Source organism: Scyliorhinus torazame, chromosome 6 (assembly GCF_047496885.1).
Source record: "Scyliorhinus torazame isolate Kashiwa2021f chromosome 6, sScyTor2.1, whole genome shotgun sequence".
Taxonomy (NCBI): Eukaryota; Metazoa; Chordata; class Chondrichthyes; order Carcharhiniformes; family Scyliorhinidae; genus Scyliorhinus; species Scyliorhinus torazame.
In genome coordinates this window covers 32,458,754-32,584,678 of record NC_092712.1, presented here as the reverse complement: position 1 = coordinate 32,584,678, position 125,925 = coordinate 32,458,754, and the positions used below count along the sequence as shown (strand labels likewise).

Here is a 125,925-nt window from a genome sequence, read left to right as displayed (position 1 = left end):
CGTCTGGGTCCACTCACGTATCTGTGATGCCGTGACAGGCAAGGAGTCCATATAATTTAGGGTTGCAACCACCTCACCGGTCGTGGGGGTCGACATGGGGCCGGTCGATAAAGGTAATCGGCTCAATGCGTCGTCATTCACTATCTGGATTCCTGGTTTGTGCTCCAGAGAATACTCGTATGCAGCGAGCAACAAAGCCCAGCGCTGGATCCGTGTGGAAGCAATGGGAGGTATTGGCTTATCCTCTCGGAAAAGTCCCAGCAGAAGCTTATGATCAGTCACGATAGTGAAGTGGCGGCCATACACATACTGGTGGAAGCGTTTCACTGCAAAGACCACCGCCAGGCCCTCCTTCTCGATCTGCGCGTACTTCTTTCCGCTGCAGTCAATGTGCGGGAGGCGAAAGCTATCGGCCGCTCGGCCCCGTTCTCCATCTTGTGGGACAGGACGGCCCCAATACCATACGGGGATGCATCACACGTGATGAGCAAAGGCTTTCCAGGATCATAGCGGTTAGTAATTGACGACGTCAATTGCTGTTTTACCAGCCGGAAAGCGGTTTCTTGCGGCTGACCCCAAACCCAGGTGTGATTCTTCTTTAGCAGAAGGTGCATCGTAGTTGCCAGATTGGGGAGGAACTTCCCGTAATAGTTTACGAGGCCAAGAAAAGAACGAAGATGCGAAGTGTCAGTAGGGACGGGGGCCTATTGAATTGCACGCATCGTCTCTGCGACAGGGTGCAAACCTTCGCGTTCCACCCGATAACCCAGGTAGACTACTTCCTTCGCCTGAAAGACGCACTTTGTGTGATGTAAACGGACTCCAGCCTCTGAAAAACGTCTAAGGACAGCCTCCAAATTTTCCAAATGTTCCTGCTCCGACGTCCCTGTAATCAAAACGTTGTCAAAAGTAGACAGCGACATACGGTAAACCTCTCAAAATGCCCTCCACGACGCGTTGAAAGATAGCGCAAGCAGAGGATACCCCAAAGGGCAACTGTGTATATTCATACAGGCCCTGGTGTGCATTAATAGTTACATATGGCTGGGAGGCAGGGTCCAGCTCCAACTGTAGGAAGGCGTGACTCATATCTAATTTCGTGAACGAGAGTCCACCTGCAAGCTTCGCGTAGAGATCCTCTATGCGAGGCATTGGATATCGGTTGAGCCGGGAAGCCGAATTCACTGTAAGTTTATAGTCGCTGCACAAACGAACTGTGGCATCTGGCTTCATTACAGGTACAATTGGCGTTGCCCAGTCAGCGAAACGGACATGCCTGTTAATACCCAAGGACCCCAAATGAGTGAGCTCCCCTTCTACCTTCTCGAGCAAGGCGTAAGGCACCGGGCGCGCGTGGAAATAGTGCGGCGTGGCTCCTGGTTCGACTTGGATATGGGCTACGGACCCTTCTTTTTTCCCCAAACCGGGCTGGAATATATCTGGGTACCGTCCTAGATATACTGTGCTGCCACTGCAGCCGCAAATGGCGTAACCAGTCCCGACCCAACAGACTGGGCCCATTACCGCGCACCACGATAAGTGGGAAACGCCCCTCTTGGCGTCCATAAACAACAGGGGTCATCGTAGTTCCTGCAATGTCCAATGGTTCCCCTATGTAGGTGACCAACCTGGCCCTGGCCTGTGTATCTGTTAATCTGGATTAATGTAAGGGTCTGTATATCATGCTTGATGTGGTTGAATGTCCTCGATTACGGAGACCGCTGCGCCAGTGTCCAACTCCATCTCAAGCGAGTGACCATTGACCCATACTGTCACCTTAATGGGGCCACACGGGGAGCTGCCACACAACGCAGCTGCAGGCAGTCGTCCTCCGTCTCCACGTCCTTGGGAGTAGTCGCCGCAGTTCATCGAAATGAAATGTACGGCCCCTGGGCTGGCCCCAGTTTCTGTCGGAACGACGGAGTCTCTGGCACCGCCAGGACCGGCGTCCGCGACGGGGTCGGCACCCGCAAGTCCGACAGTGACATGGCTCCTCATCCACTGGTTCTGGAGAAGGCTCCCGTCAGGGAGGAACATCCGGCGGCCACTGGCCTCGATCCGGATGCCGCATCGCCCAAGGTACCGAAGGAGTGCGGAGAGACGCTTTTGGACGGAAGTGGTTGCGCCCCCAAGGCGTGCATCTCCATTCCCTGCAGCTCCTGCACTCCACGTTCTGCGCTCTCTCGGGACAATACGATTTGAATCGTCTGTTGAAAAGTCAATGTTGGCTCGGCTAACAACTTTCTCTGGGTGGCCGCATTGTTAACACCGCAAACCAAACGATCGCGTAACATTTCTGACATAGTCACAGTACTCTGCAATCCTGCGTAGCCTGGATAGAAACTCGGCAAGGGATTCTCCTGGGGTCCTCTCAGCGGTATTAAACCGGTAACGCTGGACTATCGTGGACGGGGTTGGGTTAAAATGTTGTCCCAATAAGGTCACAAGTTCATCAAACGTCTTGGTGTCCAGTGCAGCTGGGTACGTAAGGCTCCTAATCATCCCAAACGTATGTGGGCCGCAGGCGGTGAGCAAAATGACCACCTGGCACTCGTTTTCGGTAATGTTGTTTGCCCGGAAATAGTAACGCATCCGTTGTGCGTACTGGTTCCAACTTTCCAGCGCAGCATCAAAGACATCCAAACGTCCGTACAGAGGCATGGTGTAACCGAAAAAAAACTTCCAACCTGTATCGAACAAAAATCCAGGGAGGTGGATTCAGCAGCAGAGACAGCTATCCACTTTATACCCTCGTCACCAGTCTTGTGAGGGCCACGAAGAATCCAGCACGAGTTATAGAATAGAAAGAAATAACATTTATTTACAATTACATATAGCAGCAGTAGCAATTTCTTGCTGCTCACTCCTCTCTAGCTGGTTCCATACTGGCCAGCTTTATTTATGCAGGGACTCTGCTAATGATTTCTCCACCCCCCTCATTGGGGAAGCTCATACTCCCTAAGGATTGTGGGATTGCCATTAGTCCCCAGTCAGTGGTAAGCAGGCAGGTTATAATAACTCAACTCATTGTCCTGGCTGCCATCAGATACCCAACTGTCTTCTTACAGCCTTCCAAACTACCTCAGCTGACTGCTGTCTGCCACAAGGCTCTATGAGGACCATTGCAGATTTATTCCTCTCATTTCAAATTAGGAAAATCCTCCAATTTCTTTCCCGTTTGATCCTCACCGACATTCCACATGGTGAACGATAAGTTAGCATTTTCTCTACTTAAGGTGCAGGACTGACTAACATCAATCTCATTTTGGCTCTCTCAACCGTGAGCTGCAGCTTACACCAAGCCAAAAGTACAACTTCCTTCTATGAGATACATCCAGATCAAGTAAACCCAGCTGAATTAAACAAAGGAAACTTCTAACTCCAGCCCTTCTAGCACCATGACAATGTTGCAAGCTTTGAGATGTTCTCAAGAAAAAAGCTTGGTATGGCAATTGCTTTGCCCAACACGGTAAGAAACTGCAGAGTCGTGAACACAGCCGAGTCCATCATACAAACCCGCCTCTCACCCATTGACTCGGTTTACACCTCCCACTGCCTTTGGAAAGCAGGCAGAATAATCAAATACCCTCCCATCCAGGCTATTCTCTCTTCTAACATTTTCCATCAGGCAGAAGATGCAAAAGGTTGAGAACACGGACCAATAGATTCAACAACAGCTTCTTCCCCACTGTTACCAGATTCCCGAATGACCCTCTTAGGGTCTGAACTGATCTTGTGGACTGAACTGATGTTTCTATGCATCTTCTCTACAGTTGTAGCACTATGTGCCATGTACTTCACCCGCTGTCTATGTTTACGCATTTTCATTATGTATCCTCATCTATTTATCGTATGTTCTATGTTTTTTCTTGTATGAAATGATCTCCCTGGACTGTACGCAGAACAATACTTTTCACTGTACCTTGGTGTATGTGACAATAAATCTAAACTAGAAATATAGACTGATTATTTTACTTTAAATTTTGCTGAAAAGACTCATGTTGCTGAAGCTTTTTGTCTTCTATTTATCAGGACAAACACGGTAGCACAGTGGTTGGCACAGTTGCTTCACAGCTCCAGGGTCCCAGGTTTGATTCCCGGCTTGGGTCACTGTCTGTGCGGAGTCTGCATGTTCTCCCCGTGTGTGCGTGGGTTTCTTCCGGGTGCTCCGGTTTCCTCCCATAGTCCAAAGGTGTGCAGTTTAGGTGGATTGACCATGATAAATTGCCCTCAGTGTCCAAAAAAGGTTAGATGGGGTTACGGGGATAAGGTGGAGGCGTGGGCTTAAGTGGGGTGCTCTTTCCAAGTGCCGGTGCAGACCCGATGGGCCGAATTTCATTGCCAGTGTTATACAAGGTACGCAGGCCGTATGTTCTGGAGAGTGGTGCGTCAAATCAAACAACACGTTCATTCGGTTGTTCATAACACGCTGTGTACAGATTGTACCCAACCAACCCCTGCACTGGCAAATCCCCAAAAATAGTCAAGCGACAAAGCTGATCCTGATATTGGGCAGCACCTTTACTGGGGAGTCAGCCTTGTTACTGAGTACACTGTGAACCTGCAACCTTGTGACTCAGGGGCAAGGATGCTGGCAACTGGGCCATAGCTGACATTAGTCATGCAGCTTCACTCACTCTTCTGTTCACCCTGGTAGGAGCGTTGCTGCTTTCTATCTGAAACGTCACTTTCCTCTTTGAAACCCCATTTCTAAAAATTAATTTATGGCATTTGTGCGTCGGTGACTAGGCCAGCATTTATTGCCTATACCTAGTTGCCTTTCAGAAGATGATGGTGAGCTGACTTCTTGAACTGCGACAGTCCTTGAGGTGCTGTTAGAGAGGGAGTTCCAGGATGTCACCCGAGCGACAGTGAAGGAACGGCGATATATTTCCAAGTCGGGGTGGTGAGTGACTTGGAGGGGAGCCTCCAGATAGTGGGGTTCCCAGGTATCTGCTGCTTGTGTCCTTGTGGAAGGTAGTGGTCGTGGGTTTCGACATTGCCCAGGTATTTGCCCATCGAGTGCTCTTTCCAAGATGGGCACTCGAAAGGGTGCCCTTTCCAAGAGCCGGTGCAGACTCGATGGGCCGAATGGCCTCCTTCTGCACTGTAAATTCTATGAGTGTAGTTAGCTGTAATCTTTGATTCCAAACCCTCTTCAAGCTTATTGAAGTTGACCTTCCTCCAGTTGAACATTGCCGACATTTCCCACTGTCTGCGCGCACACAGGGATGGCAATGCCATTGGCGCTTCGCCCATCCCTCCAGCCACAAGGCTACCCATTTTTAAATATGGTGTGGAGATGCCGGCATTGGAGTGGGGTGGGCACAGTAAGAAGTCTTACAACACCAGGTTAAAGTCCAACAGGTTTGTTTCGAATCACTAGCTTTCGGAGCACTGCTCCTTCCTCTGGTGAATGAAGAGGTAAGTTACAGAAACACATATATAGACAAGGTCAACGATGCAAGATGATACTTTGAATGTGAGTCTTTGCAGGTAATTAAGTCTTTACAGATCCAGATGGGAGTACTGGACCTCCAGGTGGACCTGTAGGGAGGGGGCGGGGCTGATGAAATCTCGCGAGAACGCCCGGATCAAGTGCCTCCCGCCTCCTCCCGCTGACCAAGGAGCGACGGCGGCCATGTTTGTTTTCCTCCGGTCGCCATTGAAAGGAAGGGCAGGACAGCGCACACTGACGGTCGAGACACACCGTTGAAGGATTCAACATAAAATACCAACCATCGCATCGGAAGGAGCTGTGGGCCCGAGGCCGGTTTGATCTAGCTCGGGCGGCGGCGTTCCGCGCGCGGACGGAGCGGGACGGTGTGACGGCAGCCGACAGAAACTACAAGGCCCGGCATGCCGCGCGGCCGGCGGCGCATGCGCGTTTCGGCGACGCACAGCCCATGCGCGAGCCCGACGGCCCATCAATAAGGAGAGAAAGGTGAGATTTTTGCAAGCAGATCACCATTCACACTGTCCGCCTCCTTAAATTATGCAGATTAAGTCTGTCCGGGTGTGTGAACGAACTTGCATTCATCAAGCGAGCCCACCCCCACAGTCTCAGCCTGTCCCAATCCCACCCACCCCCACAGTCTCAGCCTGTCCCAATCCCCCCACCCCCACAGTCTCAGCCTGTCCCAATCCCCCCACCCCCACAGTCTCAGCCTGTCCCAATTCCACCCACCCCCACAGTCTCAGCCTGTCCCAATCCCCCCCCACCCCCACAGTCTCAGCCTGTCCCAATCCCCCCCCCCCCCCCACAGTCTCAGCCTGTCCCAATCCCACCCACCCCCACAGTCTCAGCCTGTCCCAATCCCACCCACCCCCACAGTCTCAGCCTGTCCCAATCCCACCCACCCCCACAGTCTCAGCCTGTCCCAATCCCCACCCACCCCCACAGTCTCAGCCTGTCCCAATCCCCCCCACCACCCACAGTCTCAGCCTGTCCCAATCCCCCCCCCACCCCCACAGTCTCAGCCTGTCCCAATCCCCCCCCCACCCCCACAGTCTCAGCCTGTCCCAATCCCCCCCCACCACCCACAGTCTCAGCCTGTCCCAATCCCACCCCCACAGTCTCAGCCTGTCCCAATCCCACCCACCCCCACAGTCTCAGCCTGTCCTAATCCCCCCACCCCCACAGTCTCAGCCTGTCCCAATCCCCCCCCCCCCCCACAGTCTCAGCCTGTCCCAATCCCCCCCACCACCCACAGTCTCAGCCTGTCCTAATCCCACCCACCCCCACAGTCTCAGCCTGTCCCAATCCCCCCCACCCCCACAGTCTCAGCCTGTCCCAATCCCCCCACCACCCACAGTCTCAGCCTGTCCTAATCCCACCCACCCCCACAGTCTCAGCCTGTCCCAATCTCCCCCCCCCCCACAGTCTCAGCCTGTCCCAATCCCCCCCACCACCCACAGTCTCAGCCTGTCCCAATCCCACCCACCCCCACAGTCTCAGCCTGTCCCAATCCCCCCCACCACCCACAGTCTCAGCCTGTCCCAATCCCACCCACCCCCACAGTCTCAGCCTGTCCCAATCCCACCCACCCCCACAGTCTCAGCCTGTCCTAATCCCCCCACCCCCACAGTCTCAGCCTGTCCCAATCTCCCCCCCCACAGTCTCAGCTTGTCCCAATCCCCCCCCCCCACAGTCTCAGCCTGTCCCAATCCCCCCACCCCCACAGTCTCAGCCTGTCCCAATCCCCCCCCACCCCCACAGTCTCAGCCTGTCCCAATCCCCCCCCCCCCACCCCCACAGTCTCAGCCTGTCCCAATCCCCCCCCACCTCCCCAGTCTCAGCTTGTCCCCATCCCCCCCACAGTCTCAGCCTGTCCCAATCCCCCCCCCCACAGTCTCAGCCTGTCCCAATCCCCCCCCCCCCAGTCTCAGCCTGCCCCAATCCCACCCACCCCCACAGTCTCAGCCTGTCCCAACCCCTCCCCCCACAGTCTCAGCTTGTCCCAATCCCCTCCCCCCACAGTTTCAGCCTGTCCCAATCCCCCCCCCCACCCCCCACAGTCTCAGCCTGTCCCAATCCCCCCCACAGTCTCAGCCTGTCCCAATCCCCCCACCCCCACAGTCTCAGCCTGTCCCAATCCCACCCACCCCCACAGTCTCAGCCTGTCCCAACCCCCCCCCCCCCCCACAGTCACAGCCTGTCCCAATCACCCCCCACCCCCACAGTGTCAGCCTGTCCCAGACCCCCCACCCCCCACAGCCTCTGCCTGTCCCCACCCCCCACAGTCTCTGCCTGTCCCCACCCCCCACAGTCTCTGCCTGTCCCCCCCCCACAGTCTCAGCCTGTCCCCACCCCCCACAGTCTCAGCCTGTCCCCACCCCCCACAGTCTCAGCCTGTCCCCACCCCCCACAGTCTCAGCCTGTCCCCACCCCCCACAGTCTCAGCCTGTCCCCACCCCCCACAGTCTCAGTCTGTCCCCACCCCCCACAGTCTCAGTCTGTCCCCACCCCCCACAGTCTCAGCCTGTCCCAACCCCCCCCCCCCCCAACAGTCTCAGCCTGTCCCAAACCCACCCACCCCCACAGTCTCAGCCTGTCCCAAACCCCCCCCCCCCACAGTCTCAGCCGGTCCCAGACCCCCCCCCACCCCCCACAGTCTCAGCCTGTCCCAAACCCCCCCACCCCCACAGTCTCAGCCTGTCCCAAACCCCCCCCTCCCCCCACAGTCTCAGCCTGTCCCAAACCCCCCCACCCCCCACAGTCTCAGCCTGTCCCAAACCCCCCCACCACCCACAGTCTCAGCCTGTCCCAAACCCCCACCCCCCACAGTCTCAGCCTGTCCCAATACCCCCCCCCCCCTCCGCCCAGTCTCAGCCTATCCCAATCCTCCCCCCCCCCCCCCCCCCCCCAATCTCAGCCGGTCCCAATGAACTTCCCTGAAGCAGCTTGGAAGTGGAGTCACTGTTACAGGCGATGTGACAGCATCCTCTTGCACCACCAGCAGCATTGTGATAATATCCAGGTAATCTAATTCAGTATTGTCGGCCAAGGGATAAATATTGGTTTGTGCGTAAACTGCACCGGGTTCGATTACGACCTCAGGCGACTGTGTGCAGTTTGCACATTCTCCCTGTGTCTGCATGGGTTTCCTCCGGGTTCTCCGATTTCCTCCCACAAAGATGTAGTAATAATAATAATAGCTTATTGTCACAAGTAGGCATCAATGAAGTTACTGTGAAAAGCTCCTAGTTGCCACATTCGGGGTGCCTATTCTGGGAGGCCGGTACGGGAATTGAACCCACATTGCTGGCCTTGTTCTGCATTACAAGCCAGCTGTTTAGCCCACTGTGCTAATGAGGCTGTGAAATGAGGCTAAATTGCCCCTTCGTGTCCAACGGTTAGGCGGGGATAGGGCGTGGGAATGGGCCTAGGTAGAATGCTCTTTCTGAGGGTTGGTGCAGACTTGATGGGCTGAATTGTCTCCTCTGCACTGTAGCGATTCTATGAATGTAACTCTTCTCTCTCTTCACCCCCCCCCCCCCCCCGGACTTATAATTGAGAGACCCGGGGTAATGTTCTGGGGACCTGGATTCGAATACCACAACAGCTGATGGTAAAAAATGTAATTCCATAAAAAAAATCTGGAATTAAAAGTCTAATCATGACCATGAAACCATTGTCGATTGTGGGCGGCACGTTAGCACAGTGGTTAGCACTGTTGCTCCACAGCGTCAGGGATCAGGGTTCGATTCCCGACTTGGGTCACTGTGCGCAGTCTACACGTTCTCCCCGTGTCTGCGTGGTTTTCCTCCGGGTGCTCCGGTTTCCTCCCACAAGTCCTGAAAGACGTGCTTGTTAGGTGGATTGGACATTCTGAATTTTCCCTCTGTGCACCCGAACAGGCGCCGGAATGTGGCGACTCGGGGCTTTTCACAGCAACTTCATTGCAGTGTTAATGTAAGCCTACTTGTGACACTAATAGAGATTATAATTATTAAAACCCATCTGGTTCACTCATGTCCTTCAGGGAAGGAAATCTGCCGTCCTTACCTGGTCTGGCCTACATGTGACTCCAGAACCACAGCAATGTGGTTGACCCTTAACTGCACCTTCAAGGGAAATTAGGGGTGGGTAATAAATGCTTGTAACAGATCCCACAGCACTATTTTGAGGCAAGGGCGTTATCGCTCAATCAACATGAGAAAACGGATGATCTGGTCATTATCTACATTGCTGCTGGCGGGAGCTTGCTGTGTGCAAGTTGGTGACTGCGTTTCCTTCGTTATAACAGTGACTGCACTCAAAAGCGTCTGATTTGCTGTAAAGCGTTTTTGAATGACATGAGATTGTGGAAGGCGTTATGGAAATGCAAGTCTTCCTGTGATGTCAATTTCTAAGTTTCTATAACGGCTCATCTGAAAACAGCACCACTGACGGTTGTAGCACTCCGTCAGCGCTGCACTGGAGTGTCAGCTGAGATTTTATACTTGCAATTCTTCTCCAGAGACTTGAGCACAAATCTGGGCTGACATTCCAGTGCAATACGTAGTCACCTTACTATCTTCGAGGCACATTGTGCAGTTGACACAGTATGACTCCAGATAGGACTGATATAGTGTGGTTTTCAATGGTTCTATATATCGTGGAGGAAGCGGGTCTGAAACCTTTACAAAGAACAACAAAGAAAAGAACAGCACAAGAACCGGCCCTTTGGCCCTCCGAGCCTGCGCCGACCATGCTGCCCGTCTAAACTAAAATCTTCTACACTTCCGGGGTCCGTATCCCTCTATTCCCATCCTATTCATGTATTTCCCAAGATGCCCCTTAAACGTCACAAAAGAACAAAGAAAAGTACAGCACAAGCACCTTTAAAAGGCTAAAGCAGAGAATTTCCTCTTAAAAGCTGCTGTTGTGATCAAAGGAGCAGGGCTCAAGGGGCGAAGCATGTTTGGAAGGGTGTTCTTCATGTTTGTCACACATTAATTACAAGTTTTCATGATCTGCTTATATAACATGATGCTTCTTGTTCTGATGAGTATATCTCGAAAGTAACTGTCCATCTGTTGCTCGGTACTAGCAGTTCCCCCCACTCCCCCGGGACTGAGGAGGCATACAAGATTAGAGGGATGGCAGGGAAGGGAGTGCAATGTTCCTCCTGCAGGATGTTTGAGGTGAGGGATGCCGTTAGTGTCCATGCTGATTTTACCTGCAGGAAGTGCTGCCATCTCCAGCTCCTCCAAGACCGAGTTAGGGAACTGGAGCTGGAAGAACTTCGGATCATTCGGGAGGCAGAGGGGGTCATAGATAGCAGCTTTAGGGAATTAGTTACACCAAAGATTGGAGATAGATGGGTAACTGTAAGAGGGACTGGGAAACAGCAGTCAGTGCAGGGATCCCCTGCGGTCGTTCCCCTGAGAAACAAGTATACCGCTTTGGATACTTGTGGGGGGGGGGGACTTACCAGGGGTAAGCCATGGGGTACGGGCCTCTGGCACGGAGTCTGTCCCTGTTGCTCAGAAGGGAAGGGGGGAGAGGAGCATAGCATTAGTAATTGGGGACTCGATAGCCAGGGGCACAGATAGGAGATTTTGTGGGAGCGTGAGAGACTCACGTTTGGTATGTTGCCTCCCAGGTACAAGGGTACGTGATGTCTCGGATCGTGTTTTCCGGGTCCTTAAGGGGGAGGGGGCGCAGCCCCAAGTCGTGGTCCACATTGGCACTAACGACATAGGTAGGAAAGGGGACAAGGATGTCAGGCAGGCTTTCAGGGAGTTAGGATGGAAGCTCAGAACTAGAACAAACAGAGTTGTTATCTCTGGGTTGTTGCCCATGCCACGTGATAGTGAGATGAGGAATAGGGAGAGAGAGCAATTAAACACGTGGCTACAGGGATGGTGCAGGCGGGAGGGATTCAGATTTCTGGATAACTGGGGCTCTTTCTGGGGAAGGTGGGACCTCTACAGACAGGATGGTCTACATCTGAACCTGAGGGGCACAAATATCCTGGGGGGGAGATTTGTTAGTGCTCTTTGGGGGGGTTTAAACTAATGCAGCAGGGGCATGGGAACCTGGATTGTAGTTTTAGGGTAAGGGAGAATGAGAGTATAAAGGTCAGGAGCACAGATTTGACGTCGCAGGAGGGGGCCAGTGTTCAAGTTGGTGGTTTGAAGTGTGTCTACTTCAATGCCAGGAGTATACAAAATAAGGTAGGGGAACTGGCAGCATGGGTTGGTACCTGGGACTTCGATGTTGTGCCCATTTCGGAGACATGGATAGAGCAGGGACAGGAATGGATGTTGCAGGTTCCGGGGTTTAGGTGTTTTAGTAAGCTCAGAGAAGGAGGCAAAAGAGGGGGAGGTGTGGCGCTGCTAGTCAAGAGCAGTATTACGGTGGCGGAGAGGATGCTAGATGGGGACTCATCTTCCGAGGTAGTATGGGCTGAGGTTAGAAACAGGAAAGGAGAGGTCACCCTGTTGGGAGTTTTCTATAGGCCTCCAAATAGTTCTAGGGATGTAGAGGAAAGGATGGCGAGGATGATCCTGGATAAGAGCGAAAGTAACAGGGTAGTTGTTATGGGAGACTTTAACTTTCCAAATATTGACTGGAAAAGATATAGTTTGAGTACATTAGATGGGTCGTTTTTTGTACAGTGTGTGCAGAAGGGTTTCCTGACACAATATGTTGACAGGCCAACAAGAGGCGAGGCCACGTTGGATTTGGTTTTGGGTAATGAACCAGGCCAGGTGTTGGATTTGGAGGTAGGAGAGCACTTTGGGGACAGTGACCACAATTCGGTGACGTTTATGTTAATGATGGAAAGGGATAAGTATACAACGCAGGGCAAGAGTTATAGCTGGGGGAAGGGCAATTATGATGCCATTAGACGTGACTTGGGGGGGATAGGTTGGAGAAGTAGGCTGCAAGTGTTGGGCACACTGGATAAGTGGAGCTTGTTCAAGGATCAGCTACTGCGTGTTCTTGATATGTATGTACCGGTCAGGCAGGGAGGAAGGCGTAGAGTGAGGGAACCGTGGTTTACCAAAGAAATTGAATCTCTTGTTAAGAGGAAGAAGGAGGCCTATGTGAAGATGAGGTGTGAAGTTTCAGTTGGGGCAATGGATAGTAACAAGGTAGCGAGGAAGGATCTAAAGAGAGAGCTAAGACGAGCAAGGAGGGGACATGAGAAGTATTTGGCAGGTAGGATCAAGGAAAACCCAAAAGCTTTCTATAGGTATGTCAGGAATAAGCGAATGACTAGGGAAAGAGTAGGACCAGTCAAGGACAGGGATGGGAAGTTGTGTGTGGAGTCTGAAGAGATAGGAGAGATACTAAATGAATATTTTTCGTCAGTATTCACTCAGGAAAAAGATAATGTTGTGGAGGAGAATGCTGAGACCCAGGCTATTAGAATAGATGGCATTGAGGTACGTAGGGAAGAGGTGTTGGCAATTCTGGATAGGCTGAAAATAGATAAGTCCCCGGGACCTGATGGGATTTATCCTAGGATTCTCTGGGAGGCCAGGGAAGAGATTGCTGGACCTTTGGCTTTGATTTTTATGTCATCATTGGCTATAGGAATAGTGCCAGAGGACTGGAGAATAGCAAATGTGGTCCCTTTGTTCAAAAAGGGGAGCAGAGACAACCCCGGCAACAATAGACTGGTGAGCCTCACGTCTGTAGTGGGTAAAGTCTTGGAGGGGATTATAAGAGACAAGATTTATAATCATCTAGATAGGAATAATATGATCAGGGATAGTCAGCATGGCTTTGTGAAGGGGAGGTCATGCCTCACAAACCTTATCGAGTTCTTTGAGAAGGTGACTGAACAGGTAGACGAGGGTAGAGCAGTTGATGTGGTGTATATGGATTTCAGTAAAGCGTTTGATAAGGTTCCCCACGGTAGGCTATTGCAGAAAATACGGAGGCTGGGGATTGAGGGAGATTTAGAGATGTGGATCAGAAATTGGCTAGCTGAAAGAAGACAGAGGGTGGTGGTTGATGGGAAATGAGGTTCTTTACGCAAAGAGTAGTGAGGCCGTGGAATGCCCTACCTGCAACAGTAGTGAACTCGCCAACATTGAGGACGTTTAAACGTTTATTGGATAAACATATGGATGATAATGGCACAGTGTAGGTTAGATGGCTTTTGTTTTGGTGCAACATCGTGGGCCGAAGGGCCTGTACTGCGCTGTATCGTTCTATGTTCTAAGATGTAGAAAATTATGAGGGCATCGACAGAGTAGACAGGAAGAAACTTTCCCCCTTGTTAGAGGGATCAATGACCAGATTTAAGATAAGGGGCAGGAGGTTTAGAGGGGATGTGCGGAAAAACCTTTTCACCCAGAGGGTTGTGGGAGTCTGGAACTCGCTGCCTGAAAGGGTGGTGGAGGCAGAGACCCTCATAGCATTTATCATAGAATTTACAGTGCAGAAGGAGGCCATCCGGCCCATCGAGTCTGCACCGGCCCTTGGAAAGAGCACCCTACCCAAAGTCAACACCTCCACCCTATCCCTGTAACCCAGTAACCCCACCCAACACTAAGGGCAATTTATCACAGCCAATCCACCTAACTTGCACATCTTTGGACTGTGGGAGGAAACCGGTGCACCCGGAGGAAACCCACGCACACACGGGGAGGATGTGCAGACTCGGCACAGACAGTGACCCAAGCCGGAATCGAACCTGGGACCCTGGAGCTGTGAAGCAATTGTGCTATCCACTGTGCTACCGTGCTGCCCTATTTAAGAAGTATTTAGATGTGCACTTACATTGCCAAGGCAATGGGCCAGTGCTGGACAATGGGATTTCACAGGGTATGTCAATGAGAACAACTGGATATAATATATTTGGATATTCAAATACAAGGTACCACACAAAAGGTTGTAGCACAATTTAAATTGCTCATGAAGCTGGCGGTGATGCATTAACATCGATTGAAGATTGGTTAAAGGCCAGAAAACAGAGGAGGAATAAACATTTTTCAAGCTGGCAGGCTGTTACCAATAAGACCCATTCCTGGAGTCCCAGTCTCAGGCATTTATAATCTATATTAATGGCTTAGATGGAGGGAATGAGTGGAATGTATCCAAGTTTCTGATGATTCAAAGCTTTTTGGGAAAGTAAGGAGGACACAACATGTCTTCAACTAGTGGTTAGCTCTGCTGCCTCACCGCGCCAGGGACTCAAGTTCAATTCCAGCCTTCGGTGACTGTCTGTGTGGAGTCAGCATTTTCTCCCCGTGCCCTCCAGGTGCTCCGGTTTCCTCCCACAGTCCAAAGATGTGCAGATTAGGTGGATTGGCCAGGATAAACATTACCCCGGATAAACATTACCCCTTAGTGTCCAGGGATGTGCAGATTAGGTGGATTGGCCAGGCTAAACATTACCCCTTAGTGTCCAGGGATGTGCAGATTAGGTGGATTGGCCAGGCTAAACATTACCCCTTAGTGTCCAGGGATGTGCAGATTAGGTTATAGGGATTGAATCATAGAATTTACAGTGCAGAAGGAGGCCATTCGGCCCATCGAGTCTGCACCAGCTCTTGGAGCATAAGAACTAGGAGCAGGAGTAGGCTATTTGGCCCTTCGAGCCTGCTCTGCCATTCAGTGAGATCATGGCTGATCTTTTGTGGACTCAGCTCCACTTTCCGTCCCGAACACCATAACCCTTAATCCCTTTATTCTTCAAAAAACTATCTATCTTTATCTTAAAAACATTTAATGAAGGAGCCTGAACTGCTTCACTGGGCAAGGAATTCCATAGATTCACAACCCTTTGGGTGAAGAAGTTCCTCCTAAACTCAGTCCTAAATCTACTTCCCCTTATTTTGAGGCTATGCCCCCTTGTTCTGCTTTCACCGTCAGTGGAAACAACCTGCCCGCATCTATCCTATCTATTCCCTTCATTAATTTTATATGTTTCTATAAGATCCCCCCTCATCCTTCTAATTCCAATGAGTACAGTCTCAGTCTACTCAACCTCTCGTAATCCAACCCCTTCAGCTCTGGGATTAACCTAGTGAATCTCCTCTTCACACCCTCCAGCGCCAGTACGTCCTTTCTCAGGTAAGGAGACCAAAACTAAACACAATACTCCAGGTGTGGCCTCACTAATACCTTATACAATTGCAGCATAACCTCCCTAGTCTTAAACTCCATCCCTCTAGCAATGAAGGACAAAATTCCATTTGCCTTCTTAATCACCTGTTGCACCTGTAAACCAACTTTTTGCGACTCATGCACTAGCACACCCAGGTCTCTCTGCACAGCAGCATGTTTTAATATTTTATCATTTGAATAATAATCCCTTTTGTTGTTATTCCTACCAAAATGGATAATCTCACATTTGTCAACATTGTATTCCATCTGCCAGACCCTAGCCTATTCACTTAACCTATCCAAATCCCTCTGCAGACTTGCGGTATCCTCTGCACTTTTTGCTTTACCAGTCATCTTAGTGTCGTCTGCAAACTTGGACACATTGCCCTTGGTCCACAACTCCAAATCATCTATGTAAATTGTGAACAATTGTGGGCCCAACACTGATCCCTGAGGGACACCACTGGCTACTGATTGCCAACCAGAGAAACACCCATTAATCCCCACTCTTTGCTTTCTATTAATTAACCAATCCTCTATCCATGCTACTAATTTACCCTTAATGCCATGCATCTTTATCTTATGCAGCAACTTTTTGTGTGGCACCTTGTCAAAGGCTTTCTGGAAATCCAGATATACCACATCCATTGGCTCCCCGTTATCTACCTCACTGGTAATGTCCTCAAGAAATTCCACTAAATTAGTTAGGCACGACCTGCCCTACTCAAGCCTCCACCCTATCCCTGTAACCCAGTAATCCCACTTAACCTTTTTGGACACTAAGGGATAGGGCGGGATGGGCGAGGCAGTGGTCCTGGGTAGGGTGCTTTTTCAGAGGGTCGGGGCAGAATTGATGGGCCGAATGGCCTCCTTCTGCACCGTAGGGACTCTGATTCTGTGATGTGTTGGGCGAAATTTTTCAGACTCGACACTGGAGGGCGAGATGGGAAAATTTGGACAGGCGTTTACTTTTAACTGCGGCGATGCTCGTTGGGGGTTGGAAAATCCCGCCCGTCCTTTAGATATGTTTACCGTGAGATATGCTGAGCAAGTAGGAGGCAGGTGGAATTTATTGTGGGGAAATGTGAGGGCATTTACTTTTGAAAAATAGAAGATTTTTCAAATGCCGCGAAGCTGTTCAATGTAATGTTCACAGGGATTTGGGAATCCTTACATAAAAAACACAGAATGTTAACATGCAGATACTCCAAACAATTAGGAAGTTAAATGGTATGTGGTCTTTAATGCAAGAATGTTGGCGTATAACGGTAAGGAAGTCTTGCTTCAGTTGTGGAGGGCTTTGGTGGGACAGCACGGTAGCATAGTGGTTAGTACTATGGCTTCAAAACTCCAGGGTCCCAGGTTCGATTCCCGGCTTGGGTCACTGTCTGTGCGGAGTCTGCACATTATCCCCGTGTCTGCGTGGGTTTCCTCCGGGTGCTCCAGTTTCCTCCCACAGTCCAAAGATGTGGGTTAGATGGATTGGCCATGATAAATTACCCTTAGGTTAGATGGGGTTAACGGGGATAGGGTGGAGGAATGGGGTTAAGTAGGGTGATCTTTTCAAGAGCCGGTGCAGACTCGATGGGCCAAATGGCCTCCTTCTGCACTGTAAATTCTATGATATCTATGAGCATGTGGAGTTTTGCTTCTGGTTCCCTGAGAGACCAAAAATCTGTCTATCCCAGCCTTCAGTGTATTCAGTGCTGGAATACCACAACCCCCTGGGATAGGGAATTCCAAAGATTCACAACCCTTTGAGTGAAGAAATCTCTCCTCATCTCCTGAATGGTGAATTCCGTATCCTGAAACTGTGCCCCCTCTGTCCTACATTCCCCAGGTAGGGGAAGAAACCTCTGTGTTTATCCTGCTTATCCAAGCAGAACAATGTTAGCAGCGCCGGTTCAATTCCCATACCGGCCTCTCTCAACAGGTGGCGACTAGGGTCTTTTCACAGTAACTTCATTGAAGCCTACTTGTGACAATAAGTGATTATTATTATTGTACTCCAATCATAGAATCCCTACAATGCAGAAGGAGGCCATTCGGCCCACCAGGTCTGCACCGACCTTCCACAAGAGCACCCAACCTCTGCCCATTCCCCCAGCCTATCCCTGGAACCTCACCTAACCTTTGGACACGAAGGGCCAATTTAACGTGGCCAATCCACCTAACTTGCACATCTTTGGACTGTGGGAGAAAACCGGAGCACTGGGGGGAAACCAATGCAGACATTGGGAGAACGTGCAAATTTTATACAGAGTCACCCAAGGCTGGAATCGAACCCATTTCCGCAACGCTGCAAGGCCACCGTGCTTCCCTTTGCAATAAATACTTTTCAATAAATGCAAACATGCCATTGCCTTTCCTAATTGCTTGCTGTACCCGCATGCTAACTTTTTCTATTCTGGTCTCTGAGCATCAACATTTCCAAGTTTCACGCCTTCTAAAATAATATATCTACATTTCTATACTTCCAACCAAAGTGAATAGCCTCACACATGCCCACATTATACTCCATCAGCCACCTTATTGTGCACTCATTTAACCCTCTTTGTGCCCCTTCACTGGATGGACAGTGGCTGCAGCTGTGCCCCTGTGCTATGGCAGGGGTTTGGAAGGGCCGACAATGGAGATGGCGTTCCTCTGCCTGTGCCAGGAGGCTGCCTCCAGCCCTCGACTATGATTTGACAATAAGAGGGGACCGACATGCAGTTGGGGTTGGCAATGTGGCCGGCCCTTTTATTGGGCAAATTGATCAGGTGGTGATTGGTAACCACCCCCTCATCCAGAGGGGAGTTGGTGGTCAGGTTAGTAATCCAGAGGCCCAGACTAATTCTCTGGAGACATACTATATCACCATAGCAACTGGGGGAATTTTACCCTTGCTCAGTCTGTCAACCACCGCTCAGTGGGTAGCCTCCCAATCAGAAGGTTGTGGGTTCAAGTCCCACTTGAGCACCACAAGACTGACACTCGAGTGCAGTATTGAGGGATTGTTGCACCAAATAGGTGTTCTCCAACAGATGCAATGTTAAACGGTGGCCTTGTCTGTCCTCTCGGGTGGGCATAAAAGATCCCCCGCAGGTCGTGTCCTCTGATAATGGGGCAGCACGGTAGCATTGTGGATAGCACAATTGCTTCACAGCTCCAGGGTCCCAGGTTCGATTCCGGCATGGATCACTGTCTGTGCGGAGTCTGCACATCCTCCCCGTGTGTGCGTGGGTTTCCTCCGGGTGCTCCGGTTTCCTCCCACAATCCAAAGATGTGCGGGTTAGGTGGATTGGCCATGCTAAATTGCCCATAGTGTCCAAAATTGCCCTTAGTGTTGGGTGGAGTTACTGGGTTAGGGTGGAGGTGTGGACCTTGGGTGGGGGTGCTCTTTCTAAGCGCCGGTGCAGACTCGATGGGCCGAATGGCCTCCTTCTGCACTGTAAATTCTATGATAAATAAACTGAGGTTCTGGTTTAATATTCAAGTGAGTGATAAAATTACAATGTAAACGCAGCTAAACTTTTGGCATCAACTTTTGAAACACACACCATGCTTACATTCCTAATTATTGTTAAGCTAAATATTGTGCATTACTTTGTAATGCTTGACTGATATGTAGTACTTGATATGGGATGTGTTACAAAAACAGAAAATACTGGACAATCTCAGCAGGTCTGACAGCATCTGTGGAGAGTGAAGGGAGCTAATTCTTTGTCAAAACTGCAGAGAACTGGGAGTAAGGTCAGATTTGTACTGGATTGGATTTGTTTATTGTCACGTCTACCGAGGTACAGTGAAAAGTATTTTTCTGCGAGCAGCTCAACAGATCATTAAATACATGAAAAGAAAAGGAAAGAAAAGAAAATACATAATAGGGCAACACAAGGTACACACAATGTAACTACATAACACCAGGTTAAAGTCCAACAGGTTAGTTTCAAACACTAGCTTTCGGAGCACTGCTCCTTCCTCGGGTGAATGTGGCAATAGACTTGATTCACCTGAGGAAGGAGCAGTGCTCCGAAAGCTAGTGTTTGAAACAAACCTGTTGGACTTTAACCTGGTGTTGTGAGACTTCTTACTGTGCTCACCCCAGTCCAACGCCGGCATCTCCACATCAAAGATAACACCGGCATCGGGTGAAGCATACAGGGGTGAAGTGTTAATGGGGTTGGCCATAAAAGAGTCATTTAGGAGTCTGGTAACAGTAGGGTAAAAGCTGTTTTTGAGCTGTACTGTTGTTGGGGGGCATGGAACGGTGGGTCTGGTTAGGGGGGCAGCGATAGGTGGAGATTGACAAAGATGCTGTGGACAGAAAGACAAAGGGAATGTAAATGGAGCGATTAAGGCTAAGATGGGAGCTGATAGTGGCACATAAAGTGATAGAATGTGTGAAAGTGTGTCAAAGGGCAACTAGGAACAGGGATGTGTTGTGTTCCCTCGTGCAAGAATTCTTCATCTTGATGAGTTCCAATGGAAAACCTGCTTCTAATTTACATTGAATTTTCCAGCCAAAAAATGTCAAAGCAGCTGAGTTCTCAACAGAACAACTGTTCTTTTGTTGCTTTAATATGTGGCCTTTTAGACTGGGAAATCAGAATTAATGCATGTCAAAGAGACGGAAGTGTGTAATAAATGGTGTTTAATTCATAATTAGCTGGAACGGGCTTCCACTTTGTGAGTTGTGGACATTTGGCAATGCAGATCCAAGTAGGCTAATTGTTCTGACATGCTGCAGAGCTTGTCAGTGACCTCACTAGAGTCTATCTCAGAATCGTTACAGTACAGAAGGAGGCCATTCGGCCCATTGAGTCTGCACTGGCTCGCTGAAGGAACATTCTACCTAGTCTCGCTCCCCAGCCTTACCCCCGTAACTGTGCCATTTTTTTCTTTTCAGATAGCAATCCAATTCCCTTTGTCCATACCCCTGAGAATCTTGAATACCTTTGCCAAGTCTCCTGTTGTTCTTCTTTTCCCCAAGGAAAACAGTCCCAGCCTCTCCAGTCTACCCTCATAGCTCCAGTTCTTTATCATTCTTGTGAATCTCCTCTGTACTCTCTCCAATAACTTCACGCCCTTCCTCAGGTACGATGCCCAGAGCTGGACGCAGTGCTCCAGATGAGGCCTAACCACTTCCTAATATCCCCATAGTCCAACAAATTGCGAATATCTCAGTTTTAATAGCAGAACAAGGGTGTTATCAATTTCTATTGGACATTAAATTGAGAACTTAAGGTGTTGACCATTCTCATAGACCTTGCATTGATGTTCTATTCTAGCAACTTAATCCACTTTTAAATTCAATGTTGCTATGGTCCTGTTGCTCTATGCACGCTAGTTCAGAGAGGGACAAAACAGTGAGGACGATGCATTGTGCTGCAAGTTGACAATTGCGGGAAAGTGTTATTGTAGAAGGAACTGTTTAGAAAAAAACATTATGACAGCGATAAAGTAAATGAACAATTGTTCTGTGGTGACTCCCTGAGAATCCCTTTTACTCGTTAAAGTTAGCACTTGATAGGGCGGCACAGTGGTCAGCACTGCTGCCTCACGGCGCCAAGGACCCGGGTTCGATCCCGGCCCGGGTCACAGTCCTTGTGGATTTTGCACATTCTCCCCTTGTCTCCATGGGTCTCACCCCCACAACCCAAAAGGATGTGCAGGGTAGGTGGATTGGCCATGCTAAATTGCCCCTTAACTGTAAAAAAAAAAAAAAAGTATTATAGAGTCATAGAGGTGTACAGCATGGAAACAGGCCCTTCGGCCCAACTTGTCCATGCCGCCCAGATTTTACCACTAAGCTAGTCCCAATTGCCCGCATTTGTCCCATATCCCTCTATACCCACCTTTCCCATATAATTGTTGTGGTAGTCTGTGTAGAGGTATTACGGTACCTGGTAATGCTGGAACACCATTGGTAGATATTATATGTTTCCTATTGGTCAAGCTGTATGGTAGCTCCGCCCTGCTAGGTGGGGTATAGGAGCCCATGCCACCCCAGCAGCCTTCTTTCTGTACCTGAGCTGCTGGGGGAAACATCTCGCTTATTAAAGCCTTCAGTTGGACTACAGCCTTGCTTTAGTGGTCGTTGATCATGCATCAATTTAATAAGCTAGATTTAAAAGGACGGAGCTCCGAATCAAGCCGGAGTGTCTGCATCTCAGCCCCCACGCGGCGAACTCAGCGGCAATCTTCAAACACTGGCTGGCGTGCTTTAAAGGATATCTCGGAACGGCCGAAAACACACCCAGGGGAGAACAGAAAATGCAAGTCCTGCACTGTAGGGTGAGCCCGGAAATTTACACCCTCATCGAGGACGCGGACAACTTTGATACAGCAATGGAGCTGCTAAAAGGACATTATATTCGCCCGGTAAACAAGGTCTACGCCCGACATCTGCTGGCAATGAAGTGACAAATTCCTGGGGAATCGCTGGAAGAATTCTACCGTGCGCTCTTGGTGTTGGGGAGAAACTGCAACTGCCCGCAAGTTTCGGCGAGCGATTGCTGGAGAAAGACACCCTAGGCCTCAAGGAGGCACGGGCCCTTGCAGGTTCCCTGGATGTGGCCTCCTGAAACGACCACGCTTACGGTCCCCGACCGCGCGGCAGCCCCCTGGGCAGCGTGGAACCCCTCCGCGGCCGACCCCGAGACATCTCCCATCCCCCCCACAAGCTTGTGCTGCAAGGTGTCATGGCAACCCCAGGGCACCCGCTGCTACTTTTGCGGGCAGGCCAAGCACCCCCGGCAGCGCTGTCCGGCCTGCGCATCCACCTGCAAGGGATGCGGTAAAAAGGGCCACTTCGTGGTGGTATGCCAGGCCCGGGCGGTCGCTGCGGTCTCCGGTGGCTAATGCGGACCGCCACCACAACCCTCTCCACGGTCCCCGTGTGACCAGTTGGCGCCGCCATCTTCCTCCTCCAGGGCCACATGTGTCCCCCGGCGCCGCCATCTTGTCCCGCAGACGCCACGTGCGATGGATGGGCGCCGCCATTTTGTGCACCCCCAGCCATGTGCGACCAATTGGCGCCGCCATCTTGGATGGACTTCCAGGACCTCAGCTCGGCTGACCACACACTGCCCAAAGAGAACACTCAATTGCCGCGATTAGCCTCGGTGTTCCTGGACCAGTCCCTGCCTCGAACACTCTCAACTGCTACAACGACAGTGCTAATCAACGGGCACGAGACGTCCTGATTAATCGTCTCTGGGAGCACGGAGAGCTTCATACACCCCGACACGGTAAGGCGCTGTTCTCTCCCCGTCCACCCCGTTAATCAAAAAATCTCCCTGGCCCCCGGTTCCCACTCAGTAGAGATAAAGGGCTTTTGTGTAGCAAACCTCACGGTCCAGGGAAGGGAGTTTAAAAATTACCGGATCTACGTCCTTCCCCACCTCTGTGCGGCCACACTCCTAGGGTTAGACTTGCAGTGCAATCTCCAAAGTCTAACTTTCAAATTCGGCAGCCCTATACCCCCTCTCACTGTCTGCAGCCTCGCGACCCTCGAGGTCGATCCGCGGATCCGCCTTCCCTGTTTGCGAACCTCACCCCGGATTGCAAACCCGTCGCCACCAGGAGCAGACAGTACAGTGCCCAGGATCGGATCTTTATTAGGTCAGAGGTCCAAAGGCTACTGAGGGAAGGGGTCATTGAAGCCAGTAACAGCCCCTGGAGAGCTCAAGTAGTGGTGGTAAAGACCGGGGAGAAGCATAGGATGGTCATCGACTACAGTCAGACCATCAACAGGTTTACGCAGCTGGACGCGTACCCTCTCCCCCGCATATCCGACCTGGTAAACAGGATCGCGCATCACAAGGTCTTCTCCACGGTGGATCTTAAGTCTGCCTACCACCAGCTCCCCATCCGCACTAATGACAGCAAGTACACTGCCTTCGAGGCAGATGGGCGGCTCTACCACTTCTTAAGGGTTCCCTTCGGTGTCACTAACGAGGTCTCGGTTTTCCAGCGCGAGATGGACTGAATGGTTGACCGGTACAGTTTACGGGCAACATTCCCGTATCTCGATAATGTCACCATCTGCGGCCACAACCAGCAGGGCCACGACACCAACCTCCGAAAATTCCTCCAGACCGCAAAGATCCTTAACCTTACGTATAACAAGGATAAATGCGTGTTTAGCACCGACCGCCTAGCCATCCTCGGCTACATAGTGCGAAATGGAGTTATAGGCATGCGCCCCCTTATGGAGTTCCCCCTCCCTCACTATTCCAAGGCCCTGAAGCGCTGCCTAGGGTTTTTCTCTTACTATGCCTAGTGGGTCCCCAACTATGCGGACAAGGCCCGTCCCCTGATCCAATCCACAGTTTCTCCCCTGTCGATAGAGGCCCGCCAGGTCTTCAGCCGCATCAAAGCAGACATTGCAAAGGCCACAATGCACGCCATTGACGAGTCCCTCCCCTTCCAGGTCAAGAGCGACGCGTCTGACGTAGCTCTGGCGGCCGCCCTCAACCAAGTGGGTAGACCCGTGGCCTTCTTCTCACGTACCCTCCATGCTTCCGAAATCCGCCACTCAGTCGAAAAGGAGGCCCAGGCCATAGTAGAAGCTGTACGACATTGGAGGCATTACCTGGCCGGCAGGAGATTCACTCTCCTCACTGACCAACGGTCGGTTGCTTTCATGTTCGATAATGCACAGCGGGGCAAGATAAAAAACAATAAGATCTTGCGGTGGAGGATCGAACTCTCCACCTATAACTACGAGATCTTGTATCGTCCCAGGAAGCTAAACGAGTCTCCTGATGCCCTGTCCCGCGGCACATCTGCCAACGCACAAGTGGACCGCCTCCAAGCCCTCCACGAGGACCTCTGCCACCTGGGGGCCACTCGCTTTTTCCACTTTATCAAGACCCGCAACCTGCCCTACTCCATCGAGGAGGTCAGGACAGCCACCAGGAATTGTCAAGTCTGCGTGGAGTGCAAACCGCACTTCTACAGGCCAGAGAAAGCGCACCTGATCAAGGCTTCCCGTCCCTTTGAACGTCTCAGTGTGGACTTCAAAGGCCCCCTCCCCTCCTCCGACCGCAACACGTACTTCCTGAATGTGATTGACGAGTACTCCCGGTTCCCATTCGCCATCCCCTGCCCTGACATGACCGCAACCACCGTCATCAAGGCCCTCCATAGCATCTTTACGCTGTTCGGGTTCCCCGCTTACATACATAGTGATAGGGGGTCCTCCTTTATGAGCGACGAACTGCGTCAATTCCTGCTCAGCAAGGGCATTGCCTCGAGCAGGACAACCAGTTACAACCCCCGGGGTAATGGACAGGTAGAGGGGGAGAACGGAATGGTCTGGAAGACCGTCCTACTGGCCCTACGGTCCAGGAATCTCCCAGTCTCCCGCTGGCAGGAAGTACTCCCGGATGCCCTCCACTCCATCCGGTCACTGCTTTGTACCACGACCAACCAAACACCTCACGAATGTCTCCTTGTCTTCCCCAGGAAGTCCTCCTCTGGGACCTCGCTCCCGACCTGGCTGGCAGCATCCGGACCCATCCTGCTCTGAAAACACGTGCAGGCGCACAAGTCTGACCCGTTGGTCGAGAGGGTCCATCTTCTCCATGCTAACCCCCAGTACGCCGACGTGGCGTACCCCGACGGCCGGCAAGATACGGTCTCCCTACGAGACCTGGCGCCCGCCGGATCCCCACGCACACCCCAGCCACCAGTCCCACCCATCCATCCACCAGTGCACCTTACAGCCGCTCCCTTCCCAGGAGGATCGGTCCTTTTGCCGGCCCCGTCTAGGCCCCCCCGCCCACCGAAGCACCCCGCAGACGCTTCCTTCCCAGGTCAACCGGCTTCCCCACCAGCGCCGTCTAGGGGTGTTGAAGCTGCCACAGAGATCGAGGCCACACTCCCGGAGTGACAGACGTCCGAGCCTCCACCGGCGTCACCACCAGAGCTTCGACGATCACAGAGGACGACCAGAATCATTTTAAAGTGTATATAGTTAATTGTGAATCTGTAAATAGTTACGACAATAAGACAAAACGCTGTACGGAGGTGTTGCAGTACCTCCATAACTATAATTTCTACCACGCTACCATGTTGTAATATCAACCCACCACCCCCGCCGGACTCTTTTTTTTAACAGGGGGTAAATGTGGTAGTCTGTGTAGAGGTATTACGGTACCTGGTAATGCTGGAACACCATTGGTAGATATTGTATGTTTCCTATTGGTCAAGCTGTATGGTAGCTCCGCCCTGCAAGGCGGAGTATAAGAGCCCGTGCCGCCCCAGCAGCCTTCATTCTGTACCGGAGCTGCTGGGGGAAACATCTAGCTTATTAAAGCCTTCAGTTGGACTACAACCTCGCTTTCGTGGTCGTTGATCGTGCATCAATTGTCTAAATGTTTTTTAAAAGACGAAAATTGCACCCACCTCGACTACTGCCTCTGGCAGCTTGTACCAGACACTCATCACCCTGTGTGTGGAAAACCTGCCACCCATGGCCCTTTTGTATCTCCCCCCCTCTCACCTTAAACCTATGCCCTCTAGTTTTAGACTCCCCTGTTTTTGGGAAAAGATGTTGACTATCTACCTTATCTGTGCCACTCATTATTTTATAGACCTCTATAAAATCATCCTTAAGCCTCCTACGCTCCAGGGAAAAAAGTCCCAATCTATCCAGCCTCTCCTTATAACTCTTTATAACTCAAACCATCAATTGCCGGTAGCATTCTAGTAAATACTTCCTGCACTCTTTCTAAACCAGAACTGTACACAGTATTCCAAGTGCCGAAGGCGGCACGGTAGCACAGTGGTTAGCACTGTTGTTTCACACCGCCAGCGACCCGGTTTCAATCCCAGCTTGGGTCACTGTCTGTGCGGAGTCTGCACGTTCTCCCTGTGTCTGCGTGGGTTTCCTCCAGGTGCTCCGGTTTCCTTCCACAAGCCCCGAAAGACGTGCTTGTTGGGTGAATTGGACATTCTGAATTCTCCCTCGGTGTACCCGAATAGAAGCCTTAGTGTGGCGACTAGGGGATTTTCATAGCAACTTCATTGCAGTGTTAATATAAGCCTACTTGTGACACTAATAAAGATTATTATAAGTGTGGCCTTGCAATGCATGTCTTATGCCTCCTCCTCCTTTTTGACCAGGGCCTCAATATCCCGAGTCATCCAGGGTTCCATACTTCTACCAGCCTTGCCCTTCACTCTAAAAGGTGCTTACTCTGAACCCTGGTTAACACACTTTTGAAAGCCCCCCACTTACCAGCCATCCCTTTGTCTGCCAACAGACTCTCCCAAATTGGGCACTTTAAATTTTTTAAAAATTGGCACTGAATGAAAAATATATCAATATTTACGAGAAATAGGAACAGTCACAAAACAAAATAGATGCAAAAGATCATCACTGTTTTTGCAATAATTTGCTTTTAATAGATATGTGTGTACGTTCTTGTGAAGCCAGGTCTTCAGGTAATCTTGGAAAAGTCCCCTCAAATACAATGCTCTCAGGTTAAACGTTTGTAAGCTAAGCTGATCTCATTAGGTAATGATCTCTGTTAACTTAAAATAATTTCTAAACATCGCAGTGGCAGGAAACTGTTTATCTTGGGTGACGATGGACTGCGCCAGGGGTATATGTCACTTCTCTGTTGAACATGGTCTGTTGAGGTTGATCCCCTTTAGCCTTCTAGATTGTCACACAAGAGGCACCATCCGCTGCACGTCGACTTTGTCAAGACCTTTTCATTAGATTTCTCCTTCTTCTAAATTCGAGAGATTATAGGACTAACTGCTCAATTTCTCTTCATACGACAAACCCCATATCTCTGGAATCAATCTAGTCAAGCTCCTCTGAATGACCTCCAATACAACTACATCTCTCCTCAAATAAGGGGATCAAAACTGTACACCGTACTCCAGGTGTGGTTTCATCAATGCTTTGTACAGTTTACCAACACGTCCCAACTTTTAAACTCTATTCCATTAGCTACAAAGGCCAAAGTTCTATTTGCCTTCCTTAAAGTGCATAAGGAGGCTTTAATTGTGCGGACCTGGAAAGAGCTATCCAATTAGTCCCACTCAAACTATTATTGATGTTCCTCCGTTATTGTAAAAGTTCCAACTCTATTGAACATACAAACTAGGAACAGAAGTAGGCCATTCGGCCCCTCGAACCTGCTCTTCCGTTCAGTGAGACTGGCTGATCTGTGTGTTGAGTTCCACGTTTCCCATCTCTAATTCCCTCGCCCAACAAGAATCTCATCTACACCGGCTGTAAAAATATTCAGTGACCCTGCCTCCATCTCCTGAGGCAGAGAGTTTGAAAGTTGCGCAACCCTCAGAGAGAACTTTTCTCCTCACCTCTGTTCTAAAATGTGCGACCTTATGGTCTGCGTGGCTCACCTGCACTGAGAGAGTCTCTGGAAGGGGGTGCCTACTGATTTATTTTCTGTTTGTGATTTCAGCGGCAGCCTTCATGAATACCGAAGGAGACCATGTCGATGATCCTGTTTGCCTATGTGGTCCGGGTGACGGATGGCCTTCCGCTCTCTGCTTCTTCAGACTTTGAGCACAGCAGGGAGCTGCAAGAGTGCAAAAAACAACTGAAGATTGTGTCCAAGATGCTCGGGCAATTTCCTGGCCGTGGTACCGTAAAGAGCAATCAGCTTCACATACAGTGAGTATATCGTTGCATACATCAGTGTGAATGCTCTAAATGGCTCGTTGCAGTGAATTGGGTGCCTGGAACCGGGGCTTCCAGTTTTTTGTTTGTGAAAGCTCAGTGGCGTGAACCGGAACGGTGGAGATGCGATCTTGAAACCCGAGCATCGACTCCCATTCCGATCATCCCTCCACCCTGAGGCTGAGCAAGGTCAGTCACGCCAACTCGTCAGCAGGAAAAAACGGAACCAAGTCAGTGGGTCAGCAGGAAAAACCGGAACCAAGTCAGCGGGTCAGCAACCGTGGAGGACTGCCTGAAGCGCTAACTACGTTTTGTGCTGCTGATCTTCTGAGCGTTTCTGGTGTGATGGGAGAGTGCCTTTAAGAAATGGGTGGTTATCAAATAGCTGCAGTGATGTCCGAGTGTGGGTGGAGCTGTGCTGTCTGTCTTTCACTTTCGTTTTTGAGCAGGCCGCTCCAGTGAGTTTAGTTTTGTTTTGAGAGTGAAGAGCTGCAGTGAAAGCCAGCAGATGTGCATGGATATCTCTACAAGTTCAAGAGTGTTCATTTGGGTAATTTAAAAGTGATAACTGCTCTCAGTAGTGAATTTAAACCTGATCTCTGTGTTAAAAAGGGTCTTTTGTCTTATGGATGTTGCAAGGAAAGATTCAGGGTTACTTCTAGAATATTGTATCTGTGGGGATGATTGGTGTTGATAATTGTTATGTGTTTACTGGAGGTTTATCAAGTGTTAACTGGTTTCATAAATAAACATTGTTTTAATTTAAAAGTAATGTAGATCTCTGTTGCACCACACCTGTAAGGTAGGCCCGTGTGCTCCCCATAACCACAATCTATTAAAAGTTGTGGGTCAGGTGAACTCCATGATACACTTTGGGGTTCTCTAAACCCTAACACTCGCATTATCAGTTTATATTTCAGATTTCCAGCGTCCTGGATATTTTGCCTTTGTAGCAGCGCTGGGTGCAGCTCTGCACGCTGCCCTGCGCCAAGCTGCCAGGTCACTTACAGAGGAGGGTTGGCAGCGGAGAAACAGGAGTAGGCCATTCAGCTCGTCGAGCCTGCTCCAACATTTAATATGATCATGGCTGATCGGACACTCAATACCTTTGACACCCACTATCCTGACGTTATGGAGTACGTGAATTGGGAAGGAGGGGTTTGTGGTTAGCACACCGCTTTCACTTTCTGGGTTTGCATCTGGTAAACAGAATGAAGGATTTCTTTTCCTCAAACACGTGTCTATATGTCATGGAATGGAACCAGCAGCTAAACTGGCCATGCAGCACATCCGGTATTTTTCCCCTGCCACGAGTTACACCGTTTAATTCCAATTTTCACCTTGCACGCTTTAACATTCCCTTTGATTCAAGAATTTGTGTTGTACTAAGCCATTACTCGGGCTGAAAATAAATAAATAATCTTTATTGCCACAAGTAGGCTCACATTAACAAACACTGCAATGAATTTACTGTGGAAAGCCCCTCGCCGCCACATTCCGGCGCCTGTTCGGGTACATGGAGGGAGAATTCAGAATTTGCAGCTGGTACGGGAATTGAACCCATGTTGCTGGCCTTGTTCTGCATCACAAACCAGCTGTCTAGCCCACTGAGCTAAAGTAGCCCTAATACCAGTTCCAGTCACAATACTGGCTTGACAATTCACTCGATCTGAGAAGGTCTGCTGGAGATCGCAGACAAGTTAAATAGTTTGTGACAACAAATCCTACGCTCTAACCACCTCAGTGTCACATTGATCTTGATATTAACCTGCCCACCATTGGGGGGGGGGGGGGGGGGGGATTGAAACGTCACTGCAAGCTGACATGTATGCATCTGACATTTATGGCAGTAAATAGCACGTCTTGGAGAGGAGGCTCAGTTCATTCTTAAAACCAGACTCCCACATTGCAGCTGGGAACCAGTTTTAATTCTACCAATGCTGGCTGGGTTTGCCACGGCTCAGGTAAACACAGCTGCAAAAAAGAGACAGGACCTGCTGGCTCCCGAAGCTGTGCTTTTTATAGTGTGCTCGTGGGCCAAGGGGGCCTGGAGCACTTTCCCCGCACCCTCAAGGAAGCCTTCAGCCTCCTGTTGCTCATGTAGCTTCTCTCCAACCCCATCCATCATCCAATGATCACTGACCCCCAAACTCTGATGGAATCTCTTGCCCCTTCAGATGATCAAGGGCAAAACCTATCCCCCTCGCTCGAACTTCTGATCTGCAGCTTGCTACCTGCTTGATTGCATGAGGGGAGGGAGGCATGAATTTTGTCTGCTGCCAACGTCAGGACCTTGCCTCCCCTGGCCTCGCTGGCTTTCCCACACCGTGCCCTGCACCATCCCTGTAAATATCAGACCGTTCTTTTCAACATTCATATTTTTTGGCTTAATTCTGTGACCAGCTTGTTGCCATCTCTTAGTGGTTACCTTGTCTGAGAGCTCCAGCAGGCCCCTCCTTCACCTTCCCAGCTTGAGTGAACAAAGTCAGAATTTGCACAAGGATTCAATAATTAAGACCAGGAATAGGCCGTTTGATCCCTCGAGCCTGCTGCACCATTCAATCAGATCATGATTGTAGCCACAACTCTACTTTTCCTCTTCCCCATGATTCTCGACTCCCTTGTTGATCAAAAAAATCTGTCCAGCTCAGTCTGGAATATATTCAATGACCCAGCCACAGACGAAAGATGCTCTGTGAGGGGGAAAAAAATAATCTCCTCATCTCAGTTTAAAAGTTAGGAGTCTCCCATTTAAATCTCTTACTGCAGGTCGACAATGGTCTTTCAAAGCTTTCAGTCTCTCCAAACTCTTTACAAGCGTTGAAGCTTCTAGTTCTGGACTCCTCCACAAGGGGAAATATAATTTCAGCATTCACCCTGTCAAATCCCGAGATAGATCACCTTTCACTCTTCTCAACTCCAATCTGTTCGACCTTTCCTCATACGATAACTCCTTCATCCCAGGAATCAACCGAGTGAACCTTCCCTGAACTGCTTCTGATGATAAAATATCTGAGGTAAGGAGACCAAAACTGTACCCCAGATGCAGTCTGGTTTAGCACAGGGCTAAATCGCTGGCTTTTAAAGCAGACCAAGGCAGGCCAGCAGCACGGTTCAATTCCCGTACCAACCTCCCCGGACAGGCGCCGGAATGTGGCGACTAGGGGCTTTTCACAGTAACTTCATTTGAAGCCTACTTGTGACAATAAGCGATTTTCATTTTCATTTCATTTTCAGTCTAAATAAGGTGCTGTACAAAGGCCTCAGGCCAGTATTCTTACTGGAACCTTTCATCCCTGGTACTGGCTTAGTAAATCTTTTCAATTGATGAACTCCACAAAAGTATACATGGCCCCGCATCTTAATTTATGATGTTGCGTAAGTTTTATTTTATTCATTCGTGGGACGTGGCCTTCAGCTGAGTGGCTTGCTAAGCCATTTCAGAGGGCATTTAAGAGTCAGCCACATAGTTGTTGCTCTGGAGCCTCATGTAGGCCAGACAAGGAAAGGATGGCAGATTTTCTTCCCTCGAGGACATTCGTGAACCAGATCGCGTTTTTATAACTATCGACAATGGTTTCCTGGTCATCATTAGACTTTTAATTCCAGGTTTTTATTGAATTCAAATATCATCATCTGCCGTGGGGGGATTGGAGCCTGGGTTTTCCAGTTGCTAGTCCAATGGCAGTGCAACTGTGCCACTGCCTCTCCCTAAAGTTCAACAATAGCCTCCTTATTTTGGATACAATGCTTGGACACTTTTGAAACAATTTTGAGGAATCTCAACATGGCACAGTGCTGGGCACAGGTCTGTATTATAAACCTGCCTGCAATACAGTGCCAAAGCAGATGTAAGCACCATTGTACATTCATTGTGTTGAATGTACAATGAAGCATACCTGTTGAGTGTGGGCGAATTCTCCTTTAATATTCAAATAAATGGCAACTGCAGCTTTTTGTGAGCTGTATCCTGCAAGGGGCTCCGATGCCTTGAATCCTGGACCCAGTAAGAAGTCTTACAACGCCAGGTTAAAGTCCAACAGGTTTGTTTCGAATCACCAGCTTTCGGAGTGCAGCTCCTTCATCAGGTGAGCGAAGAGCTGGGTTCCACAAACACATATATAGACAAAGTCAACGATGCAAGATGATACTTTGAATGCGAGTCTTCAAAGTATCATCTTCGCATTGAAAGTATCATCTCTCATCATTGACTACAGTTCATAAAATAAAAATTGTATGAGCTTGGGAATAAACAAGTACTTGGCCTTTTTGACTAATAGAGCTTACTTCAGCGCCATCCCCTCTGCACAAAACACTGGAGGTAATATGTCAATGAAAACTGTAGATATTAATATGGAGTTCAAGGATTTAGATGCTCAACTATATCAGTTGGATTGGTCTTATGATGTGTTAACATGTATGGAGCACTTCCCTTCCCTCGAGCTTCCTGTGGCTTCGTAGGATCAGCGTTCGTCCCTTAAAATTCTTATCTCTAAAAGTGAGGTGGCTATGGCCATTAGCTTCAGCCGGGCAAGGCCCCTGGGCCAGATGGTTTGGGGTGTGAGATTTTACATTGAATTTAAGGACCTGTTAATAGAGCCATTAGCTGGTATGCACTGTCATTCTTTTAGGACATGTCTGCTATCACCGAACCTCGGGAGAGGCAAATATTTCGCTGATTTTGAAGAACCCGGAGGAGTGTGCCTCCTTTGGGCCAATCTCACTTTTGAACGTTGATTTGAAATTGTTGTCTAACGTGTTGGCGAGACGGTTAAAGGGAATCCTCCCGCTGATCATCTGGGAGGACCAGACTGGGTTCATCAAGGGCCAGTTTTCCAGTAATAATGTCAGAAGGTTGCTGGATGTGATCCAAACTTTTCTGAAGCAGGCGTGGATGGGTTAATGATCTCATTGGGTGCAGAGAAAGCACTTGAATATAGAACTTAGAACATTACAGCACAGAACAGGCCCTTCAGCCCTCGATGTTGTGCCGAGCATTGTCCGAAACCAAGATCAAGCTATCCCATTCCCTGTCATTCTGGTGTGTTCCATGTGCCTATCCAATAATCGCTTGAAAGTTCCAAAAGTGTCCGACTCCACTATCACAGCAGGCAGTCCATTCCACACCCTAACCACTCTCTGAGTAAAGAACCTACCTCGGACATCCCTCCTATATCTCCCACCTTGAATCTTCTAGTTATGCCCCATTGTAACAGCTACATCCACCCGAGGAAATAGTCTCTGAACGTCCACTCTATCTATCCCCCTCATTATCTTATAAACCTCTATTAAGTCGCCTCTCATCCTCCTCTGCTCCAAAGAGAAAAGCCCTAGCTCCCTCAACCTTTCCTCATAAGACCTATCCTGCAAACCAGGCAGCATCCTGGTAAATCTCCTTTGCACCCTTTCCAATGCTTCCACATCCTTCCTATAATGAGGTGACCAGAACTGCACACAATACTCTAAATGTGGTCTCACCAGGGTCATGCGCTAACACATTATAAGCCTTCTTCACGGCTCTATCCACTTGAGTGGCAACCTTCAGAGATCTGTGGATATGAACCCCAAGATCTCTCTGTTCCTCCACATTCCTCAGAATCCTGCTGTTGATCCTATAATCCGCATTCAAATTTTTTCTACCAAAAATGAATCACCTCGCACTTATCAGGGCTAAACTCCATCTGCCATTTTTCGGTCCAGCTCTGCATCCTATCAATGTCTCTTTGCAGCCGACAACAGCCCTCCACCTCATCCACTACTCCACCAATCTTGGTGTCATCAGCAAATTTACTGACCTACCCTTCAGCCCCCTCCTCCAAGTCATTGATAAAAATCACAAATAGCAGAAGACCCTGTGGTACACCGCTGGTAACTGGTCTCCAGTCTGAAAAATTTCCATCCACCACCACCCTCTGTCTTCTATGTGATAGCCAGTTACTTATCCAATTGGCCACATTTCCCACTATCCCACACCTCCTTACTTTCTTCATGAGCCGACCATGGGGAACCTTATCAAACGCCTTACTAAAATCCATGTATATGACATAAACTGCTCTACCTTCATCTACACACTTAGTTATCTCCTCAAAGAATTCAATCAAATTTGTGAGGCAAGATCTACCCGTCACGAATCCATGTTGACTATCCCGGATTAAGCCGCATCTTTCCAAATGGTCATAAATCCTATCCTTCAGGACCTTTTCCATTATCTTCCCGACCACCGAAGTAAGACTAACTGGCCTATAATTACCAGGTTCATTCCTATTCCCTTTCTTGAACAGAGGAACAACATTCGCCACTCTCCAGTCCTCTGGCACTATCCCCGTGGACAGCGAGGACCCAAAGATCAAAGCGAAAGGCTCTGCAATCTCATCCCTGGCCTCCCAAAGAATCCTTGGGTATATCCCAACTGGCCCAGGGGACTTGTCGACCCTCAGGTTTTTCAAAATTGCTAATACATCCTTCCTCAGAACATCTACTTCCTCCAGCCTACCTGCCTGAATCTCACACTCCTCCTCAAAAACATGGCCCCTCTCCTTTGTGAACATTGAAGAAAAGTATTCATTCAATGCCTCTTATTTCTTCTGACTCCATGCACAAGTTCCCACTACTGTCCTTGACCGGCCCTACCCTCACCCTGGTCATTCTTTTATTTCTCACAATACTTGATAGTGTGGAGTGGAGTTGGTTAATTTATACACTGTGGAGATTTGGGTTGGGGGAGGAAGACGTTAAACTGACCCAATTTACCTCTCATCTTCGGTTTATGAGGGATTGGGTTAGAAAGGACTCTCTCTCCATTTGACTGAATATTGAAGCAGACCAGTTGGTTTACCCTTTGTAGGTGCTGTTATTTTATGGGAACCTTAGGTCAGGTTTTGATAGATGCGAGAATCCTATTATTATTAATACCCTTCGAGCTAGAAGGGAGATCTAAGCTGCTTTCTCCTCTCTCCCATCTGGGTATCCTGGACTTCCTACCACGTCTTATTGACCTTGGGTGTGATACTTGGGAGAGATAAGAGGCATTTGTAGGCTAGGAGATATGTTCAGTGATGCTTCCTTATCATCCTTTGAGCAGCTATGCCAACAATCTGACATCCCATGGCACTCCCTTTTCAAGTTTCGGCAACTCTGAGACTTGTGTCTTAACTCCTCGATTTCCCCGGTGGAAAACAAATCCTGATTTCTGTGGAGCCGAAACAGTTAATCAGCAAGTTTTATGATACTTTGTGTTCCAGATCCTTTGTTAGTACATTAGTAACTTGGCAGTCTTTGGAAAAAGACATGTCAACTAATATTGATGAGACATGGGCTAGTACATGGATGGGGTTATACCAGTAACATTTCTGTATGCAGCAGAATTAAGAAGACTCCGTTTAACACACTGCACCATTTGTATATCACACCAAATTTGAGACACAGGTTTGGTCCTGCGATATCCCTGATGTGCCTAAAATGCCTGGTAGTCGAGGGTGATTATATACACTGCTTATAGAACATTACAGCGCAGTACAATGCCTTCGGCACCCGATGTTGCGCCGACCTTTGAAACCACTCTAAAGCCCATCTACACTATTTCCTTATCGTCCATATGTTTATCCAATGGCCATTTAAATGCCCTTAATGTTGGCGAGTCCACTACTGTTACAGGCAGGGCATTCCACGCCCTTACTACTCTCTAAGTAAAAAAACCTACCTCTGACATCTGTCCTATATCTATCACCCCTCAATTTAAAGCTATGTCCCCTCGTGCTCAACATCACCATCCGAAGAAAAAGGCTCTCACTGTCCACCCTATCTAATCCTCTGATCATCTTGTATGCCTCAATTAAGTCACCTCTTAACCTTCTTCTCTCTAACGAAAACAGCCTCAAGTCCCTCAGCCTTCCCTCATAAGATCTTGCCTCCAGACCAGACAACATCCTGGTAAATCTTTTCTGCACCCTTTCCCAAGCTTCCACATCCTTCCTATAATGCGTGGACCTGTGTTGCGATTCAACACTATTGGTCAGGTGTATCATAAAATCACTACAGTGCAGAAGGAGACCATTAGGCTCATTGAATCTGCACCAACCCTCTGAAAGATCACTCCATCCAGGCCCACTCCCCCACCTTATCCCAACAATCCCATAATCCCACCTAAACTTGTGGACACTAAGGTCCAATTTATCATGGCCAATCCACCTAAATTGCACATCTTTGGACTGTAGGAGGAAACCGGAGCACCCGGACCCATGCAGACACTGGGAGAAGGTGCAGACTCCACACAGACTGTCACCGAAGGCTGTAATCGAACCCGGGTCCCTGGCGTTATGAGGCAGCAGTGTCACCGCATAGTTAAGGAGCTCAAGGGGATATTTGACAGGGCCTTAGAATGTAATCCGTTGTTCCCAATTCTGGGTCTTCCAGCTGGGAGAATTATTGCCGTTAATGAAAAAAGGCTGCATAATATCCGAACTATTGCAGCTCGTGAAAATATCCTCTGCTCCTGGATCAGCGACAAATAACCTTCCTGACGTGCGCTCCATTTTAAATCTGATACATTCCTTGGAGTGTGGGACCCCATCTCACATTTATGGGCTCTGCCTTGTCTGACCTGCTCCTGCAAAGTTTCCCATGTTGTAAGTGTTGACTAAAGGTTTAAATCCGAGATATCATCCTATTTTATTTACATGGCCTTATCCTTTTGCTCCCCTGTTTTCTGACTGATCTGGTATTAAAACTGGAGGCACTAGTTCTTGAGGTCTGTTTTTCTGAATTTATCCTGTCTTGTTTGTTCGTACATTTGCAGTAATATCTGTTCTGTACTATACCAGTTGTGCACTAAAATGTTTGTTGCATTACTTGTTAAAAAAAATTATAAAACTCTTTAGTAAAAAAATGTATAAAAAAGATAAGTAATTTTCTCCCTTACTTTTCAAGAGATGTTTTTGGATATGTTTTTTGTTATTTCCCCGTAATTCACTTGCCCACTTCCCAGAAAATTAAGATGCTTCCTGTCGGCTGTCACCTAATGCTGGGGAATTCCCGAGATTGGATTCACCCTCCCAGTTTTCCGAGCTCTTTGCTCTTTCTGCCCTCGAGGTGTAACAGCTTCTGTCCTTCAGCTCGCTGTGGAATACATCTCAGATTGGGGAAGGGGTAGAGGATAGTCCGAGGCTTTTCCCCAGGGTAGAGGGGTCAATTACTAGGGGGCATAGGTTTAAGGTGAGAGGGGCAAGGTTTAGAGTAGATGTACGAGGCAAGTTTTTTACGCAGAGGGTAGTGGGTGCCTGGAACTCGCTACCGGAGGAGGTGGTGGAAGCAGGAACGATAGTGACATTTAAGGGGCATCTTGACAAATACATGAATAGGATGGGAATAGAGGGATACGGACCCAGGAAGTGTAGAAGATTGTAGTTTAGTCGGGCAGCATGGTCGGCACGGGCTTGGAGGGCCGAAGGGCCTGTTCCTGTGCTTTGTTCTTTGAGAACGTGAAGTTCCACTTGTCCTTGATCAGTAGCACCGATTATCAGTGGTTTAAGATCAGCTCCCCTTGGGGGAGCAATTCCAGACTGTGGATAATTGCATTCCTATGGCCTGCATGGGAGGTGGTAGAGAGAAGCAACCGGATAAGTAGCAACATAGAGAATGGTTGTAAAGTATGTGAAAAAACAGGAAAATTCATTGCTTAAATTCTGTCCCCTCCAAATTCCAGCGAGATTTTGATTGTGCAGTGTAAAGAGCCGGTAAGAATAACTTGTGTTTACATAGATGCTCTTTCAACAGCACCTCCCAAATCTGGGACCTTTACCACCTAGAAGGAAAAAGGCAGCAGGCACATGGGAACACCACCTCCAGCAATTTCCCCTGCAAGCCAGTGACTTGGAAATATATCCCTGTTCTTACACTGGGTCAATATCATACTGGGCAACACGGTAGCACAAGTGGATAGCGCTGTGGTTTCACAGCGCCAGGGTCCCAGTTTCGATTCCCCACTGTGTCACTGTCTGTGCGGAGTCTGCACTTTCTCCCCGTGTCTGCGTGGGTTTCCTCCGGTTTCCTCCCATAGTCCAAAGATGTGCAGGTTAGGTGGATTGGCCGTGATAAATTGCCCTTGAAATGAATGAAATGAAAATCGCTTATTGTCACAAGTAGGCTTCAAAGGAAGTTACTGTGAAAAGCCCTTAGTCGCCACATTCCGGCGCCTGTTCAGGGAGGCTGGTACGGGAATTGAACCTTGCTGCTGGCCTGCCTTGGTCTGCTTTCAAAGCCAGCGATTTAGCCCAGTGTGCTAAACCAGCTCCTTCGTGACCAAAAAGGTTAGGAGGGGTTATGGGGATAGGGTGGAAGTGAGGGCTTAAGTGGGTCGGTGCAGACTCGATGGGCTGAATGGCCTCCTTCTGCACTGCATGTTCTATGTAATGTCCTGGAACTCCCTCCTTAACAGCAGTCTGGGTGTACAGGACCTACAAGAAGACAGCTCACCACCACCTTACCATGGGCAGTTGGGGAAGGGTAATAAATGCTGACCTAGCCAGCGATGCCCATATCCCATGAACGAATATATTTTTTAAAAACTTCAACAGTGTAAAAATTTGACACTGAGTCACATAAGGAAACATTAGATGGCCAAAACTCTGGGCAAAGAGATAGATTTAAAGGATGTGAGAGCTGTTGAGAGGTGGAGAAGTTTAGGGAGGCAGTTCCACAGCTTCGAGGCTAGTCAGCCGAAGGCACAGATGATATTATCATCACTCTCCATTTTGTGTGTTTTAATTACTATTCATCTGCATTCCCAATACTTGAGTAAGTGTGCCAGAATGTGATATGTCGTCTAATTTTCGTAAGCTGCTGAATAAATTACTTTGTTTTATCACTGCCATCTTTATTCTATCTCTTTGTAAAATGGTGCTGCAGTAGATTGCAACCTGTTTGCAATTTGTACGCCTCTGCCCGTGTCTATCTTGTGCTTTAATCACCTTTTTTGTAAATATGTCTCAGTGCTCTGAGCAGTTTCTCCTCTGATGTATCCTTGAGGATGTTGGCAATGGGGCCAAGTGAACCTGCAGCTGTGTTTTGTTGCCCTAGCTACTGTTGGGTAAATAAATACTGCCTTTCTATTATGCTTAGAGAGGTTTGTGTGTAAAGAATATATAGGTCAGCAGAGGTATGCGGCATTGCTGAGCAACTGGAGTCTTGTAAGGTAGAGAAGCTTTTAAATTTTAGTTTAGCTAATTTCATTGCAGTTGGAGACAGGATCCTGGGCACTGAACAGCTCTCAACTCTGCCAGGAGAAGCTGAACAGGACAATAGAGTTGCAAAGATGCAAGCTTCCTAAGGAACAAGATACAATCCAGATAACCTGGGAATTGGGACAGAAAGAATGTTTAAGACACCTGATGTTAAGAGAATAGAGACCAATGTATTGTTCAGAAGAATTCAAGGAAGCGTAAACCAGCTGTTCTGAGTTAAAGAGACAATTGCTGCAACTAGATTTAAAGTGAGTAAGCAGACTTCAGAGGTGGATGAAACGTTTGATGTCAATTTGCGAGTCTGGGAGTTGTTAGTTAAAGCAATTGTAAACAGCTTGTATAGACGTCAAGACATGAAATCCTAAAAGGGGTGGTGTAAAATCCTGAACTGGAATTGCTGTTAAAGGTGGAGCAGAATCTGTCTTTAAAAAGTTTCATTTGGAAAACCTGGACTGGATTTCAGAATGCAAACCACGAAGGGAAAGCATGATTATTATGAGAGTAGATTCTAAAGTGTGTTTTTGGGAGTGTTTGGAAACTCTCAAAGGACAATTATCTTGGGGAATTCTGAGGAGAAAATCAGAGACACTAACCTGAGTTCATAGCAGAGTGTGTATTTGACCATATCCAATCTGTGTGCTTAAAAGGGATTTTGTGTTAATGGGACCATTGTAGCTGATGTAGCTGAAGATGATATGTACTTTGTAATCCATGCTAATCCTAAAATCTGTGTGTATTTGCTAAGCTAAGGGGGGAATAATGTAGTATTGTACAATGATTCAACTTTTCATGTATCAGAAATGTTTTTTTCTTGTTAACATGAATTAGTGGTGTCCCCCCCCTGCTTTTATAGAAAAAAAGTTATGTTTTTTTTGAGCCAGTGTTCCATTCTGGGATCTCCCTGTCCAGTTCTAACATCAACTGGGATCGTAACACCACAGAACCTTCAGGCTGTGACTGGAGATCGGCCTCTGTGTCATAATGAGCTTTAACCATTTTATCAGAGAATCCGAGACTTTACAGTGCAGAAGGAGGCCATTCAACCCATCGAGTCTGCAGCGGCCCTTTGAAAGAGCACCCTACTAAAGCCCACGCCTCTACCCTATCCCCGTAACCCCACCTAATCTTTTTTGGACACTAAGGGAAATTTAGCATGGCCAATCCACCTAACGTACACGTCTTTCTGACTGTGGGAAGAAACCGGAGCACCCGGAGGAAACCCACGCAGACACTGGGAGAAGGTGCAGACTCCGCACAGACAGTGACCCAAGCCGGGAATCAAACCTGGGACCCTGGAGCGGTGAAGCAACTGTGCTAACCACTGTGCTACCGTGCTGCTCCTTCCGTTTCTTAAAACAAAATGTAGTTTAAAAACAAAAAATGAAATTCAGCAGCTGAGGCGGGGAGGTGACTAAGTTGTAAATTGATGGAACATAAGCTATTTTTACAGCTCAGGAGAGCCACTCTGGTGCTGCTGGCTGTCAGCTGGCATGGTTAGGGCAGCAACCTCCAAAGGAAGCCGCTGGATTAAGTGGGGCCAACAGTTCGGAAAACAGTTTTTTTTTCGGATTGAACTGGATCTTGGTGACCAGTTGTAGCAGACATCTAAGCTTACTTTGTGGCTGATACAGGGCATGTAGCCATATTAGGTGTTACGTGATGTCTCTTTCATGATGCAGGGTTTTCCTCCGGACTCGTTTCAGTTTTCAACATAGAAATGTATCAGAAGACGCAGCTGATAATTTCAATCCTCAACTTGGCTTTGGAGCTGCCCAACTTACAAAGGATAGTATTTTAAGTTGTGCATTATATAAGATGTAAATTTACTATTCGGTTTTAATATCTTTATTGATCTTCACCCCTTTCCCCAGTTTTACTTCTTCGCAGGGTATCGCCTACATGACCATCTGCTGTAGCTACTACCCCACAACAATGGCATTTTGCTTCTTAGAAGAACTCGGAATGGAGTTTGTTTCTTCCTTCGAGGTCGCTAAGATTCACGTGGTTACGAGACCCTACGCTTTTCTTGAATTTGGTTAGTCTGTCTTTTTTTTTCTACCCTCCCCCAACCTGTTTACTATTCCCGACCTCTCAGCTTTCCTTCGCTTAGTTTCCCCCTTCCCCCTGTTGATCTGTTCAACATTGGGTCGCAGCCTACGTCTAAATCGTTTCGGTAAATTGACTGTCCATTGCATTGACGCCTGTTGTTCCTGTTGGGTTGAGAGTCTGTGTTGGAATTCACTGAGCCAAGCAGCAGCGGACGTTCCGATAGTTTCTTCAGCTGCTCATTAAAGATGTTGGCTTCTCCGATGGCTGCAGTTTGGAAGCGAACTTGCTGGGAACCCTTTGTACATGCAAATTAAAAAAAAAAAAACTCCTTGTAGTCAAAGTGACCATGAAAAGCTGCCAGATTTAGTACTGGTTTACTAATGCATGGGACGAAACCTGTTGCCCAGTCTGGCTTGTAAGTGACTTCAGCCCCACACAATGTTTAACGCCTAACTGCTGTTAAGATGTGGCCGAGCAAGCCGTTCGTGTTGTATCAAGCCATTACACACAGACTGCCGCTGTTCAAAGAGATAGAAAACCACCACCTACCCGGGGCAGTAAGAGCCGGCCTTTCTCAGCGTCTTTCTTGGGCTTAGGGGTGGCAGATTTAAAGCAGAAATGACTTCACTCAGAGGCTCGTGAATCTGGAATTCTCTACCTCAGAGTGCAGTGGACGGCGGAACACATTTGAGGAGGAGATACAGGTTTTTAATGAGTAGCGGGTTATGGGGAGCGGGCTGGGAGGAGGGGATGAGGCTTAAATGAGATCAGCCACGATTGTATGAATGGCGGAGCAGGCTTGAAGGGCTGAATTGCCTACTCCTAGTTCTTATGTTATGTTCTTATGTTCTTACACCCCAATTTAAAAACAAATAGGTGAGTGGCCTAATGGCGTGGAGGGCTTCCTTTTTCTGTAGGCTCACTACATTGCTGAAAAAAAGAGACATGTCAAAGCCTTTTTTCTGTAAACCTCAAGTTCTTACTGCCAAATGACTTTTCACTGCATTGTTTGTTAGTTCCCAAACCCATCTTCATACTTTTGGCAGAAGCACAGATGCTTTTCCCCAAAGAAAATCGGCAATTGGGGGGTTCCCGTAGAATCTTCTGCTAGAGTTGAAGCTGAGCGAGCTCTTGAAAGAAACCTAGTTGATTGTCTCTCTAACTGATATTGTCACACGTTATTGTTCAGGTTAGACTGAGTGTCACCTTGCCTACTCCTCCCTCATCCCAAAATAACTTTGTTTCTCTTGTTCAGCAAGCTGTGCAGCAGGAATTTCTGTGTGCCAATTAGAAATCATAGACTTGTACAGGTGTTGTGCATGTATTGGCTCTATGAAAGAACTATGCAGTAGCCCCACTCTCCTGTTCTGTCTCATAGCCCTACAATTTTTTTTTCAACTATCTATTTAATTCTGCATGGGAGTTACTATTGAAACTGCTCCCACAAGCACCTCAATTGCAAGATTTAAAATAAATAAATAAATTTAGAGTTCCCAATTCTTTTTTTTCCAATTAAGGGACAATTTAGCGTGGCCAGTCCACCTACCCTGCACATCTTTGGGTTATGGAGGTGAGACCCACGCAGCCATGGGGAGAATGTGCAAACTCCACACGGACAGTGACTCTGGGCCGGGATCAAACCTGGGTCCTCAGTGCCGTGAGGCAGCAGTGCTAACCACTGCACCACCGTGCCATCCTCTCTCAATTGCAAGATAAATACTTAATGGAATCATAGAATCCCTACAGTGCAAAACGAAGTCATTCAGCCCATGAGAGTCTGCATCGGCTTTACGCAGGTCTACTCCCTCGCCCTATCTCCAGAACCCAACCTGCACATCCCTGGACACTAAGGGGCAATTTAGCATGGCCAATTAACCTAAACTGCACATCTTTGGACATCTTTGAAAAGGTAGGAATACCAGTGATTGGGAAACATTGTTAAATTTTATTTTTCAACATATCCATAATTCTAACAGATCATAATTCTTATCTTTTTCCTTTGGATTCATTCAGTATAATTGTCCCCCTTTTAGTAGACATCTTTGATCGCTAGTGCAGCTATCCTTAGTTAAAAATGAATGAGCAGCATTTGTAAAGGAAAAATAAATGTGAGGAGAGATCTTCTATTTCTTGATTTTTGTTTCTTGTCTGCATTCTCTGCCTCTGTTTCAGCTTTTTGGTCATGACTCTGAGTCAGTGTGATTTATGTCACTGGTGTGTTGCACATTGTCAGCCACATTGCTGTGGGCCTGGAGTCACATATAGGCCAGACCGGATGAGGATGGCAGATTTCCTTCCTTAAAGGACATTAGTGAACCAGATGGGTTTTTACCACTATGGTTTTGTGGTCATCTAATTCCAGATTTTCATTCAAAGTTCAAATTTCACCATCTTCCTAACTGGGATTTGAACCCAGGTTTCCAAGAGCATAACCCCGAGTCTCTGAATTACTAGTCCAGTGACAGTACCACCACGCCACTGCCTCCCCCATGTATGGCCGTCTGCAGTCACAGGAGCCTGGAACGCAACAAGTTGAGTAGCAATGTTCACAATGACCCCTCTTGTTGGATAGGCATTACAGTTTCCATTGTTTAGTTGAAATTCTGTGGGGAATACTATTGAAAGTATTTCTCTTGGCCTTTCTTTCTTCTTCCATGTAGCTTTGTTCAGTATGTTTAAAATAAACATTTTCTATTTAATTGCAGACACCACAATACAGAAGATCAAATGGCACTATAACTATTCAAACCGGCCTTCGATAAAAATCAGTGTGACCAATATCCAGAGGGAGCTGAAGGTGGCGCCACCCCGCCAGGTGAATGTGGATGATTTAGTGGTCACCAACGGGTCACTGAATGGGCATCTGCATTTGCAACCAAACTCTGGTAAGCCCAGATAAAACCGTTTAGAATCATATGTAATTACGAGATATTATTGTGTGTATTCAGTATATCGTGCATCTCTTTTTAAACTCATGGTATCAATTTATTGTCTTGGACTGTAAGAACCTTTCAATGCGCTAGAGAAGGCTGCAGTCCAATGTCATGTGAGAGTACCTTTAAGAAATGGGTGTTTATAACTGGGTGTGTATATAAATATCTGTAGTGAGAGTACCTTTAAGAAATGGGTGTTTATTACTGCAGTGATGTCAGAGTGTGGGCGGAGCTGGGCTGTCTGTCAGCTTTTTACTTTCGTTTTTGAGCAGGCTGCAGGGTGTGTTTTAGTTTCGTTTTCAGTGTTGGAGCTGAAGCCAGACCAAGCAGGTGTACTGCTGTTCTCTCTGCCATCAAAAGACTATCTCTTGATCATTTGGTGAATTCAGAATTATAAATGTTCTCAGTAGTGAATGTAAACCTAATGTGCTTCTGTTAAAAGGTGTTTCTTTTGTCTGGATGTTGTTTGGGAAGTTATTAAGCGTTACTTAGTGTAGTATTCTTTGGGGTTGTACTTGAATTAATGGTTGCTAAGATGTTCACTGTATGTTGTAAAAAGGTTAGCTTGAGTTCAAAGAATAAACATTGTTTTGCTTTAAAAAATACTTTTCCATTTCTGCTGTACCACACCTGTAGATTGGGCCGTGTGCTCCCCATCACACGATCTATTAAAAGTTGTGGTTCAGGTGAACTCCATGATACACTTTGGGGTTCTCTAAATCCTGGCCCATAACACCAACTCCATTGTAGCAGGGTGAAAGGTGGATTAAAGAATGTCCTTTAGTCATGACTTGACCTTTCCATGATTATACACCAATGGCTGGTGACAGACATATCTGCTCCATAATGTGACCATTGTTTTTTATTTAATTGGTGGGTTGCAACGGGGCTCTCTTTATCGTGCACCCGCAAATTCCGGATTTCATTCCCCTGTCAAGGGCAGGTGCCCGGGCATCAGTAGGGTCCTTGGAATGGGTTGCTTTCTTGAGTTTGAGGTTTGTTGCATGATATTTGGAAAAACCCGAACCACAGAAAATGTCCTCAAAAGAGAATTAGAGGGCGGCATAGTGGCATAGTGGTTAGCACTGCTGCCTATGGCGCTGAGGACCCGGGTTCGAATCCCGGCCCTGGGTCACTGTCCGTGTGGAGTTTGCACATTCTCCCCATGTCTGCATGGGTTTCGCCCCCACAACCCAAAGGTAGGTGGATTAGCCACGCTAAATTGCCCCCTAATTGGAAAAGAAAAATAATTGGATACTCTAAATTTATTTTTAAAAAAGAAAAGAGAATGAGATTTTAACAGGAAAGAAGCAGAAAAGCAAATGGTTATACATAGCCCTTAATGGGTAGCCCCGCTCACAACGAGTGCCTGTGTGGAGTTGGGGGTTAGGAAAAGGTTAGATTTAGGCAGTGTCCTCTCTACACAATAAAATAGTTTCCTGCCATTCACCATCTCTGGTCAGGCATAGAAGTTGGAGGAGGGAAAATAAGGACCACAGAGCGAGAGAGGGAGAGAGTAAATGAGAATTAAAATGGAAAGCTACGAAAATCTACCCCTCAGCAAGAAAATCTGGCATCTGTACAGGGCAGATGTCCTCGTATCAGGTTGTACCAGTCGCGCTGTCACGTCTATTAATGAGACCATCGCTATGGTAGGTTGTCTCTCTTTACAAATACAATTTATTTATCCACAGCACCCAGTTACAGACTGGAGCCAGTAAGTATGGTTGGGATCCTCTCTGTCATCCTTAATATCATGTGCGGAGCTCTCAACCTGATCCGTGGAGTTCACCTCATCGAACACAATTTTCAGGTAACTGAGAAATTGGCAAAAATATTTTCACAGATGCCACTAACTGGCTAACAGCAGAGCTGAATAACATTTATTCCCATTTTCTTTGATATTTGTCCTCTTTTTATAAGAGTATGCAATAAAATGTAAATTATTAAATCTATTTGATGCTCAGAACATCACTTAATAGATCCAGTATAAATTATATCTAAATTATTTCCTATTGTCTCGAATTTAAAGGAATGAGAGAGAATTTATTTGAAGCATACTAAATTCTTAAGGTGCTCCACTTTGCCCATTCACTTCACCCTAGGTCCCTTTGTTGCCCCCTTACGTCCTCTTAGGGGCAGCACGGTAGCATTGGGCATAGCACAATTGTTTCACAGCTCCAGGGTCCCAGGTTCGATTCCGGCTTGGTTCACTGTCTGTGCGGAGTCTGCACATCCTCCCCGTGTGTGCGTGGGTTTCCTCCGGGTGCTGCGGTTTCCTCCCGCAGTCCAAAGATGTGCAGGTTAGGTGGATTGGCCATGCTAAATTGCCCTTAGTGTCCAAAATTTCCCATAGTGTTGGGTAGGGTTGCTGGGTTATGGGGATAGGGTGGAGGTGTGGACCTTGGGTAGGTTGCTCTTTCCAAGAGCCGGTGCAGACTCGATGGGCCAAATGGCCTCCTTCTGCACTGTAAATTCTATGACATCTTCACTGTTTACTTCCCTACATATCTTTGATGCTGATGCCACAAAGGTAGGTGGGAAAGTAAATTGTGAAGAGAACATAAGGAGTCCACAAGGGGGCATGGATAGGTCAAGTGAGTGGGCAAGGGTTTAGCAAATGGAGTACAATGTGGGCAAATGCGAAATTGTCCCTTTTGGCAGGAAGAATAAAAAATGAACTTAATATCTAAATGATGAGAGATTACAGAGCTCAGGTGCAGAGGGATCTGAGTGCCCTAGTGCATGAATCACAAATACAGCAAGTAATTAGAATGTTATCATTTATTGTGAGGGTAATTGATTACAAAATAGGGAGGTTATGCTTCAGTTGTACACAGCTCTGGTGAGACCACACCTGGAGTATTCTGTACAGTATTTATCATTATAGAATTTACAGTGCAGAAGGAGGCCATTCGGCCCATCGAGTCTGCACTGGCTCTTGGAAAGAGCACCCTACCCAAGGTCAACACCTCCATCCTATCCCCATAACCCAGTAACCCCACCCAACACTAAGGGCAATTTTGGACACTAAGGGCAATTTATCATGGCCAATCCACCTAACCTGCACATCTTTGGACTGTGGGAGGAAACCGGAGCACCCGGAGGAAACCCACGCACACACGGGGAGGATGTGCAGCCTCCGCACAGTGACCCAAGCCGGGAATCGAACCTGGGACCCTGGAGCTGTGAAGCAATTGTGCTATCCACAATGCTACCGTGCTGCCCGGTATTGGTCTCCTTATTTAAGGAATGATGTAAATGCATTAGAAACAGTTCAAAGAAGGCTGACTAGACTAATAACAGGAATGGAAGGGTGCTGCAGCAAGATGGTGCCAGAGCGTGGTGACTCCCTGCGAGCTCTCCCAAACAGATTACAGATGCACCATAGAAAGCATCCTATCAGGCTGCATCACAGCCTGGTATGACAACCGCTCGGCCCAAGACCGCAAGAAACTTCACAGTCCAGTCCATCACACAAACCTGCCTCCCATCCATTGAATCTGTCTACACTACAGGGGCTGGTTTAGCACAGTGGGCTAAACAGCTGGCTTGTACTGCAGTATCATGCCAGTAGCGCAGGTTCAATTCCTTCCTAGCTCCTGGTATTCTGCTTTTAGGACCTCATCCCTTTTTTTACCTACCTTGTTTGTACCGATGTGTACCACGACCACTGGCTGATCACCCTCCCCCTCCAGAATGTCCTGTACTCACTCCGAGACATCCTTGTTCAATTCCCGTACTGGCCTCCCCGGACAGGCGCCGGAATGTGGCGACTAGCGGCTTTTCACAGTAACTTCATTGAAGCCTACTTGTGACAAGCTATTATTATTACTTCCCGCTGCCTGGGGAAAGCGGGCAGCATAATCAAAAGACCCCTCCCACCCGGCTTACTCACTCTTCCAATTTCTTCCCTCAGGCAGGAGATACAAAAGTCTGAGAACACGCACTAACAGACTCAAAAACAGCTTCTTCCCTGCTGTTACCAGACTCCCAAATGACCCTCTTATGGACTGACTTGATTAATACTACACCCCTATTTGCTTCACCCGATGCCGGCGTCTATGTATTTACATTGTGGACCTTGTGTTGCCCTTTTATGTATTTTCTTTTTCTTTTCATGTACTAAATGATCTGTTTGAGCTGCTCGCAGAAAAATACTTTTAGGTGTACCTTGGTACAGGTGACAATAAACAAATCCAATCCAATGAGGAAAGGTCGGAGAGGTTCGCTTTGTGTCCAGTAGAGTTTGGAAGAGTAAGAGGCGACTTGATCAAAGCCTTTAAGATCCTGAGGGGTATTGACAGGGCAGATGTGAAGAGGACATCTCTTGTGGGAGAATCTAGAACTAGGGATCACTGTTTAAAAATAAGGGGTCGCTCATTTAAGACATATGACTAGGGGCTTTTCACAGTAACTTCATACTGGCTGATAGTTTGAGTAATGCAGGCCAAAATGATGGCAGGTTCAATCTCTAGGCTGTGCCACGTTAGCTCAGCCGGGGCAGTGGTGAAGCACACAGTTAACCACCCAACTGGGGAGGTGTAAATCTGACCACTTCTTTTTTTTTAAATTAAAAAATAAAAATTTAGAGTACCCAATTCCTTTTTTCCAATCAAGGGGCAATTTAGCGTGGCCAATCCACCTACCCTGCACATCTTTTTGGGTTGTGGGGGCGAAACCCACGCAAACACGGGGAGAATGTGCAAACTCCACACGGACAGTGAGCCAGAGCCGGGATCGAACCTGGGGCCTCGGCGCCGCGGGGCAGCAGGGCTAACCCACTGCGCCACCGTGCTGCCCAAATCTGACCACTTCTGCGGCAGACCTATTCATTGAACTCCCTTTCTCAATCCCAACTTGGGCACCAGGTGAGGACACAATCTGGGTGCGATGTTCCGTCGTCACCCTTGGACTTTTAATTCCTGATTTCAAATCGAATGGTTCACTGGCAGCGCAGGCTCGATGGTCTGAATAGGCTACACCTCCTATTTCCTATGAGCTTAGCATCTCATGATTAGCAACATCTCATAAAATGCAGTTCATCGTTCTGCCGATATAAATGTCAGGTTAGTGGGAAGGAGCTGGGGAAATGTGATTTGTTGGTAAACTCCTTTAAAGGAGTTTCTTAAAAATGAGCGGCACGGGAGCACAGTGGTTAGCACTGTTGCTTCACAGCGCCAGGGCCCCAGGTTCAATTCCCGGCTTGGGTCACCGTCTGTGCAGAGTCTGCACGTTCTCCCCCTGTCTGCGTGGGTTTCCTCCGGGTGCTCCGGTTTCCTCCCACAAGTCCCGAAAGATGTGCAGGTTAGGTGGATTGGCAATGCTAAATTGCCCTTAGTGTCCAAAAAGAATAGGTGGGGTTACGGGGATAGGGCGGAGGTGTGGGCTTAAGTGGGGTGCACTTTCCAAGGGCCGGTGCAGACTCGATGGGCCGAATGACCTCCTTCTGCGCTGTAAATTCTGTGAAAGAGCTGGGACGAACATTGTTCTTACCTTCCCTATAATTCTCTGCATCGTTTCAAATTTCACCTCTACTTTTCTTTTGCACATATTTTCCACGATTCTCTTCAAGTACTTTCATTGAAACAACGCTGTTTTGGTCCAAGCTTGCAGAGGTGCGGGCTCAACTAGTGACATTTCTCTCCTTGTAATTGTTTTTTCAAACAAGCAATTTTATGCTGATTTTAGTTTGGAGGGCGCAAGGAATTGGTATCGATTGAGGCAAAAGTTAAGTTTGCTAATCCTTTCTCATTGAATTATCTGAGTGACGAGTTACAAATTAAAGCATAACAACTGGAGAAAATAGCTGATAATTGACAAAATTGATACAGATGAGGGAAGAAATTGCACTCCTCTCGGCTCCCCCAGCCGCAAAGACGTTGCAGTCTCCATTAGAGCTTCCGATTGATAAATGATTCCAGGGATTTTTGCCTTCATTACTCCCCATAGTCAATTCCATATATTGATCTGCCAGCGAGCAGCAGAGCTGCATGACATTATTCATGGCACCTCATTAATTTAGACCTGTGCTGTTTGTGCTGCTGCAGCTCGATTGAGTTTGCAATAATATTTCAGAGAAATATTACTGCCTTGCCAGCCTCTCTAAGGTCACTTCTCAATGTCTTCCTTCAACCTGAAAAGTCCATATTTTTAGCGTTCTCTTAGAATCAAAATTTACAGTGCTGAAGGAGGCCATTCGGCCTATTGAATCTGCACCGGCCCTTGGAAAGAGCTAGCGATCGGCCTCCTTGTTCATTTTTGCACTGTGTCCGCGATTGAATACCTCCCTTTGTTTTGGCGAACACTACCCCCCCCCCCCCCCCCCCCCCCCCCCCCACTTCTACTCAACACTTTTCTGGCTATATAATTCACCACACTGTTTGTTATCTTTACATTGATTAGACATTGATTAGCATTACAATGATTAGACATGTTGAATGAGTTTATACCTGGCAGACTCCCTCTAATTCCACGCTCAGTTGTTTGAACACCGCCACAGGTTATCATGCCACCTAGCCTTTGTGTCTTCCTGTACGCAGTGCGTTACATTTGCCCTTATCAAATCTCATCCACTGTTCCTCTGTCCATTTATTTTGTCTTTATCTCATTGGAACGTCCTCCATATTTGGCGTATTGGTCATGTGATAATGCCTGACTTACTACTTTTTAATGATACCGTGTCAACAGAAAGGTTTGAATTTAGAAAGTGGAATGATTGAACTTTCACTGCTGCCTCATGGTAAATGTACTTTGGTGCTCTTGTCATTATTACTTTGTCAACTTTATTTCCCCCCCAGGATGGCGATGAAGAAAAAGGGACAGTTGTCGCATTTCTCGTAGCTTTTATTACCTGTGCATTTCAGGTAAGGTTATCTTTCCTACCAACTGTTATCAGACAAATGTTTTTGCACGTCTAACCACTTTAAATTAGCATGACTCTCATATAGCTGTCACTGTATTGGGTGCAGGTGGTTTGCGATTGGGTCAACAGAGAAGGGTTTGGTTCAGATGAGTGAGAATGGTCTCATTGATTGCTTCCCAAAAAAAGAGAGAAGGCTGAGGTTCACATAATAGGGATTCTTCAAGTTATGAAAGGATTTGATAGTGTAGATATAACAAAAGATGTTTCTACTTGTGGGTGAGACCAGGGGTGGAATCTTCTGAAGGCGATGGGGATCTTGGTCTCTTTTTGAGAAGGTTCGCTGCATCTTGTGCTACTCAGGCACTTAACAGACCAGCAGCAGGCCTTCGCTGGGATCAAGGACCCCTGAGGGCCGGGGACGGCGTGGCTTGCCAAAGTCCTGCTCACTTGTGAGAAGAGATCGGCAGCTCTTCTGTACTCAGCAGCGCCATCGGGAAGGCAGTGGCCGCTGCCAGTAGTACACTTGAGGCCTTGGATCCCGGCCCAGGTGAGTGATGGCAGGAGGGGATTGGTGCGGTGGGGGTGGCAGGGGAAGGGGTTTGAGGGGGGTCGGCAGCAAGACCAGGAGGATTGCTCTCAGCGGAGTTCATCAGGGGCTGTTTAGCACAGGGCTAAATTGCTGGCTTAGAAAGCAGACCAAGGCAGGCCTGCAGCACGGTTCAATTCCCGCAACAACCACCCCGAACAGGCGCCGGAATGTGGCGACTAGGGGCTTTTCACAGTAACTTCATTTGAAGCCTACTTGTGACAATAAGCGATTTTCATTTTCATTTCATAAAAATTAGCTAGTTACTCATAAATTCAAAAGAGAATATTCTGGGAGAAATTCCTTGCTGAGAGAGTAATCGGAAAGTGGAACTTGCACTCAAATGGAGTGGTCGAGGAAATTAGTATAGATGCTTTTAAGGGGAAACACATGACGGAGAAAGGACTAGAAGGATCTGTTTATAGGGTTGGATGAAGAGGAGTGGCAGGAGGCTTGTGTGAAGCTTAAACACCAGCCTGTTGCGTCAAATGGCCTCTTTCTTTGTTGTATATACTTTGTAAAAAGGACAGCAGGTTAAAAGCTGCTCCCATTTCAAAGTTTATTGTCTGTTTTTGCTCCTTTTAAAATTCCCTCCTTGCAGTTTCCTCCCTTCATCTTCCGTTGTCTGACGTTTAAAAAGAACTGTTCACGAGATGTGGGTGTCCAGCATTGGTAACCCATCCCTATACAACTGAGTGGCTTGTTCGGCCATTTCGGAGGGCAGTTTAGAGTCAACCACTTTGCTGTGGGTCTGGAGTCACATGTAGGCCAGACCGGGTAAGGGTAGCAGATTTCCTTCCCTAAAGGAATCAAATTGATTTTTTACAGCAGTCCAGCAATCCCTTGGTTGCCGATCCTGATACTTTTTTCACCCGTTGCTTGTTCCTTCCCTGCATCGGGAGGCAATGGCATGGTGGTATTTAAAAAAAGAATTTAGATTACCCAATTATTTTTTCCAATTAAGGGGCAATTTAGCGTGGCCAATCCACCGACCCTGCACATTCTTTTGGGTTGTGGGGGCGAAACCCACGCAGACACTGGGAGAATGTGCAAACTCCACACGGACAGTGACCCAGAGCCGGGAGGCATGGTGGTATTGACATAGACCGGAGTTCCAGAGTGCCAGGGTAAAGCTCTGTGGATCTGGGTTCGAATCCCACCACAGCAGATGGTGCCATTTGAATTCAATAAAAATCTGGAATTAAAAGTCTCATGATGACCCATCTGGTTTATTGATATCGTTCAGGGGACTCCAGACCCACAGCATTGTGGTTGACTCTTAACTGCTCTCTAAAATGGGCCTAGCGAGCCTCTCCGTTTTATAGGATGGCCAACAAGCGCTGGCCATGCCGATTACACACACCTCATATACAATTTTGTTTAAAGAGGGCAGAATAAACTGCAAGGAAAGAATTTGGAAAGAAACAAAAAACCGAGAACAAACTTTTTTTTGAACAAACAATTTTATTGAGGTATTTTAGGCATATAGAAAAAGTGACATTGTACAGTGCAAAAAAAGTCAAGACACAAATTACAAATTAAACATAGTGCAAACCACGGCTCTGTTTACGCACGGACCTGCCTCAATATCCCCCTATCCTACTCTACACTACCCTAGGTCCCTCCCCTCCACCCCAGCTGACGCTTACTCCTCTGCGAAGAAGTCAATAAATGACTGCCACCTTCGGGCGAAACCTAGTAGTGAACCTCTCAAGGCGAACTTGACTTTCTCTAGGCCAAGAAAGCTTGCCATGTCCGATAGCCATACCTCGGCCCTTGGGGGCTTTGAGTTCCTCCATGCTAACTGTATTCGTCGCCGGGCTACCAGGGAAGCAAAGGCCAGAACGTCGGCCTCCCTCTCTTCCTGGACTCCCGGGTCCTCCGATACCCCAAAGATTGCCAGCTCAGGGCTCATTACCACCCCAGTTTTCAATACCCGGGACATGACATCTGCGAATCCCTGCCAGTACCCCCTGAGGTTAGGGCACAACCAGAACATGTGTACATGGTTAGCTGGCCCTCCGGCGCACCTAGCACACTTGTCTTCCAGCCCGAAGAATTTGCTCATCCGGGCCCGGTGCACGACCTTAAACTGGATCAGGCTGAGCCTGGCGCATGTTGCGGTCGTGTTTACTCTACTCGGCTTCTGCCCAAATACCGTCCTCCAGCTCCCCCCCTCCCCCCCCCCCCACCCCCCCGAGCTCCTCCTCCCACTTAAGCTTCAGGTCCTCGGCCTGCGTATTCTCCGCTCCCATTTGTTCCTTGCAGACGTCTGAAACTCTACCCTCTCCCACCTCTCCCCTAGAAACCACCCTGTCCTGTCTCCCCTTCGGCGGGAGACATGGGAAGGACGGCACCAGTCTGCGTACAAAATCCCGCACCTATACGTATCTAAAGTCGTTCCCTCTCGCCAGCCCAAACTTCTCCTCCAGCGCCCTCATGCTCAGAAAGCTCCCTTCCAGGAACAGATCCCCCATCCTCACAATCCCCCCCCCCCTCCTCCACAGTCGATACCCCCTGTCCATGTTCCCCGGGGCAAATCGGTGGTTGCCGCAGATTGGGGTCCACACTGATGCTCTTACCCCCCCTACATGCCTCCTCCACTGGTCCCAGATCCGAAGAGCCGCCACCACGATCGGGCTGGTGGAGTACCGTGCCGGTGAAAGCGGAAGAGGCGCTGTGACCAGGGCTGCTAAGTTACTGCCCCTGCACGAAGCAGCCTCCATCCGCTCCCAAACCGACCCCGCACCCACCATCCATTTCCTTATCATCGCTATGTTGGCCGCCCAGTAATAGTTGCTGATGTTCGGCAACGCCAGCCCCCCTTCTCCTCTGTTCCTTTCAAGCATCACCCTCTTCACCCGCGGGGACTTCCCTACCCATACAAATCCCAGAATAATTTTATTCAGCCTCTTAAAGAAGAAGAGGCGGGATAAAGATGGGGAGACACTGAAAAACAAACAAGAACTGTGGGAGAATTGTCATCTTAACAGTCTGCACCCTCCCCTCCAATGACAGCGGGAGTGCATCCCACCTCCGGACCTCCTGCCTCACTTGTTCCACCAGTCGGGACAGGTTGAGCTTATGCAACCTGCCCCAGTCCCGTGCCACCTGAATCCCCAAATATCGGAAACTCTCCCCCACCAGCCTGAACGGCAACCCCTTCAGCTTACTCTCCTGCCCCCTCGCCTGAATTACAAACAACTCGCTCTTAGCCATGTTCAGTTTGTATCCCGAGAACCGGCCAAATTCCCTCAGGGTTGCCATAATACCGTCCATCCCCACCATTGGGTCCGATATATATAACAGCAGATCATCCGCGTATAACGAGATTCTATGTTCCACTCCCCCCCCGGACCAGCCCTTTCCAGCCCCTAGAAGTTCTCAGTGCAATTGCCAGCGGCTCTATGGCCAGCGCAAACAGCAGTGGGGAGAGAGGGCAGCCCTGTCTTGTCCCACGGTGCAGTCTAAAGTAGTCCGATGTCGTCCTGTTCGTCCTTACACTCGCCTCCGGGGCCTGATACAACAGCCTAACCCAGTCGATGAACCCCGCCCCGAACCGTCCTAGTACCTCCCACAGATAATCCCACTCGACCCGGTCAAAAGCCTTTTCAACATCCATGGCTACCACTATCTCTACCTCCCTACTCTCCGGGGGCATCAGAATCAAGTTGACCAGCCTTCTTATGTTGGCCACCAGCTGCCTCCCCTTTACAAACCCGGTTTGGTCCTCCACAATTACATCCGGCACACAATCCTCAATTCTGGTCTCCCAAATCTTGGCCAGTAACTTGGCGTCTACGTTGATCAGAGATCGGCCTGTATGACCCACAGGCCTCCGGGTCCTTATCCCGTTTCAGATTGAGCGAGATGGTGGCCTGCGACATCGTCGGGGGTAAACGCCCTCTGTCTCTTGCCTCGTTAAAGACCCTGACCAGCACTGGCCCCACTATCCCGGCCAATATTTTGTAAAACTCCACCGGGTACCCGTCCGGCCCCGGGGCTTTACCCGACTGCATGACCTTCAGGCCCCCCAATATCTCTTCGATCCTGACCAGGGCCCCCAATCCGTCCACCAACCCCCTCCCCATTCTTGGGAAGGTCAGTCCATCCAGGAATCGCCTCATCCCTCCCGGTCCCCCAGGTGGTTCTGAAGTGTACAGCTTCCTATAAAAGTCCCTAAAGACCTTGTTCAGCCCTGCTGGATCACCCACTAGATTACCTTCCCCATCCACTACCCTCCCTATTTCCCTAGCCGCTTCCTTAATTGCTGCGCAAGCATTCTTCTGCCCTTCTCCCCATGCTCATAAATCGCGTCTTTTACCTTTCTAAGCTGCTCTACAGCCTTGTCTGTACAGCACCCCAAATTCGGCCTGTAGCCTCTGTCGTTTCCTGAGTAACTCCGGCCTCGGGGATTCCGCGTAACTCCTGTCCGTCTGTAGGATTTCCTTAATCAGTCGGTCTGTCTCTGCCCGATCTGTCCTGTCCCTGTACTGGTCCGTTTAACCCTCTAACATTCCAGGTGATCAAACAACCCCCACAATAGCACCATTCAAGTTAAACAAGAAAAAAAGAGATAAGAAGTAACCGGCCCTCTTCAGTCCTTCCCATACAGACACAGAAAAAGATAGCACAAAGTTCCCCTGAAGCATCTATTTTAACCCAACCCTTTTAACTGTTTTCTTTATTAATTTACCCCAGCCAAACTCCAACTAATCAAAGAGCCCAAACAGGAAACATTCAGGTAAAACACGCAAAAAGCAGGCAAAAAAAAGAAGATACATTCCTACCACCTTCCAACCCCCCAACAAGGTCGACTAAAGAAACGACAGAAACTGACCCAAACATGCCGGCACTTTTCAAAATGGGGGAGACACCACATATACTTAAAAGTTCTAACATGAGTCCAAACGTCCTCAGCTCAGGGCCAGCCCTTGCTTCTTAACGCAGTCCATCGCCTCTTCGGATTCCTCGAAATAGTGGTGCTGACGCTAGTCGCGTCGGAAAAAGCAGCCCGAATTTCACCTTGTTTTTATACAGCATCTCCTTCACCTGCATGTAGCCTCCCCTCCTCCTGGCCACCTCCGCGCTCAAATCCTGGTACACACGCAGGGTGGTATTGTCCCAAATACAGCTTTGTGTGCTCTTTGCCCATTGCAGCACCCGCTCCTGGTCCAGGTACCTGTGAAAGCGTACCACCATCGCTCGTGGGGGACCCCCTTGTCGCGGCTGCCTCACCTGCACACTGTGTGCCCTGTTCACCACCGGCGGGCGCAGGAACACCTCGTTCCCCAGCAACCTCTGGACCATACCCTCCACATATGCGGCAGCGTCTAGCCCCTTTCCCCCTTTCCGGGAGGCCCACGATTCTCACATTCTGCCGGCGAGATCTGTTGTCCAGGTCCTCCAGCCTTTCTAGAAGCACTTTTTGCTGGCCCTCAACCTCCGAATCTCCACATCCGCCACCGTTTGAAAGTCAGCCTGCTCCTCCACTGACCTCTCCAACTGCTGGAGCTTCTCAGCCTGATCATCCAGCCTTTTTCCCATCTGGTCAATCGACTTCTGTAACGGCTCCAAGTTGTCATGCTTCAAAAGGCCCTCCTGCATAGTCTGCAGCAGCTGCTCCATTGTGGGCTGGGCTGTCGGCTCCTTGCTCTGAACACCAGCCATGCTAGTCTCTCTCACAGCCTCCACTGTGCCCTTACTCGACCACTTCTTCTGCTGTTTACGGTCCCTCCGGCTTCTTAGGTCCATACAATTCTGTATGGGTCCTGTGCCTGAGTACTACTGCTTTCCAGTTCCGTGCTCAAAAGCGCAAAAAAGTCAGGGGAAGAGGTCCAAAGTCCGACCGAAGCGGGGGCCACCAAATGTGCGACCTACTCCCTCATAGCCGCCACCGGAAGTAGTAACAGAGAATAAACTTTGAAATGGGAGCTGTTTCTAACTTTGAGGGAGAATTCAGAATGTCCAGTTCACCTAACAAGCACGTCTTTCAGGACCTTGTGGGAAGAAACCGGAGCACCCGGAGGAAACCCACGTAGACACGGGGAGAACGTGCAGACTACGCACAGACAGTGACCCAAGCCGGGAATCGAACCCGGGACCCTGGCGCTGTGAAGCAACTGTGCTAACCACTGTGCTACCGTGCCGCCCTCCTTCTGTCCCTATGAGAGTTTAAGCCTGCTGAGGATTACGAACTAAAGTAACACATCAAGTAGTTTTCGATTTGTGTTGACCCTGCCTTTCAGTTTCGATGATGGTCATTGTTTGAACAACACTTCAGCTGCCGTGTATGAATAAAGCGTGGTCTTGTGGATTGATTCAAACACTATGATGTGCAGAGATTTTTTTTTTAATGGTTACATTTATCCCTTTTCCAGTGTTACCTGTACCTGTTCTACGCCTCAGCGAGGACGATCAAGGCAGCCGGAGCGTTTATTCTCATTTGTATGTGCAATTCTTATTTATTTGGACTGAGGAACGTTTGGCAGATCCTCTTCCACCTGGGGGTGGCCTCTCTGTCCACGCATCAGATATTGTCAAGAAAGCTGACTGAGAGGCCCCCCGACTGCGGAGTCTGACACGCCCCCCGACTGCGGAGCCTGACACGCCCCCCCCGACTGCGGAGCCTGGCACCCCGGAGCGTCCGAGACCAAGGACCATCCCCACTGATGGAAAGGATCGGCGACCCAGTCTCCTCAAACGTGCCTTCAATATTAATAATATTGTTGTCATCACCTCAGAAACAGAACCCTCAAGACTTCATCAGGGGAAACCCCAAAATGCAAGCCCCGCGAAAAGATTTTTCCTTGGGAGGGGAGGAAGGTGATGACTCCGTTACCGTGTGTTACCTTCCAAATGCTTGACACTAATCTGCAAGTTTGGGACACTAAAACCACAGAGACAACCAGACCGAAGTCCTCCGATGCTGCGCAGGGCGAGTCGAGGCCACAAGTTGGTTTTCAAGGGAAGCGGGTTGAGAGGGCAGAACCAGGATTGGACAAGGGAAGTGCAGACGTACTCAAACCTTAACCTTGGAGTCAGACATTCTGCCCTTATTTTTATATTTCCATTGTAAATCGCCACGTCCTTGTTCAAAATGGCAATTGGCAACTTGCCTCCCTGTAATTGCACCCTTTTGCCTGTACTGGTGCTGCAGCCCCACCTGCTGTGGAGAGGATGTAATTACAAGGTTTTCACGGCCAGGTTCCATTCAACCAAAGTTGCTGGAGCAACCTGTCACGGGAAAAGTGTGCAGACACATGCGCTTTACTTACACTTTTAAGGTATTACTAATGAATCAGAGATAACTTTACATGACACACAAAAAAAGTTGTCCATATGTTAAATTACAAAGCCCGTGCTCAGGTGGCTGGGTGTTAAGATCTTTCACCTTACGTACTGTGTGTAGGATTCATATTCACTGATGGGATGATTTCCTGTAAATATTAAGGGTTTTGTGTGGAATTTTGGATACTTGCGACCCAAACTTTTATACATAGCTTCCTAGGTTAGATTGGGATTGTCAATTTAGAGGTGCAGGGATTTGAAAATGTTATCAAGTGATACTGTGGCATGTCTGGAGGGATGCAGTAGGGAGCGGATGGGATGGCAGAGTGGGAGCTTGTCGCAGCAGTAGGTTGTGTTGTACCGGGCCTGGAACTAGATACTGAGATTCCTGGGCAAAAGTCGGCTTGGACAACACAGCCCTTGATAAACATTGGCGCAAGGTATTTTAAAAATAAGGGAAGAAGCCGTGTGGTACTTGTTGGTGTCTGAGTGAGACTTTGATCATGACTTTTTAAAAATAGATTAGTGTTAATTAATAGGACAGGGCGGGAGACAAATTGTCAGAATTTAGTCCAATAATTCACATTTTCAGATAGTAATTATACTGTTAGGGAAGGGCGGTGATATTTCTCTTCAGTTCGTCTGGCTCACGAGTCTTTGTTTTTCATTTAATTGGGAGGGGGGGGGGGGGGGGTAATTTTAGGCTGTGCTTACACCTGTCTCCTGCAACAGCTACATCCAAGTTATTCAAATTCATCTTTTCTGTGCTCTGCAATTCTTTAGAAATAAGCGTCAAATATTCTTTGATCTTGATTCGGCTGTTAACGTTTTCTCCACCGTTTCACCGCCAGATACATTTCTCCAGCGCTGTCACTACTTTAGCAAAGTTGACTGTGTCACCCGATTCAGCCGCTCGTTTCTTGTTATTTATGGGAGGTTGGGGTGTTCAGGGACCTGCTTTAAGGAATTAAGAGTTGGAGCGGCTATCTTTCGATGTTTCCTGCTGAAGGCAAACTGTCCCAGACCTCCCTCGATGAGCGCCACCCCAAAGGTAACCTTCCCGTAACGTCACCGCCTATCCGTGTGTCCTATTCTCCCCTCATTCAACCCACCCCTAATCCAGAATGTGAATACCACCTTTCCACCCTGACACGGTCACAATGATTCCGTGCAACTCATTGTAATCAGGGGCCTCCAAAGGGCAGATTTTGGCAGCCCCAAGATGGTGTATAATCCATTTAACTGCAGGTCATATTACCCATGAGATGGTGCACACTGTGAGTGGAGCAAGTTTTGAAGGGAAGGTAATATTGTTTGGGCGGTGTTGGTATTGATGAATTGGAGGCCTTTTAAAATACCTAATTAAAATCTTGTCCTTTAGCATTGCACCTGGGAAGGGAATGGGAATCTCGTGCCCACATTTAAATCATAAAACTGCTTCAGATAATACCACGGGTGTCCTAATACTTGGTGAATCTGTCTTGTTTATTTATGCTCTGGCGTGGATTTTATAGCAACGCAAAAGCAGCTGCGTGACACTGCGCGTCTAGTTTGAAGGATAGACTTGCGACTATCGCTGGCCTTGCACTTTCTGGCTGCGAGGGGGTTCAATCCTGATGGACAGCAATCTTAAAAATGGCGGTGCTAAGCTGCATGGGTTAAATGGCAGCCGCTTCACATTAATCATCTGCCATTGTCGGGTGTTGTCTGTATTAAGCCATTTTTATTGTTTGCTCTGGATCTCATTGAGTCATAGAGGTCTACCGCACAGAAAAGGCCCTTCGGCCCATTGTGTCAGAGCTGAATCAATGGACGCTAATCCTTCGACTTATCTTGTGATCCCGCAAGTGCAGTGGGAGTGGAGGCTCTTGGAAAAAATACCGAAGAACGGCCTGTGTCATGAGAAAGGTTTATTTATTTTCGCTTTGATGTAGGTGTCAAGGCTGGTATTTATTATTGCCCTTCCCTGGTGCCCCTCAAGGTGATGGGAGCAGCATTCTCCCTGAACCACTGCACTCCATGTGGTGTTTAAATTGTGTTTTAAAAAAAAAAAAACTAACACCGTGGCCGTGATCGTCCACAATGGGGACAGAGTCCCAATGTGCCAGATTTGCCAGGTGTTTCCTGATGCAAGGAGCACTGAGAAACACCCCGCTATCTAACGCCCATCCGGGTAGATCGGGGCCTCCAAGGAATGCGCAGCCGAGGCCACACTTGGCCCCGGCTTCTGCACTGAGGAGCTCCGCAGCCGGAATTCCTCAGTGCAGCGAGCGATCAGGGCTCCAACTCAATATAGGACAGTGCCAGACTGGCACTGTCAGTGTGCCCAGGTGGCACCGGCAGGCCAGGGTACCACCCTGCTCAGAGGGCATGCACCTGGGGGCCTGCAATCCCCTGGGAAACCCAGACGTATGATATTCTGCCTGGTCCACATTTGTCACCCGAGATCTGCGAGGCGAAGGGGATGGATACCAGTGCCTCGGTTACCTCAGCAAACTGCATATTCGAGTGAGACTAGCTGTCTCGCTCTAATATGCAGCTTTTCCAAAAAGTGATCCCGTCCACAATGGGCATTGATCTCACGAGGCGTAGCGAGCCGGATAGATGCCGGGAGCCGGCTCTTCCATCATCTACCGGCCATGTTGCGCGACGTGACCAGTAGATTGTGCCCTGTTAGATAGAGCTGTCTGGAATTTTGGACACAGCAACAAGGAAGAAATGATTTTACCAAAAATGACCGTGCACTTAGATCGTCCGATTACAAATCATGCTTCAGTATCGATGCACACAATGTCAATTGGGATTTTATTTTATTTTTTACAGCATGTGTTATTAAGATGCGCTTTAAAAAAAAAAAAATGCATTTTATTTATTCAACATCTATGCAATGTCTTGTCTAACGGTATTGTGTAAATGTGGTACTATGGATGATGTCTTTGGTGTTCTAACATCGCTGAACGTTAAACAGGGTTGCTCACATTTTGGAGCAAAAACGGTTATTTTTGCGATCCGCTCGTTTAACGGTGACAACTTGATTCTGCATGAAGAAGCTCAAAATTTAAACGGCCGGCGGATACCGAGCTGAAGGCTTCCTGCTCAAACCTGATGTACTGTATAATCACAAAATTGTTACAGCGCACAAGGAGGCTGGTCGGCCCATCTAACCCGTGCTGGTTCTCTGCAAGAGCGGTTTAATCTCGTCCCACTCCCCCACCATTCCTCCGTATCTTGGCAAATGTTCTCCCTTTGTGTGTTTATTCTGTTCCCTTTCCAAAGCCACGATTGAACCTGCCTCCGCCACACTATCAGGTAGAGTAGCCACTCGCTGCATAAAAGAAAAAAAGATTTTCCTTCATGTCTTCTGCCATTCATCTTAAATCGGTGTCCTCTGGTTATCGCTCCATCTGACTACATTTTTTAAAAAATTAATGTTTTATTGAAATTTTTTTCCCAAGCAACAATTTTTCCCCTCTTACAAAGCAAACGCAACAATAACAATACAGAAATTTTTAACAATACGCAAGTAACAAAACCCCTTTATCTTTGACCTAAATCTGACTACATTTTAACCACTTAAGATAATGCACCAGGACTCTTCATTACTTGGTTAATCTGCCTGAGTTGTAAGAACATAGGACCCCGGAGCAAGTGTAGGTCAATCAAAAATCTGTCCAACTCTGACTTGAACATATTCAATTAACCAGCATCAATTGCTCACTGAGGAAGAGGATTCCACAGACTGACAATCATAGAATCCCCACACTGCAGTAGAAGGCCATTCGGCCCATCGAGTCTGCACCGATCCTCCAAAAGAGCACTCCCATACGTCCCACTCCCCCAGCCGCTCCCGTAACCACATTTTTGGACACGGGGGCAATTCATTTTTCTTTAGTGTGGCCAATCCACCTCACCTGCACATCTTTGGACTGTTGTAAGAAATAGAAGCAGGAGGAAATCTCCCTGCCCATCGAGACGACTCCGCCATTCAGTGCGTTCATGGCTGTTCTTGCGCTACAACTCCATTTTCACGCCCGCTCCCCCATGTCCTGTAATTCCCTGAGAGACCAAGCAGATGTCTATCCCAGCTTTAAATACAGTCTGCGATGGAACACCCCACCACCCTCGGGTAGCGGATTCCAAACATTCGCAACCCTTTGTCCCAGCAGTTTACAGTGAGGGAACCCTGGGCAGAGATCTCCGAGCTGGCCTTTGCCTCTTGCTGTGTCATCCGGAGTTTTGCAGGAATGAAGGAGTTTTTGTCAGGGGTACCGGATTTGCGAAGAGTTACACGAGTGGGGCACTGAACCAGTTTGGATCACTGCGCTGACTTGTCAATAGTGGCGATGTGGTAAGCCTGGGGAGACATGTGACCTCAGTGAACAGTTTCCATGCACTGACTTTAAAAATAAGCCTGTGAAAATCTGGGAACAATTACCAGCCACATCACTGAGTAAGTACATGTGGGCAGGAAAAGGTGTAGCTCTGTCGCATTCTTCGTTGTAAACATTAAGCTTATAAGATTTTTTTAAAAAACGATTAGCGCGACACTATGTTGACTTGCTTTAGAGAGGGGAAAAGACAGCACCGCAACCCTAAATCCATGTGGAAGATGTTGCACGTCAGTGACTACATCAAGAAAAATACTTCATAATGAGGGCAATCTGGTTATGCTTCTTGAATGGTCTTAAACATCAAGCTTTGTACACATTGAAAAGACGGGGAATGTGCTATTTTGCGGTGTGTGGAAGGTGAAGCTGCTCATGTGGCGGAGGTTTCCTGTGGGATTGTTAACTTTGGAAGGACGTTAAGTGGGTTGATTTTGATTTTAAGACGATAAAGTGGATGATTATCGGTGCAGCCGTCTTTTATACAGCTCTCCCTGTTTTCATTGCTCTAATTGAATGGCAGAACAAGCTCAAAGACTGGCTTTCTCCCATTACTGTGTCTTAAATGGGTAGTGATGTACAGCAGGCAGGCGAATTGATATTTGACCGCTTGACACTACCGCCCAGACTCCAACCTAGCCCATTTTTTTCTTTGCCGCCTTCATCAATCTCAAAAGTAATTCAAGAAAGTTTGTATTTATGATCAAGGAAGGGCTAGCAGGGGATCCATCTCCAGGGGGGCACGACAGCACGGTGTTTAGCACTGCTGCCTCACAGCACCAGGGGCACAGATTCAATTCCGGACTTGTGGAGTTAGCACCTTGTCCCCGTGTCTGTGTGGGTTTCCTCCCATTTCCTCCCAAAGTCCAAAGATGTGCAGGTTTGGTGGATTGGCCATGCTAAAATTGCCCCCTAGTGTCCAAAAATGTGCAGGTTAGGTGGGGATACGGGGTTATGGTAATAGGACGGGGGAGTAGGCCTAGGTAAGGTGCCCTTTCAGTGGGTTGGTGCAGACTCGATGGGCCTCCTGCACTGTAGGGATTGTATGTATGATTTCAGCAAGTGCGCTGCATGTGGCTGAGGTCATGCTCAACCAGTGGGCTCATTTGCTTTGGATAAATATCAGGAGGCCTTTATGGCTCTGCCTGTGTTCACAAGACCAGAATGGTTGAATTGCAGTTAGGCAGATTTGCTATGTGTGAGAGCATAAGAATTTTTGAAGCATAGAAAAGCGCCAATGTGTTTGTGTCCATTTTTGTGCATCAGCCTCATCTTGCCCCCTCAATCCCTGCACAAACTGTGTATGTGCCTGTGTACCTTCGCAAAGGACACCTGCCAAACATGCGAAGCAAGAGCTGGTCACAGATAAATTATACTTTCTGCGATTAAAGAAAAGCCCCTGTAGCTCTTCTCCAGCTAATAAAAAGTGGATTTAGGCCCAGTTCTCACTGATCGATTGGAGTGTTGGTGTGTTACTTAAACTAGTACATCCATTGTGTGGTTGGTACATTGTTCCAAATTCCCTTGAATTTGGGAAGCTTGATGCTGGTGGGGAGGGATATGCGTCAACTGAGGATAGTGAGGATGTGGTACAGATGAAGTGATGGAATATTACAACAAACCCACAGGGCTCACTGCTGCTCCTATGTTGCTGCTGAGCTCCACAGACGTTGGGAGCATTTTAATACTTATTAAAACATTCCTCCATGTGATCAGCCTTTTTATTGGCTTGAGAAGGGCTACAGGGGCTTTTCTAGAATCGCAGAAAGTATAATTTATCTGTGACCAGCTCTTGCTTTGCATGTTTGGCAGGTGTCCTTTGGGAAGGTGCATTGACATGTGTAGCCTGCCATGTTTAATAAACGCACAGTTATGAGTGATTTGCAAAGTACAAGCCAAACGCTGATAATGCGGAATCATAGAATCATAGAATTTACAGTGCAGAAGGAGGCCATTCGGCCCATCGAGTCTGCACCGGCTCTTGGAAAGAGCACCCCACCCAAGGTCAACACCGCCACCCTATCCCCATAACCCAGTAACCCCACCCAACACTAAGGGCAATTTTGGACACTAAGGGCAATTTATCATGGCCAATCCACCTTACCTGCACATCTTTGGACTGTGGGAGGAAACCGGAGCACCCGGAGGAAACCCACTCACACACGGGGAGGATGTGCAGACTCCGCACAGACAGCGACCCAAGCTGGAATCGAACCTGGGACCCTGGAGCTGTGAAGCAATTGTGCTATCCACAAGGCTACCGTGCTGCCCCGAAGGAACCTGTGGATGTTATTTTACAATAATACCCCTCTCTGGCCAGACAAAATGGGACACTGCGTACGCAAAGACCAGGCTCTGCTCAATGGCACCCCGAAGCCAGGTCCATTTTGAGTCACAGATGGATGGCTTATACTGAACTGTTGAGAAGTGGCATTTCCTGGGTGGCCTAATCGCCTGCCCATTTTTATTCTCTCTTTTTAAAACCTTACATGGAAAGGACAGTAGTTACACAGTGAAGCTGACGAGGTGTAAGGCTACCTTCCAGGTCTTACAGCTAACGGGTAAGCTCGTGGCAAATCTGTGCAGAAAATGAGCGGCACGTAGAGCAGCTGCTTGAATTAAGAAAACAAGATGGTTTGATATCCTAAAATGTCCTCCAATCTAATTAGTTTAAAAAAAAGATTTATGGAAGACTATTTTCAAAAGTTACGTCTGGATTATGTCAAACTTTGTAAAATAAAATGTCTTGTTTTTATGTGTCAGTCAGAGGTACATGTACAATCTTACAGCATCGTAGGAGACTACTTAACTCATCCTCACTACAGATCAGTACAGTTAAATCTTGCACACTGTTACGAAGCATATTTATGAACTTTTTCCTCGAGTGAAAAGGTGGACCTTTGATAACAATTCATTTTGCACTATCCTGCAATAACTAAAGGGAAATGTGTATCGATATTTTATATGCTTTGTTTGTCGTTAGTCTTATTTTCATTGCATGTCAGACTAAAATTTCTTTATGCATTATCGAGGGAATTACTGAAAAATAAAGACCTATTCTGCAAACATCTTTTACTTTATTTTGAACCAAGGGCCCAATTGCAGGCCCAGGAGCAGTCGTGATCTTGATTAAAGTCTGAAAGGAAGCAAAACACAACTTGTGTGCCAGGGTGAAGAATCGGAGAAGAATGGCCCCGTGGCTCTGCTCATGAACCCGATACAGCCCTTCCAGATACTGCGAACAAACCTTATCCACCGCTCAGCTAGTTGGAGACTTTAGTAATAAGCAGCAGGATTTCAAATTCCCAGGTGGGGGTGGAGGGGGAGGTGCGGTGACTTTACCTTTTATATAAAGTGAGTAAAGTCGCCATAGTCCTAGATTGCCATAGGCTGCTTTCCACTTTGAGGGGGGAAGAGCTGACTGGTGGTGATTAAACCGAGGATCATCACACCTCAGTCGAGGGGCAAGGTTGAGAAGGCTTCATGAACTTGTAAAATGGACAGTGGCCTGAATTTTAGGCCCGATGTAAGATTGGACACTTAAAGAATTGGACATTTTAAGTTAAACCACCGTCAACACCAGGCAGACCTGATGGTCAAGTTCGAATACACTGAACACAGGAGATGGATAGGCCTGTCCTGTCAACAACACATCAGGAGATAATCGGTCCCATTCAAATGGATCGATTGTTGTGGATTGCCCAGACGAAGCTAGACTTTCTGGCACCGAGTTATCATATCTGGAGTAAGGTTATTTGCGGACCATACACCTAGAGATGGACCCTGGGGGTGGGTTCCTGGTGTCCTCCAGAGTTGCAATCAGCAACTCCATTGGGTATTGTGGCCCCTTCCCGAGACTGAGGGCCAGAGAACTTTCTGGAAAGGCGCTAAGAGGGGTATAAAGGACCCTCCCCACTGAAGACTTGGAACAGAGGTAACAGAGAAGATTCGACGACAGACCAGAAACGGAAGGAATCATCATGCGAGATCCACCTTCGCAGACAAAGACAACCAGGATTCCGAGAATTGGACCTGCCGTTTGACTGGGTTCATCGGCACAGAATCTTGGGATTATTATTTGGGATAATTTAAGGGGGGGGGGGGATTCTTTTACAGTGTTTAATAATAAATTTGGTTGAATCATAAACTTCTATTTGTCCTTTGTTTATCTCGCAAGAGCACCTGAGTACAAGGTTGAGTAATAAACTGGTTGGTGTCTCAGACAGCAGTGAATAACCTCAGCTGGTACAGCAATTGAACCAAGGTTGTTGGGCTCACTTCCCGTCAAGAACCAGCTGTGCAGCCAGCTGAGCAAAACCGGCTATTCAATCGACTGCTGCAGTATCCGGGAATCACAAATGGCATTGAGCATGTTGCAATCATCAGTGAACATCCCCACATCTGACCTTATGTTGGGAGGAAGGTCATTGATGATGCGGTTGGGTCTAGGACATCAAGCCTAAATATTCAGGCTGGCAGGAGGAGTTTAGGGACAGAAGGGAAGCTTAAAACGTGTTCAAGCCTCCGGCAGGAAGAGGGGAAGAGACGGCATTTCCATTAGCTGCCTACTTTTCACATTGGGTACCCCCCCCCTCCCCCCGCAAAACCAAAAGAACTGTCTTGTTGGAGTGTTAAATGGGCGGGCAGGCGGGATTGGCAGTGTTGTGCTCTCCACCAATTCCTCGAGTGGCGGGAAGAGAAACTCCACCATCCTAAATATACTGGCCAACGTTCTGTCTGTTCTGTGTGTATATAGAGTTATATATGGTCCATCCAATCCATGTGGGGAAGCCTCAGGAGTAACCCAGCCAGTCCCAATTCCTTCTTGCATTTGTAGCCTTAAAGTGCCCACCCAATTTCCTTTTGAAATCATTGCTGTTTTTTAGGGGAGACCGATTGAAGGTTTGGGGCTCGAGATACTAGGGGGATTGTTTGGGAGATTCTTTTAACACAGCGAATGGTAATAGAACAAAGAACAAAGAAAAGTACAGCACAGGAACAGGCCCTTCGGCCCTCCAACTTTGTGCCGACCATGCTGCCCGTCTAAACTAAAATCTTCTTTGTGACCTCCTCAAAAAACTATCAAGTTAGTGAGACCCGACTTCCCCTTCACAAAACTGTGCTACCCTTGCTAATACGTCCGCTTGCTTCCAAACGGGAGTAGATCCTGTCTCGAAGAATTCTCTCCACTAATTTCCCTACCACTGATGTAAGGCTCACTGGCTTGTAGTTCCCTGGATTATCCTTGCTACCCTTCTTAAACAAGGGAACAACATTGGCTATTCTCCAGTCCTCCGGGACATCACCTGAAGACAGCGAGGAACCAAAGATTTCTGTCAAGGCCTTAGCAATTTCCTCTCTTGCCTCCTTCAGTATTCTGGGGTAGATCCCATCAGGCCCTGGTGACTTATCCACCGTAATATTTTTCAAGATGCCCAACACCTCGTCTTTTTGGATCTCAATGTGACCCAGGCTATCTACACAACCTTCTCCAGACTCAACATCCACCAATTCCTTCTCTTTGGTGAATACTGATGCAAAATATTCATTTAGTACCTCGCCCATTTCCTCTGGCTTCAAACATAGATTCCCTCCCCTGTCTTTCAGTGGGCCAACCCTTTCCCTGGCTACCTTCGTGCTTTTTATGTAGGTGTAAAAAGCCTTGGGATTTTCCTTAACCTTATTTGCCAATTACCTTTCGTGACCCCTTTTAGCCCTCCTGACTCCTTGCTTAAGTTCCTTCCCACTTTCCTTATATTCCACATAGGCTTTGTCTGTTCCCAGCCTTTTAGCCCTGACAATTGCCTCCTTTTTCTTTTTGACGAGGCCTACAATATCTCTCAAAGAACAAAGAAATGTACAGCACAGGAACAGGCCCTTCGGCCCTCCAAGCCCGTGCCGACCATGCTGCCCGACTAAACTACAATCTTCTACACTTCCTGGGTCCGTATCCCTCTATTCCCATCCTATTCATGTATTTGTCAAGATGCCCCTTAAATGTCACTATCGCCCTGCTTCCACCACCTCCTCCGGTAGCGAGTTCCAGGTACCCACTACCCTCTGTGTAAAAAAACTTGCCTCATACATCTACTCTAAACCTTGCCCCTCTCACCTTAAACCTATGCCCCCTAGTAATTGCCCCTCTACCCTGGGGAAAAGCCTCTGACTATCCACTCTGTCTATGCCCCTCATAATTTTGTATACCTCTATCAGGTCTCCCCTCAACCTCCTTCGTTCCAGTGAGAACAAACCGAGTTTATTCAACCGCTCCTCATAGCTAATGCCCTCCATACCAGGCAACATTCTGGTAAATCTCTTCTGCACCCTCTCTAAAGCCTCCACATCCTTCTGGTAGTGTGGCGACCAGAATTGAACACTATACTCCAAGTGTTGCCTAACTAAGGTTCTATACAGCTGCACCATGACTTGCCAATTCTTATACTCAATGCCCCGGCCAATGAAGGCAAGCATGCCGTATGCCTTCTTGACTACCTTCTCCACCTGTGTTGCCCCCTTCGATGACCTGTGGACCTGTACACCAAGATCTCTCTGACTTTCAATACTCTTGAGGGTTCTACCATTCACTGTATATTCCCTACCTGCATTAGACCTTCCAAAATGCATTACCTCACATTTGTCCGGATTAAACTCCATCTGCCATCTCTCCGCCCAAGTCTCCAGACAATCTAAATCCTGCTGTATCCTCCGACAGTCCTCATCGCTATCCGCAATTCCACCAACCTTTGTGTCGTCTGCAAACTTACTAATCAGACCAGTTACATTTTCCTCCAAATCATTTTTCTTTACTACAAAGAGCAAAGGTCCCAGCACTGATCCCTGTGGAACACCACTGGTCACAGACCTCCAATTAGAAAAGCATCCTTCCATTGCTACTCTCTGCCTTCTATGGCCTAGCCAGTTCTGTATCCACCTTGCCAGCTCACCCCTGACCCCGTGTGACTTCACCTTTTGTACTAGACTACCATGAGGGACCTTGTCAAAGGCCTTACTGAAGTCCATATAGACAACATCCACTGCCCTACCTGCATCAATCATCTTAGTGACCTCCTCGAAAAACTATCAAGTTAGTGAGACACGACCTTCCCTTCACAAAACCGTGCTGCCTCTCACTAATACGTCCATTTGCTTCCAAATGGGAGTAGATCCTGTCTCGAAGAATTCTCTCCAGTAATTTCCCTACCACTGAAGTAAGGCTCACCGGCCTGTAGTTCCCGGGATTATCCTTGCTACCCTTCTTAAACAGAGGAACAACATTGGCTATTCTCCAGTCCTCCGGGACATCCCCTGAAGACAGCGAGGATCCAAAGATTTCTGTCAAGGCCTCAGCAATTTCCTCTCCAGCCTCCTTCAGTATTCTGGGGTAGATCCCATCAGGCCCTGGGGACTTATCTACCTTAATATTTTTTAAGACACCCAACACCTCGTCTTTTTGGATCTCAATGTGACCCAGGCTATCTACACACCCTTCTCCAGACTCAACATCTACCAATTTCTTCTCTTTGGTGAATACTGATGCAAAGTATTCATTTAGTACCTCGCCCATTTCCTCTGGCTCCACACATAGATTCCCTTGCCTATCCTTCAGTGGGCCAACCCTTTCCCTGGCTACCCTCTTGCTTGTTATGTACGTGTAAAAAGCCTTGGGATTTTCCTTAACCCTATTTGCCAATGACTTTTCGTGACCCCTTCTAGCCCTCCTGACTCCTTGCTTAAGTTCCTTCCTACTTTCCTTCCTACTTTCCTTATATTCCACGCAGGCTTCGTCTGTTCCCAGCCTTTTAGCCCTGACAAATGCCTCCTTTTTCTTTTTGACGAGGCTTAAAATATCTCTCGTCATCCAAGGTTCCCGAAAATTGCTGTATTTATCCTTCTTCCTCACAGGAACATGCCGGTCCTGAATTCCTTTCAACTGCCACTTGAAAGCCTCCCACATGTCAGATGTTGATTTGCCCTCAAACATCCGCCCCCAATCTATGTTCTTCAGTTCCCGCCTAATATTGTTATAATTAGCCTTCCCCCAATTTAGCACATTCATCCTAGGACCACTCTTATCCTTGTCCACCAGTACTTTAAAACTTACTGAATTGTGGTCACTGGGCAGCACGGTAGCCTTGTGGATAGCACAATTGCTTCACAGCTCCAGGGTCCCAGGTTCGATTCCGGCTTGGGTCACTGTCTGTGCGGAGTCTGCACATCCTCCCCGTGTGTGCGTGGGTTTCCTCCGGGTGCTCCGGTTTCCTCCCACAGTCCAAAGATGTGCGGGTTAGGTGGATTGGCCATGATAAATTGCCCTTAAGTGTCCAAAATTGCCCTTAGTGTTGGGTGGGGTTACTGGGTTATGGGGATAGGGTGGAGGTGTTGACCTTGGGTGGGGTGCTCTTTCCAAGAGCCGTTGCAGACTCGATGGGCCGAATGGCCTCCTTCTGCACTGTAAATTCTGTGAAATTACCGAAATGCTCCCCTACTGAAACATCTACCACCTGGCCGGGCTCATTCCCCAATACCAGGTCCAGTACCGCCCCTTCCCTAGTTGGACCGTCTACATATTGTTTTAAGAAGCCCTCCTGGATGCTCCTTACAAACTCCGCCCCGTCTAAGCCCCTGGCACTAAGCGAGTCCCAGTCAATATTGGGGAAGTTGAAGTCTCCCATCACCACAACCCTGTTGTTTTTACTCTTTTCCAAAATCTGTCTACCTATCTGCTCCTCTATCTCCCGCTGGCTGTTGGGAGGCCTGTAGTAAACCCCCAACATTGTGACTGCACCCTTCTTATTCCTGATCTCTACCCATATAGCCTCACTGCCCTCTGAGGTGTCCTCCCGCAGTACAGCTGCGATATTCTCCCGAACCAGTAGCGCAACTCCGCCTCCCCTTTTACATCCCCCACTATCCCGCCTGAAACATCTAAATCCTGGAACGTTTAGCTGCCAATCCTGCCCTTCCCTCAACCAGGTCTCTGTAATGGCAACAACATCATAGTTCCAAGTACTAATCCAAGCTCTAAGTTCATCTGCCTTACCCGTAATACTTCTTGCATTAAAACATATGCACTTCAGGCCACCAGACCCGCTGTGTTCAGCAACATCTCCCTGTCTGCTCTGCCTCAGAGCCACACTGTCCCTATTCCCTAGTTCTCCCTCAATGCTCTCACCTTCTGACCTATTGCTCCCGTGCCCACCCCCCTGCCATACTAGTTTAAACCCTCCCGTGTGACACTAGCAAACCTCGCGGCCAGGATATTTATGCCTCTCCGGTTTAGATGCAACCCGTCCTTCTTATACAGGTCACACCTGCCCCGGAAGAGCTCCCAGTGGTCCAGATAATGGAAACCCTCCCTCCTACACCAGCTGTTTAGCCACGTGTTTAGCTGCTCTATCTTCTTATTTCTAGCCTCACTGGCACGTGGCACAGGGAGTAATCCCGAGATTACAACCCTCGAGGTCCTGTCTTTTAACTTTCTGCCTAGCTCCCGGAACTCCTGCTGCAGGACCTCATGCCCCTTCCTTCCTATGTCGTTAGTACCAATATGTACAACGACCTCTGCCTGTTTGCCCCCCTCCTTCAGGATGCCCTCTACCCGTTCGGAGACATCCTGGACCCTGGCACCAGGGAGGCAACATACCATCCTGGAGTCTCTTTCACGTCCACAGAAGTGCCTATCTGTGCCCCTGACTATAGAGTCCCCTATTACTATTACTCTTCTGCGCTTTGACCCTCCCTTCTGAACATCAGAGCCAGCCGTGGTGCCACAGCTCTGGCTGCTGCTGTTTTCCCCTGATAGGCTATCCCCCCCGACAGTATCCAAAGGGGTATACCTGTTCGAGAGGGGGACAACCACAGGGGATTCCTGTACTGACTGCCTGCCCTTTCTGGTGGTCACCCATTTCTCTGCCTGCACCTTGGGTGTGACCACATTTACATAACTGCGATCTATGACGCTTTCCGCCACCTGCATGCTCCTAAGTGCATCCAATTGCTGCTCCAACCGAACCATGCGGTCTGTGAGGAGCTCCAGTTGGGTGCACTTTCTGCAGATGAAGCCATCCGGGACGCTGGAAGCCTCCCGGACCTGCCACATCTCACAGTCAGAGCACTGCACCCCTCTAACTGACATTGCGTCAATTAATTAAAATTAAAATTAAAATTAAAAAAAAATTTAAAAAAAAATATTTTAAAAAAATTTTCAAAGTTACTGTTAACTATCTGTTTCCTAGCACTAGATTTCTAATAGAAATGCGAAAGCTAAATATAGTACTCTCCGATCTCTGGCTTAGATATCCCTCTAAATTATAATTAAGTAATTATGTTTAATTAGTTACCAATGCTTAATTTTTTTAATTTAGTGTAGATTCCCAACCAGCCACTCAGGCCACAGCTTTTCTGTGATGTCACTTCAGTTTCCCCCCGACACACACAATTTGAAAAAGGTATAAAAGTAAAAATGAGTAAAAATCACTTACCTTCTCACCTTCTGAGTGTCTTAGATGTTCTCAGGTTCTCTCCCCGACAGAGACTGTTCCTCCTCCTCCGAACGGCTCCCGAAACTAGGCCGCGATCTTTTAAAATCTCCGCTCCGACTCGCAGGTCCCGCGCTTTTTAAATCTCCCGCGCTGTTTTCAGAGTCCCGGCTCACTCAGCTCCCGCGCTGTTTTCACTGTCCCGGCTCACTCGCCTCCCGCGCTGTTTTCAAAGTCCCGGCTCCCTCAGCTCCCGCGCTGTTTTCAAATGTGTCAAGTTGAGGGAGCAAAGGATGTCAATGTCTTTCAGTCAGCCGGAGAGAGAGACATGGGCCAAGCTTTGCAGAGTCTGCACCCTCCCTGGATTCACTTCCTTTCCCTTCAGTTGCTGCAAGTCACCAATTGAAGGTCAGAATGAGAAAAGAAATGGAAAGGGGGAGAAAAGAAAGTGTTTTACTCACAGATGTTGCAGACAGGAGTCTGTGTGCAGCTCAAGCTCATTCAGGGTTGGAGGAACAACAGCTTTGCTCGGCAGAAACCTTCATGTTCAGCTTCCGCAAGTTATCCAAGTTTCCCAAAATTTGCTATATTTATCCTTCTTCCGCGCAGGATTCCTTTCAACTGACTTTGAAAGCCTCCCACATGTCAGATGTTGATTTACCCTCAAACATCCGCCCCCAATCTAGGTTCTTCAGTTCCGCCTAATATTGTTATAATTAGCCTTCCCCCAATTTAGCACATTCACCCTAGGTCCACTCTTATCCTTGTCCACCAGCACTTTAAAACTTACTGAATTGTGGTCACTGTTCCCGAAATGCTCCCCTACTGACACTTCTACAAGCTGGCCGGGCTCATTCCCCAATACCAGGTCCAGTATAGCCCCTTCCCTGGTTGGACTATCTACATATTGTTTTAAGAAGCCCTCCTGGATGCTCCTTACAAACGCTGGCCCGTCTAAGCCCCTAGCACTAAGTGAGTCCCAGTCAATATTGGGGAAGTTCAAGTCTCCCATCACAACAACCCTGTTGCTTTTACTCCTTTCCAAAATCTGTCTACCTATCTGCTCCTCTATCGCCCGATGGCTGATGGGAGGCCTGTAGTAAACCCCCAACATTGTGACTGCACCCTTCTTATTCCTAATCTCTACCTATTTGGCCTCCCTGCCCTCTGAGGTGTCCTCCTGCAGTACAGCTGTGATGCTCTCCCTAACCAGTAGCACAACTCCTCCACCCCTTTTACCTCCTACTCTATCCCCCCTGAAACATCTAATGACCTGGAACACTTATGAACAGTGGAAGAGTGGTGTTCCCTAAGGGTCAGTGCTAGAATCACTTGCTTCTCGGTTAAATACAGAGATTGTGCCATTAAGTCTATATTGCCTTTCCCTATCTGTAATAACCCTCAAGACCCACGGGTCCCCCCCCGCCCCCCCCCCCCCCCCCCGGTTGATCTCGCCGTGGGGCTCTTGTATTACGAGCTCCCCAGTTAGTAGCCGGAAGCCCATCAGCTGGGGCTCGTGGAAAAGGACTGATAAAAGCTGGCCTGGACTGCGATCGGTTAGAACAGTTTGGGACCTTGGAGCAGTAAGCCGCTTCAATGACTCAGAGGAGGCTGGTGGTAAACGAACATAGATTTAAGTACACTATTTGCAAAGGCCTGCATAACGCAGCATATCGCTCCCAGTACAATCCTGGCTGGTAGGACTACCACACCAGGCCCGGTTTTGGGCCTTTCGCTCATAACGGGCCCCAGGTGTTAAGCCTCCGCCCCCTACCTGGGAAGCTCGTACTCCAGGGGTCCCATGGGGCAATCAATGATGGTTGCCCCGTGGCTCTCATGGGGGGGTTATGACAGCTGCGTTGCGGCTGGATTTACCTTCTCTGGCCTCCTGAGCTTTTCTACTATCGTGTCTGACAAAATGCATCACCTCACACTTCTCTGTATCAAATTCCATCTGCCACTTTCCGCTCACCTATTTATGTCACGTTGCAGATGATTGATGTCATCCTCACTGTTTGCCATTCCCCCAAGTTTGGTATCATTGACAAATGTTGAAATTCTACTGGCTATTCCAAAATCCAAATCATTTATATTTAGCCAAGGAACAAGTCGTTCTAGCTCTGACCCTGGGGAACACCACTGTCTACTGTTCTCCAGTCTGGAAAAACAAAACATCTACCATGACTCGCCATTTTCTCTTGCAAAGTCAATTATTTCATACAATTGGACATTGATTCTCCTATGAGCCTAGGGGCTTTTCACAGTAACTTCATTTGAAGCCTACTTGTGACAATAAGCGATTTTCATTTCATTTTTCATGTGGTATTATGGGCCAGGGTTTAGAGAGCACCAAAGTATATCATGGCGTTCATCTGGCCCACAAATCAGTTTGGTTATGAGGAGCACAAGGGCCCACTTTCCCGGTGTGCTGCAACAGAGATCTTAAGTATTTTTAAACGAAACAATGTTTATTCTATGAATCCAGTTAACATTTTATAAACGCACAGTAAACATCTTATCAACTACCAACACAAATACCCCTTCCCGCCCCCCCCCCCCCCCCCACACAGTACACTATATGTAACCCGTAATAACTTTCCTAACAACATCCATAAGCCAAACACCCTTTTTCCCCACAAAACAGTAGGTTTGAATTCCTTACAGAAAACAGGTATTACTTTGAAGTTATCAAGTGGTCTGGAGACATTCTTTAGCATACAGGGAGAGAGACCAAAATACACCTTCGTTTGAATGCACCTCCCAACTGAAAACGAAACCAAAAAAACCATAAAGCAGCTTCCAGCTCAAAATGAAAGTAAAAGACAGAATCACAGCCCAGCTCCACCCACACAGTGACATCACTGCAGCCATTTGATAAAACACACTTTTCTTAAAGGGACCCTGACATGACACCTACCCCCAAGAACAAAAATAAACCATCAACTTCAAGATGGTTTCATTTTTCACCTTTTCACTTTCCTTTAAGAAATATTGACAGTAAATATACCTTTTTGTTTAACAAAACAAAACACGCAAACATTTAGAATAACATAGTCCATTTTAGTAGTTCTTCCTCCACCGAACCTGCTTCTCTTAATTGACAATCTCTTTGGACAAAGTCTCTGCATGATCCATCCATTTCTCTTTGCCTTGCCATTTTTCTTTCAGGTCAGATACTTTAGTTCAATACGATCACAGAGTCTCTTGCAATTCTCCAACACAGGAGCATTGGTTAACACAGCCTTTAGGCCTTCAAATGCTTGTTGACACTCCGCCGCCCACTGAAATTTGCGACGTTTCTTCAGCAAGTTAGTCTGTGGAGCAACCACGCTGCAAAAATTTGGCACAAATTTTCGATAAAATCCACTCATGCCAAGAAATCGCATTATGTCCCTTCGTGTCGAGGGTATTGGAAACTCCCCAATAACTTTTGTTTGCACATCCCGTGCAACCATTCGACTCTGTCCAATTGTATGGTCAAGGAAAGTGACTTGGGCTTTTCCAAATTCACTTTTGGTTAGGTTTGTCACCAAACCTGCCTCCTGAAGTCAATCGAACAACTCCATCAGATGCTTCAAATGTTCTTTCTATGTCTGACTAAAAATTACCAGATTGTCGATGTACACCGCACAATTGGGCAATCTTGTTAGTTAACCGTTGAAATGTGGCCGGGGCATTTTTCATGCCAAATGGCACAACTTTGAATTGGCATATACCATCTGGAGTCACAAAAGCTGAAATCTCTTTCGCCCTTTCAGATAAAGGTACCTGCCATTAACCTTTAAGTAAATCCACTTTGGAAATAAAAGCTGATTGTCCCACATTCTCAATGCAATCCTTCAAGCGTGGGATAGGATAAGAGTCCGTTCTTTAAACCTTTCTATAGCCCACACAACCGTTGGGTACCGTCCGGTTTCGGTACCACCACTATGGGTGAGCTCCATTGGCGGCAACACACTTCAATTATGTCATTTTTAAGCATACTTTCAATTTCTTTGTTAACCTGTGACAATTTTAAAGGGTTAAATCTATATGGATGTTATTTAATTGGAACAGCATTTCCCACATCTACATCATGTATAGCCATTTTAGTACTTCCCAACTTATCTCCACACACTTGCCCATGTGATATCAATAACTCTTTCAGGTCAGTTTGTTTTTCCTCTGTAAGGTAACTGAACAATTTATCCCAATTATTAAGAATATCCTCGTTTTCCAATTTAATTTGAGGGATGTCAAATTCACAGTCATCTGGATTTGGTTCTTCACTTTGAGTTAGAATCATTAAAACCTTCTCCTTTTGCTCTCCTTCCCTTTCAAAGTACCTTTTAAGCATATTCACATGACACGCTCGGTGAGTTTTCCTTCTATCCCGCGTTCTTACCACATAATTCACCTCACTTGATTTCCATTCAATCTGATAAAGTCCACAAAACCTTGCTTTTAAAGTTTACCTACCACTGGTAACAATACTAAAGCCTTATCCCCACTGGCAAAACTACGAACTTTTTAAATGTTGTCTAGCCAATTCACCTGCTCTATTTAATCGTTCCCTAAAATTTGACACGTAATCCAATAATGTAAGTTCCGAATCCACACTCACCAATTTTTTCTTAATCAGTTTAAGTGGTCCTCTTACCGCATGACCAAAAATTAGTTCAAAAGGACTGAATTTGGTTGACTCATTAGGTGCATCCCTAATTGCAAACAGTACGAATGGAATTCCTTTATCCCAATCCGTTGGATAATCTTGACAATAAGCCCTCAACATTGTCTTTAATGTCTGATGCCACCTTTCTAACACTCCCTGCGATTCTGGATGGTACGCAGTTGATTTAAATTGATTTACTCCTAAGCTATCCATAACTTCTTTGAATAACCTTGAGGTAAAATTTGATCCTTGATCCGATTGTATTTCTGTGGGTTGTCCATATCTAGTAAAGAATTTAAGTAATTCCTCCATAATCTTTTTAGCTGTAATATTGCGTACTGGAATGGCCTCTGGAAACGTAGTAGACACATCCATTATAGCCAAAAGATATTGATACCCACTTTTCGTTTTAGGAAGCAGTCGTACGCAATCAATTAAGATATTTGAAAAAGGTTCCTCAAATGCTGGAATGGGTATTAAGGGTGCTGGTTTTATCACTGCTTGAGATTTCCCTATCACTTGACATGTGTGGCATGAGCAACTACATCTTTATGTAGTCCAGGCCAATAAAAATGTTTTTGTATTTTAGCTTGAGTTTTCCTTACTCCCAAATGACCTCCCACTGGTACCTCATGTGCAACTCGCAACACCTCCTCTCTATACCCTACTGGCAATACCACTTGATGAACTTCTGCCCACTTTTCATCCACCTGCATATGTAAAGGTCTCCATTTCCTCATCAGGACATTACTTTTACAGTAATAACATTCTAGTATACACTCAGATTCCTCTTCCGTATATGCTTTCTGATACATCCGTTTTATTATCTATATCTTTCTGTTGTAACTCCGCCAATTTTCAAGAACTAAAAATATCCGCTTCATCCTCCACCTGTTCTTGTTCTTTTCCAATCATCTGATCAAAAATCGTTTTTGATAATTGAACTTCAACTTTATCTTCACTATTTGATTTCTCCTCTTGTCTTAACCTGTGACTTTGCGACCTTATTACTACACAATCCAGAAAAATCCCAGGATATTCGTCTTTCAACACTTAAGTTATCTGATTTTCCACTGGTTTATCAACCACAGTAGGCATCTTTCCCACCTGCGATCCAGCTATATCATTACCCAAGATAAACTGTATTCCTGGGCAAGGTAGTTTCTCTATCACTCCTACTACCACTTCATCACTCTTCACTGGACTTTCCAACCTTACCTTATATAATGGAACACTACTCTTCTCACCCTGAATTCCACATATTATAACCTTATCTGGCAATATTCCTCCCAAACTACATAACTCCTCATCTCTTACCATCAAAGATTGACTAGCTCTCGTATCTCTTAAAATGGTGACTTCTTTACCTGCTCCTCCTGATACACATGAGTAAACTTTACCCACACTAGTAAATTCTTTGAAGAGAAATGGCACCTTCTTATCAATCACCTCTTGATCAGGCTGTACAATCTTTTGCACCTCCTTCGCTTCACTTGGGCTTTCCTTTGCCACTTTCACAAACCCCACTGTCTCATCCTGTTTTACCACATCAGCCTTCCCAGTGCTTTTCTTCAACCACCAACACAGTGACTTTACATGGCCTAGTTTATTACAGTGAAAACATTTGAAACTTTTCATTTCTTTTCCACCCTCCTGGATTTCTTTATTAATCTGAGGTACACTCTCTTTATTGTCTCCCATCAGATCCCCTTTACCGTTACCACTTGAGTATTTCTCCTTTCCCCAGTTTCCCTCACAGGCTGAAACTGATGTCGGAAACAAAACTTTGATTTATGAACTAATTCATAATCATCTGCCATTTCTGCTGCTAACCTCGCAGTTTTAACCCCCTGCTCTTCCACATGAGTTCTCATGGCATCAGGAATTGAATGTTTAAACTCCTTCAAAAGTATAATTTCTCTGAGAGCTTCATACGTTTGGTCTATTTTCAAAGCCCTTATCCACCGATCAAAATTACGCTGTTTGATCCTTTCAAACTCCATGTATGTTTGACTAGGTTCTTTCCTTAAATTTCTAAACCTTTATAGGCTTCAGGCACTAGTTCATATGCACCTAAGATGGATTTTTTCGCCTCCTCGTGCCTCTTCTGATAGTGATGCAAACACTTCACTAGCTCTACCTACCAGCTTTGTTTGAATCAGTAATACCCACATGTCCTGTGGCCATTTCATTTGTTTAGCTACCTTCTCACATGAAATGAAAAGGCTTCTACCTCCTTCTCATCAAACCTTGGCATTGCTTGGATATATTTAAATAGATCCCCACCTAGGGGCTTTTCACAGTAACTTCATTTGAAGCCAATTGTGACAATAAGCGGTTTTCATTTTCATTTTCATTTTCACTAAGCCTTTGACTTTGACGTTCTTTCTCTTTATCCTCATCACTATCCTCAAACTGTACGTTTCTCTTTACATTCGCCAATTTTAACTCACTGCCATGTTTCATGGCCATTTTCTGAAGTTCAAACTCTTTTCCCCTTTCCGCTCTCTCTCTCTTTCTCTCTCTTTTTCTTTTTCCTCTCAGTCTCTTTCTCTCTCTCTCTTTCTTTTCCCCTGATCTGTCCTCCCTTTCTCTTTCTTTTTGTTCTGCTAGGGCTGTTCTTTCTGTTTTTCTTTCTTCTCTCCCCTTTTCTTTTCCCCTGATCTGTATCTCCCTTTCTCTTTCCTTTTCTCTCAATTCGTATTCAAGCTGCTTTAATTCTTTTTCATGTTCAAGTTGCTTGATTTGTAACTGAATTTTGCCAATTCCAATGAGTCTGACTGTATCTCAGGCAATTCTAAATGCTCAGCTACCGCTGAAATTATCTCTTGTTTTCGTATGTTGTCAGGTGACATTAACTGCAATGTTTTTGCCAAATCTAAAAGCCTTTTTTTAGTCTCTGTTTGTAAGGTACTGCGTGTGACCAACTCCACTCCCCAAATCTCCCGAGCCTCTGAAAGAGCCATTGTCCACAACACACTCCCTACTTAAACTGGAATAGCACACCTGAAACACAAATATGCTCACCCCTCTCTGTCTTAAAGTTCACCAGACCAACCCAATCACGAAAGATAGACTGTCACCCCGGACGAGCCCCCAATTTATTATGGGCCACAGTTTAGAGAACACCAAAATACATCATGGAGTTCACCTGACCCACAACCTTTAATAGATTTTGGTTATGAGGAGCACAAGGGCCCACTTTCCAGGTGATATGCAACAGAGATCGTAAGTATTTTTAAACAAAAAAATGTTTATTCTATGAATCCAGTTAACATTTTATAAACACACAGAAAACATCTTATCAACTCCAAACATAAACACCCCCCAAAGATACAGTACTCTATAGGTAACCCTTAATAACTTTCCTAACAACATCCATAAGCCAAACACCCTTTTTTCCTACATAGTAGGTTTGAATTCCTTACAGAAAACAGGTATTACTTTGAAGTTATCAGTGGTCTAGAGACATTCTTTAGCAGGCAGAGCGAGAGACCAAAATGCTCATACAAATCAGAAGCAGGATGAGGCCTCTCGGCCTCTTGCGCCTCCTCCACCATTCAATATGGTCATGGCTGATCTAATTGTAATCTCAACCCCACATTCCTGCCCCACCACAATAACCTTTCACCCCTCCCTTGTTAATAATAAACCTATCCAGCTCTGCCTTTGAAATACTCAACGACTCTGCTCCATTGCCTTTTGAGAAATAGAGTTCCAGAGACTCAACCATCTAAGCAAAAATAAATTCTCCTCATCTCTGTCTGAAATGCGGGACTCTTTATTTTTAAATAATGACCCTTAGTTCTAAAATCTCCCACACGAGGAAACATCCTCTCGACATCTAGCCTCAGGTTCCGAAACGTCTCAATCAAATTGTGTCTTACACTTCTGAACTCAAGCGGATTCAAACCCAGCCTGTCCAACCTTTGCTTATAAGACAACTCACCCCCATTCCAGGTATTAGTCTGAAAAACAAACCACCCCACAGTAATAGCATGGTTCCATTGTAATTCACCGACTGAGCACTAGGAGCCTCATTAGTATATAAGTGCATGTAAGATTGATGGCCTCAGACTGACTAGGGAGCTGCGAGTGAGGTTGCTTGTGCATGATCATACTGTTATTCATCTGCTGTTTGTATATATTTGACCCATAGTTAATGTTAATAAATTGTTTATAGCTTTAGCTATAAGTGTTCTTGTAATATAAATCAGGCCATCCGACAAGAACATTACATGGCACCAGGAGTGGGATGGTATTAAACATCATTGAGTGAAGCCTGCCACGAGGGTCACGGAGATTTGAAGATTTTTAATGAACTATATGGAATCGTTGAAGCCACCAATGAGTCTCAGTTTTCATGGTAATGTGGACAGCAACTGGCATGTGTTTAGACAACAATTTAATCTGTTTCTTACTGCAGTAAATTTAGGAGATCAATCAGATTGGCGTAAGGTAGCGATGCTCCTAACAGTGACAGGGCCCGAAGCAATGGCTGTGTTTAATATGTTTAAATTGCAAACGTTAGGAAAATTTTAACGAAGTAATTCGAAGATTTGATGAACATTACACACCCAGAAAGAATGACAACGGAAGAGTCCATAGATCATTTCATCACTGATTTAAAGTTAAAAGCAAAAACCTGTAATTTTTCTGCAGTGGAATCTTCCATGATTTGGGACCAAATTGTGTTTGGTGTGATAAGCTGAGGAAACAGTTGCTGAGGGAATTGGAGCTCTCCTTAGTACAAAAAGTTAAGATTTGTCAGTAAAGTTTCTGCAGCTCCTCACACACCAACAAACGGGTTAAAGATCAGGACAAAGTATTTTTGTAAAATATGTGGTCAAAGGCACAAATTGAGACAATGTCCAGCGTTTGGCAAGTTTCTTTCCAGGTGCTAAAGAAAAAAATCACTTTGCTTAGAATTGTTACTCTAAGCTCAACCCCAGATCAGTCAGCACAGTGGAAGACATTGTTTGTTGGAGTAATAACAGAGCAGAATAATTTTTTGCAGACATCAAATAATTCTCCAGCATTTAAAAAAATGCAATCTGGTGCTCCATTTGAAATAAATGCAGTTGATGAGGTCAAATGGCTGCTACCACTTGAAGTGAACTGTACAGTGATCCAATTGAAGTTAGACACTGGTGCCAAAGCCAATTTAATCAGCATGACGGATTTTAAAAATCGAAAAATTCAGCCGATTAGAAGAAATCATAAAATATCTCTGAGAGATTATAATGGTTCAAGCATTAAACGTTATGGTGCTTCTGACATGGGTGGGGCGGTGAAGAACACATTTACTACGTCCCATTCTGTATTGTATCCGAGGGCTTCGATTCATTATTAGGTGATCAGTCCTGTGAAGAATTGGGTCTAGTGCAGTTGGGATGGAGCATCCACAAAGGATTGGATCAACACTCCAATGATTCTGAGAACATTATCAGTAAATTCAGTGATGTGTTCACTGATTTTAGTGCACTACCATTCGCCAATGAGATACAATTTAAAGAAGGTACATTACCTAAATCACTGATACAAACTATTAGTTGTGAAATTGCAGAACAAAGAACAATACAGCACAGGAACAGGCCCTTTGGCCCTTCAAGCCGGCGCCGATCATGTATCCTATCTAGATCAACCGCCTGTATCCTTCTATACCCCGTCTGTTCATGTGCCTATCCAGATAAGTCTTAAAGGTCGCTAACATATCTGCCTCAACCACCTCACTTGGCAGTGCATTCCAAGCTGCCACCACCCTCTGTGTAAAAAACTTCCCCAACACATCTCCACTGAATCTTTGCCCCCTCACCTTGAACTTGTGCCCCCTTGTAATTGTCATTTCCGCCCTGGGAAAAAGCCTCCAACTGTTCACCCTATCGATACCCCTAATAATTTTATAAACTTCTATCAGGGCACCCCTCAGCCTCCATCTCTCTAGGGAGAACAATCCCAGTTTATTCAATCTCTCCTCATAGCTAATACCCTCCATACCAGGCAACACCCTGGTAAAACTTTTCTGTACTCTCTCGAAAGGCTTCACGCCCTTCTGGTAATGCGGTGACCAGAATTGGACACAGTATTCCAAATGTGGCCTAACCAGCGTTCTATATAATTGTAACATTATTTTCGAGCTTTTATACTCTATACCCCGTCCGATGAAGGCAAGCATGCCATATGCTTTCTTTACCCCCATTTCCACCTGTGCTGCCACTTTTAAGGATCTGTGGACCTGCACACCCAGACCTCTCTGCGTCTCTATGCTCCAGGTGGTTCTGCCATTTATTTTATAGCTCCCATCTGAAATGGATCTACCAAAATGCATCACCTCGCATTTGTCCGGATTAAATTCCATCTCCCATTTCTCTGTCCAATTTTGCAGCCTATCTATATCCTGTTATATTCTCTGACAGTCTTCATCACTATCCGCAACTCCTGCAATCTTAGTATCATCCGCAAACTTGCTAATCAGACCCGCTACATTTTCTTCCAAGTCATTTATATATGTTACAACGAGTAGAGGTCCCAGAATGATTCCTGCGAAACACCACTAATTACAGACCTCCATTCAGAAAAACACCCTTCCACTGCTACCCTCTGTCTTCCATGGCCATATGATCTTCTGGATCCAACCAGCTAGATTACCCCTGACCCCATGTGACCTAATCTTTTGCACCAGCCTACCATGAGGGACCTTATCAAATGGTTTACTAACGTCCATGTAGATAACATCCACAGCCCTTCTCTAATCATTTTTGTCACCTCAAAAAAATTCAATCAAATTAGTGAGACATGGCCACCCTCGTACAGAACCATGCTGCCTGTCGCTAATAAGACCATTCACTTCCAAATGTTCATAGATCCTATCTCTGAGAATTTTTTCCAACAATTTCACTATCACTGATGTCAAGCTCACTGGCTATAATTACCCGGATTATCCTTGCAACCCTTCTATAAATAATGGTACAACATTGGTTATCCTCTAATCCTCTGGGATCTGACCTGTTGCCAATGAGGCCCAGCGATTTCACCTCGTGCCTCCCTCAGGAATCTGGGATAGACGCCATCTGGCCCTGGGGATTTGTCTACCTTAATGCTTTTTAACACACCTAATTCTTCCTCCCTCATAATAACGACCTGTTCTAAAGTGTTTACACGTCCCTCTGAGACACCACCAATCGAAATGTCCCTCTCCTTTGTGAGTACTGATGCAAAATACTCATTAAGGACCTCACCTACATCCTCTGGTTCTATATATAACTTCCCTCCTTGTCTTTGAGTAAGCCAACTCTTTCTCCAGCTACCCTCTTGTTTCTAATATACGTATAAAATGCCTTGGGATTCTCCTTAATCCTGTCTGCCAAGGACATTTCATGACCCCTTTTTGCCCTCCTAACTCTCTGCTTGAGCTCTTTTCTACTTTCCCTGTACTCCTCAAGTGCTTTATCTGTTTTTAGTAGCCTGTATCTCACATATGCATCTTTTTTCTTTTCGACAAGATTCTCAATTTCCCTGATCATCCATGGTTCCCGAATCCTGCCTTTCCTGTCCTTCCTTTTTACCGGCACGTGCCTGTCCTGCACTCCCATCAACTGCTCCTTAAAAGACTTCCACATGAAATGAAATGAAAATGAAAATCGCTTATTGTCACAAGTAGGCTTCAAATGAAGTTACTGTGAAAAGCCCCTAGTCGCCACATTCCAGCGCCTGTTCGGGGAGGCTGTTTCGGGAATTGAACCGTGCTGCTGGCCTGCCTTGGTTTGCTTTCTAGGCCAGCAATTTAGTCCTGTGCTAAACAGCCCCTGTGCCATGCCAAATGGTGTAGATGTAGATCTGCAAGTCACTCTCATTTCTACCCTACCACCGTATCAGATACAAAACCACAAGTTATCAAGAAGATAGAAGAACCTACCAATGGGGTAAATTCCATGGTATGTATGAATCAAAAAAATGGTGATGCTCGTGTAGGCATGGATCTCAAAGATCTTAATGACAAATGTGTACATATTGTAAAACAATCATTATAGAAAGCAATGGGCAACCATATCTCGCGAAATCACGTTTACAAAGCGTTATCAATGTCACATGGTAGGTCGCCAGCAGAATTACTCATGAACAGAACGATACGTACCACACTTCCATACTTGGAAAGGGAGGAGAATGAAGTGGTGCTGCAGGAAATGCAAAACATTAAAGCGAAACTAAAGCAGTTCTATGATAGAGTGTCTAAAACTTTACCACCTGTGAGTACTAATGACATTGTGAGAATAGAAGATTCAGGCAATTGGTCGAGAAAAGCCATTGTGCTTGAAGAAGTAGCACCTCATTCCGACAATGTACAGACAGAGGAGGGGTTGGTGTTAAGAAGAAATCATTGTGCATGAGTTGGTTTTAAGCAGAAATCGTCGCAAGCTCTTGAAAACCAGAGAAGACTTTCACAACAGCGTGCTGGATGACAAATCTACGTCAGAATCAATGTCAGCTGCAGTGTCGGCTAGTTCAGCAGTTCCTGAGCATGGGAATGTCATGGAGAACATTGAATCTACAAGGTCTGAGCAGCAAGGTCAAACTTTGAGAAGATCAACCAGAGTCAAAAGAAAACCCGATCAACTCAATTTGTAGATTTGGACTATTTGGACATACTATGCTCGCTGTTCTTGTGTGTTGATCTATATATATATTTGTTAAACCAGTAAAAAAAATTTAAAGCAAAAAATTAATACTGTTAGACTCACAGGCTAATGATACCACATGTAAGTATACTGATGATAATGTATTAATTTATTCCTTCAAAGGCAAGGGGATGTAGTGATATCGTTGCTGTGTTGTAATTCACCAACTGACCACTCGGAGTCTCATTAGTACATAAGTGAATGTTAGAGTCAGGTGACCTCAGACTGACGAGGGAGCTGGAAGAGAGAGGTTGCTTGTGCATGATCATACTCTTATTCATCTGTTTTGTATATATTTGACCCACAGTTAATGTTAATAAATCGTTTATAGCGTTAGCATTGTGGTTAGCACAATTGCTTCACAGTTCCAGGGTCCTAGGTTCGATTCCGGCTTGGGTCACTGTCTGCGGAGTCTGCACATCCTCCCCGTGTGTGCGTGGGTTTCCTCCGGGTGCTCCGGTTTCCTCCCACAGTCCAACGATGTGTAGGTTAGGTGGATTGGCCATGATAAATTGCCCTTCATGTCCAAAATTGCCCTTAGTGTTGGGTGGGGTTACTGGGTTATGGGGATAGGGTGGAGGTGTTGACCTTGGGTAGGGTGCTTTTTCCAAGAGCCGGTGCAGACTCGATGGGCTGAATGGCCTCCTTCTGCACTGTAAATTCTATGATAATCTATGAAATATAAATCAGGCCATCCAACAAGAACACAACAACCCCATTCCAGATATTAGTCTGGTAAACAGTCTCTGAGCTGCTTCCAATGCATTTACATCCTCCTTAAATAAGGAGACCAATACTGCAGGCAAAAGTCCAGATGTAGTCTCACAAGAATATTTACTTAAAATCTATTCAGATAAAATCCACTGTATTTAACCTCTGTTACTTCATCAAAAAATTCAAATAGTTTAGTCAGTTTGATTTGCCATATTTTTAAATTTTTTAATTTAAATTTTTCCCGTTATGAAACACTCCGGTGCTTTTAGTCAGGGTGGCTGCTCGATTCTATTCCTCCCTCTCTAACCCAGCGAATGACCGATTGCCTCCTGCCTGGATTCCGTTCCCCTGAGTTCAGCAGAATAATGTGGTTCCTGGGGAACCTTATCAGTTAAAACCATGATGACTCTGAAAGCAGAGTCTTAAATCAGTGCCCCATTTACAGGCCAAGAGTTCAGATTAACCTCAAGCGGCCATTTGTTTTTACCCATCCACATTGCCAATATCTTTCTCAGATACTGACAGCGGACGCCAGCAAGAGGTACAAAAAACAATACAGACAGGAACAGGCCCTTCGGCTCTCCAAGCCTGTACCGGTCATGATACCAACTTTAGCCAAAACCCTCAGCACTTCCTTGTGCCGTATCCCTCTATACCCATCCTATCCATGTGTTTGTCAAGATGCCTTTTGAACGCCGTTAATGTATATGCTTCCACAACATCTCCTAGCAACGCGTTCCAGGCACTCACCACCCTCTGTGTAAAAAAACCTGCCTCGCACATCTCCTCTAAACTTTGCCCCATGGACCTTAAACCTATGTCCCCTGGTGACTGACCCCTCCACCCTGGGAAAGAGTGCCTGCCCATCCACTCTATCCATGTCCCTCATAATCTTGTAGACCTCTATCAGGTCACCCCTCAACCTCCGTCATTCCAATGAAAACAGTCCGAGTCTATTCAGCCTCGCCGCAAAGCTAACACCCTCCAGACCAGGCAACGTCCTGATAAACCTCCTCTGCACCCTCTCCATTGCCTCCACATCCTTCTGATAGTGTGGCAACTGTTGTGTTATGCTTCTTCATGTAGCATAAGCTGCTTCCTTGATGTATACTCTGACAAAGGAAGGTTCAGACTTGGAGATAGGTTTAACACATTTAATGAACAGTTAACAATTCTCCTACTTGAGTTCGACTCTCCTGCTAATCTTGCTATAGTAACTCAGTCTAACTAACCAGTCTGCTCTAATCCATGCAGTGGGTATGATGCTTCTGATCTGCCCCTGTCCTTCTCTCTAAGTGTTGCCTGTGGAAAGAGAAAGAGCATGTGTGCCCTGTCCTTTTATATGGGTAGCCCCCTTGTGGTAGTGTCTGGGTATCTTGACTGCCCATTGGTCGTGTCCAATTCTATGTGTTCATTAGCTGTATGTCTGCATGTCATGATGTCTCTGGTGCTCCCTCTAGTGTTTACTTAGTCTTAGTGTATTTACATTAACCCCTTGTGTATTTACAGTGATGCATATCACCACAGCGGCCAGAATTGTGAGCAATATTCCAAGTGCGGCCTTACCAAGGTTCTATGCAACTGTAGTTACTAAGTCTTGCAGCTTGAGGGTGCTGAAGTACCACTGTTCGAGATGAAGTCTGCCTCCTTACGGAAAGATATTCTCTGTATTTTCAGTGAGTGATTTCACTTTCCATTCCTGTTTGGGATGTGAATGTAAACACCTGGAGGATTAAGTCTCACCTGTGGGATAAGGTCCTCATCCAGCTCAGACTCATGGGAATTGTTAAAATTATTTTATAGGATGTGAGCTTTGCTGGCCAGCATTTGTTGCCCATCCCTAATTGCGCTGGCAAGATGGTGGTGTGCTGCTTTTGTTGAACTGCTTGCGGGTGTAGATGTAGGCCCACCCACAATGCTGTTAAGGAGGGAGCTCCTTGGATTTTGGCCCAGGGACATGAAGGAACGGCGATGCATTTCAAACTCAGGATGGTGGTGGAGGGGAACTTGCCAGTGGTGTTCCCATGTACCTGTTGCCCTTGGCCTTCTGGGTGGTGTAGGTCACAGGGAAGGAGCCTTGGTGAGTTGCTGCAGTGCATCTTGTGGATGCTGCTGTTGTGCGTCAGTAGTAGAAGGAGTGAATGTTTAAGGTGGTGGAGGGGGTGCTAATCAAGTGGGCTGCTTTGTCCTGAATAGGGCTGAGCTCCTTGAGTGTTTGGAGCTGCACTCATCCAGGCAATGAGTATTCCATCACACTCCTGACTTGTGCCTTGTAGATGGTGGACAGGCTTTGGGGAGTCATGAGATAAGTTATGTGCTGCAGGATTCCTAGCCTTTGACCTGCCCTGGTAACCACAGTATTAATATGGCTAGTCCAGTTCAGTTTCTGGTCAATGGTAACCCCCAGGATGTTGATAGTGGGGGATTCAGTGTGTCAAAGGGCAATAGTTAGATCCTCTCTTGATGGAGATGGTCTTGCCTCGCACTTGTATGGCACAAATGTTTCTTGCTACTTATCACTTGGGCGAAGCAGTGTTAATGCCACTGGGCTAGTAATCCAGAGGCCCAGGGTATTGCTCACGGGACTCGGGTTTGAAGCACACCATGGCAGCTGGTGGAATTTAAGGTCAATAACTAATTGAAAGCTAGTCTCAGTTGTGACATGAAACTCATTGTCTTAAAAACTCACCTGGTTCAGTAATGTTTAGTTTGAAAAAAGTGTCATTAGTTGCCCGCCCCTAATTGCCCTCGAACCGAGTGGCTTGTTGGGTCATTTCAGAAGGGGGCAGTAAAGAGTCAACCACATTGCTGTGGGTCTGGAGTCACATGTAGGCCAGACCGGGTAAGGACGGAAAATTTCCTTCCCTGAAGGACATTAGTGAACCAGATTTTACAACAATGGATTTATGGCCATCTGCAGACTTTGAATTCCAGATTTTAGCAAATTCAAATTTTACCATCTGCTGTGGTGGTGTCTGAACCCAGGTCCCCATCTCTGGATTGCTAGTGACAATACCACCAGGTCCCTGCATCACCTAACATTCTTACCCGGCCTATGTATCCAGTTCCATAACAATGTGGATGACTCTTAAATGGCCGAGCAAGCCCCAAGTCAGCAATGTGATGGAATATTGACTCCTTTGCCTGGATGAGTGCGCCTCCTGTCATGAGAATGTCACTTTAAGAAATGTTTGGCTGCTCATGTTACTACAGTGATGTCAGCGTGTGGGTGGAGCTGAGCTCTGGTTCTGCTTTTTAGTTTCACTTTGAGAAGAGCTTGGGTGTGTCTGTCTTTTTGGTTTCGTTTTTCAGTGTGTTGCAGCTGAAGTCAGCCAAAGCAGCTGTATTGTTGAGCTCTCTGCCATGAAGGACTATCTCTTAATCATTTGGTGAATTCAGAATTATAAATGTTTTCAGTATTGAATGTAAACTCTGATGTGCTTCTGTTTAGAGGTTTAAGTCTTTTGGGTGTAAAAGGACAGCATACAGGTTACTTAGTGTTGTATTCTTTGGGGTTATCTTTGAATTAATGGTTGCTAAGATATTCACTGTTTGTTTTAAAAAAGTTAACTTGAGTTCATAGAATAAACATTGTTTTATTTTTAAAAATACTTTTCCATTTCTGCTGTACCACACCTGTAGAGTGGGCCGGGTGCTCCCCATACCCCAATCTATTAAAAGTTGTGGGTCAGGTGAACTCCATGATACACTTTGGGATTCTCTAAACCCTGGCCCATAGCACTCCAACAACACTCGTGAAGCTCGACACCATCCAGGACAAATCAGCACCCACTTGATTGGCACCCCTTTCATCATCTGAAACATTTACTCCCTGCATTGATGCACAGTAACGACAATGCACGGCTCCTTTGACAGCACCTTCAAAAATGGCAACCATTGTATTCCAGTGTATTCAGCACGGAGAACATATTGTTCTCCGTGCTGAATACAATGGAATACATATTGCTCTCTGTCTAATCAATTAATCAGTTCTTAAGGTCTCCGCCAAACTATGAGACATAGCAAAGTGTGAGAAAACATATCCAGTACTTTCCTTAAGACTGTGCACACAGCCGCTGAGCTAGTTTTGATAGGCACCAGTCAATCTTAAAGTAATGTCCGATGTTGATTAACAAATTATCCTTTAAGTAACAGACATTCATTTGAAAAAAAACAGGAGGTCTGAGCTGAGAATTAGGAGCCAATAAAAGTAAATGAGGGGTTAAACCAGAGGTAAGTAGGACCTCATATTCAAGGTCTTTGTTCCTGAATTCTTGAACCATCTATCTGTTTGTTTGCTTTTAAAATAATTTATTTTTGTGCTTAATATTTTTTTGCCATGTATTGACGTTTTTATGTATTGTTTGATATTTTTTTCTAAGTTTTTATTCAAGGGCGTAATGAACAATAAAGTCGTACTTTTGACACCTCCCACCAACCAGACTATTGATTCTTATCAGAGGGTAAAATAAGAGTCCCAACAAGCACACAAGATGACTGTGATAAAACACACTCTTCTCTGCGAATTTGTGTGCAATGAGAGATTTGGACAGTAGTCGGGAGAAACTGATTCCATTGGCGGAAGGGTCGAGAAGCAGATTTAAAGTGACTGGCAAAGGAATTTACGCTGCTACGAGCAAAAGCTCTTTTACCCAGTGAGTGCTTGGCTTTGAAGTGCGCAGCCTGAGAGTGCGCCATGGGGAGGTCCTATTGTGGGGTTCAGAAAGGATTCAGACAGGCTCCTGAAGAGAAAAGATTTACAAGAGAGAATAACCCGGGTGGGAGGGGTCTTTGATTATGCGGCCCGCTTTCCCAAGGCAACGGGAGGTGTAGACAGAGTCAATGTTTGCGTGACGGACTGGGCTGTGTTCACGACTCTCTGAAGTTTCTTACGGTCTTGGGCCAAGCAGTTGCCATATCAGGCTGTGATGCAGCCAGATAGGATGCTTTCTGTATAAAACGTTGGATCGGCCACAGCTAGAGTATTGTGTGCAGTTCTGGAGTCCACATTATAGGAGGGATGCACTGGAAAGGGTACAGAGGAGATTTACCAGGATGTTGCCTGGGTTGGAGAGTTTGAGCTATGAAGAGGTGGTTGTTTTTGACTGGCGCAGATGCGATGGGCTGAAGGGCCTTTTCTGTGCTGCAGCCCTCTCTGGCCCTATGACCTGATGACTCTGAATGCTCTATATTCAGCCATGTTGTACTATCAACCTGATGTTTATCATCAGCATCCATTATCTGCCTCATCTTTCTCCCTAACCAGGTATCCTGGGCTATGTTTGCCCTACCTTTGCCCCTGTTGAGAATGTACCTCAACTGTACATGAATCATCACCTCCTGAACGACATTCTTCCACTACGGGTAGCACGGTGGTTAGCACTGTGGCTTCACAGCGGCAGGGTCCCAGGTTCGATTCCCCGCTGGGTCACTGTCTGTGCGGAGTCTGCACGTTCTCCCCGTGTCTGCGTGGGTTTCCTCCGGGTGCTCCGGTTTCCTCCCACAGTCCAAAGACGTGCAGGTTAGGTGGATTGGCCGTGGTAAATTACCCTTAGTGTCCAAAAAGGTTAGGAGGGCTTATTGGGTTACGGGGATAGGGTGGAAGTGAGGGCTTAAGTGGGCCGGTGCAGACTCGATGGGCCGAATGGCCTCCTTCTGCACTGTATGTATGTATGTTCTGTGTTCTACATGAGAGAGAGAGAGGGAGACTTACATTCAGTTAGCACATTTCACAGCCTCTAAAAGCACTTTCCAGCCAGTGAAGTATTTTTGAAATGCTGTTACTGTTATTTGTAAGAATGTGACAGCTAATTTGCTCCCACAAACAGCAGTGTTATAATGATACAGGTAATCTGCTGTAGGTCATAGAGTCATAGATGTTTGCAGCATGGAACAGGCCCTTCGGCCCAGCTTGTCCATGCCGCCCAGTTTCTATCACTGAGCTAGTCCCACTTGCCCACATTTGGCCCATAGCCCTCTATACCCACCCTGCCCATGTAACTGTGTAACTGTTTTTTAAAGGACAAAATTGCACCCAACTCTACCACTGCCTCTGGCAGCTCGTTCCAGATGCTCACCACCCTCTCTGTGAAGAAATTTCCCCTCTGGTCTCTTTTGTATCTCTCCCCTCTCACCTTGAACCTATGCCCTCCAGTTCTAGATTCCTCTACCTTTGGGAAAAGGTGTTGCTGTGTGAAGAAAACAGAGAGTGAAGCAGTCCGTGTACAAATGCAGCACTTGGACAACAATCAGGCTTGGACCGACAAATGGCATTCGTGCCACACGAGTGCCAGGCAATGACCATCTCCTGCAAGAGAGAATCTAACCATCTCCCCTTGACATTCAATGGCATTACCATCGCTGAATCCCCCACTAGCAACAAGGGGTTACCAGTGACCAGAAACTAAACTGGACTAGCCATAAACATACTGTGGCTACAAGAGCAACTCAGAGGTTGGGAATTCTGCAGTGAGTAATGTGGTGAATGTATTACAGTACATGGGAGGCTTTTAAAAATGTGTTAACCAGGGTGCAGGGTAAGCACATTCCCTTTAGAGTGAAGGGCAAGGCTGGTAGAAGTAGGGAACCCTGGATGACTCGAGATATTGAGACTCTGGTCAAAAAGAAGAAGGAGGCATATGACGTACATAAGCAACTGGGATCAAGTAGATCCCTTGAAGAGTATAGAGATTGTCGAAATAGAGTTAAGAGGGAAATCAGGAGGGCAAAAAGGGGACATGAAATTGCTTTGGCAAATAATGCAAGGGAGAATCCAAAGAGATTCTACAGATACATAAAGGGGAAAAGAGTAACTAGGGACAGAGTAGGGCCTCTTAAGGATCAACAAGGGCATTTATGTGCAGAGCCACAAGAGTTGGGTGAGATCCTGAATGAATATTTCTCATCGGTATTCACGGTGGAGAAAGGCATGGATGTTAGGAAACTAAGGGAAATAAATAGTGATGTCTTGAGAAGTGTGCATATTACAGAGGAGGAGGTGCTGGAAGTCTTAAAGCGCATCAAGGTAGATAAATCCCCGGGACCTGATGAAATGTATCCCAGGATGTTGTGGGAGGCTAGGGAGGAAATTGCGGGTCCCCTAACCGAGATATTTGAATCATCGGCAGCCACAGGTGAGGTGCCTGAAGATTGGAGAGTGGCGAATGTTGTGCCCTTGTTTAAGAAGGGCAGCAGGGAAAAGCCTGGGAACTACAGACCGGTGAGCCTAACGTCTGTAGTAGGTAAGTTGCTAGAAGGTATTCTGAGAGACAGGATCTACAAGCATTTAGAGAGGCAAGGACTGATTCGGGGCAGTCAGCATGGCTTTGTGCGTGGAAAATCATGTCTCACAAATTTGATTGAGTTTTTTTGAGGGAGTGACCAAGAAGGTAGATGAGGGTAGTGCAGTAGACGTTGTCTACATGGACTTTAGCAAAGCCTTTGACAAGGTACCGCATGGTAGGTTGTTGCAGAAGGTTAAAGCTCACGGGATCCAGGGTGAGGTTGCCAATTGGATTCAAAATTGGCTGGACGACAGAAGGCAGAGGGTGGTTGTAGAGGGTTGTTTTTCAAACTGGAGGCCTGTGACCAGTGGTGTGCCTCAGGGATCGGTGCTGGGTCCACTGTTATTTGTGATTTATATTAATGATTTGGATGAGAATTTAGGAGGCATGGTTAGTAAGTTTGCAGATGACACCAAGATTGGTGGCATAGTGGATAGTGAAGAAGGTTATCTAGGATTGCAACGGGATCTTGATCAATTAGGCCAGTGGGCCGACGAATGGCAGATGGAGTTTAATTTAGATAAATGTGAGGTGATGCATTTTGGCAGATCGAATCAGGCCAGGACCTACTCAGTTAATGGTATGGCGTTGGGGAGAGTTATAGAACAAAGAGATCTAGGAGTACAGGTTCATAGCTCCTTGAAGGTGGAGTCGCAGGTGGACAGGGTGGTGAAGAAGGCATTCGGCATGCTTGGTTTCATTGGTCAGAACATTGAATATAGGAGTTGGGACGTCTTGTTGAAGTTGTACAAGACATTGGTACGGCCACACTTGGAATACTGTGTGCAGTTCTGGTCACCCTATTATAGAAAGGATATTATTAAACTAGAAAGAGTGCAGAAAAGATTTACTAGGATGTTGCCGGGACTTGATGGTTTGAGTTATAAGGAGAGGCTGGATAGACTGGGACTTTTTTCCCTGGAGCGTAGGAGGCTTAGGGGTGATCTTATAGAGGTCTATAAAATAATGAGGGGCATAGATAAGGTAGATAGTCAACATCTTTTCCCAAAGGTAGGGGAGTCTAAAACTAGAGGGCATAGGTTTAAGGTGAGAGGGGAGAGATTCAGAAGGGCCCAGAGGGGCAATTTCTTCACTCAGAGGGTAGTGAGTGTCTGGAATGGGCTGCCAGAGGTAGTAGTAGAAGCGGGTACAATTGTGACTTTCAAAAAGCATTTAGATGGTTACATGGGTAAGATGGGTATAGAGGGTTATGGGCCAAGTGCGGGCAACTGGGACTAGCTTTAATGGTAAAAAACTGGGCGGCATGGACTGGTTGGGCCGAAGGGCCTGTTTCCATGCTGTAAACGTCTATGAATAATCCACCATGTGTATCTGTGCTATGCTGTTGCCCTTGTGGGCTCCACCTATGGGCCATTGTATGGTATTATCCATAAGGTAATATGTTGGGGCCTGTATGGGCTCCGCCCATGGCTCCTCCCCTTGAAGGGAGGTATAAAGAGCAGTCGACCTGTAGGAGGCTCTCAGAGATAGATCAGTCGCAAGCAGGAACTGTTCTAGTTGATTAAAGCCACAGTTTATTTCTACTCTTGTCTCGAGTGAATTGATGGTCGCATCAAGTAATTCACCTCCTGACTCCCCAAAGCCTGTCCAAATGCCCTCCCACCCAGGTTATTCTCTCTTGTAAATCTTTTCTTTCAGGAGCCTGTCCAAATCCTTTCTGAACGCCACAACAGGACCCCCGAATGGCACACTCTCAGATGTCCACCACCTACAAGGCACAAGTCAGGAGTGTGATGGAATGCTCTCCACTTGCCTGGTTGAGTGCAGCTCCAACAACACTCAAGAATGCTTCCAAGACAAAGCAGACCGCTATATTGGCACCCATACACCACATTTAACATTGATTCCCTTCACCACCGACGAACATTGGCAGCCGTGTGTACCATCTACAAGATGCACTGCAGCAACTCACCAAGCTTCCTTCAGTAGCACCTCCCAAACCCATAACCTCTACCATCTAGAAGGACAAGGGCAGCAGATACCTGGGAACACCACCACCTGGAGGTTCCCCTCCAAGTTACTAACCACCCTGACATGGAAATATGTCGCCGTTCCTTCGCTGTCACTGGGTCAAAATCCTGGAACTCAAGGGAAATTAGGGATGGGTAATAAATGCTGGTCAGGCCATCGACACTCCTGTCCCGTGAAAGAATTAAATAAATACTGCTGGTCAGGATATCGGGGGAGAACTGCCCTGTTCCTCATTGAAATTTCCAGTTAAAGATAGATAGATTTTTGAAGAATAAAGGAATAAAGGGTTGTGGTGTTCGGGCCGGAAAGTGGAGCTGAGCCCACAGACGATCAGCAGCCATGATCTCATTGAATGGCGGAGCAGGCTCGAGGGGCCAGATGGCCCTTGTGGTCTGATGAAATGGGAATCTGTGGCAGCTGCATGAGAGGGTCCACTGGGCCTCAGTTTCAATCTCCACTGAAAGTCTGATTTAACGGAAATGTTCCTAAGGGCGGGATTTACCGACCAACCCACCGCGTTTTTCGGCGACGGAGGCGGAATGTCCCCGGTGCAGGGGCCCAGCCCCTGGGTGTTTGAATATTGGAGGCTGTGTTTCATGCTGTTCCCTCCCGCAGTGTCCAGGCATCACGGTCTGATTGGGATGCTGACTGAGAACCCCAGCATGCTACATGTCCCCCCTACCCACCGGGATCCACTTGGGAAATGTGCGGTGCTCACTTGACTACGCTTGCCAATTCCCAATCAGCAGCAGACTTCAGAGGCCTCCGCGGTCAGTGGGAGCTATGGGTGGTCGGTGAGGCAGACAGACAGGGGCCAGTGTTGCCCCCGGAACGGGTACACGCGTTCCTGGGATTGGCATGGCGGACCCGTGGGCGAGTCCGGACCCGCGGGATTGGCATTGCTGACCCACAGCCGAGACCACGGGCGGCCACCCCCCCCCACCCCCCGACAGAGGCTGCTCCCTCCCCCGGTTGCTCCCCCACCCCTTTCCGAGCACCCGGGCAGCAACCCCAGTGCCCCCGGGCCACTCACCTCCTCGGCTCCCCACAGCCGCCAAACCGCCAGCTTCACGTTTTTAAAACCGGAGTATGAATCAGTGCCCACGTGACCACTTGGCGGGGAGGCCGTTAGAAAGGGGGTCGTTCCTGTTAATTGTATGGAAATAGGGCTTAAGTGGTGATGATTGGTTTCTTGCCAGTCTCAGGTGGGCATAGCCGTGGCCCTCGACGGCACGTCCCGGTCACACTGGGGGAGGTGTCCCAGTCTCAGGTGGGCATTGCCGGGGAACCCCAGAGTACTTGCCAGTCACTGAGGAGCATCGCCGAGGGCGCCGCCACCATGTTGCAGACATTGGGAATCCGCCAAGGCTGGCAGAGGTGATGACGCAGGGGATTGACCCAGCTGCCCCTCCGTCCTGAGGTAAACCCCAGGGCCCTGTGGGCACCGACCGGGTGGAGGGTGGCGACAGTGGTTATTAGCGACAGCTTCCGGAATCGATTTCGATAGTCGATTTCGGCGGGAGAGCAGCTGGTGATTCAATTTCAGTGGGGGCAGTGCGGAAGTGATTGCTGGGAGGTAAGTCTGTCCTTTAAAAACACTTACCTGGTCCCGTTTTCGGTCCCTCTTTTCTGTTTTAAAAAATATTTTAGTATTTAAGGCGGGAACAGGAAGTTCGACCCGCGGACATCTGGGAAGACCCTCACCAATAAATTCTGGTGGAGAGGAAACCCGAGACACTACACGTGTAGTGTCTCCCACCCGCCCTCCTCCTCTAACCTAATAATAAACCCCATTGGTGTGAGGTAAGTACCATATTTTATTATTAACACTAAGAAGGTAAGTAAGTGATTTTTACTCATTTTTACTTTTGTACCTTTTTCAAATTGTGTGTGTGTCGGGGGGAAACTGAAGCGACATCACAGAAAAGCTGTGGCCTGAGTGCCTGGTTGGGATTCTACACTAAATTAAAAAAAAAAATTGAGCATTGGTAACTAATTAAACATAATTACTTAATTATAATTTAGAGGGACATCTAAGCCAGAGATCGGAGAGTACTATATTTAGCTTTCGCATTTCTATTAGAAATCTAGTGCTAGGAAACAGATAGTTAACAGGAACTTTGAAATAAAATAAAAAAATATTCCAAAAAAAAAAAAAAAAAATTTAAATTTAAATTTAAATTTTAATTAATTGACGCAATGTCAGTTAGAGGGGTGCTGTGCTCTGACTGTGAGATATGGCAGGTCCGGGAGGCTTCCAGCGCCCCGGATGGCTTCATCTGCAGAAAGTGCACCCAACTGGAGCTCCTCATAGACCGCATGGTTCGGTTGGAGCAGCAATTGGATGCACTTAGGAGCATGCAGGTGGCGGAAAGCGTCATAGATCGCAGTTATGTAAATGTGGTCACACCCAAGGTGCAGGCAGAGAAATGGGTGACCACCAGAAAGGGCAGGCAGTCAGTGCAAGAATCCCCTGTGGTTGTCCCCCTCTCGAACAGATATACCCCTTTGGATACTGTCGGGGGGGATAGCCTATCAGGGGAAAACAGCAGCAGCCAGAGCAGTGGCACCACGGCTGGCTCTGATGTTCAGAAGGGAGGGTCAAAGCGCAGAAGAGTAATAGTAATAGGGGACTCTATAGTCAGGGGCACAGATAGGCGCTTCTGTGAACGTGAAAGAGACTCCAGGATGGTATGTTGCCTCCCTGGTGCCAGGGTCCAGGATGTCTCCGAACGGGTAGAGGGCATCCTGAAGGGGGAGGGCAAACAGGCAGAGGTCGTTGTACATATTGGTACTAACGACATAGGCAGGAAGGGGCATGAGGTCCTGCAGCAGGAGTTCAGGTAGCTAGGCAGAAAGTTAAAAGACAGGACCTCGGGGGTTGTAATCTCGGGATTACTCCCTGTGCCACGTGCAAGTGAGACTATAAATAGGAAGATAGAGCAGCTAAACACGTGGCTAAACAGCTGGTGTAGGAGGGAGGGTTTCCATTATCTGGACCACTGGGAGCTCTTCCGGGGCAGGTGTGACCTGTATAAGAAGGACGGGTTGCATCTAAACCGGAGAGGCATAAATATCCTGGCCGCGAGGTTTGCTAGTGTCACATGGGAGGGTTTAAACAAGTATGGCAGGGGGGTGGGCACGGGAGCAATAGGTCAGAAGGTGAGAGCATTGAGGGAGAACTAGGGAATAGGGACAGTGTGGCTCTGAGGCAGAGCAGACAGGGAGAAGTTGCTGAACACATCGGGTCTGGTGGCCTGAAGTGCATATGTTTTAATGCAAGAAGTATTACGGGTAAGGCAGATGAACTTAGAGCTTGGATTAGTACTTGGAACTATGATGTTGTTGCCATTACAGAGACCTGGTTGAGGGAAGGGCAGGATTGGCAGCTAAACGTTCCAGGATTTAGATGTTTCAGGCGGGATAGAGGGGGATGTAAAAGGGGAGGCGGAGTTGCGCTACTGGTTCGGGAGAATATCACAGCTGTACTGCGAGAGGACACATCAGAGGGCAGTGAGGCTATATGGGTAGAGATCAGGAATAAGAAGGGTGCAGTCACAATGTTGGGGGTTTACTACAGGCCTCCCAACAGCCAGCGGGAGATAGAGGAGCAGATAGGTAGACAGATTTTGGAAAAGAGTAAAAACAACAGGGTTGTGGTGATGGGAGACTTCAACTTCCCCAATATTGACTGGGACTCACTTAGTGCCAGGGGCTTAGACGGGGCGGAGTTTGTAAGGAGCATCCAGGAGGGCTTCTTAAAACAATATGTAGACAGTCCAACTAGGGAAGGGGCGGTACTGGACCTGGTATTGGGGAATGAGCCCGGCCAGGTGGTAGATGTTTCAGTAGGGGAGCATTTCGGTGACCACAATTCAGTAAGTTTTAAAGTACTGGTGGACAAGGATAAGAGTGGTCCTAGGATGAATGTGCTAAATTGGGGGAAGGCTAATTATAACAATATTAGGCGGGAACTGAAGAACATAGATTGGGGGCGGATGTTTGAGGGCAAATCAACATCTGACATGTGGGAGGCTTTCAAGTGGCAGTTGAAAGGAATTCAGGACCGGCATGTTCCTGTGAGGAAGAAGGATAAATACGGCAATTTTTGGGAACCATGGATGACGAGAGATATTGTAGGCCTCGTCAAAAAGAAAAAGGAGGCATTTGTCAGGGCTAAAAGGCTGGGAACAGACGAAGCCTGCGTGGAATATAAGGAAAGTAGGAAGGAGCTTAAGCAAGGAGTCAGGAGGGCTAGAAGAGGTCACGAAATGTCATTGGCAAATATGGTTAAGGAAAATCCCAAGGCTTTTTACACGTACATAAAAAGCAAGAGGGTAGCCAGGGAAAGGGTTGGCCCACTGAAGGATAGGCAAGGGAATCTATGTGTGGAGCCAGAGGAAATGGGCGCGGTACTAAATGAATACTTTGCATCAGTATTCACCAAAGAGAAGAAATTGGTAGATGTTGAGTCTGGAGAAGGGTGTGTAGATAGCCTGGGTCACATTGAGATCCAAAAAGACGAGGTGTTGGGTGTCTTAAAAAATATTAAGGTAGATAAGTCCCCAGGGCCTGATGGAATCTACCCCAGAATACTGAAGGAGGCTGGAGAGGAAATTGCTGAGGCCTTGACATAAATCTTTGTATCCTCGTTGTATTCAAGGGATGTCCCGGAGGACTGGAGAATAGCCAATGTTGTTCCTCTGTTTAAGAAGGGTAGCAAGGATAATCCCGGGAACTACAGGCCGGTGAGCCTTACTTCAGTGGTAGGGAAATTACTGGAGAGAATTCTTCGAGACAGGATCTACTCCCATTTGGAAGCAAATGGACGTATTAGTGAGAGGCAGCACGGTTTTGTGAAGGGAAGGTCGTGTCTCACTAACTTGATAGAGTTTTTCGAGGAGGTCACTAAGATGATTGATGCAGGTAGGGCAGTGGATGTTGTCTATATGGACTTCAGTAAGGCCTTTGACAAGGTCCCTCATGGTAGACTAGTACAAAAGGTGAAGTCACACGGGATCAGGGGTGAGCTGGCAAGGTGGATACAGAACTGGCTAGGCCATAGAAGGCAGAGAGTAGCAATGGAAGGATGCTTTTCTAATTGGAGGGCTGTGACCAGCGGTGTTCCACAGGGATCAGTGCTGGGACCTTTGCTCTTTGTAGTATATATAAATGATTTGGAGGAAAATGTAACTGGTCTGATTAGTAAGTTTGCAGACGACACAAAGGTTGGTGGAATTGCGGATAGCGATGAGGACTGTCGGAGGATACAGCAGGATTTAGATTGTTTGGAGACTTGGGCAGAGAGATGGCAGATGGAGTTTAATCCGGACAAATGTGAGGTAATGCATTTTGGAAGGTCTAATGCAGGTCGGGAATATACAGTGAATGGTAGAACCCTCAAGAGTATTGAAAGTCAAAGAGATCTAGGAGTACAGGTCCACAGGTCATTGAAAGGGGCAACACAGGTGGAGAAGGTAGTCAAGAAGGCATACGGCATGCTTGCCTTCATTGGCCGGGGCATTGAGTATAAGAATTGGCAAGTCATGTTGCAGCTGTATAGAACCTTAGTTAGGCCACACTTGGAGTATAGTGTTCAATTCTGGTCGCCACACTATCAGAAGGATGTGGAGGCTTTAGAGAGGGTGCAGAAGAGATTTACCAGAATGTTGCCTGTTATGGAGGGCATTAGCTATGAGGAGCGGTTGAATAAACTCGGATTGTTCTCACTGGAACGAAGGAGGTTGAGGGGAGACCTGATAGAGGTATACAAAATTATGAGGGGCATAGACAGAGTGGATAGTCAGAGGCTTTTCCCCATGGTAGAGGGGTCAATTACTAGGGGGCATAGTTTTAAGGTGAGAGGGGCAAGATTTAGAGTAGATGTACGAGGCAAGTTTTTTACGCAGAGGGTAGTGGGTGCCTGGAACTCGCTACCGGAGGAGGTGGTGGAAGCAGGGACGATAGGGACATTTAAGGGACATCTTGACAAATACATGAATAGGATGGGAATAGAGGGATACGGACCCAGGAAGTGTAGAAGATTGTAGTTTAGTCGGGCAACATGGTCGGCACGGGCTTGGAGGGCCGAAGGGCCTGTTCCTGTGCTGTACATTTCTTTGTTCTTTCTTCTTCTCTTTGTTCTCCCCCCGAAACCCAACCCCACTGACAATGAGGCGCCTCGGAGTCAGCACCCGGAACAAGCGAGGCCTGTGCGGCTGGCAAGTGGGCAGGGGCCCTCCGGCACCTGGAGGACGCCCGCAAGGGGCCCCGAAGGTCATGGGACGCGGTACGCTGCAGGCTGCCTCCACTGGTGATGTGTATCCTGGGGACACTACTGCGGTAGAGCGCGGAATACTAAGCTTGTCAAGAATCACTGAGAGGGCACAGGGACGGGGGAGGGGGGGCGGATGCTTGGGTGGGGCTGCTTCCCCTTCAGTGATGCGGCATGAGCAGGGGATTAGGGTAGTTGGGGACACATATGTACAGAATTTAAAGTGTTACACCCACGAAAAAGAACCCCTCTGCCACTTCCTACCACAATGCGAGCAGAGCGCTAACCCCCTGCACAGCTCCCTGGGCATGGAGATCCTGGATGCCACCCCCCCTCCCCCGCCCTCGACAGTGACCCGCTGGCAGTGCCAACACAATCCCAGCACCCCGGAGTGATGTTACGCACACCCTGGAAGAGTGGAACAAGGTTTGGGGGAGGGGGGGGGTGGGGGGAGGAGGATGAGGGCCTCTGACTGGGGTCTCCCCTGGCCGTTCCTGCCTCCACCTGATGTGCATCGGCAACTGTGTGGTAGTCACCAGAATGTGCCCCCGAAGCCTGTCCACTACTGTTGCCCACACCGAGGTGTGTGTCTCTGCGCTGGTCGAGATGTTCCGAGATGTTCTCATGGGAGGCAGGGAGGGGGGACCAACCCGGTTCTGCTGGCACCGTCGGATAAGGATCCTGCGGGAGAATGGACATGGGTCAGTCTGTGTGGCAGCATACAGCAGTCGGCGGTCTGCTGGATCCCAGGAGCCAGCTGGGTCCCAGCCTGCTGCCAAGCCTCTGGTACAGGGTTACCCGGAGCTGATGGAGAGGTTAGGATGCATCGGGACATTCAGAGAGCGATGTCAGCGACGCTCCAGCCGGTCCATAGCCGATTGGAGGAGTCCCAGAGGCTACGGGCACAGGAGATGGCACCGGCAATGTGTGGCACTGAGGCCAACGCTGATAGGGTGGCGACCGCAGTGGAGAGCCTGGTTCACAACGTCGGCACCATGACTGACGATGTCCAAGGCATCGCGCAGTCAGTGAGGGCCATGACTGAGGGCCTCAGTGAACTGTCCGACTCAATGGGGATAGGTGTGAATTGGTCACAGCTGAGATTGATAGACTGTTATTAGGTAACGGTATTGAGGGATACAACATCAAGACGTCAAGATGGTAGTTAAGGTACAGAGCAGCAATCTAGCTGAATGGCAGATCAGGTTTGAGGGGCTGAATGGGCTCCTCCTGTTCTCATTTACAGCAGTGTTCTTCAAACTTTTTTTCCGGGGACCCATTTTTACCAACTGGCCAACGTTCGGGACCCAACCCAGCTGACCTTTGCAGCTGACCTTTGGGGGCAGCACGGTAGCCTTGTGGATAGCACAATTGCTTCACAGCTCCAGGGTCCCAGGTTCGATTCCAGCTTGGGTCACTGTCTGTGCGGAGTCTGCACATCCTCCCCGTATGTGCGTGGGTTTCCTCCGGGTGCTCCGGTTTCCTCCCACAGTCCAAAGATGTGCAGGTTAGGTGGATTGGCCATGCTAAATTGCCCTTAGTGTCCAAAATTGCCCTTAGTGTTGGGTGGGGTTATGGGGATAGGGTGGGGGTGTTGACCTTGGGTAGGGTGCTCTTTCCAAGAGCTGGTGCAGACTTGATGGGCCGAATGGCCTCCTTCTGCACTGTAAATTCTATGAAACCCAAGCACGCCAAACTTCGCGACCCACGCCGGCCAACCTTCGCGACCCACGCCGGCCGACATTCGCGACCCACGCCGGCCAACCTTCGTGACCCACGCCGGCCGACCTTCGCAACCCACGCTGGCGAACCTTCGCGACCCACGCCGGCCGCCCTTTGCGACACACGGCAGCCAACCTTCGCAACCCACGCTGGCGAACCTTCACGACCCACGCCGGCCGACCTGCGCGACCAACGCCGGCCAACCTTCGCGTTCCACGCCGGCCGACATTCGCGACCCATGCCGGCCAACCTTCGCGTTCCATGCCGGCCGACCTTCGCAACCCACGCTGGCTGACCTGCGCGACCCACCATTTTCTCTTACCTTGTTTGCTGCTGACAAAAATGGGGGAAATGGTTTTGGGTCCCATTGGCCCTCGTACACGCTCCTCCAATGGAATATGTGGGATGAAGGTGAAGCCTTCCGGTGTCGGAAAGTATGGAGTCTCCATCTGTCCAAAGTTCTGCATTTTTTTCCTGTAAAATTTATCAAATTAAACCCCCCCGAAGTTGTGAAAAAAAAATGAATAAAATAAATGAAAAAAATAAAAATATAAATGAATAAAATAAATGAAAAAAATGAATAAAACCCCCCAGAACTTGTAAAACAAAAAGCTGCGACCGTTTAACAAGAAAGCGGCCGCACTGCACATGTGTGCCCGATCATCGGCCCGCATACACATAGTTGTACAGTGCGGCCGCACTTTTTTTTACATGTTTGCGGCAATTTTGAAGGCTGGTGGCAGCCGGCGTTATTAACAGCCGGCTGTTGCGCGCAGATCTGCGCGATCGGGAGCGCCGCGACGGACGGCTCCGCGACCCTCCCGACACCCGCCCGCGACCCACCCCCGAGTTTGACAATGCCTGATTTACAGCACCTCCCAGCCCCCTTTCATTCGGCTTTGTTAAGCAGCAATGATCCACTGGGCCTCAGTTTGTACTGGAGGGTGGGTAGTGAACATGGGCGAACTGCAGAAAGCCTCCCATTCACCCGGCCTGCAGCAGCTGGTGGTGAGGCCTGGGAGATTTTAATTCCCAGGCCTCCGTGTGTAATTCATTCCCTTTCACCTGGCACCCGGCTGGACTGCCTTTCGGATTCAAATGCCTTCTCACTGTCTGTCTCAGTGAGACCTCGTTACTGAATTCATTGTCAGACATCAGCTTACAGCGATTCCTTCAAGGCAGAGCTCACGTGATTACAGCTTGCCAGACAGGATATGGAGCACTGCTTGCATTTCAAATCCCAAACGTCCACCTTTTTGAAACGAAGAGAAGATTCAAACAGACTGCCGTCAGTGAAGGGAGCGGGATGTTGGGTTGAAGGCCCCGGGGCCCAAAGGAATGTTTCCCGACATTACCCTGGAGCTGAAACCAGCTGGCAGAGGGAGAGGCAAGACCGAAGCAGGGGGGCTGAGGCCTGGTGGGGACAGGGACTACTTGTGTGGTCTTCTTGGAGCTGGCCTCGCTCCTGCCCCTTCCAGGCGACAAGGAGGTCGCAGAAAAGACCTCTTCTGACCTGTGCCCTCGGCCATGTGTCTGTTGTTGGGTTCGACATTGGATGGTCCCTCTAGCTCACTCAATACCGAAATTATGTTGTAACTCCGACAATGCCATTGGACTGTGAGCTTTTAAACTTAAAAGTAGCTCTCCTCCACCTACCCGTAGCTGAAGTATTGCGTTTTGCTGGTTTGTTGTATATTTTATATAAGCCCGAGCAATGCGGAGATAACACTAGTTTCTAAATGTGCAAAGAGATTAGTTACAAGAGTTTTGACTTATCTCTGCAGTGTCACCATGGGCGCGATTCTCCGAAATGGAGACTAAGTGTTCACGCCGTCGTGAACGCCGTCGCGGGGACAACCGATTCTGGCCCCCATAGGGGGCCGGCACGGCGCTGGAGGGGTTCACGCTGCTCCAGCCTCAGTTCCCGGTGCCAAATGGGCGCCGCGTCAACCCACGCATGCGCGGGGGACTTCTTCAGCGCGCCGGCCCCAATGCAACATGGCGCGGGGGTTCAGGGGGCTGGCCGTGCAACAAAGTAGACCCTGGGGGGGAGAGGCCGGCCCGCCGATTGGTGGGCCCCGATCGCGGACCAGACCCCATCGGAGGCCCCCCCCCCCCCGGGGAACGGAGACCCCTCCCCCCCCACCACAGGCCGCCCCCCCCCGACCCTTTGTGCAGAGATCCCGCCGGCAGCGACCAGGGGAGAATAGCAGCCTGCGACCCGCGCCAAACGCGCCAGCGCAAATGGCACCGATTCTCCGCACCTCGGAGAATCGCGTGCCGGCGTCGGGGCAGCGTGGCGCGGTTGCGGCGATTCTGCGGCCCGGCGCGGGGCTCGGAGAATCGCGCCCCCTGTCTGCACTCGTGCTTACAGCTCAGCTGCCCGTCTGTGGTGTCTGTTCACTTTAGCTCAGAGTCAGCAACCCAGGCCTAACCAATCGAGCAGAGATAATCATAGATCAGTTGCCGGAGCAAACATAATCAAAAACAGATCAATGAACAGTTGAACGCGACGGGGAGTGTGGGGGGGGGGGGGGGGGGGGGGACCTCGGCTGCCTGGAAGGCTGGTGAAGAAAAGTGGCCTCAAGCCACTGCGTAGACTTGGTCTTATCTCAACCCACTCCCTCACACCACTTCCACCAAGTGAGGGGTTGAAATTGGGGGCCGTTCTGTCAGAATGTCGTACTTCTACAGAGGGGGGGATATTAAAAAAATGACAAAGTGTGAAAAAAATGAACGCAGCAATTGCCTTGTATTTAATCATTTGTGAAATGAAAATCTATTGCCTCAGTCACCGACCTCCTCGACCTCACATGATATTGGTTTGTGCTCAATTTAATCGAATGAATCCGAGTGAAGTAAAACGAAGAGTAAATCATTTCAGGAGAGGTCCCCCCCCCCCCCCCCCCCCCCCCCCCCCCCCCACCCCCCCCACCCCCCCACCCCCCGAGGAGTCCAAATGACTGTATGGAGGAGGCACTTGCTGCAGAAGCTCAGGGATTTAGAGGCTGCACTGTCACATCTCTAAGATGGGACATTAAAACGAGGCTCCGTCAGCCCTCTCAAGTGGGCGTAACTTATTCCGCGTTATCATTTGGGGCTGGTATAGCACAGGGCTAAATCGCTGGCTTTTAAAGCAGACCAAGGCAGGCCAGCAGCACGGTTCAATTCCCGTACCAGCCTCCCCGAACGGCAGGACCTGAACCCAGAACTGCTTCTTCCAGGACAGGGGTGCTTACCCGCTGAGCCACAAGGCCTCCATACCACTGTCCACAGAATCCCCACAGTGCAGAGGGAGGCCATTTGGCCCATCGAGTCTGCACCGACCCTCCGAAAGGGCACCCTACCCAGGCACCCCCGCCCCCGTACTAGTTTATCCTACCAGTGGAAATATCCTCTCCACGTTCCAGGCCTTTATCCAGGCCTCTCTGTATTCTGAAAGTTTTAATAAAATCCCCCCTCATCCTTCTAAACTCCATTGAGTACAGACCCAGAGTCCTCAACTGTTCCTCATACGACAAGCTCTTCATTCCAGGGATCATTCTTCTAACCTCCGCTGGACCCTTTCCTAGGCCAGCACATCCTTCCTTAGATACGGGGCCCAAAACTGCTGAGAATATTCCATATGGGGTCTGACCTCAGGAGTACATCCCTGGTCTTGTAATCTAGCCCTCCCGACATGAATGCAACATTACATTTGCCTTCCTAACTGCCGACTGAACCTGCACGTTAACCTTAATAGAATCTTGAACTAGGACTCCTAATTCCCTTGGTGCTTCATCTATCTGCTGGTGCTCCGAATCGAATGTCTGACCCCTGCCCAAAGTAGCACTTCCCACCTGGGAGATCCCTGCGTGCGAGCTGGCCATTCCATCACACGGTCTCGTTCCCCCCCCGCCCCCCCCCGCGGCCAGCCCAGATCAGCCACCCCTCACAAATCTGACAGAGCACCGAGGCAGGTTGTAACAGTGTGAATAGGTGTTTAATGTGACATTGTATATACAGATTTGTGCCCCTGCCCCTATAACTAAACTGTGGCCTGCACCCATGCCAACTTAACTGGTGTCTAACTTTCTGGCCTTACGGGCCCTAATGCCAGGTCTAGGTGGCTCCCCAAACAGTACAGCAGGAGTGGAGGCAGCCTGCTGTGATTCCCGCCCTGCGACATGGGTCCTCGTTGGCAGCCGTTTTCTGGGGCGACTGGGCCTGGATGGGCCGGTCTGCTGATCAGGCCAGGTGGCATGGTGCTGCCCTGTTCTGCCCGCTGCCCACCAGATGCGCGTGAGGGTAGCGTGGGGGTGTGGGTGAGGGTTGACATACGTGTCACGGGGAACCATATCTAAGCGGGGTCTCACTTCCTCGCCCAAGGCCCATCTCCACCCCGGTGACGTCCCTTTCCTCGGGCCCGCCGACCACGTACAGGGCCTGCTGCTCTGCCACAGTGAAGGGCCAGAGGTCCGGCGGTCCCCCTCTAGTCTTTTCCCGCTCCCTGCGGCTATGAGCAGCCTTCTCTTGGGTAGGGGGTGGGAGAGAAACAGAAATCGCTCAGTGTTAGACAGTCATTTTCACGCCCTCCCCGCCAGTGATAGCGGGAACAGGTCCCATCTCTTAAAGTCCCCTTCCATTTGTTCTACCAACCGGGAGAGGTTTAACTTGTGCAGTGCCTCCCATTTCCGGGTCACCTGAATTCCCAGATATCGAAAGCTCTTCTCTACCATTCTAAGCGCCAGCTCTCCCAGTCTCTTCTCCTGTCCTCTTGCCTAGATTGCGAACATCTCGCTTTTCCCCATGTTCAATTTATACCCTGAAAAATTGCCAAATTCCCCCAAGATTTGCATTACTTCCCCCATCCCCTGCAACGGGTCCGAAATGTACAAGAGCAGGTCATCTGTGTAGAGCAAAACCCGGTGCTCCACCCCCCCCCAACCCCCGAACCAGCTCTTTCCAGTTCCTAGAGGCTCTTAACGCCATGGCCAATGGCTCTGTGGCCAGAGCAAACAGTAGCAGGGAGAGGGGGCACCCTTGCCTCGTCCATCGGTGTAGTTCAAAGTACCCCGACCTCAGCCGGTTCGTACTCACACTCGCCACTGGTGCCTTATAGAGCAATCGCACCCAGTTAATAAAGCCCTCACCAAACCCAAACCTTCCCAGCGCCTCCCACAGGTAATTCCACTCCACCCGATCAAAAGCCTTCTCCGCATCCATCGCGACCACACCTCCGCCTCCTCTCCTTCTGAGGGCATCATAATAACATTTAGAAGCCTTCGAACATTGGCCTTGAGTTGCCTGCCCTTTACAAATCCTGTCTGGTCTTCCCCTATCACCTCCGGGACACAGTCCTCTATCCTTGTGGCCAGTATCTTAGCCAGCAGTTTGGCATCCACATTCAGTAGAGAAATCGGCCTGTATGACCCGCATTGCTCTGGATCCTTCTCCCGTTTCAGGATCAATGAAATCGAGGCCTGCGACATTGTTGGGGGGAGGACTCCCTTCTCTCTAACTTCGTTAAATGTCCTCACCAGCAGTGGGCTCAATATCTCTGAAAACTTCTCATTGAATTCCACCGGGTAGCTGTCAGGCCCCGGGGCCTTGCCCGACTGCATGCCCTCCAGCCCCTTGATTATTTCCTCAACCTCAATTGGGGCTCCCAGCCCCTCCACCAGGTCCTCCTCCATCCTCGGGAACCTCAACTGATCCAGAAATTGCCTCATCCCCTCCACCCCAGCAGGCCGTTCCGACTCATATAATTTACTGTAAAAGTCCTTAAACACCTTGTTCACCCCTGCTGGGTCCAGGACAGTATTACCATCTCTACTCGTTACTTTACCTAGCTCCCTGGCCGCCTCTCTTTTCCTGAGCTGGTGCGCCAACATTCTGCTTGCCTTTTCCCCGTACTCATAGATCGCCCCCTTGCCTTCCTCAACTGTTCCACTGCTTTCCCTGTGGTCAACAGCCCAAACTCCACCTGTAACCTCCGCCGCTCCCTCAGTAGCCCTGCGTCCAGGGCCTCCGAGTATCTCCTGTCCACCTGGAGTATCTCCTCCACTAATCTATCCCTCTCAGCCCGTTTCCAGGTAGTTCTGGATGGACTTGTTAACCCGCCCACAGATCGCTTTGTCCGCTAGCAACCCCACATCCAGTCTCCACAACGGGCATTGCCCTCTCTCCGCACTAACCCGTAGATCCACCCAGTGTGGGGCATGATCCGACACTGCAATTGCCGAGTACTCAGTATCCACCACCTTCGGCATTAGCGCCCTGCTCAGAACAAAAAAATCGATGCGAGGTATACCTTGTAGACATGTGAAAAAAAGGAAAACTCCTTCACCCTTGGCCGTGCAAACCTCCATGGGTCTACTCCCCCCATCTGTTCCATAAAACCCTTCAATTCCTTTGCCGCAGCCGGCCTCCTCCCTGTCCTGGATTTTGACCGGTCCAATTCCAGATCAATGACTGTGTTGAAGTCCCCTCCCATGATCAGGTTATGTGACTCTATGTCTGGGATCTTACCTAAAACCCACCTCATAAATTCCACGTCGTCCCAATTCGGAGCATATATATTCACACACCCTAATATAAGTATCACCCGCACCCCCTCCAGCTTCCCACTCACCATTATGTACCTACCCCCCTTGTCTGACACGATTCTCCCTGCCTCGAATGCCACTCATTTGCTGATCAAGATCGCTACCCCCCTGGTGTTCAGTCCAGTCCAGTCCTGAGTGGAACACTTGGCTAACCCACCCCTTCCTCAATCTCGTCTGGTCTGTAACCTTTAGGTGTGTCTCTTGTAGCATTGCCATGTCTGCCTTCAGTTCCCTCAAATGCGCGAACACGCGAGCCCTCTTGACCGGCCCACTCAGTCCTCTCGCGTTCCATGTGATCAGCCTGGACGGGGGGCTTCCAACCCCCCCCCCCCCGCCCTGCCGACTAGCCATCACCCTTTTTAGGCCAGCCTCGATCTCGCGCCCTCCGCTTCCTCGAGTCCCACTCGGGCTGTCGCCGTTCCCGACCTCCCATTTGTCCCCTAGTAATAGAAGGGGCTGGTTTAGCACACTGGGCTAAATAGCTGGCTTTGAAAGCAGACCAAGGCAGGCCAGCAGCACGGTTCAATTCCCCGAACAGGGATGCGACGATTTCTGGATCAACTGAGGTTCCCGAGGGTGGAGGAGCAGGAGGTGGCTGGTTTGGGGGTGCCAATTGGGTTGGAAGAGTTGATTAAAGGACTGGGGAGCATACAGGCGAGGAAGGCCCCGGGGCCAGATGGGTTCCCGGTTGAGTTTTACAGGACGTATGCGGACCTGTTAGCCCCGTTGCTAGTGAGGACTTTCAATGAGGCAAGAGAGGGGGGGACCCTGCCCCCGACAATGTCCGGGGCGCTGATCCTGAAGCGGGACAAGGATCCACTGCAATGTGGATCGTACAGGCCGCTTTTGCTGCTTAATGTGGATGCTATGTTGCTGGCAAAAGTGCTGGCTACGAGGATCGAGGACTGTGTCCCGGGGGTGATTCACGAGGACCAGACGGGATTTGTAAAGGGCAGGCAGCTAAACACCAATTTATCAGTTGGGTTAAGCTCCTTTACAGCGCCCTGGTGGCGAGTGTGGTTACAAATCGGCGGAGGTCGGAGTATTTTCGGCTGTATCGAGGGACGAGGCAGGGGTGCCCCCTGTCCCCCCTGTTGTTTGCATTAGCAATTGAGCCTTTGGCCATGGCATTAAGGGAGTCCAGTAAATGGAGGGGGGTGGTCCGAGGGGGAGAGGAGCATCGGGTGTCGCTGTACGCGGACGACCTGTTGCTGTATGTGGCAGATCCAGTGGAGGGGATGGTGGAGGTCATGCAGATCCTAAGGGAGTTTGGGGACTTCTCGGGCTATAAGCTCAATGTAGAGAAAAGTGAGCTCTTCGTGGTGCATCCAGGGGACCAGGGAAGAGGGATAGACGACCGACCGTTGAGGAGGGCGCAAAGGAGCTTTTGGTACTTGGGGATCCAGGTAGCTAGGAGCTGGGGGGCCTTGCACAAACTTAATTTGGCGTGGCTGGTGGAGCAGATGGAGGAGGACTTTAAACGATGGGATGTGTTGCCACTCTCGCTAGCGGGCAGGGTACAGTCGATTAAAAATGATGGTCCTCCTGAGGTTTCTTTTTGTGTTCCAGTGCCTTCCTATTATGATTACCAAGGCCTTTTTTAAGCAGGTAGGTAGGAGCATCATGGGTTTTGTGTGGGCAAACAAGACCCCGAGGGTAAGGAGGGGGTTTCTGGAGCGTAGTAGGGACAGAGGAGGGCTGGCGTTGCCGAATCTGGGTGGCTACTATTGGGCAGCCAACGTGGCGATGATCCGTAAGTGGGTAATAGAGGGAGAGGGGGTGGCATGGAAGAGGTTGGAGATGGCGTCCTGCAAAGGAACGAGCCTGAGGGCGCTGGTGACGGCACCGCTGCCGCTCTCGCCGACAAGGTACACCACGAGTCCGGTGGTGACGGCAACGCTAAAGATCTGGGGGCAGTGGAGACGACACAGGGATGAGATGGGAGCCTCGGTGTGGTCCCCGATCAGAGATAACCATTGGTTTGTCCCAGGAAGGATGGACGGGGGGTTTCAGAGCTGGCATCGGGCAGGGATCAGAAGGATGGGGGACCTGTTTATAGATGGGACGTTTGCGAGCCTAGGGGCGCTGGAGGAGAAGTTTGGGTTACCCCCGGGAAATGCGTTCAGGTACATGCAAGTGAGGGCGTTTGCGAGGCGGCAGGTGAGGGAATTCCCGTTGCTCCTGGCACAGGGGATTCAGGACAGGGTGATTTCGGGTGTATGGGTCGGAGAAGGCAAGCAAGGTTTTGGCGATATATCAGGAGATGAAAGAAGAGGAGGAGGCTTCGGTAGAGGAGCTGAAGGGCAAATGGGAGGAGGAGTTGGGGGAGGAGATTGAAGAGGGTCTGTGGGCTGATGCCCTGAGTAGGGTTAATTCCTCTTCCTCGTGTGCCAGGCTTAGCCTGATACAGTTTAAGGTTATTCACAGAGCGCTTATGACCGGGGCGAGGCTGAGTAGGTTCTTTGGGGTGGAAGACAGATGTGGGAGGTGCTCAGGAAGCCCGGCGAATCACGCCCACATGTTCTGGTCGTGCCCAGCACTGGATGGGTTCTGGAGGGGTTTCGCGAGGACTATGTCCAAGGTGGTGAAAGTCCAGGTCAAGCGAAGTTGGGGGCTGGCACTATTTGCGGTGGCGGACGAGCCGGGAGTGCAGGAGGCGAAAGAGGCCGGTATTCTGGCCTTTGCGTCCCTGGTAGCCCGGCGGAGGATCTTGCTATTATGGAAAGACGCGAAGCCCCCCAGTGTGGAAGCCTGGATAAATGACATGGCAGGGTTCATCAAGCTGGAGAGGATAAAGTTTGCCTTGAGAGGGTCTGTGCAGGGGTTCTTCAGGCGGTGGGAATCGTTCCTGGACTATCTCGCGGAGCGTTAGAATGAGGTCGGTCAGCAGCAGCAGCAACCCAGGGTGGGTGGGGGGAGGGGAGGGTGGGGGGTCTCTTTCGGGGGGGGTATATGGGTGGGCGGGGAAGGGGGCTTTCCTAGGGGCACTTGAAAAAGGAAAAACATAAACATATGGGAGAGTTAATATGTGCGGGAGGAACCCATTGTACAAGTTCAGTATTATGTTGGATTGATATGTTTATGTCTTGCTCTGTTCCTTCTCGTTTTCTTTTCTGTTATGGGGGGGGGGGTTTAATTGGTTGAAAATTTTTGTTGGAAAAACTTTGAATAAACATATTTTAAATTTTTTTTAAAAATTCCCCGAACAGGCGCCGGAATGTGGCGACTAGGGGCTTTTCACAGTAACTTCATTTGAAGCCTACTTGTGACAATAAGCGATTTTCATTTCATTTTTCCATTTCATAAACACTGGTGAGGCCACAACGGGAGTATTGTGTGCAGTTCTGGTCACCACATTACAGGAAGGACGTTATTGCTCTGGAGAGAGTGCAGGGGAGGTTTACAAGAACGTTGCCGGGCTGGAGAATTGTAGCTACGAGGAGAGATTGGAAAGGTTGGGCTTGTTTTCCTTGAAACAGAGAAGGCTGAGGGCTGACATGATTGAAGTGTACAAAATTGTGAGGGATAGAGTTAGAGCAGACAGGAGGAACCAGTTTCCCTTGGCCGAGAATTCAAAATCCAGGGCTCATGGATTCAAGCTAAATGGCAGAAGGTGCAGAGGGCGGTAGGTGTCTGGAATTCGCTGCCAGAGTTGGTGGTGGAGGCAGAGATGCCAAACTCTTTTCAGGTGATCTACACCTTAAGTGCTGCAGGGCGGCATGGTAGCACAGTGGTTGGCACCGTTGCTTCACAGCGCCAGGGTCCCAGGTTCGATTCCCGGCTTGGGTCACTTGTCTGTGCGGAGTCTGCACGTTCTCCCCGTGTCTGCGTGGGTTTCCTCCGGGTGCTCCGGTTTCCTCCCACAAGTCCCGAAAGACGTGCTGTTAGGCAATTTGGACTTTCTGAATTCTCCCTCTGTGTACCCGAACAGGCGCCGGAATGTGGCGACTAGGGGCTTTTCACAGTAACTCCATTGCAGTGTTAATGTAAGCCTACTTGTGACAATAAAGATTATTATCGTTACTATGTAAACTGCAGGGCTAGGGTGCAGGGATGTGGGATTAAAAGGGGCACCTGGGTGTTTTGGGGGTCAGCATGGGACAAGATGGACTGAATGGCCTCCTTCTGTGCTGTATCATTTCTATCGATCTAGCAATGTGGGATGATGCCTTCAAATCAAAATTTTAACGCTCAGGAAGCAAACTCACATTCAAGATCCCATCCGCAGTTGTGATGATGTTGGAGAATTTTAGCATCCCTTCGTACTGTATGAAATCATCAGTCAATTTGGGGAGAGGTGGTGGCGTACTGGTATTATCACTAGACCAGTAATCCAGGGACCCCAGATAATGTGCCTCAACGAGCAACGTGCCTCAATGATGACCGTCCGGTGGCCCTGACTTCAGTCGTAATGAAGTGCTTCGAGAGGTCGATCATGAAGCGAATCACCTCCATACTCCCAGAACGCCTTGATCCACTGCAATTCACATACCGCCGCAACCGGTCCACAGCAGACGCCATTTCCCTGGCCCTTCACTCATCCTGAGAGCATCTCGACAACAAGGACTCCTACATCAGACTCTTCATTCATTTCATTTATTGACTACAGCTCTGCCTTCAACACCATGATCCCAGCCAAGCTCATATCAAAGCTCCAAAACCTAGGACATTGCTCCCCACTTTGCAACTGGATCCTCGATTTTCTGACCAACAGACCACAATCCGTAAGAATGAACAACAACACCTCCACAATCATCCTCAATACCGGGGTCCCGCAAGGCTGCGTACTTAGCCCCCTACTCTACTCCCTGTACACACACGACTGCGTGGCAAAATTTGGTTCCAGCTCCATCTACAGGTTTGCTGACGATACGACCATAGTGGGCCGGATCTCGAATAACGACGAGTCAGAATACAGGAGGGAGATAGAGAACCTAGTGGAGTGGTGTAGCGACAACAATCTCTCCCTCAACGCCAGCAAAACTAAAGAGGTCACTGACTTCAGGAAGCAAAGTACTGTACACACCCCTGTCAGCATCAACGGGGCCGAGGTGGAGATGGTTAGCATTTCAAATTCCGAGGGGTGCACATCTCCAAAAATCTGTCCTGGTCCACCCACGTCGACGCTACCACCAAGAAAGCACAACAGCGCCTATACTTCCTCAGGAAACTAAGGAAATTTGGCATGTCCACATTAACCCTTACCAACTTTTACAGATGCACCATAGAAAGCATCCTATCAGGCTGCATCACAGCCTGGTATGGCAATTGCTCGGCCCAGGACCGCAAGAAACTTCAGAGAGTCGTGAACACTGCCCAGTCCATCACACAAACCTGCCTCCCATCCATTGACTCCATCTACACCTCCCGCTGCCTGGGGAAAGTGGGCAGTATAATCAAAGACCTCGCCCACCGGCTTACTCACTCTTCCAACTTCTTCCATCGGGCAGGAGATGCAGTAGTCTGAGAACACGCACGAACAGACTCAAAAACAGCTTCTTCCCCGCTGTTATCAGACTCCTAAATGACCCTCTTATGGACTGACCTCTTAACACTACACCCTGTATGCTTCATCCGATGCCAGTGCTTATGTAGTTACATTGTATATGTTGTGTTGCCCTATTATGTATTTTCTTTTCTTCCCTTTTCTTCCCATGTACTTAATGATCTGTTGAGCTGCTCACAGAAAAATACTTTTCACTGTACCTTGGTACACGTGACAATAAACAAATCCAATCCAATCCAATCCAATAATGCTCCAAGGACCAGGTTCAAATCCCACAAGGGCAGATGGAGAAATTTGAATTGAAATGAAATGAAATGAAAATCGCTTATTGTCACAAGTAGGCTTCAATGAAGTTACTGTGAAAAGCCCCTAGTCGCCACATTCCGGCGCATGTTCGGGGAGGCTGTTACGGGAATTCCGTAAAACCCTGGAATTAAATGTCTAACGTTGACCATGAAACCATTGTCGATTGTCGGAAAAACACTAATGCCCTTCAGGGAAGGAAACCTGCCACCTTTACCCAGTCTGGACTACATGTGACGCCAGCACGGCCGATTTCCCTCCCCAGAGGTCATTAGTGAACCACGATGGATTTCTACAACAAACCGCTTCATCTGTCATAGTTGACTCTCACCATTACTGAGAGTAGCTTTCAATTCCAGATTTTATTGAGTGAATTATAATTCCAGCATGAACCTGTGTTTTGTCAGCATTCTCTGTTTATATTTCCTGAAATTTTGATGGCTTCCCCCGTCCCCATGTCTGGGTCTGTTCGTGAACTCATCGATCAAGATTAATTAGTCAACATCTCCGTTATTGTCACATCAGACAGCAATCGGGGTGGTCAAAGGTGAACGGAATTGATTAGATAAAAGCAAAATAATGCGGACACTTGAAATAGGAAGTACCTTAATGCCACTATCAGCACCTTCTTCAGTCCCTAATGCGACCATTAACACCCCTGTGCCTTGTGCCCAGACATCTTTGACAACCTCTCCTTAGCTATAACCTACGCCTGGCCTTCCATTCTGCCCCACCTCTCCACCCCGCTCTCCAACCGTATAATCCATCACATTTCTACTCCTCACCAGATCTGAAGAAGAATTATATGGACTCAAAATGTTAACACAGTTTCTCTCTTCCTGGATTGATTGGGGTCCTTTTTTTGGTTGAGAAATGCCACCGTCCCTGCATTCGAAAAGCATTAATCAGCATTTCATGGCCTGTTTTAGCCAGGAACATCTACCCAGATAAATGAAGAATATTCTTTCTAACTTACAACCTTTTCAGAAGTGTGTTAATTTAATGTATCTTTATCTGTCCGTGAGCTCACAGACTAAGTTAGTTCAGTACGAGGTGTCATGATATGCAAACATGCAGCTAATGAACACATAGAATAGGACATGACCAATGAGCAGTCAGGACACTCAGGGGTGGTATCTCATTATAAAAGGGATGAGGCACTCACACCCCACCTCTTTCCACAGACCAACATCTACAGAGTGGGACAGGGTGTATGCTCAGCATCACACCCCAGCACGTGGCTTCGAGCAAGGCTGGTTCAGTTAGACTGAGTTACGACAGTTAGATTAACAGAGAGTCGAACTCATTGAGAACTGTGCTAATAGTTCAATGAAACACATTGACCTCATTTCAAAGTCTGGAGCATCTTTTACTCAAAACTGCATCAAGTGGCAGCTTGTGTTATTCCAAATTACATAACAGGAGGTAAAGAGGTGCAAAATAATCACGACATTAGCAGACATGAAAGATCTGTTGGATTTAACTGACAAGAACCTTGGGCGTTATTCCTTTACCGCGCGAGTCACCCAGGGCTGGTGAAATATTCATCCGGCTGGCTGCTACATTTTTTTTTCAGACCCTATTTCCTTGCTACAATTATTGAATCAGTCATTCCACATTGTCTTCTCGTACATCTCCATTCTCTTTTTTTTTTAATAAATATTTTATTGAAAATTTTTGGTCAACCAACACAGTACATTGTGCATCCTTTACACAATATTATAACAACACAAATAACAATGACCTATTTTATAAACAAAAAATGAATAAATAATAAATAACAAAAATGAAAACTAACCCTAATTGGCAACTGCCTGATCACAAGTAACACTCTCCAAAAATATAATTTAACAGTCCAATATATAATTATCTGTCGCAACGACCTATACATATTATACAGTATATATTAACAACCCTGAGAGTCCTTCTGGTTCCTCCCCCCCCCCCACTCCCTCCTCCTCTCCCATCCACTTACTCACCATTGAAATATTAGCGGCCCAATAATACACACTTAGGCTCGGTAGTGCCAGCCCCTCCCTATCCCTGCTACGCTGTAAGAATCCCTTCCTCACTCTCGGGGTCTTCCCGGCCCACACAAAACCCATGATGCTCTTTTCAATCCTTTTAAAAAAAGCCTTCGTGATCACCACCGGGAGGCACTGAAACACAAAGAGGAATCTCGGGAGGACCACCATCTTAACCGCCTGCACCCTCCCTGCCAGTGACAGGGATACCAAATCCCATCTCTTGAAATCCTCCTCCATTTGTTCCACCAACCGCGTTAAATTTAACCTATGCAATGTGCCCCAATTCTTGGCTATCTGGATCCCCAGGTAACGAAAGTCCCTTGTTACCTTCCTCAACGGTAGGTCCTCTATTTCTCTACTCTGCTCCCTTGAATGCACCACAAACAACTCATTTTTCCCCATGTTCAATTTATACCCTGAAAAATCCCCAAACTCCCCAAGTATCCGCATTATTTCTGGCATCCACTCCGCCGGGTCTGCCACGTATAGTAGCAAATCGTCCGCATACAAAGATACCCGATGTTCTTCTCCTCCTCTAAGTACTCCCCTCCACTTCTTGGAACCCCTCAACGCTATCGCCAGGGGCTCAATCGCCAGTGCAAATAATAATGGGGACAGAGGGCATCCCTGCCTTGTCCCTCTATGGAGCCGAAAATATGCAGATCCCCGTCCATTCGTGACCACGCTCGCCATCGGGGCCCTATACAACAGCTGCACCCATCTAACATACCCCTCTCCAAAACCAAATCTCCTCAACACCTCCCACAAATAATCCCACTCCACTCTATCAAATGCTTTCTCGGCATCCATCGCCACTACTATCTCCGCTTCCCCCTCTGGTGGGGCCATCATCATTACCCCTAACAGCCTCCGTATATTCGTGTTCAGCTGTCTCCCCTTCGCAAACCCAGTTTGGTCCTCGTGGACCACCCCCGGGACACATTCCTCTATTCTCATTGCCATTACCGTGGCCAGGATCTTGGCATCTACATTTAGGAGGGAAATAGGTCTATAGGACCCGCATTATAGCGGGTCCTTTTCCTTCTTTAAGAGAAGCGATATCGTTGCTTCAGACATAGTCGGGGGCAGTTGTCCCCTTTCCTTTGCCTCATTAAAGGTCCTCGTCAATACCGGGGCGAGCAAGTCCACATATTTTCTATAGAATTCGACTGGGAATCCATCCGGTCCCGGGGCCTTTCCCGCCTGCATGCTCCTAATTCCTTTCACCACTTCTTCTACCTCGATCTGTGCTCCCAGTCCCACCCTTTCCTGCTCTTCCACCTTGGGAAATTCCAGCCGATCCAAGAAGCCCATCATTTTCTCCCTCCCATCCGGGGGTTGAGCTTCATATAATTTTTTATAAAATGTCTTGAACACTCCATTCACTCTCTCCGCTCCCCGCTCCATCTCTCCTTCCTCATCCCTCACTCCCCCTATTTCCCTCGCTGCTCCCCTTTTCCTCAATTGGTGTGCCAGCAACCTGCTCGCCTTCTCCCCATATTCGTACTGTACACCCTGTGCCTTCCTCCATTGTGCCTCTGCAGTGCCCGTAGTCAGCAAGTCAAATTCTACATGTAGCCTTTGCCTTTCCCTGTACAGTCCCTCCTCCGGTGCTTCCGCATATTGTCTGTCCACCCTCAAAAGTTCTTGCAACAACCGCTCCCGTTCCTTACTCTCCTGCTTCCCTTTATGTGCCCTTATTGATATCAGCTCCCCTCTAACCACCGCCTTCAACGCCTCCCAGACCACTCCCACCTGGACCTCCCCATTATCATTGAGTTCCAAGTACTTTTCAATGCACCCCCTCACCCTTAGACACACCCCCTCATCTGCCATTAGTCCCATGTCCATTCTTCAGGGTGGGCGCCCTCCTGTTTCCTCCCCTATCTCCAAGTCCACCCAGTGTGGAGCGTGATCCGAAATGGCTATAGCCGTATACTCCGTTCCCCTCACCTTCAGGATCAACGCCCTTCCCAGCACAAAAAAGTCTATTCGCGAGTAGACTTTATGGACATAGGAGAAAAACGAGAACTCCTTACTCCTAGGTCTGCTAAATCTCCAGCCTATCCAGCCCTGGTTCCAACACCGTATTAAAATCTCCCCCCATTATCAGCTTTCCCATCTCTAGGTCCGGAATGCGTCCTAGCATCCGCCTCATAAAATTGGCATCATCCCAGTTCGGGGCATATACGTTTACCAAAACCACCGTCTCCCCCTGTAGTTTGCCACTCACCATCACGTATCTGCCCCCGTTATCCGCCACTATAGTCTTTGCCTCGAACATTACCCGCTTCCCCACTAATATAGCCACCCCCCTGTTTTTTGCATCTAGCCCCGAATGGAACACCTGCCCCACCCATCCTTTGCGTAGCCTAACTTGGTCTATCAGTTTCAGGTGCGTTTCCTGTAACATAACCACATCTGCCTTAAGTTTCTTAAGGTGTGCGAGTACCCGTGCCCTCTTTATCGGCCCGTTCAGCCCTCTCACGTTCCACGTGATCAGCCAGGTTGGGGGGCTTCCTACCCCCCCCCTTGTCGATTAGCCATCCCCTTTTTCCAGCTCCTCACCCGGTTCCCACGCAGCTGTATCTCCCCCAGGCGGTGCCCCCCCGCCCTTCCCCTCCCATACCAGCTCTCCCCTCTCCCCAGCAGCAGCAACCCAGTAATTCCCCCCTCCCACCGCCCCCCCCCGCTAGAGCCCCCGCTAGCGTAATTACTCCCCCCATGTTGCTCCCAGAAGTCAGCAAACTCTGGCCGACCTCGGCTTCCCCCCGTGACCTCGGCTCGCACCGTGCGACGCCCCCTCCTTCCTGCTTCTCTATTCCCGCCATGATTATCATAGCGCGGGAACCAAGCCCGCGCTTCTCCCTTGGTCCCGCCCCCAATGACCAACGCCCCATCTCCTCCACCTCCCCTCCTCCCCCCATCACCACCTGTGGAAGAGAGAAAAGTTACCACATCGCAGGATTAGTACATAAAACTCCTCTTTCCCCCCTTTTTAACCCCCCTCTTCGCCCCCCACATTCGCCCCACCACTTTGTTCAAACGTTCTTTTTAATAACCCGCTCATTCCAGTTTTTCTTCCACAATAAAAGTCCACGCTTCATCCACCGTCTTAAAGTAGTGGTGCCTCCCTCGATATGTGACCCACAGTCTTGCCGGTTGCAGCATTCCAAATTTTATCTTCTTTTTATGAAGCACCGCCTTGGCCCGATTAAAGCTCGCCCTCCTTCTCGCCACCTCCGCACTCCAGTCTTGATAAACGCGGATCACCGCGTTCTCCCATTTACTGCTCCGAGTTTTCTTTGCCCATCTAAGGACCATTTCTCTATCCTTAAAATGGAGGAATCTCACCACTATGTCTCTGGGAATTTCTCCTGCTCTCGGTCCTCGCGCCATCACTCGTTATACTCCCTCCACCTCCAACGGACCCGCCGGGGCCTCAGCTCCCATTAACGAGTGCAGCATCGTGCTCACATATGCCCCGACGTCCGCTCCCTCCGCACCTTCGGGACGACCAAGAATCCTCAGGTTGTTCCTCCTTGCGTTGTTCTCCAGTGTCTCCAACCTTTCCACACATCGTTTCTGATGTGCCTCATTGGTCTCGGTCTTCACCACCAGGCCCTGTATGTCGTCCTCATTCTCGGCTGCCTTTGCCTTCACGACCCGAAGCTCCCGCTCCTGGGTCTTTTGTTCCTCCTTTAGCCCTTCGATCGCCTGTAGTATCGGGGCCAACAGCTCTTTCTTCATTTCCTTTTTGAGCTCTTCCACACAGCATTTCAAGAACTCTTGTTGTTCAGGGCCCCATGTTAAACTGCCACCTTCTGACGCCATCTTGGTTTTTGCTTGCCTTCCTTGCCGCTGTTCTAAAGGATCCACTGCAATCCGGCCACTTTCTCCTCCTTTTTCCATCCGTATCCAGGGGGGATTCCCTTCTGGTCTACCGCACAGTGTTTTTAGCCGTCAAAATTGCCGTTGGGGCTCCTATCAAGAGCCCAAAAGTCCGTTTCACCGGGAGCTGCCGAAACGTGCGACTCAGCTGGTCATCGCCGCACCCGGAAGTCCCACATCTCCATTCTCAATTCCAACGTGTTCTATACAGCCCAGGTCAAGTGTTCCTTTAATCTCTCCGCTATAATCCCTCACAATTCACTCCTTGGCTCTGTGGTAAACCACTGTATTGCATTGTGTTGTGTTACATGCCTGGGCTTGTCCCGGCTGGCTCCGCCTGTGGCTCCTCCCCTCGGGCTTATGTATAAAGCTGGCTAGTCTCCGCCTCTGACCCAGTTTGGGACCAGAGGCCAGGAGGCTTGCTGTTTAGTGTATTAAAGTCTCAGTTACATTCATCACTCATCGTGTGTTTATTGATGGCATATCAGGCTCACTGCTCAGCACCTGTCCTTTACGCACCCTGAGAATAGGATTTTACTGTGCCATGGGGAAATGGCAGGCAAGTGGAATTCGAAAGGTAGCTCTGACAATGAGCCAGCCATAGTAATAGAGCGCCTTGCATGACCCGTAGTCAAGCCGCTTCATAGCAATCAAGTACTTTTGAAGTGTAGTCACTGTAGCACATACGGCAGCCAACCTGTGCACATCAAGTTTCCACAACAGCAAAGGAAGGGCAGCATGGTGGCACAGTGGTTAGCACTGCTGCCTCAGCGCCAGGGATCCAGGTTCGATTCCGGCTTCAGATGACTGTGCGGAGTCTGTACATCCTCCCCGTGTGTGCGTGGGTTTCCTCCGGGTGCTCCGGTTTCCTCCCACAGTCCAAAGATGTGCAGGTTAGGTGGATTGACCATGCTGAATTGCCCGGTAGTGTGCAAAAGGTTAGGTGGGGTTACGGGGATAGTCTGGGGGCGTGGGGCGCGGTAGCGTGCTCTTTCAGAGGGTCGGTACAGACTCAATGGATCGGATAGGCTCCTAATGCACTGTAGTGATTCGATGATTCTTTTCTATTTTATTATTCTAGGATGCAGGATTCGCTGGTAAGGGCCGCATTTGATGCCCATCTCCAACAGTCCTTAAACTGAGTGGCTTGCTAGACCATTTCAGGGGGCAGCAACCTATGGTTCTGATGTTGCATGTAGGCCAGACTGGGTATGAATGGTAGATTTTGTTCCCTAAAGGACGTTAGTGAACCAGGTGGGTTTTTTATGATAATCAATGATGGCTTCACGCGGCTAGATTTGTATCCCAGATTTTCTAATTGAATTTAAATTCCAGATTTAAACCCATGTCCACAGAGCATTAGCCTGGGGAATTACTGGTCCAGTGACGATGCTGGACTAGACCACCATCTCCCCATTCATTGTTGGGTGAATTGGACATTCTGAATTCTCCCTCTGTGTACCCGAACAGGCGCCGGAGCGTGGCGACTAGGGGCTTTTGAAAAATGAAATGAAAATCGCTTATTGTCACAAGTCGGCTTCAAATGAAGTTACTGTGAAAAGCCCCTAGTCGCCACATTCCGGCGCCTGTTCGGGGAGGCTGGTACGGGGCTTTTCACAGTAACCTCATTGCAGTGTTAATGTAAGCCTACTTGTGACACTAATAAAGATTATTATTATTATATTGGCCAGGTAGTCTGTTTTTGAGCTATTGACTTTGGACAAGCCACTAAAGCTATCTCTTCTGTTCTTCGAAATAGTGTCTTGGGATATTCTACATCCACCCGAGGAGGCAGATACCGCTTAATGTCTCATTTAAAACATAGAAACAGAGAAAATAGGAACAGGAGGAGGCCATTCGGCCCTTTGAGCCTGCTCCTGCCATTCATTATGATCGTGGCTTATTATCCAACTCAATAGCCTGCACCCACCTTCCCCCCCCATATCCTTTGATCACCTTCGCTCCAAGTGCTATATCGAGCTGCTTCTTGAGAACATACGGGGTGGGATTCTCCACACCGCCGTACCCGTTTTCTGGTGCGACCCGCTCCCCCGCCGGCAGCAGGATCCTCTGTCCCAGCAGCTAGTCAACAAGGTTTCCCATTTCGGCCGCCCCCACACCATCGGGAAATCCACGGGCGTGAGTTCGCTGCCAGCGAAGCGGAGAATCCTGTCGATGGAGAATCCAGCCCGCAAAGTTTTGTTCCCAACTGCTTACTGTGGTAGCAAATTCCACAGGCTGACCACTCTCTGGGTGAAGAAATTTCTCA

General features: G+C 48.2%; 1 protein-coding gene across 2 annotated transcripts; it reads left to right on the top strand.

Moving 5' to 3' along the window:
* Window positions 1-5,623: 5,623 nt before the first annotated feature.
* Window positions 5,624-67,692, top strand: sec22c (SEC22 homolog C, vesicle trafficking protein). Of its 2 annotated transcripts, none has more exons than XM_072508089.1 (7): window positions 5,624-5,944; window positions 27,991-28,202; window positions 41,317-41,480; window positions 44,200-44,379; window positions 46,122-46,240; window positions 51,228-51,293; window positions 66,646-67,692. In XM_072508089.1, the coding sequence occupies exons 2-7, from the start codon at window positions 28,021-28,023 to the stop codon at window positions 66,691-66,693; spliced, it is 759 nt and encodes a 252-aa protein (XP_072364190.1). In that variant the 5' UTR covers window positions 5,624-5,944; window positions 27,991-28,020; the 3' UTR covers window positions 66,694-67,692. The 2 variants fall into 2 exon arrangements, with proteins under 2 accessions (XP_072364190.1, XP_072364188.1); XM_072508087.1 differs by lacking the exon at window positions 66,646-67,692 and adding an exon at window positions 58,259-66,619.
* Window positions 67,693-125,925: the final 58,233 nt, after the last annotated feature.

Excerpts from the sequence above, each read along its gene's own strand:
- sec22c (XM_072508087.1), top strand. The coding sequence starts at position 28,021 with ATGTCGATGATCCTGTTTGCCTATGTGGTCCGGGTGACGGATGGCCTT. Across the intron at positions 28,203-41,316 it reads AGCAATCAGCTTCACATACA|TTTTACTTCTTCGCAGGGTA; the intron begins GTGAGTATATCG and ends CCCTTTCCCCAG. Across the intron at positions 51,294-58,258 it reads TTATTACCTGTGCATTTCAG|TGTTACCTGTACCTGTTCTA; the intron begins GTAAGGTTATCT and ends TCCCTTTTCCAG.